At 42.6% G+C, this 141,562-nt stretch overlaps 3 protein-coding genes across 3 annotated transcripts; 1 reads left to right on the plus strand and 2 right to left on the minus strand.

Moving 5' to 3' along the window:
- Positions 1-12,852: 12,852 nt before the first annotated feature.
- Positions 12,853-78,953, minus strand: KIAA1210 (KIAA1210 ortholog). Its single transcript, XM_024219985.2, has 12 exons — positions 78,775-78,953; positions 50,733-50,809; positions 42,782-42,950; positions 37,170-37,299; positions 33,159-33,317; positions 29,758-29,823; positions 24,928-25,137; positions 23,031-23,127; positions 20,243-21,826; positions 19,399-19,538; positions 18,407-18,512; positions 12,853-15,088 (listed from the first exon to the last, which is right to left on the minus strand). Exons 1-12 carry the CDS (start codon positions 78,807-78,809, stop codon positions 14,913-14,915), a joined length of 2,949 nt encoding a protein of 982 aa, XP_024075753.2. The 5' UTR covers positions 78,810-78,953; the 3' UTR covers positions 12,853-14,912.
- Positions 78,954-110,973: 32,020 nt separating this feature from the next.
- On the plus strand, positions 110,974-118,379 carry PGRMC1 (progesterone receptor membrane component 1). The gene is made up of 3 exons (XM_024219986.3): positions 110,974-111,352; positions 114,215-114,370; positions 117,893-118,379. The coding sequence occupies exons 1-3, from the start codon at positions 111,046-111,048 to the stop codon at positions 117,994-117,996; spliced, it is 567 nt and encodes a 188-aa protein (XP_024075754.1). The 5' UTR covers positions 110,974-111,045; the 3' UTR covers positions 117,997-118,379.
- Positions 118,380-128,419: 10,040 nt separating this feature from the next.
- LOC112120826 (A-kinase anchor protein 17B) lies at positions 128,420-141,168 on the minus strand. The gene is made up of 4 exons (XM_026653087.1): positions 140,401-141,168; positions 136,936-137,066; positions 135,048-135,285; positions 128,420-131,421 (listed from the first exon to the last, which is right to left on the minus strand). Exons 1-4 carry the CDS (start codon positions 141,166-141,168, stop codon positions 129,880-129,882), a joined length of 2,679 nt encoding a protein of 892 aa, XP_026508872.1. The 3' UTR covers positions 128,420-129,879.
- Positions 141,169-141,562: the final 394 nt, after the last annotated feature.

Here is a 141,562-nt window from a genome sequence, read left to right on the forward strand (position 1 = left end):
TACTGCAAATTTATAAATCCTTCACTGTGCCTGTATTATCCTGAACTCATTCTCCAGCTTCAGAAGACTTAAAAATGATCTCCAGTTATCAATGGGACAGATGCAACTGAATAATGTAGCTGTCCCTAATGTGCATCAAAACAATACCAGGGAACCTAGATATAAATAAGATTGCTGACCGTTTTCATCCAGAAAGCTAGTGAGTCATAATGTCTTTCAACTGGGATGTTAGTGAAGACAGCTTTTAGGTGATTGCAATGATTTTAATATACTGTAATTCATGAGAATGTAATGATGTAGTTCATAACAATTGAATCACTAAAATAGTAAAGATACCAATGATAGACACATAACTAGAATATGAAAGAAGTGTATAAATATGCTGATAATAGCCTCCCCCAAAACTGGCAGAGTGCCTCCCCCAAACATACACACCTCTTCTTCAAAAGCACCTATGGGCAAAAACAAAAGTCAGCACCTATTCATAATTGGTTATTAAACCCAGCTGGGGAGGAGTTGGGCCTTCATAAAGGAAGGAGCAGAGGGCAGGGGAAAATGAGGCCAGAGAGGAGATCCATGTGAGAAGTAACTAGGCGCTTTCTCTCTTAGGCTAATGGCTCAGAGAAGCCAGGAAGGCCTGAAGCTTGGATTCAGAACAGGTTGGGGGGCTGAGCTAAGAGACAGCCTGGGAGGCTCTACTGTGAAAGAAAGAACTCTGCTGATATTAAGCTGAGCCCCAACAAGAAGCCATGATGAAGCAGGGTGGGGGACCTGGAAAGGAAGCCCAGGAAGCTGATTGTGTCATGGAAGGCTGCTAGAGACAGGGAAAACCCAGAGTATTGGCACTAAAAGGCAAAGGCTACAGGAAATGGTGATTCACTCTCGTCATCCTGGAAGAAGGCTCAATACGGAGCTGAGACCAAAGGAGTTCCAAGCTGGCAGGAGATGACAAGGATGGCAAGCCCAAGACAAGGATTGGTAAAGTACTGGGAGTTGAGTGGCAGTAGAAGCACTTGAATTGGGAGTTCCTTGAGTGGTCTATATTTGAAGATACCAGGTAGGACATGTGGATCTTAGTAACCACCATGAAGAGGGGCTGAAGGGACTGGAATGTTGGATATAGTTTTATGGGGACTTGGGAGTGGAGTACCCTGAAGGGGTATGGAACTAAAATGTGACCCGGCTGGAGGGCAGAGTCACTAGAAGAGGCAAACAACTGCCAGGCTGGAGTAATCATCAGCGGGGAATGCTAGATGATGAGGTGGAAAGAGCTGCTATGTCATGCCCTGTCACCCCGGTGGTGAGTCACACTTCTACAAGCATTTTCCCCCATACATCTGTCATTCTGTTGTGCTTACGAAGTATAAAGTGTGTGTGTGTGTGTGCAGAAATTCCTTTACAAAACCTATGTTCCTTGCTTTAACTGTCCTGGGGTCCCAGAAGGGTGTAACTGAAGAAACCAGAGCTCACCCAGCCACATGGATGCTGGAGGGAATGGGTCTAAGCAACTGATGGAGTGGGGTCAAGAGGTCTGTGGCACTGGTTCCAGGGTCTAGGTGGCTGGACTGTGGGACCCACAATCCCAAAAGAGGCATCAGAGTGTCTGCAGCTGGGGCCTGTGCCTGAGTGACCTAAAGCTAAGAACAGTGATCAGTCACTACCCAGAGCCAGGTTGGTTAGCAGCCCGTGGAATTCAGTGGTTGGGCCCCCTCACAACAGACTGCTGGCCGTTCAGAGAGTGGGACTGGAACAGGCTGTGGCCAGGGAATCCTGCTTCCTCACTGGTCATGTGTGCATTTTTATGGATTTATAATGAAGGCAAAAGAGGTTCAAAGTTGACTTTATTTAGTAGGGGAAATGAGTTAGCATGTGGCTTCATGGCAGTTAACTCCTCTACAGTTAGCCTAGCTCAAGTAAGAGCGGCCAGACTGCAAAAATAACACACAAGGCTACAGAGAGTAGTTAAGTTAGTGTCATTCATCAGCTGCTAACACAAGCTTTACCCTGTTCCTCAGATGGGCCAGCCCACTTGAGTTAAATCACCCCCACACTTGAGTGAAGGGTTTTTGTGTGTGGATGGGACTCAAGTTAGGGGCAACAGAAATTGCAGTGAAGACAAACTTTCAGTTTTCAGAGTTGTTCATGTTTGAGATTTTTTTTTCCTTTTATGTTGTTCAACATATTGGAGCCTGATCCTCAGCTGGAATAAATCAGTGGAGTGACACCAGCTGTGAATCTGGCCCATTATCCCTTGTAGAGCAGCACCTTTACATTATGGATTTTATATTTTAATTCACTATATGGGAACTTGGTTAATATAGCCATTTGCTTTGCTACGTTTATATGGAATGTACAGTATGTCCTGTTTGGAGCTTATCATAACTCAAATGTTTCTCTCTCAGAAAAGGATTATTACAGTAGCACCAAAATGAGGGACTCGTGGTAGGTGCTGTACGGACACATAGTAAAACAGTCTTTACCCCAAATAACTACTTATCTAAATAGACAAGACAAAAAGTGAAAGGGTGGGGGGTGAAATTGTGAGTTGCCTAAAGTCTATCAGCAGGTCAAAGCCAAGAATCAAATCTTACCTGGTCTTCCAAATCCTAGTCCAGTGATCCATGCACTAGGCAACACTGCCTCCCTACTTGGCACACACTGCCTCTAAAGCAGTGGAACAGTAGCACCACCATACAAAATGGACTTCAAGGACCTTCCAAGGCTCCAACTGTGTAGCTATTTCAAGCCTAGCTGGCCAGACGCAGAAGCTCTCGCTGTGAAACGTGTAGATGACAGCAAATCCTAACAAGTACGGTGTGGGGTTTTTGTTTTTTAAGCCTGCAGGGCAAACACACTCCACTGGTGCCTAGCACTTCAGCTTTACATGAAAGATGTTTGAGGATTCTGTCTGAAGAGAAGCCAGCAATGGCAATACACCTCCACCACCTACATTGTCGCTAGGACACATTCATCAAAAGGAGAAATTTACATGAAAGATTATGGAGAAAAACTTCAAACAAATGGAGAGAGAGGGTGGCGGGATTAAAGGGCCAAATTCACACCTGGTATAATTCCATGGACTTCAATGGATTTACACCAAGGATAGATTGGGCTCCTCACATTTAGCTCATGTACAAGGCTGGTAGCCTATAGTCTTTTTTTTTTTTTTTTTTTTTTTACCTGGTAAATAAATTGACCATGCTACAAGACACCAGGGAGCACAGCGGGATAGTTACTGGCAGTAGCAACCCCCTCATGAAACTGTGAGAAGAGAAATTGCATAAACAGCTCTTCCACTTTCTGTGGCAGTACGGAGCATCTGTCTGCCTGTGAAGCAAAACATACAGTTTTCAAGATTCTTACTGGCATGGATGCAACTGTGCTGTTTGTTTGTTTTTTCACTTGCACTTAAAGAAACAATACTTATCCCATCATGTCTGCTGCTGAAGTCATATTTGTCAAAACCTCAAGGTTGGCATTAACAGATCATTAAAATAGGATGCCTTTTCCCTACCCAAGAAAAAGGACAGATAGTGAGAGCCATGACTTTAAAATGCTGCAGGGGAAAATAGTTGAGGAGTAGGCCAGGGCTTTAACTGTACGTTCTGTTGGAGGTATGAGTGACCTGTCCAAGTGCAAGTCCGTTTCAGAGCCATATTGGATCCATCACCACTCCTGGATTCCCAGGAGCCAGTGGTCGCATGTAACATCTTTTCATTTATGGCTGGAGTAAAGCTGCAACCATGAACGTTGTTACAGTTATTCTTGAGTTTGTAACCTCCATGCTAGATAGATTGACTGAATGCATGCTATCTAAGCCATGTTCCCTGCAGAGTCATGCACTCATAGGAGTGGGAAGACATGCATGTTTGAGAGTCCTTGGAAACTATATGAAACAGATTGACATTAGTAGGAGAGTGCATCATAATGGAGATGGTAGTGGGGAATAAGCCCAATTACTTCCAAAAGTAATCTGTATAACACCTATTTTTAAGGAAGGTCCGATGTTGAGATAATACAACTTAAGTGTCCCTTCCAGAAGACCGGTTTAGGAATTAAAGGACGCTTCTCAACAAGCCTCAAGGTAAACTATGCAGCTGGAAGGAGACACTATATATAGGATCAAGTGGAAAAGAAAAAACATATAGCAGTACCCACCAGTCCAGGACTGTCAGCCTCTGAGCTTCAGACATTACTGAATATTTAGAGTAACAGTTTTTCTTTATGCTTCATTCTCTCTAACGCTCTTAACTAATTCAATCGTTCTTTCTGAAAATCAACTTTGTTAAACTGTCCTTTCTACGGGCCCAATTCTGCTCCCACTGAAGTCACTGGATGTTTTGCCTTAGCTTCTGTGTGAGCAGGACTGGGCCCGCAGGCCCCAATTCAGCAACATAATTAAACACAGGCCTAACTTTAATCATGTTCATAGTCCCATTGCAGCCAATAAGACCACTCACCTTGGCTTGGGTTGAAGTGCTTTGCTGAACCAGGATCTTGTTGGTAGTAGGGGGAAGTTATATTAACTACTTGTAACAGTTTAATATTTTCTTAAAGTACCTTTTTTCCTTTGTCATTTTAAGTATTCTCTACTTACCTTTCTGTTGTATCTTTCCATCACAGCAAACAATATTCCTTAAAACTAGAATTATGGTTTTAGGACTGTCATGCAGTAAGGAGATACTGCTACAAAAGTCATATTTATTAGCAGGGTGGACATAAACTTAGGGATGTTTACATATTAAAATACTTTCTCAGACTGATCAAAAGCACAGAGAGTGTCTACTCTCAGCTACCGATTACTTCCATTAACATAGGTACAGATCATGCCGCTTTTTATTTAAAATGAGAACTTCTAATTGATTTCAATGGAGAATTCTAATTTAAAATCTGTAGTACGTCATGGGTCTCGAATAGGCATGATTCAAATGGAGAAAAGACTCTACTGTCTTTACCTATATTTAAAGTGCAATGTGGAAGCATCTGAGGTTTTCATAGAATCATAGGACTGGAAGGAACCTTGAGAGGTCATCTAGCCTAGTCCCCTGCACTTTTATATCCAGCTGAGACACAAGTAACTTTTTTTACTCCTTTCTACCAATAAAACATGGTATCTCTGCAGCTAATGATGCCAACTGACCAGCAGCGGTGCCAGGGTTTTTGCCGCCCTAGGTGGCAGCGCTCCTCCTCTGAGCATTTGGCGGTGGGGGTCCTTCCGCTTTGCGTCTTTGGGGCACTTCGGCGGCGGGTCCTGGAGCGAGTGAAGGACCCGCTGCCGAATTTCCGCTGAAGACCCGGAGCGGAAGGACCCCCCCCCCGCTCCCGAATTTCCACCGAGGGCGGCAAAATGCCGCCCCCCAAATCCTGCCGCCCTAGGTGACCGCCTAGGGTCTCCTAGTGGAAGCGCCGGCCCTGCAACTGATATGGTTTTACTCTGGCAAGTTTGACCTGTAAAATGCTGCCCCTCCCTTGGAAGACATGTACAGAAAACCTATTCACTTGCCCATTGCTTGTGACTACATATGCTGCAGCTTGGCATGGCTGTTCAAAGTATTCACATCACCAGCAGTAGAGCATGTATCCAAAACAGTAGGAATAACTCTGCTTACTGCAGTTCAGACAATAAAATTCTCTTCCAAAACATCAGATCAGAGCTGGGCTTGGTGATGTAACCGGCAGAGAGCTGTCGCTGCAAACAATTAAAACAAACAAGATCCCCATGACTTGGCACCTTTCCCACAGGTTTCTGCTGTCGTTATTTTGTAAATTGGAGAGAGTTACCTAAATGCTGTGGAAATGTTTAAATTTAGAAGCTTTCCACAGTGCTCTGGTACACAATCAGTCTCCTTCTATTCTGGAAAGAGGCCTCTGTAGAACACATCTGAATTCATTAGCTCAATTTTAGATGATGATCTAAATGGACAATGTGATCTAGTGCATAGGGCACTGACCTGGGACTCAGGAGATCTGGGCTCTGCCACTGACCTGTTGTGTGACCTTGGGTAAGTCACTTCACCTTTCTGTGCCTCAGATCCCTGTAAAATAAGGCTGATTATATTTAGTTTCTTTTGTAAAGTGCTTTGACATCCACAGATGAAAAGTGTTATATAAGAGCCAAGTAGTATTAACAATTACATTCTGAAATGGATAAAAGGGAGAATCTACTTTGAGAGTCATGTTGCAAATGATATTTTTTAAAAATACAGAATATTTGTCAAGCAATTGTTGTTGCACTAGTATAGTCTGTTAAATGTAAGTTGCCATTTTCCATTTAAATGTAACTTAAAGATTTTTATATGATGTAAGAATGCAAAGAACATTTATCTTCAATAAACTGAATAGACAAATAATTATTTTCAATAAGGCCTGGTCTACACACAAACTTTGAACTGGTTAACTATGTCAGTTAGGGGTATGATTTAATACCCATATAGTTACACCAGTAGAATCTCTCATTTAGAAGCAGTTATACTGGTATAAACGTGCCTTATACTGACAGCTTATTTCCCTTCTCATATGCAAGATACCAGTATAAAGCACCTTTATATCTATATAACTGTGCCCATACTAAGGGGGTTTTACTGCTTCAGCTATACTGGTATCATTAAAGCAGTACAACTGTCTAGTGTAGACAAGGCCTCAATGTCCTTCACTGCTCAGCTGGGAGGGATACCTCAGTGGTTTGAGCATTGGCCTGCTAAACCCAGGGTTGTGAGTTCAATCCTTGAGGAGTCCAGTTAGGGATCTAGGGCAAAAATCTGTCTGGGGATTGGCCCTGCTTTGAGCAGGGGGTTGGATTAGATGACCTCCTGAGGTCCCTTCCAACCCTGATAGTCTATGAACTCTATTTCCTTCCCTTGGAGTGAGTCCTCCCCCAAATATGTTTCAGGATTTGTCCTACAGAGCAATAGCCTCGCAGCATGACACTATGCTGCCAACACCCTCAGCTATTTAAAACAGAGACTTTGTTTGACATTCTGTAGGCTGATCTTGCAATATGAGTCATCTAGGAAAATCGGGACAGGCGGCTGCTCCAGCCATTCACTTACTCTTGCTCTTATAAAAACCCATTTCATGACTTTAACATGTTCTGTATATAGACTGGCCAGCTCACCTGTTTGTCTGCTTGTTGACAGACTGATTTACTGAACTATATACCAGTTTAACAATTGACAATATCCCTCTTTACATAACTTGCCTATAAAACTTCCTGTATATTCTGCATGATGGTTTACTCACACAGCAACTCTCCCCTGGTCCCAATGACTTCTAACTGCAGCAGCACCAGGGGATGCAGTGTCTTTCTAGCGGCTGTAGCTTTCACCACACTTTTTATGTAGCTTAGTAAATAAACACAGAGTTATAAACTGAAATGCCCCTCCCCTTTCTTGGACCCACCTTTCCTTTGCATTAACAAAAGCCTCCTTATTGTAATAAATGCAACCACGTTTTTAAATGAATCTACTGCTGGTAGTCACTGGAATGCTCCCTTGCTCTTTGGGGAAGGTTTGAGTACCCTCTGCTGCCATACGGCAGCATAGCAGGATGCCTGTGCCATACACGTGGCGTTTCAGTGACCGGTTTCCAGGTCCGTCAGTAAAACCCCAGCCCTAATTACCCATAACGTTACATACCCTCTGCACTTCTATGCAGTTTATTTAAAATTACAATCTTTGAAAAGTAATCTTAAAATTTTAAAAATACCCAAGTAAGCTTATTGTGTTATGTATTATTTGTAGCGAGGTAGGGCCCAAAGACCCAGTCAGGATTGTGCTGGGCACAGAAAATGGAAAATCAAAGATACTAAGATGGCCGCATGAACATAGCTAGTTCTCATGGCTTTATCACAAATCTCATGATATGTGGTGGTGGTTTTTTTTTTTTTTTTTTTTTAAAGCCCTCGCTCCTGGAGTCAAGTGATTACATTGAGACGCTCAACTTTTTTTAAAGTAAGCTTCTAGTCTTCATGGTTTCAGAGAAAAGCTTGAAAAATGTGCACCTCAAAATCCAGAAAACAAATAAAAGGAACCCAGATGTATTTTCTTAATCCCATGATTTTTTTTTTTTTAAATGTGTGGCATTGGCAATACTGAAATCTACTCTCTTGAGTTTTTTGCAAGGCTTCCCGGGACCAGAGGACCACTGGCACAAATACTGGTAGAAGGCTTATTAAGAGTGCTGTGAGCACTGCTGGTGCACAGTCCTGGCTTTCAATCCAAGAAGCTTCGGTGAATGCTGTTTTTGCAGTAGTTGCTCAGTTCTCCTGTGTGCAGTAATCACAGTCAGGATTAGTATATATTGGCTCACAAACTGTACTCCATGAACTACGGGCTGGTCATATGATGTTGGCTCCTCCTCCTTGTTTCCACCTGCTCATTTGCATTAAAAGACAGTTGAAATATGTCAGTCTCCTAATATTATTTTTCCATGTAAGCGATTGCTGTAGTGCCAGGGGAAGGTGGCCTATCTGATCACAAACAGGTGGAGAGGTGGTCCCAGAGGCAATCTCTCTATAATAATAAAAGCCCTGAGGGAAAGCGTGGGAACCTCTGATGTATTATGTAAAGCCCTTCATAATCTAGGTACTAAATATGAAAGTGATTGTCTCTACTCCTAGCTGGCACTTAGTCAGGTGGGGCTAGTCTGCTCTTGGTCCCTATGTATAATGAGGACAGTTCTTTTTTTCATGGATTCTAGGACCGGAAGGGACCTTGAGAGGTCATCGAGTCCAGTCCCCTGCCCTCATGGCAGGTCCAAATACTGTCTAGACCATCCCTGATAGACATTTAACTAACCTACTCTTAAATATCTCCAGAGATGGAGATTCCACAACCTCCCTAGGCAATTTATTCCAGTGTTTAACCACCCTGACAGTTAGGTTGGACATTAGGAAAAAGTTCCTAAACCTCCCTTTCTGCAGTTTAAGCCCATTGCTGCTTGTTCTATCCTTAGAGGCTATGATGAACAAGTTTTCTCCCTCCTCCTTATGACATCCTTTTAGATACCTGAAAACTGCTATCATGTCCCCTCCACGGAGGGTCACTGCTGTCCCTCACTGGGTGTCTTTGTCTTATTTGAATTGTTCTAGTTTTTACTGCTTTTTGGTGGCCTTCACCCCTTGATTTTTCCTACTGGCTACCTTTTGGTCTCCGCCAGTCCTCCCAGTAATTGGAAACTGATCTCTGGGAGCACAGAAGGGTTTTGCTTGATGGCTGTTGTATATATCATTGTTGCTGGGGGCTGGGTTTACCTGGACCTTTTTATTTAGAACCTTTTTTTGCATTTTTTTTACTGAACCATGTTTAGATGCCTCGATATAGGCATGCACTGATTTGTAATTGAATAATTTTGTCTATCTGCTTTATTTTAAGCATGAGCCTGTCATCTCCAGCATCAGAGGCAAGAGCGATTTGAAAGAATATACTTAAAAGTTATTATCAGTATCAGTAGAAAAGCAATAACTACATGGTAAGAGATGAATGAGGAGATTCTTAAGGGAATTTCCTAAAGGGGAATAAGGTACACCTCTACCCCGATATACCGCTGTCCTCGGGCGCCAAAAAATCTTACTGCGTTATAGGTGAAACCGCGTTATATCGAACTTGCTTTGATTCACTGGACTGCACAGCCCCGCTCCCCGGAGCACTGGTTTACCGCGTTATATCCGAATTCGTGTTATATCAGGTCGCGTTATATCAGGGTAGAGGTATACTGTGATAAAGGGCCATGGGAATCTTGAAAAGGTTCATCTAACCTCAAAGGAAGAGCCATATAATTCCTTCTATTGGTATATATTTTGCTTTTAGAAGTAACAATCATATACTGCCTTGAACATATCCAGTTTATTGGCTGGAAACAAAATCAATCAAAGTTGGCTCTGAAAATATTTCAGTTCTTCCTCATCACTTCTAGTTTCACCCTATTTCCAAATTCCCATTCACAGGAGGAATGCATGAGTCTCCAGTTCTCTGAATCTGAGGTTGCGCTAAGGAAACCCCTGAACCAGTTCAAGAGAGCTCCTCACTGAGGAAGTTTTAAATAGGACATTTGGGGATGTTTGACCTACTGGAGACTGCTAGCACATAGCTCACTTATAGCAACATGTTAAATGATTTTTTCTCAAGTTATATATGAATTAAATACTTCTGTGCTCTATGGCAATAGTTCAATCCTGAACCATGGCAATATGCAGTTTTTCAGCTTCACACAGCACGCTGTGCCCTTCCAGTCATTTGAATGACTGCCTCAAACAAGCATACCATGTAAACGGGCAGGGCCAACAGTTCTCTGATGCCCCAAGAAGTGACAAAGCACATCTATCCCTCCAAACTCCTCAGTCACCAAAATGAAATGTCATTGAATTGTGGTTGCTGATATCTTGCTGCCCTTGGAAACGGTCTATATGGTAGATCTTTTTAATGGATTAGCAACCATATTTTCCACTTACTAACACTGTCAGAATTTGGAGACAAATCAATACGGCTTTAGGCCTTGTTTCTGCTTCTACCATTGTTTAGGGGATCTGAGAGTTTTCACAAATGGTGCATAGATCTAGGACCTATATAATTAACTAAAACTGACATTGAAAAACTTTCTGTGGTTTTTATGTTTCTTTCCTGTAACTGCTCACGCTCACATTTATTCTTTACCACTTTCTACAGATTCACTCTGGTATATTTTAGGTAGAACTGCCCAGAAGATTAAAACATCTTGCTTATCCTTAATTGAAATTATTTCCCCCCACAGATTTGTCAAACTGTTCAAATATTTTTTTAAAGGACTTTTCCCAACTTTTTTTTCAAAGCATTTGTTAAAAATATTCAAAATTGTCACTGAAATGGTAATCATGTCTAGAACATCTTAGATCAATTTTTCAATAAAGTGTTGGGGAAAACATAGATCCATTTCAAACCCTTTGGAACAAAACTCTGAGTTTTTTGAAGCATTACAAAATTTAACTTTTCAGTTTTTGATAAGCTCTAATTTCAGGGTGTTTGAGTTCTGGAGAGCGAGGAAAGGATTGTATCCATCAGCAGGAGAACCTAAAGAGGGTCTGAAAGGAAACTCCATTTGCTATGCCTAGGAGTATGAAGGTTCATGAGGGACCATCACGTCTCACTATGAATAAATCTGCTCTAGAGATAATAGAGATTAAGTTAACACAGACTGCCCACGGTACATTTATCCCACTCAGTCTAGGTCTACACTACCCGCCTGAATCGGCGGGTAGAAATCGACCTCTCGGGGATCGATTTATCGCATCCCGTCAGGACGTGACAATCGATCCCCGAATCGACGCTCTTACTCCACCAGCAAAGGTGGGAGTAAGAGCCGTCGACGGGAAGCCGCGGAGGTCGATTTTGCCGCCATCCTCTCAGCGGGGTAAGTCGGCTGCGATACGTTGAATTCAGCTACGCTATTCGCGTAGCTGAATTTGCGTATCTTAAATCGACCCCCCTCCCCTCGTAGTGAAGACGTAGCCTCAGATTGCCTTGTTCAGCTGATACAACATTATCAGCTGTGTGCAAAGCTTAGTGCATAGGAACTTTCATGTAAATGAGAAGGGACACATTTAGGCTCCAAGGTCTTAAAAATCTGTTCTCTATGGTCTAGTTCAACCAAGGCCATGGGGACTCTTGACCCTGGGAAGACAGGCGGCAGAGCCAAATTCACAAAACAGTGGTGGAGCAGGGAGTACAGCATAGGCAGTCTACCCCTGGATCCTGCAAACACTTCCACCTGTGCTCAACTTTAAGCATGCCTGTAGGCCTACTCGAGTCAATGAGACTATGCACCTATGCATACATTTGCAGGATTGGGGCCCTGGTCTGCTGATATACACTAAACTGAGAGAAAAAACATTCATGCACTTTGCTACTAAACCAGCTCCCCTCCAAAAGCAGCAGTAAACTATGCCATTCAGTGGAGATTTGCTTATTTTCTATTTAACATAACAGATGAAGCAAAACAATCACTGAAGGTTGGAGCCAAGGAGGATGGTATGTTTAGTATTCCCATCTTTACTCAGTGATGCATGTAAGATAGGTACCAATGATGCTGCAAATTTATATATTGGATAAACATTCTATAGCATTTCTATCCCCTGGCCTGACAGCCAAAGGTACCTGCTCCATGGCTGTACCCCAAAATGCAGCATGAGGCATGACCAACTGGATGTTTAAATGGGCTGTTATAAGGAAATGTTAATTGAGGCTGGTAGGCCTAACATAAGGCCCATTTACTTTGATTTTGCTGGGGCACCCTATTGCTCAGTTTCTATAAACAAACATACTATAGAAGTTTACAGAATCCTGCTCATTGAGAGTCAGTTTATATATATATATATATATATTAAAAAAAAGGATTTCTAGAGTAGCTTCCTGTCCAGACAGCAGCAGTTCTGCTGCAAGGAGTAGGGAACATCTCGTCTGGTCACCAAATTCTTCTGATCAACTAATTTAAAAAAACAATAATTACTAATATTCCAGTTCATCAAGAGCTTAAGCTCTATTCCTGCCATCAATGCTACTGTGCCAGCCCCTTGATCCTGCTGACTTCAAGGTCCACAAAGCAAAGCACAACACAGCGATTTCTTTCAGAATTGTTGAAAGAACCCCACGCCCCAAGAGAGACTGCACCAATTGTCCCATGACTTCAAAGAAAACTAAATACAGTCTCTCACCTCTGTGATGCTCAGTTCAAAGGCCCATAGGTAGAGTTTTCCCCAACCTGGAATCTATACAGTATATCAACCCACCCAGCACAAACAGTTCTTCTTCAAGGTCTGCTTCCCTAATGCCAGTCCCTCCCCTCCGGAATCACAACCCATCCAAACCCTGAAAAATTCCATCATGACCACAGCGTTTAATAGTAAACCAAATATGGGAATAGAATACAAAAGGGGGTCCTCCAAAGGTGAGGATTACAAAAACGTATATACATACCATACAGAAAATGAGAGACACAATATCAAGAACAAAAGCAACAAGATAATAGATAAATGCTGTTTTCATTTGCAGTAGTTTAGGTGGTGGGGTTGCAACCCAGACTGGCAAAGAACAGGAGAGAAATAGCAATATATAGGAAAGTGCATATTTTAAACAGAGGGTCAGTAAACCCAGGTATGTGATGTCAGCTGTAGAAAACCATAGCAGACAATGTTTAATTTGTTCTTTTACATAATACTCTCAAACTTTAGAGAAATACAAGTGCTTCAGTACATTGCAGGAGAAGATACACTTCTTACAACAGATACTAAAAAGTAGTAAAACCAGCCTGTATTAGTGAACCGACTGTGGAACCTTTTCTCTTTCTGATTAGCATTGACTCATAAGAGCAGACCCATTAACTTAAGTGGGACTATTTGTGCGAGTAAGTTGTTCAGCCACATGAATAAGAGTTGCACAGTCTTCATTAGCAATGGACACAGATTTCAGAAGTAGTATTTATATTTAAATTCAGGCCAGAACCAACAGGTGAGAGTCTAGATAATGAGCTACTCCAAGGTCAAACATGTTGTTTCACATTTGGACCTCTTGCCACGCACCATTTTTCTTAAAGATGCTACCCAACTTGTTTGCAAAAGACAATCGGTCAGACAAGTCCGTCTTCAATGTTTTCATTGGCTGTAAACAGAAAATGTTTTGCAAATGTGCAATGTACAGGCAGCTGCAGTTTGGTTGTCCTGACACTGATGTCACTACGTCATTTTACAAAGTTTATTTTTAAAGGATCTGATTCTGCTCCCATAAAAGTCAGTGGCAAGACTTCAGTGACAGCAGAATTGAACCCTAAAAGAGCAGCTGTTTGCCAGCTATATGTCTTTAGATAGATGTTCAGCTTCAGCTTTCAGTTATGTACTGATGGCTAAGGGTGGATGTTGCGTGCATCTTTTTTTTTTTTTGTCTAAACTGCAAAGGAAATAGTCTAAAAATCATAGTGCGGTGAATATGAACAGTGGGATACTGTTTGTGGCAAACAGGTATCCTTCTACACAGAAAACAAGAGTGGGTCAAACCTTCCCCACCTCTGCCATTAGCAGGGATATTTCACTAAAGAGGCTTACAAAGAGAAATTGCTCTATGCTAGAAATTTAAATATAAAGATTTTAGCTTAGGTATAAGGACCAAATTCAGCATCTCCAAACTACCTTAAGGGCAGTGGAGTTATTCCAGATTTACAGAGGTAACTGAGCAGAATCTAGTCCTTAGAAGGTATTGATTTTTTAAAATACATTAGCAGTAGAACACAAAGGCAGTGCAGTTCTGGGCCTTTCCAGTAGATGGTATAATATAAGGCATGAGGCCCAAGGCAGAGTGACTCTAACCACCTAAGAAATGAGAATCCCCTAAATCTGCATTGCTGCTTGTGTCTTGTTTCATTTATGAAACAGATACGTTAACAATCAGAACCACAGTCAGACCTGCCCTAGACCAAGCTTTAGAGACATAAATGCTACTACATCAGTGACAGCCAGTCTGGATGCTCCAGTGCAGAGCTCTAAAACCATTTTGTGACACCAAACAAATTCAATGCTCAAAGTGAAATCATGCAGAATACTGTATTGTGTGCAGGGTACTTTAACCTCCCCTTTTAGAAAGGAAATGCTTCAAAGGCATGAAGTGCCTCCTCTTAGAGCACCACTGTCTTTTAGTCAAACATGGTCAGTATGAATCGGTCAATTGGAATTTCATGGTATTTTGTCGTGGAAAATGCTCAGTTTCCTAATGCTGGTGGTTACTGCAGGTTAACCCGTCAATGGCATTTCTTCTTCACATATTCACAGCTACAGTCTGTGCTGAAGGTTCTAAGGCTTTTATCTCATCCCCCCCAAAAACAGTCCCAGCGAAGAAGTTACTATATGGAGTTAATACAGTTATTGGCAGTACAGAGGAGGACACTCTTGTCATTTGCTATTGAACAATCTGAGGCATTTCACTCCAAGCTTTGGCTTTTTTCTTGGCCAGGGACAGCCAGGGTGGTTCAGCAGAGCTGCACGGTGTCATTGGCAGATTACAGGATTGTCTCGTTTCCTTTTCAGTGGTGGGAACCACAGACGCTTCCTGAGCCATAGGTCCAAGTGTAACTGCTGAGAACAATGCCAGTCAGTCATCAGAACACAGGAGAGTTAGACAGAACTTACGCTAACTTTTTTTCCTGCTCTTTAAAGTGACGTCACCTAGAGGTGAAACAAAACCAAAAGTGACACAATTTCACAAAGCAACAGAGATAAGAGGAGGAATTGTCAGACTAGATCTGACCAGTGGTCCAGAGACCAGTGCCCAGTCTGTGACAATGGCCAGGACCGGCTGCTTCAGATGAAGGTGTCAGAAACTCTGTAGTAGGCACTTAGGAGAAAGCTTTCACTGGAGATAGGCTAACTCCCAATATTTAGAGGAAGGCTTAAGCCCTGAAGCATGAGTAAATTTTTCCAAAATTCCTGAGGGATTTTTATCTTGTTCATATAAATATCCAATTACTTTCTGGATCCTGCTAAAAACTCTTGGCCATAAGTATAGCTTGTGGCAGGGAATTCCACAGGCTAATTTTGCATTGTGTAACGCACAAGTGGCTCTAGGAGTCAACCATATGAGCATGTGCTGCATGGGAAGAATCACTCCAAGTTTACCTTGGGCTAGCAGAGAACGATAGGCATCTTCAACACTGAGTGGTCTAGAGATTTACCTTCCAGTCTTTACTGCCAACAAAAATACTTGTACTATAAAAATGCTATTAGGAAAAAAAATATGTGTTAAACCCATACTACATTTTCTTGGACATGTTAGCCAGAGGGGAGGGAAGTTGATAGGATAATGTGACTAGATATTCTTTTCAAATATAGCTTTTGAAATCTGCAGCCTATCACAAGCCTGGTGACATCGGCAAAGACTAAGGAATGTTGATACTGTTGCTGGTAAGGCTCTGAGCTACTATTTTAAAAAAACGCCTAATTTATCGATCTTATAGAAAATATCAAAGACTGATGTCTTCGGACGGGTTGCATGGGACACGACAGAATGCAGCCTACACATAAGCAACTGAAATATCTCGAGGGACAGTTCACAAGCCATTTGACATTCGGCACACTCCTTCCACTCCCAACAGATTGTATTTCATTTGGAAATATAAATCAGGGCCCGAAAAAGCCAAACCTTCTCATGTTTAATTACTATCTACAAGTCTTTGCGTGGCACGCAGGAGGGAGGGCAAGGCAAGCATGAATGGAAGCTATTTATGGGTACAAGCAAAGTTAAGCACAAGGGGCCTTGATCCTGCTTGTGTTGAGATCAATGAAAAAATGCGCATTCACTCTGATAACACTTGTCGGCAAAGCCTGCCCCTGGGATCAGCTCAGTAGGACCCTAGGCCTCAGCCTGGGATAGCCCTGGCTGTGCCCTGCATGGGGCAGACTATAGCGGAAGGGACAACGCTCCCCTAATAAGAGCAGGTCAAGCTCCAGATATAGGATCACTTTCAACAGTGCTTACATAATGTAGGGACTTAGGCCCAGATTTTTAAAGGTGTTCAGGCATTGCTGCACTCAGCAGTGCCACACCTAACTGATTTAGGAGCCTACATCTCATTTTTCAAAAGGGAAGTAGGCACTTAGGAGCCAAAATCCCATTGACAGTTGATGAGATTTAGGCTCCAGCAAGGCTTAAATACCTTTTTAAAATCTGGGCCTCAAGTCTCAAAGGGAGTTAGGCTCCCAAGTGCCTAAGTCCTTTTTGAAAAAAGGAACTTGGACACTTATGAAGATTATACCCATATTCCTCTGTATTGAGTGAAAGTCAGTCTCAAGTCCCTTGGACAGTCTCAAGAGCGTAGGCTTAAAAAAGGGGGTGGAGTGTAGACAGAGAATGGGCACATCTGAGGAGACATGGGCTTAAGGACATGCTAATAGGGGGTCTAAATAAGCAATCCCCTTTCTGGCCTGACATTTGCTCCGAGAGAGGAGTAATGCGGCAGCTCTCAATGCAGGATCTGGTTTCTCAGAACTCTCTCCTAATCATCCCATTCTACCTTGCGCTATACATGCACCAAGCTACAAATGTCAACCTGTACAGGACGCCTATCATACACACAAGCCGCAATCACTTATCAAGTGTAGAAAGAAAACTTTTGCAACAGCCCTTTACAAGACAAAAAGTGTGTCCAAGGTTACCCCTTGCTCTGGAAATTATATATACTCCTTGCCCCTCAGCCAAGTCAAATTATTGGCTCCTTTAATCTGAGTAAAACAAGAGGAGTCTAAGTTTTGAAAGTCTTCCTGTTTTGTTGGTCATGTGGGGACAATGCTGGCAGCAGGGCGTGGTGTTTTTCTGAACTGTTGGGTGATGGTGATTTTCTTGAAAACATCAACATTAGTCAGAGAGAGGCATAATTTTCAAGAGGTGAAAGAATTGAGAGACCATAGCTGCTACCACTGTGGGGGAAAGACATTGTACACCAGGATGATCCATGGAGCAAGACCATGCAAAGAAAGGTTTAGGCTGCAACTCTCATGGGTGGCATGAATTTCAGCCAAAGTGAAAATCCAGGTGTCTCCGGCAGAGGCATGGGAGGAATTTTCAGCCCAGCCCTGACTGTACTCCAAAAGGAGACGTCTCAGACTTCCTACCTGCTTACCACTGTCTAGCTTTGTGCCGAGTTTACGGAGTCTGGGAATGAAGCTGGCACCTAATGGAATCCTTAAAAAAAAAAAAAAAAAAAAAGGATCATAGCTGAATCACACACTGAGCTGGCAGCTAACGCGGCATTTCTGGGTCATGTGATTCCTCAGCCAGTCATCCATTGCTATGTCAGCGACCCAGGATGGGGCGGAAGGCGAGAAAGTCTATTCACTTACTTACAAGAAAGCTTTGAAGTTAATAGATTTCATTGAGTAAAATATAGTCTGAGCTGCAAGTTTGATGCGTGTTATCTGCACACGGTTCCAGCTCAACTCTGATTTTAGGCATAGCCCTGCACCAGGGCTGGGCATACATTGCATCAGTCTCCTCAGAAAGCACCATGAGAGGCACACACCTCTTTGAGCCACGGTTACTCCCTGCTGGTTGTAATTTACTACTGGCCTCTAGTCGCAGTGAGTCACTGCATCACCAACCACCCCTTCCACGTCCTGAGTCAGGAACCGTGGCAAGCGGGCTGAGGACGGAACTTTTCTCCGCTCACCCCCCACCCACCTGCTCTGGGGATGGAGTAAGCAGGGGAGTAGCATTATCGACATGTCTGGACGCAGCCTAGTGGGTGAAAATGCTGAGCAGCCACCCTCTGAAGATTATGCCCATTTAAAGGTTTCTCAGGCTGGGCAGCCAAAAATGGACACACCCAAAAAGTCACCAGTGAAAATCTTGGCCATTACTGTGAGTGAGTGAGTCAGACACACACACTTTAAAAAAAATACCTGCTGTAGCAGACATAGTGGTCTTCATTTGAGATTTCTTCTCCTGAGCGCACAGGCTGGGAGTTAGGTTCTTCCCCAATAAATTCTCACTAGCACAGGTCACTCGCTTTAAGGAAAAAAACAAAGAATGCAAATAAGGAAACCAGCAAGTGTAAATAATTACACACAGGAAGCAGTTCCCCTTTAAGGTTCGATCAGAGGTGGACTTCGAGAATTCACCAGAAGAGAAATAGAAACAGGGCACAGGTGCTCTGGGGAATATACCAAGGCAGGCCAGGTGCTTTTCTCTTTACACAGCTTTTCAATGGCATGTTTAACAATCACTACTTGTGATATTGTATCCACTTACCATTAAGTCTGTAATATACTTATGATCACTGAAATAACAATACTGCTTTGTCCTTCCTTGGCACCCTCTAGCTAAGGATCACAAAGTCCTTTACAAATATTACTGAATTAAACTTCCCAACAGCCCTGCAAAGAGGACAATTATCCCCATTTTACAGATTAAGAAAGTGAGACACAGTCAAATGACTTGCCCAAGGTCACACAGGAAATCTGTGGATGAACCACAAACCTTTTGCCTCCAAGTCCTGTGCCAGAACCAGTTCTCAGCAGCAGAGCAGGGGCTGTGGAAAACTGCCATAACATAGAGCAGCTTTTTGTGACTGTGCTGGGCATTTGGCAGACCCCTTGCTGGGTTCAGAATATGAGAAGCACAAAGATGACTATGGCAGGATAGGTGTGTTGCAGAGTCTGACCCCAAAATTCCAAGTACCTGAGCTGAGGATATGGCCAAATACACATCTATTCATTTGCATCAGCAACTGTCTGTGGGCACAACATTAGAAATTGGTTTTGAAAATTTGGTCATACACATTACTAAAAACCTGCTATCCAAGAACACCAAATTCAGTATTGTGTACAGGTATCCCGTCAGACTGTCACAGTATTCACAATGGTTCTAGTCTACCAGCCACTAGGTACCATACCTCCTCTTGATCCATTTTGTCCTCCCTTTTATGTCCTTTGGCAAGAGGATGACCCTGGAAACCTTTCTGCTTTAGTTTGGCCATGGAGACCCAAGCTGGTTCAGAGGTAACAGTTTCCAAATGCAGACTAGGGACTTTTTCTATAAAAGAAGCATTTTGGAAGTAAAAAAGGGATTTAGGGCAAGTCTATCAAAACCTAAACAGTTTTGTGTTTTAAATCCTTCAGCGAATACACTTTGAAAAAGGGTGAAGATAACATTAATTTCCCTGCTGATTTTGTCTTTGTTCCTCGGCAAGGATGTTTGTCCTTTTTATCTACTGGAGTCTTTAAAGTCAATCGGGGCAGGATTCAGCTCTCAAAGCAACATGCTGACAATACAGGCTAAATGTAGAGTGATGACCATTGTTCTGTTATGTAATCCAGTTAGAGACAAGCTGCCTTTTCGTTTCCCAAATTTTTTAGAAAAAAATTACAACTAATGTGATACCTGGTTAAGTTCTAAATTGCATTGGCCTGACAATGAGCTGAAAACAAATTCTACAAATTCCACAAAAACTGGGCAAAAATGGCCCATTTTATATTTCTGATGCCCTGTTACTATTCTAGCTTGAACATACTGTATGGTGGAACCTAAGAATTTTCTTGAATAGCCTAAACCCAAGATACAAGTCCAAACTGACATCACCTGAGTTACACCAGGGCTGAATAGGGTCCTGTATTTCAGGGTCAAGGCTATTAAAGAAAATTTTTACTCTTTTCATATCCCTGGCTTGCCGCTCTTTGTAATGGCCTTGCACAGCCATTATTCTCAACAGTCTTTGGATACAAGTATAGCATAAATACCTGAAAGTTTGTTAGAGTGTTGCTTCTTTGAGACTTCTTCAGGTTTTGTTTTGGGGGCATTTTTCTCTTCCACGACAGCTGATTTTTTAGCTAAAGCTTTCTGGTTGCCTGGAAGGCTGTGAGGTGGCCTCCCAGTGCCTACTGATTTTTGATCCTCCTTGACAGAACCAGAAGAGGTGGTGTGAACAGCTAATGGAATCTGCTTTGGAGATTCACTGTGGTACTTTAGCAAAGAGGATGTTCTTCTCAGTCTGATCCCAAATGGGTTTTCAGCATTCTGTGTTTCATGCTCAGCCCCCTCCATGGAAGAATTCAAACTGGCCTTGTTGCTCTCATTATCCCTCTCAAACCCTTCAGGGTTGTTTTTTGTAGACTCTTGCCTGGTGGTATCTAAGTGAGCTGTTCCTTCAAACAACTCTGGTCTTATGGGAGAGGATGGGGAGCTTCTAGCACAGGAATCTTCCTTGGAATTTGAACCCCCCGAAAGAGATCTTTGCCAAGCAGGAGCAATAGTAAATCGAACTGGTTTTGTAGCAGCAGATTTCAATGGACTCTTTATATTTTCCTCTGGAGATTTGCTTTCTTTCCTTGTTTTCTCTTGAGAAGTTACGCCGCCTAACTGGTTCTGCTGACTGTCACCACTAAGAGGGATACAACTCTTGAAGCCAGCCAAACTGGAGGAGGCAAGGCATCCGATGGAATGTTTTTCCAAGTTGTTGGATGCATCTGTCTCCTGATTGCTTTGGCGAGCCTTTGAAACAGGACAATGCATTTCTGATTTCAAATGTAGCTCCTTGTTCACTTTACTCTGAGGCAACATTCGATCTATATCTGACACAGACGCAACTGAGTCTTTTTGTAGGGATGTTGTTGAATCTACATGGTCTTTGGCTGGCTGAAGTTCCGTAACTTTGCACCTGTCTTTATCATCTTCTGCTGCTGGGGTATTTTCAGGCACTGAAACAGCCATGCACTCTACTTCAGAGGACGTCTCCAAAGTGGCTAAAAGAACCTGGGAAACGCACATTGCAGGATCTGAATCAGGCCAGAGGAAGTTGTTCTCATCGGTACAAGGCTGATCTTCCACTTTTCCTACAAGTGCCACACCACCGTCTCCAGGCTCTTTGTCACTTTGGTCTACAGGTTGTTTTAAGGATACCTTTGTGGCATCCTCCTTTTCCATGGAAATGCCATACAAGTCAGATGCTAATGTGTCCTGAAATACAATTGCTTCTGGTTCAGTCTGTAGAGATTCAAAAAGTTCAATTACTTCATCAGTATTTTGCAGAAGTAGTTTGAATTCACCAATAGATTCATCAGAGCAGTAAGGTACCAGTACTTCCTCTGCCTTGTTCTCCTCCTCAGACTTTGCTAGAGAAGACTGCACATTTGGAAAGGACACTGTTACTTTAGATTGATGGTCTGTTTCTATAGGGCATACATCCTCTTCTAGCAAAGTACAAACTATGTCTGCAGGGGATACAGAATTCCGAGGGTTACTTGTGGAATTGTCAGTCTTTGTTATGGCCTGTGTCTCCTTAGCACCACTTCCTTTTCCATTATTCTCCTCCCAGACCAATGAACCTGTGTTGAACAAAAGAAAACAAATTTATGCTTGATGGTTACAATGAAGACTCCTGCACTCCTCAACCCCCCTGCAATTTACTAGATGCCCAAGGCTGACAAACATACTTAAAAATGGGGGATGGACTGGCTGGCTCGGGAGACTGGTAATGAAATACATTGGCTTCCGTTGGAATATAGCCAAGGCTAGTAGTAGTTGAAAGCTGCTGTCGCCAGGTGCCTGCTCAGCAGCTGATGTATCAAATGCATTGTTGCTTTCAGTTCAGATCCTAGTGTGCCAGTATCTACATCAGTAAAATCACCATAACTATTGGCACTATTACTGGTAGTCTCAGGGATGCAATATCTGAAATGGCAGCTGGGGGCAGCTCACCCCGCTGATATCTGCCCTATTCCTGTTCTTTGGCTTTGGAACCTCGACCTCTAGAACTGCCCCCTTTCACAAACGCTGAATTCACCAGAAATAGTGCAAATACACCAGAAATAGTGCAAAGAGCTGCCCAACTACATACCACGCAGAGCTGTGAGCTGTTAAGAACCCTCAATCCCTGTTCACTTCAACGTGGCTTGCAGGCACTAAGCACTTCATAGGCAACACTTAGCATCCTGCAGGGTCAGGCCTTGAGTTTGTAACATGGTCAGTGTTTTGTTAAACCAATCACTCAATGTATTTATAACGCACTGATCAAAATCAGGGATTCTAATAACGGGCTGTTTGGGAGAAATGGCAGCTGATTTTACTATTGCAGTGAGAATCAATTATCAGCCAAAAAAACAGAGGAAAAAATGGACCTGCTTGTACATAAGCTATTTAAAGTCACACTACACACTGTCTCAAGATGGTTTGTTCCAAAGGTATAATGCTCAGGCAGTATTTACAGATGTAGGATAAAATTTTCAATAGTGCCTAGGTTACTTAGGAGCATAATCAATGAGATTTAGGCTCCCGTGTGAGATAGGTGCTTTGGAAAAATGTTACACCTAGTGTGATTTCTGTTTTAATGCCTTCCGCAGAGTTCATCATCGTTCTGTTTAGCAGAGCACCTCATTCTTTTCTCACTTTCAAGCACAGTCTGCCAGCTCTCAGGCAGAGGGGACGGAGTTTGGGATTTAAAAAAAAAGTAAAAGCTGCCTAATTTTAAAAGGGCTGTAATAGAATTCTGTTAACAGACTTAACAATTTAGCCTTCAGAATTATGCCTTACCTGCCCAATCTTCATACTGGTCAGCATCAAGGAATTTTGTTGTACTTTTCTTTTCTGCAGTTACAGGACAACTCTGTTCCTTTTCCAGTTGTTCCAACTAGTGGGATTCAAAAAAGACGCTTGGGTTGGTTCAGAGTAGAGACTTTTGCACAAAACTTACACTGTATGTAACTTCATTTTGAAAAATATAAACATACACAAGAAAAAATCCCTGTATTGTAACTTCAACAATACGATGAATGAATGTTGCTACTCCAATGAATTACATAGCAAGACATCAAAGCTTTAAAACTACAAATACAGTACTTCAGTTTTTGGTGAGTACCAGAAACATTCTAAGACAGATACATTTTGAGAGGGAGTGTTTTCAAGACATCACAAAGCTACATGGGTGTATAGAACAGAACAAGTCAGAGATGTCATCATCAGTTCAGGTCACTAGAAATGCCACAGGAGAATTCGCTATTCTCCTCCAGTGTTGTAGTTTTATCTGCTGCAGTGCAAAGAGCATCAAATAAAGATTCTGTAAGACCTGTGCTACCACTGAAGCCTAGCCACTTGGCAGGGCAGGAGTTCATGTCTCCAAGGGGGCAGAGAGCCACCCTTGGGAATTCGTACTCTGCCTAGCAGCAGTAAAACCAGAACAGATTTTCAAGAGGAAATGCTCCTGGTGCAGAAGGGAGCATCTTGCATAGAGCAGTTCCTCCCCATTTCTGCCACACTCTGCCCAGCCTATGGGCCCCAGTCCCACAATATGTTTCCCAGGGCTCTGTAGATTCCCAGGGGGTGGGGGAGATACACTACTCTTCCCCCTCAGACTCCCTACCCCAGTGCCACCCACTTTTGCTTCTCTCTGCCAGTGGAAGTGGAAGACTACATGTTCCATGCATCCATCTGTCTGAGCAATTGGTTCCCAGATCTATGGAGCTGCTAGGACTGACATTCAGCCCAAGGCTGCTTACAGTAGCTCAACTACTCTGCCTCCTTGAGATGCAAAAGATTACAGATAAGGCTGGTCTGAGGTTGTTTAATAGTTTTTTCTAAGTAAATTGGCTTTTCAAATACAAACTTTTTTTTTTTTAAAGAAAAAGTTTAATTTGAAGTTTTTCAATTAAGCAATTAGAAACTAAAAACCCCTTTCATTTTATTCAAATCAAATAGGACTGAAAACAAATCTGGTTTTGGCGTTCCCCCCTTTCTTTTCCTTCCAGTGGAAAAAGGGAGGTGGGACAGAGAAATGGGGGGAGGGAACAAAAAAGAGAAAATTTCATTTCAATTTGAATGACAGCAACAAAACAAATTACACCTCTACCCCGATATAACGCGACTCGATATAACACGAATTCTGATATAACGCAGTAAAGCAGTGCTCCGGGGGGGCAGGGCTGCGCACTCCGGCGGATCAAAGCAAGTTCGATATAATGCGGCTTCACCTATAACGCAGTAAGATTTTTTGGCTCCCGAGGACAGAGTTATATCGAGGTAGAGGTGCAATTGTGAATCATTTCAGTGAAAAATTCCAAACCAAACAAAATTTTAGTTTCATTCAAAAATTTCCTTGGAAAAGAATTCCCATTTTTGACTGGCTCTGAGACAGCTACAGAATTCTCTATTCTATGGATTATTCCCATGTCAAATTATACTTCCACAGTTTAATTCTCACTGTAGCAAAATTCTCCCCTTCACGGCCATTCAGTCAGAGTTTTAAGGCCAAAACAGGACTAGGTGTCTGTTCCTTTCTCTATTAAAGCCAATGGGAAGATTCCCATTGGCTTTAATCACTTATCCTCCTGTTTAACATATTCATGGACCCCAGAGTGGGGGAAGAACAGCAAAGGCTGCACACACTTGCACCCGTCTCCCTTTGCTTTGCACTCATCCTCCAGAAAAGACTTACAGGGGTTTGCTGGTTCTTACTGGTAAAAACTCTCTGTTTCCGAGGGTTTATTGCTATCCTGTGCCTAGCTGCCGAGGTATCCAGGCAGCCCACGGGACTGGCAGGGGTGTTGAAGTCAACGGGAAGCAAGCCGCTGGCTTGTGTGGCTGGAATCACAAGCACCATAGAGGACAAAGGGCTGACAGGTCTAGAGGAAGCATCAGAGGGTACCTGCAAAACACAAACACATCGCTATTTATTTTGCTCAGATTTTCTGTGCATCTGATCCTGGTTCCCCCATTGCCTATCTCACCAGATTGGTTTAGAAGCAAATATACTCAAAATCAGATCTATAAAAATATTAAACAGCTGAATTTTTTGTTGTTGTTGCATAAAACACACCCTCTTCCTGGATGTGTCCATTCTTCTAGCGGCTTCTACTTGCAATTAACGTTTACGCTTAGTTTTTTCTGATCGATGGCATTGTAAGACAAGTGAGACACACATAGTAACATTCCTCTCCCAATTCTTATTTGAATGAGCAGTTAGCAGTATCTTCTTGTACCAGCAGGAGACACTGCTGTGTTTTTATAACAAGGTCTTTTTGCTTTTCCTCATGAGAGCAAGCAGATACCCTGCAGCAGTGTGATTGCTGACGGTCACAAAAGAAGGACCACTCTCTGTTCCCCACCAACTCTAAGAAAGTTACTATTGATTAATTTGTTCTTTCACTCTTCCCTCTCCCTCAAACTCGCAACAGAATTCACATGTCCCTTTCCATCTAGCAGTCCTGTATTATTTTTGAGATAAATATGCTACGCACAGGACAGCCCCACAACACTGCTATCCTTGGGAATCAAATATTTGTCATTTTAGCAAGAAATGATGCTATTATAAAGTGAGTCGGGGGAAATGTGTGCAGTGAAACCCAAAACCATGCAAAGTTAGTCTGGTTTTGTTACAAACTTGAAACTCAGACCAGGTTTGCTGGAAGGTTCGCAAAGTTGCACAGACACTTCAAGCAAGCTTTATCGGCGTGAAAAATCTGCCGTTTTCCATGGTTCCACCACAATACCCAGTGAAACATCCCAGTTTGGAGTGAGTTTGGCATTCTCCTTTTTGGGTTTGCTTGAACTTAAAACAGGGTCAAGAAGGAGTAATCTATGCTGATCAAATAAAATGTTCCTACAAACCTCTTTGAAGGGAATGTGCAGAGTTCCCCATATTAATTATAATGTGGCAAAGTTATAATGTCTTATTACACAGTTTCAGTCTCAGGGTCGGTAGGCATACATCAGACAGTGAGAATACATGGGGAAATTGCCTTTTAAGGCTGCTACATAGCTTCATTCAGATGAAAATTCCATTGTAAAGATTCCTGGGCAAGTATTTAATAAGTGAATATTTTAGATTTGCTGGGCTCATAAAGTCACAGACCTAAGATGAAAATATTGGTTACCATGATGAAATACAGTATTGTGCATTAAAGAAGAATCAGGATCTACAAGATCCTCCAATGGTACATAGTATGGTCACTTTAAGAAAGTATCTGTTCTCAATCTTGGCCTGGGCCAAGGCCTGTCAGATTTAATTCAAACCATCAGGCTGCATCTGGTTGCCTAAAATGTATTAAAAATCTTTAACTCTGATTGTAGGAAAGTACTCATTCTCAGCTTCATTTTTAAATGCAAGATTGGAACTGGAGCTGTGCTCTAAAAGGCTTTCCCCGACTGATCTGCAGTATTAGCCTAGGTATATACATTACATGCTTTTCATTTTAAGAAAAAGAAAAGCAACTCCCACTTTCTTAATCACTGTTGACTTTTTAAGTTCATGGAGCTAAAACAAAATCAACACTGAATTTATTAATTCAGTTTTAGGTTCTCTTTTTCACAGTGTGTAAATTCAGGAGAAGTTAAAAGAACTAAAGCAGCAAACTGTTATTGGTCCTGTAGAATTATAATAATAGGTTCAGCAAATCTTAGAAAAAGAAAACAGTAACTGTTGCTCATTTCCCTCATACAAGTTCTTTCCTCTAACAATTTTTAAATGACTGTGGCACTCTGAATTCAAGATGATTAGGGAAGACATCTGTGCTGTAACTGGAATTCAAGCAGAAGGAAAATGTTGCAACTAGAGAGGATTTTCCTTGAGAAGTGTTTGGGCCAGGAAACTTTCCTTCGCTTTGCTCTTTAATTAATTAGAGTTAAAGCAGCCAACAGGGAAGTTAGATTGCTGTAACAGCCATTTGGCAAAGGAGTTTAGCCCTGGGTGAAAGCTCTGGAAGAGGGAAAGGGGGAAAAAAAAGATTTGCTGTGATGTTTTTGGAGTAACAGCCCATCCTTATCTTTTAAGCAGTCAGGAAGTGTACATTTATAAATACTTAGGCCACTAATGGGAGTCACACACATGCCCCCTGAGAGCTTCCTAAAGATGAAGACAGCAGCAGAAGCACTCAGAGAATCCGGGAAGCCAGTGGAGGCCTTGATGTCACGTTACCCATCCATTTCAGCAAACCCAGCAGACTGCTAAAATCAAACCATTACACTGTGTGAAATCCACTTAAGCCAGGACTGTGATCAAGGCCACTTGTTCTTTACTTAGCACGAAGCAAAGGGAATTCTGTTAAACGGAACAACTAGCTATGGATTTATAATTGCTGTTCTGTTCAGTTTACTGGTTCATGCTCTACTAATTCAGAGCTTGATAGTAAAAGCAAAGGGTACGAATGTTACTGCACGATTGATGATTGTTTAAGCGAAGACATTTTAATTTAAAATAAATGTAAATACAACATCAAGCTAGGCTGTTGAGAAAATCTTTGGGAGAAGGGACAGATGCTGCACTGTGAAGAAAGAGAAAAAGCCTATACAGCTTCCCGGCAATTGGAGGAAGAAAGCAGGAGCTGACAAGTAGTGGAGCTCTGTGCACCACAGAAAGTTATTTCTCTTCTTCCCTGCTTCCCCCCTTTCTGCACAGAAGACCAGGACATGAAACAGGCAAATAGGAGGGAAGGAAATCATGGTCAGCGGGAAGCAGATATTTTCCATGGAAAAATTAGAAGGAACCACCAGTAGCCAGGCTACGGAAAGGATAGTCTGGCTAATATAAATGGGCAAAGGGACTGATTTTGACTAGAACTGGTAGAACATTAGTTGAACCATGGATTCAATACACATAATGAGATTTTTTTTTTTTAAACAAGTGCAAGTTACTTGGACCACTTTGACTTTAGGATTATTTGCCCAGTCCAGTTTGTGACCCACTAGGAGATATAGCTTTCTGGGTGGAGCAGCAATTGGGGGGAGAGAGAAGGCGGTCTCCGGGAGAGAGCAGAGGCCTGCCATTCCTAAAGAGCCTCACATCCCCCCTCGTCCCCACACTCCAGAAAGCGATAAAGCCAGAAACTACCAGGCGAGGCAGTACTTGCTCTCAACCACAGGCAGAGGAGCAGGGTCAGTCTTGGGAAAACACCCTCCTCTCCCATCCTCCTCAGAGGCTTAGTGGCAGGAGAGGGTGTAAGGGAAGAGAAGGCCTCCTGAGCAGTTTGATTAGAGACTGAGGGTTTGGCCTTGGAGATGCTGCTCGGCCTGAGTAGGGCCCTGTGAGTGGAGCCCCCTCGGGAGGGTGCACGGGGCTGTACACAATTTTCTGCCACCATGCTGCCTTGGCCTTACTTGCAGTTCCTACTAGACAGCTGAAGAGTTATTTCTTCTTCTTTTTGGCAGTTTTTCCATATGGGGCGGGCAGTACGCCACTCCAGCCAGATCAGCATTTGTTGTGACCCCATGAAACGCCCCTTCCCTTTCTTCTCCATCAGGCTGGCATGGAGATGTCTGGTGCTAGGGGTGTAGCCAGGGAGTAGGAAGAGCCCTCCAACTAGGCAGTGGCTATCTCATGGGGTAGAAAAGCACCTCTGCAGCCCTATTTATAAGTGATGGCCATTCTTGTAACTGGCATTTGAGGTCAGAGGTCACCTGGGGAGGGTCGAATCGTTTTCCAGCCACTTTATTAGCTGCTGGAGAGTGGGTGGCTGGAAAAGCAAATCTGCACCATTAGGTCTGCCTTCAATGGCTAAAGTAGGCTACTGTCCGTGGAAACGTGCCCTCTTGCTCTGCAATCAGCAGGGATGGCCTGGGGGAGAGTCACCTGGGCCTGTTCTTCGAGCACATATACTGGTGAGGAGAGCTGGCTTAAGCCTTCCCCTTCTTTGGTCAGGGATAGGTTGTGCTGGGCTAACTGCAAGACCAACTGCTCCTAGTTATCAGTTATATACTAAACACAGGCTGCAGCTTAGCTCAGTCCCTTTTCCCCAGGACACCCAGGTTTTAGAAAGGGTCAAGAGCTTTATGTATGCCGACCCTCTAGCCATTCTCATCTGTCAGAGAGGAGTAGAATGTCCCCAACAATCTTCTGATGACAGACAGGACTCACTGAGCAGTGGCTGCTGTTAGGGCTTCATTGTGTATATAGGGGAGTGAATTGTTTTGCAATGTTATATTGTGCCTGCTAATTTGACCAATACCTGCTAAGTTACACAACAGAGTATGTAGTATGTCACTAGAGACAGCTAAGCTATTCACATGAACAACTTATTAGTGGAATTCAGCCCCTCTTTCTGTTTGTGCATGATCTGCAAACAGACTTCACATTTTTATGAATTTGTTTGTTCAAAATTCTGACACGTGTCTTTCTGAGCACACGTGCATGAACTGTCACATTCACAGTTCACTGGGGCATTTTTTACCCAGAAGAGATATAGCAGTAGTATGTGGTGCATATTTGGCTTCATACCAGACCCTGTATGTACTTTCTCAGAAAACTTTAGTAACAGGAAGAGCGACTATTTACCTGTTCGTCTTCACTGTCTGTCCCACCTAAACTCAAAGAGCTATGGCGCTGAACAGGGTTGGAGGACTGTGGGATAAAATAAGGAAAAGGATAAGTCAAGGGAAGCATTACACACAGTTATCTGGGACTGATACAAAAGCATAATTATGAGAAAATACAAAAGGAAAACTTAGGAGGGGTCGTTGCAGGATTCCTAATTCATAGCATAGCCTCTCGGCCATTTGTTCATTCCTCATCAGTGATCAGACACAAGAGACAGGACCTTACGTACATTTATACCTGTATCCCGCTATCAGATTCATATTGTGTAGACGGGACAGTGTACAGAAGCGCAGTGCCTAGATATATATGCAGTAACGGGACATACACCTTAGTGGAGAATTGAGCCTATAGTGTTTTAAAAGTTATTTTGACCTTCTGCCACTGTTAGATATTCAGATTTACAACTATGGTTAGATTCACTCAAATGCCTCCTCCCACTAAAATATTGTTGAAACGTTTTTAAAGTAGGAAGAAAGTTCTTGAAAAAGACCTCGCTCCTTTGAATCAGATTGATTCGGATGAGAAGGTGTCTCATAGCACTGTCTGCTTCACATATGGGTTTAGTCAAATTGCCAATGTCCCTCATTCCTGTGCTGTTTCAATCTGAGTTATTTTATGGCCTCCATTACAGAAGCAGCTGAGAATCTCACAATCTTGAATATATTTATCCTCACGACACACCCATCTGGTACGGAAGTTCTATTATTCACATTTTACAAAGGAAGAGGCACAGAGAGGCTAAGTGACTATTTCATGATCACACAGGAAGGCTGTAGGATCAAGAAATTGAACATAGGTCTCCCAAATCCCAGGTTAGAGCCCTAATCACTGGATCATTCTTCCTCTCCCTATATGACCTGACATAAGAACAACCACTGCACAATTCAACACAACTGACAAACTTCTAGAAGGCAACAGTTTTAAACCTTAAGACATTTTCACTTGTGGAAACAATAAGACTATAATGAACCAAAGTAAGAATGTTTATTTCTCCTACAACAGCAGATCAATCATTCTGTCCAAAGTGTGCAAAGAGATTTGACTTAAATGTACTTCTCTGATCAGTGGATAATCATCATATGCTAACATTCTGCTGCTAGAGCATTCTATAAACTACTTTAAAAAAAAACAACACAGTCCAGATATAAATGTATTGTTCAACTTATTGTGGAACTAGGCAGACTGCTCTAGAGACCTTATTAACAGATCAGTTTCACTCTTTAAAAGTGCTCCGAAGTATTTTATTATTTGCAGAACCCCTAGATAAATGCATGCTTTCCTCCCCCTGCCTCCCCACCCCCACAAAGGAAGTTGTTTACTACCAAGACTTTACTACAACAGCCCCCTTTTCAACCTGTCCTTTTCAAATTGAACTCTGCTTCATGCTAATGTGCTTTTCTCCATCTTTAAACACGTGAGTTCCAGGTCTTACTTAGGCATCCACTTATCATAGTCCCAGTGCTGAAACAAAATACTGGCATGTTTCCCCCACATCTTCAAACCATTCTCTCTACTGCTGTATAAACGGTTCACTATGATGCTCCCAAGCTTCTCTCTTGGATACATACAAATGTTCTGCAACAACTCTTTGCGGCCAATGGTCCTTGCTACTCACAACTGCCACTGGGAGCAAGTCGTCTTCCACATGTCTGGTATTTCCATCTGTCTTGCATCTTGATCTAACCATTGTTACTCGAGTACCTTAAAACATTTTTAAATCCTCTTGGTTGGCTCTCTCTCTCGATGCAAATCCAGACACACTTTCTCCTTGCTCTGCCTTTTTGTTGAAGTTACCATGCTTACATTGAGCACTGCACAACTGAACGGGAATATTCTGGATTTTTTTCACCTTCCTCTGATGCAGCAGATACATTGTAGGCCACTGCCAGAGAATTCCAGATTTGGCCTGTTAGCCCATTCTGGGATGGCACATCTACGTTCTGAGTAGCCTCTACTTTGGCTTTTCAAAGATGAATATTGCCCTTGCTTTCCACTGAGAGACACATCTTTGCTCCAGAATCTTGGAGCATTTAGGGATCTCTGGCCAAGTTCAGACTGGACATAAGCAGATAGAACTCCATTTGTTTCAACTGTGTTATAACAGATCTGAATTTGGCCCCTCGTGTATTGCAGCAACCAAATCAGGGGTTTTCAAATAGTGCCATCTTTTGTTAGATAAGTTTTCAAGCCAGCTAGGAGTCTTCCGTTATTAAAGGCTATGATTCTGTTTTCATCGGCTGCATAAATCCCTTTGCCTGGTTCTTCCCTTCAGCCCTAATTTAACTCAGAGTTGAAGTATGAATTTACTTTTTTGTTGTCTTTATGACTTTTATATAAATCTTCCAACTACCTTAATCTTTCCCAGCAGTGTTTCACCTTTCAATGTTTCTACTGGTTTTCAAGACTGTTAAAAGCACAGTTTGTTCTAACTTGATCCTTAACAATTTTGTATAATTCTTTAAGAGATAAGCACAGAACACTCTAACTTTTTGTGTATTTCAGGGACTGCTATTACATGGTTGGTATTTTCTGAAGACTGTTTGTCTATCCCTGCGCATTTGGAGATGTAGATGGTTATTATTATAATATTTTGTGGAAAGAACGGATTTTTAAAGCCTGAATTTTAAATTGAATCAGGAACATCCTCTCAATTACTAATATATTTTATAGTAATATACAGAGATGGACCAGGATTTAAGTATGGTGCAGGTACACATCCACAAGTACCCCAGAATGCCTGCTTTTCTTTAGGTATGTTTGACAATTGGATGTGTTTTAATTACATGTAAATACAAAATAGCCTTTAAACACTCGGTGACTGCCCAAACCTCTTTCCCACCACTGGACCTTGAGCATTCCTGTCTCTAACTTAGTGATGGATCTTCAATGAGATATATATAAGGGGCCATTGTTGACCTAGAATTGTAGGACTGTCCGTTTAAAAAAAAAATTTCCTTGCACAAACTCTACCCACTTTGGATTTAATCTACAGCAGATTTGATTTTTTTTTAATATATCTATATACGTTTGTGTGTGTGTTTTATACTTCCAGAAATAACTCAACTTCTGTAAACCATTTTTTAATAACCTCCTCTTCCACTGACTTGCAAACTTAAAAAAAAGTTTTTTGTTGGTTTCTGATTCTGGTATTGAATTTGAAAGAGGGAAACCACCATGCATGATAAATCGGAGAACCACAGGTTTTGTACAAATGAACCCACATAAAAAATGGCATTGAAATAAGAATAATGATTTATAGTAAAGCATTTTTTGACTGCAGACTTAAAAAGAAAAAAACATCATTCTACACAGGCAATTCCATTTATCCCTCTAGTACTGAGGTGACATGATGAACATACCTTGCTTGGTGAACATGTTAGAACTTCATGAAGAGTGGAGATTTCTGGAGGGCTTTTAGGTAATCCATCATCTTCTGAAACAGCACCTGTATCTTCCAATTTCCTGCCAGTTATAACAAGAGGAGAAGACCCAAGTCTGATGTTCTGTTGTAACTGGAGCTGTGGGGCGAAGGGAAACATAATACACAATCTTAAAATAGCTTTAACTATATGGAAGAAACCTTCATTATGTATAATTCTACCCAAGATACGTCAGCTACCAGACAGAAGCTTTTAGTGAAGAGAAGTATACAAAGGAAAGGGCCATCCAGAAAGCTTAGTAAAGAGTGTAGTTATATTTAGTTACATTCTTCCAGGACCTTCCATGAACACTGGCTGCTACACAAAATATTGAAAAAACAATTTAATTCAGCAGATTATTACAGACTGACATCTCACCATCCCCAGCAGAACCACAGCCAGATTACTACAACACATGGTGTTCATGCTGTACATTCCCCCCACTGTTTTGAATTCTCAGTTTACACCTTAACCCCTAGTCAACTTCCACCATCTGCCCACACCCAGACCTAACTCTATGCGTTTGGTCAAGTCACTTAATCTTTCTTCATCACTAAAAGTAACAGTTGCCCGTTTTACCGAGGTGATGGTTAATTAGCTAGTGTTGGTAAAGAATTACAAGTGATGGCATTTACCAGAATGCACACAGAATCCTCCAGAGTTTGGAGGGCTGATAGTCCCTAGAACCCTGGCTTTATCTGGACAATTGTCCTTTTCAAAAAATTCCTTTGCAAAAAAATGACTGCTATGCCCCAACCCCCGACAAGCAGCTGGGCCCCACTTCTGCACCAAGAAGGAAGGTGTTGACAGGAAGAATTGCTCTCACACAGAGATTTTATACAAAGGGAGTTCTTTAAAATTTGTGGGATCATCTCACTAACTCTCCCCCAAAACCTCAGGACACGGGGAGTGATTGTAGCTGACAGGAATCACTGATGTTTGTCAGAGAGGGTGTGAATTGTTTTGCAAGGCTGCCCAAAAAATGCTAGGACCAGTCTGATCCTGGGGGAGGGGGAACAAAAAAAAAACCAAAGTCTGCAACCTCACAAGCGGACAGATGTTCCCTCTTAAAACACACAACAAAAAAACAAAATCTCAGGAAACACCGGTTCTGAAGCTCTTGGAGTCAGCTATGTCAGGGCTGGAACACAGACAAGGTCTGAAGAGAACTTTTGTCCTTCAACTAAAAATGGCTCATCTAAGGACTCCTGCCAGAGACCAGGACCTATGGTCATTTGCTTATCAAACCACGGGTTGGAGAGTTTACAAAGATCTAGGGGCTGATTCTCTGTTGCCCCTCACGCTATACGGTCATTTACACCTCTGCAAAATGGACGTAAAATGCTACTATTCTGATGTGGTAGCATTTTACACCTGCATTGCTCTCAAATGTATGGGTGTGAATGACTACAGAGCAACAGGGAGTCAAGCCCAGTGGTGGATTTAGAGTGAGTGGGGCCCTGTGCACACTTCATTTTCGGGGGGCCCCCCCCGGACCCAGCCAAGAAAAAGAACATTCTCTTATCTCCCCCCATTTTTCATTCTTTTTTTCTTCATCCCCCTCCTATATTGTAAGTAATAGGAAGTAAATGAAAATAAAATGAGGTATCTTGATTGGGGCAGAGGGTTGGGGTGCAGGAGGGGGTGAGGGGTGCGGGCTCTGGGAGGGAGTTTGGGTGCTGGGTGTGGGCTCTGGGCTGGGGCAGGGGGTTGGGGTGTAGGAGGGGGTGAGGGATGTGGGCTCTGGGAGGAAGTTTGGGTACAGGGCGTGGGTTCTGGGCTGGGGTGCGGGAGGGGGGCAGCGCTTACCTCAGGCGGCGTGGCTCCCAAAGCGACCGGCACACCCCTCTGGCAGTGGCTCCTAGGCGGGGGGGCGCCAGGGCTCTCCATGCGCCGCTGCCCGCAAGCGCCGCCCCCGCAGCTCCCATTGGCCGCAGTTCCCAGCCAATGGGAGCTGCGGAGTCGGCGCTTGGGCCAGGGGCAATACGCGGTGTCACAGGGACATGCCGGCCGTTTCCAGGAGCAGTGCGGCGTGGAGGGAGGGAGGCAGAGCGGGCAGGGAGCCATCTTAGCCCTGCTTAGTCTCTGTGCACCCCTTGGGGGACAGCGGGTCTCCATGCGCTGCCCGGGGTGGGGGCAGTGCGCGGAGCCACCTCCCCCCCCACCAGGGGCGTGCAGAGACGTGCCAGCAGCCAACCGCTTCTGGGAGCAGCGCGGGCAGCCTGCCTGAGCCCTGCTGCGCTTGCCGCATTTTGGGGGGCCCCCTGTCATTGGGGGCCCCGTGCCATCGCACGGTGTGTTTAATGGTAAATCTGCTCCTGGTCAAGCCTCTGTTCTACAATCTCCTTATTCAGATTCTCCCACATCTGCCCAAGCACCCCACAAATTTACCCCAAACCAATCAGAGAAATAGAAGCAAGGCAATCTGCAAATGCTAAACAGATGACAAGCTGCTCAAAGAATGCAATGAATGCAGCGAGCAAATGAGACCCACGACACATCTGCACATCTACTCCCTAAGTGGGAGTAAAATCTGCTTCCCTAATATTTTACAAACCCTGCCCACCATTATTTATTAAATGCAGAGGGCAAGACATTACAGGAGAAATGCAAATATACGATCCCTCTTGCGCTGGCAAAAGTTAATCTACTGTGACTAAGAACTATCTGGTTTTATTGGTGCGCAGCTTTTTTACCCAAATGAGAGTTAAGTTAAAGGAAACAGACTCTCCCTTTTGACTATAAAAATATCCCTGGCAGCACTCTGTTACTATGCAGTGTCGTGGATAGTTGAGGGAAGAGGAGTCAAGGGGATGGAGATAACAGAATCAGATTAAACAAATGGAAAGGAGCTTTTGCCCCCCAAAAGGTCCTGCCTTATGAAATTATTATTCTCCCCCGCCCCTGACCCCATTGTTTTCCAAGTAATATCTTGAACTGAAACTTGGCCTCATCTGTATTTTCGTGAAGAGGTCCCTCTGCGTATCTCCTGCTATTTAACATGTGATGCAACCTTGTTTTGCAACCGTGGTTCATGCTGACCAACGAAGGCCTGTAGGCGGCCTTGGACTGCATTATCAACAGTTTGCTTCAATCCCCGGGAAAACCTTAAACTTTTATCTTTGTGGTTTACGTCGGGCAGCTCTCCGAGTGCAATACCCAAGAATTGATAAGGAGGTTGCCAAGGAGGGTTCAGCATGTGCTTTGGAAGAAGGAAATGACCTAGGAGAACAGAGTGTCCTCAGCTGACAGCGATAGGAAGAATAATGATATAAATAAAGCTGTTATTAAGAATGCCCTGACACATCTGTCATTCCACAACACATTCATGTACACACAGAGTGGTGCTGGACAATACAATAAAAACCATTTAAAAAACATCTCAGGGCAGAACTGTAGCAGCGGGATGCCTTTAAAATAATACCAGTGAACATAAGAACAGCAATACTAGGTCAGACCAATGGTCCAACTTGCCCAGTATCCTGTTTTCTGACAGTGGCCAATGCCAGGTGCCCCAGAAGGAATGAACAGAACAGGTAATCATCAGGTGATCCATCCCGTCACCCATTCCCAGCTTCAGTGTAAGGGATACATTTCAATATAAACAAATAGCCTTAACCAAAAGGCAGAAGCTATAAAATAAAGAATGGAAGGTCCTTGCGAAGAGGAACTGCTCACCTCGGAAAGAATATAGGTTATGAAGTCTTGGGGGCAGGGGTTGTCACCGGAGTAACCAGCACAAGGCTGAACACACTGGTGCCGCTTAAATATATATATATATATTTATATTTCTAAGCAGCAGAACAGATTCAAACAACAGCACATCTATTTTCCAACTCTCTGCCATACGCCTTGAGGAATCAGCTGGAGAGCGGATCCAAGCAAGTGTTCAGCATGGCAGCTAACAAGCAGTAAATTATCCAGCCTTGTGAACATGGAACGTGCTCTTACCTGTAATGTTTTCACTTTCCCAGGTATGTTTTCCTGAGAGGACATGTCACCAGCTGTGTTTTCTGGCGCAGATTCAAAAATAAAGACACTGTCATGTGACAAGGCTTTGTTTCCCATGCTTCCTTTGGATCTGAAAGGGAGGGAAGATCTTTGAGCCCATTATCTCCATCTCCAAAATTTCATATAATTCCTGTATTCAGCCACCTTAAGGGGCAGAACGGTCAGGACGTTTAACTAGGAATCCGGAGAGGTGGGTTCTATTCCACCTTTGCCACTGTCCTGTTGGGTGACATTGGGCAAGTCATTCTCTGTGCGTCTGTTTTCCCTCCCACCTTTTGTGGGTCTTGTCTAGTTAGACTGTAAGCTCTTAGGGGCAGGGATTGTATCACTATGTGTTTGTGCAGTCCCTACCACAAATAAAGCCCTGGTCTCAGCTGAGGCCTCTAGGTCTACCATAATACAAGTAATTAATAATAATAATAATAATAATAATAAACAACTCCTTGACTCACTCACACTTTGGGCCTTGCCAGCAAGGCTTCAAAGACAAGCATGTCACAGGGATAAGTCCCCTTTGAAATCTTCCCCTCCCTTCTTACTGCCGGTTTGCTTTTTTGTTTTCTCCATGGCAACTCCACGTATGGCCCTGCTCCTCTAGCTTGAGGGAAAGTTACATTTTACACTGTTGTTAGAGAAAACCCCTGTCCTTTAATGCAAGGCTTCCCCCCAGAGTCCAGGGTTACATGGCCTATAATCCATCAGAACAGCACGATCTGAGTCCAATTCTCCATTCCAATAAGGCTCCTTTATGCCACATCACCCATGCAGAGGGCTAATACAGTCACTGGGAAACTCCTCCAGTGCAGGAGGAATCTCTGAGTGGCATCGCAGCCATTGTAGCAGCTCCATACCATGCCCTTGCAGGAGACTGGGGGCATCCCTCTGTCCAGCTGTTCTTGGCTGCTCGAACAGCCCCTTTGGGCCTTCATAGCTGGGTGTGGGTCAGTTCAGCCCTGGTTTCTGGGCAGATGGAAGCACACACAGAAATCGAGTTCAAACCCTGGCACGCATCGAGGTTAAAATATGGTTCCCTAACAGCGTTTTTTTCTGTCCACATAAGCAAAGAGAAACTGTTATAACATGACTGGACCACAAATATAGTTCCAATCTATATTTTAAATATGTCCAAGGCCTATCTACAACTAGAGCCACGACAGGGGACCCAGTTACACCTCCCAAGTACAGTTGGATGAATAACGGATTTTTTAGGTAGGTGGCAAATAAAAAATAATAATATCAAGTCGAACAAATCATTTCATTTTGAGCTTTTTTTTAAATGTTTGTAATTGGTCTTTAGTAAAATTGACGGAGATTTCTAAACAAAAAGTCATTTCAAGATGAAAAACAAACTTTTCGATTTTTATAGAATTTTTTCCCCCAACATGAACAATTTGGGTAAAATGGATTCAATTTAGTGAAGCATTTCCGTGTTGCCAAATCTGCATTTTTTGCAATAACAACAAAAAACGGTTTCAGACAAAAAATGTCACCTAGGTCTCCTCCTGAGTCCAGCTCTACGCTCTCCAGAGGTTTAGCTTGGCTAAGGGAGATGATTAGCTCCTGTCTATGCTACAGCTATTAACTGAGTTGTAACCAGGCCCCTTCAGTTATAGATGCTGTATAGACAGGTTGTAGTTGTACATTCCCTGTCTAAAAGGCAACAAACATGGGTTGCATCAAAATTTCACACCAGCACCTAGCTAGACACAAAGAGCTCTCTCCTGTGGCCAGACCTGTAACCCAGGTCTAAACCCCTTGGCCCAACTGCCTTTCAGGCAACGTAAATTGCATTTAGCAGATTGACTCAGGGTAAATGGAAGTGACAAGGGACAATCCCTTCCCACAAAACTGTCCGGGAAAATCTCCTACTCTATCCAACATTTGCTTTATATGGGGATTCCAGATAGAATGGGAGGGGGGGGGTCTTCCATTAGTCTCATAACCTAAAATTCCCTCTTTACCTCCAAAACAAACTCTGGGACAGAGAGAGGGGGCTTTTCATAAAGGAATACACAATAAAAAAAAAAAAAAAAAACAACCTTTCTCCTCCTGCCCTACAGCAAAACCATCTTCTTCTCACAACACTGGGGAATAACACCTGCAGTGCCTGCTTGGCTAACTTCACTTTGCCATTTGAGATGTAGCCAACCATATGCTTAGGCTGAATCTGAAAGCATTCCTCCAGGGCATGTGCAGCAATCTTGCTGCACGTTACTGTCCTATCCAGAACTAATCTGTGCTCTTACACTAAAAGCCGGGGCCAGAGCTCATGTTCTTCCCCTTTCCTTTAGCATCATCAGCTTGCTAATGTTTATCTTGAGCTGTTGTGTAGCGTTGCAGTGCACTGATAAACACTTGCCTGCCTTCACCCTCTAGGTAATCCCTACGTTTTTACACTGTGTATATCAATTTTTATACAAGCTCCTTCTGAATGAAAGGACTATACCCAGGCAAGATAATTACTGAAGCTATTATGCTGTGGCTAGAAAGATGGTGTCAATTAGGTTTTTAATGAATATAAATTAATACTGATGCTCGTTGTTCTTTATTGATTTATTTAGAACTGATCCTGGGTCTGGCCATGTATTAATCTCTTTTTAAAACAGCGATGTTCTTACTGTACTTATTTGGAGTCCTTTAGAAAGAGCGGCAGATGTTTGCGTGTTCTGGAGACTGCGCTGCTACCAGCACCAGTTAGATGTTTAAAAAATACATATATACACACATATATATGTAATTGCAGAAGACTTTCTACATTTTCTTTTGGCACTGACAATAGGAGCATAAAAGTAACTTTAGAATGAATTGCTGGTCTAAGAGAGATGAGTGTAGGACACGCTTTCCTACATACAGTATATTCACAGTGTAATCCCATGCAGTGTATTTATATTTGCATCCAAATCTAAAGCTGCATTGTTAGCCAATAAAAAGAGAAAACAGATGTTTTAGCCATTATACTTCTACCCCAGTTTCCCTATATAAATATATGAGTCAGCCACATGCATTCCCACCAAGATGCTGTTACTTAAAGCAGCATGAACATGAAGACAGAATTTAAAAGGAAACTCCATGAGTTGGAGTTTGCTTAATTTCTGCTCCACTAAGTGGGTAAAACCAACCGAGGGGAGAACTTGGTCCTAAATAATCCTGCTCCAAATGAAATCCATTGAGCAGGAGGGGCTTCTAAGTATGAGCTGGTGGTTTCATCTCAGCATGGGGTGTGTGTGTGTATAATGCATACTCTCGGGTGGGTGATGGATGGATGCTTTTATGAAAGCAGCATGTTTGAGCAGTGGTTGGAATGAGGAGAGAGTGGCGCACAAGAAGGAGGGGGTGGAGTTACAAAAGGAAGGGGTAGAAGGTGGCACAAAACAAAAAGGGGGTGATACCAAGGGGATACATGGGAGGGGTGACAGGTTTAGAACTGGGACTGTCTAGGGTTGACAAGCCCCCAGGATTGTCCTGGAATCTCCAGGAATTAAAGATTAATTTTTAATTAAAGATTATGTCATGTGATGAAACCTTCATCCAACCAAAATTGGCAACTCTAGTCATCAAGGAGGAGTTCCCATCCCATATCTTCATCCCATGGACCTCAGAGTTCAAGGGGCAACCACACAGAGGCCCCTTGGCCACAGGTACTCGAACCAGGGGTGCTGCCATACCTCCTGGCTTGAAGTAGTTTCCATTATATCCAGGGTTTACAGTTTGGTTCAAAGGCTCTCAGCTTCCCCACTATAAAAACTGTTCCAGCCCCCCTGCCCTTGGCCCCCACTGCCAGCCTGCCTCCCTAATTCCCACCAACTCAGAGACAGTTGGGTTTCTATGGAAGCTCTGCTGACAGAACTCCCCTTACCATTGCACTGGCTTGTATGGGAGGAGCTCAACACCTCTGAGGGTCTGGCCCATCGTTAATATTTTTAATTAAATTATAAAAAAAGATGACATGGTAAATCTGCCACCACCACCAGCACCAAAACCACAGCTCCGGGATTGTTTTGGTATTCGACATACCAGGAATTACAAAACTCCGTGCCCAGTTCTGCAAGCCTTCCACATGCAAAATTCCCGTTGGCTTCAATAGAGTCCCTTGCATGTTCAAGAACAGACCCGTTAAAGAATTAGCTTGTTTAGTTTCTCTAGGTATTTATAAAGCACCCAACTCAGTGTGATATCTGGGTATGAACAGGTTTTTGAACAGCACAAAAAATGGATTTTTTTTTATAGATAATCAACTCAATTTTATTTCTTATAACAATAGAGTTTTACCCACTTCCTAAGCTCTAGTTTTGCACAATATTAACTTCAGTTTATAATCCGTGGATGATAATGCTGGGATAAAGAGCCCTTGGGTATGGTGTGCTGGATTAACTGCAAGAGAGAAATCTCTTCTTTGTTTTTGCACTTGGAGCAGACAGTAACATTCTTATGAATCTGCACCATTTCCACTCTGTGCATCAGCTAACAAGGATTGATAGGTTAGTTGTGTGGGTATAATTCCTCTTACCCTATGTATAATCACTCCCTCTGTCATTGCTATGCTAACAAGCCAAGGCCTGTCAGATCCCCAAATTCCTGCCTACTGCCCAGTATGCAGCGCGCACCCACATAACTCATCGGTCCTCCTAAACAGACATGTTTAACTAATTTGTTCCAGGCTGGGTTTGAAAGCAAACAGTTACATGGATTGTTTCAACAGAGAACTGATCAAATACTTATATTGAAACAAGGGGGGGCACATTGATTTTAATATTTTTGCAGGTTTGTTTGTTTGTTTTTTACAAGAATTTTCAAATGTCTTGCTGGTTGTTAATGGTTAGGTTCTACTGTATGACTTGCTGATGTTGTGGCAATACCTGCCCCTGAGGACAGTGGTATCTGTAATAGGTTTGTGCATGTCTCCTTAACTAAGAAATAACAACAACTCCTTTGGGAAGGGACATAACAATATTCAGAATCAAATTCAAAGCAAGGGGTACCCAGCACAGATGTGTAATGTCTCCCTTGCCACACTACGTGCATGTGGTTGCAGGTGCAAAATTAGAGGCCTTTAAAAAAAATTTAGCCCTAATTGTCAGCTTTGCCATAAGAAAATTAACTAAGTGGCTCTCTAAGGCAGAGATTCTGCTTCTAAATTCTTTTCCTTGGCCCCAGTCATGAGGCAGGTTAATCCACACAGGCTCCGTCGATGCTAAGAAACAGCCATTTGATTTCATGTACATTCTCTGTATCAGCAGTACTCAGATCACCACTTACTCTAACGTCATTGCTGGTAAGCCTTGCCAGGGTGGATTTCAAACACCAAACAATAAATTCTGGTCTATCTGCAGTTTTACAGGCTAAACAGTTGGATATATTTTCCCTCCTATGCTGATTTTTGGAGCCCGTTTCAAAGGAAAAAGGAAATTCCTGAAATTCCATCAGCAGCGTTAGGACTTGTTTTGCACAAACTTGGACAGAGGTTTCTCCTTAGGGGCCAGCTCATGCTTTCATTCTATTGCTGCAAAATGTCTGCACAACCTGGTAATTTTTGTGTTTCGCTGCAAGCTTACCCCGGCTCAGTTGGTGAATGAAGAGCAATAGTATCGAGCGCAGGGATGCTGACATCGCTGCTGGACTGGCTTGGTTTTAAATTACTCTCCCCCCTGGGAGCTGGAGATTCTTTCCTTTTCTTCTTAGCAAAAAAGTTCTTGAAAGTCTGAAATTTGGATTTTTTCTTTCCTGCAATGTAAGAGAACAAAACTTTACAAAGGGTGCCGGCGGAGGTTACTATGGACAACGTTCCATCCGAAACTGCAGAGGGATCCTTTGGAGAGCTGCAAGCCACAGCAACCCATTCATTTAACTGAACAACTTTGTAAATAATTCAGTGGCGGAGTCCTGTGAAATGCAAAGCTGTAATTCTTAGTTGGGCTGCCTATGAAATATCACTACAATAAGCAGATGGTTCCAATACTTCTTCAGGTTTCCATTTAGGAACACAGCTTATATAGAACATACGCCACAGATCCGCACATTGGCTATGTAAATCGAGTTTGGTTTACCATGAAGGATAAAGTACATTTTAAATGTTCTGATGTCTTTACTTAACTCTTAAAGTCTTCAATTAGCTTAATTTAGCCCTGGACTTTTCAGCCAATTTTGTAAAAAAAAAAAAGACAGCATTTAAAGGGACACAGACTAAATTTGGCCAAAAATGTAAAGCTTTTATAAATCCTAAAATCAAAAGAAAAAGTCTCTCCAATTAAAATATATCTATATTTCAATGAAGACAGTTGCTTTTAAACATATAACACTCTCCTGCAGCATCTGACACCCCAAAACATTGGTGCACCAAATATCCAACAGTGAAACTGGCTACAAACAAAAGACTTCACTGGGTTTTATTGTCCAAACTCAGAAATACACAACGTATCAAAAAGCATAAGTAGTAAGAAGCATAGTAGATTTTTTTCTAATTCCTTCACTGATACTAATCCAAAGTATTTTAGGGTGATATAGTTTTGTTTGTTTAGCTATTATTTCTTTATTATTGACTTTTAAATTGACAGTGTCCCTTTAATGACAGTTTGGGGTTCTTTGGTCAAAACCCATTGTACTAAGTACCCTCAGACTTGACTCTGACGCAGTTAGAATGCAAAAACAGTGCAAGGTACTGGAGCACAAACCATTGTTCAATTCATATTCCAGGGTAGCTGGGGTAATACGCAGCTGGAGGATTTCTTCATAAACAAGGCATTATTTCAATACAATTATTTGTCTTCTCCCAGGAATAAGTTAGTCAGCAACGCTTTGTCTCAGCGTGTGCCCTGCACGTACAGCAATTTATGCCAGAGGCATTATTGGAGCTGAAGCAATGCCACCATCCAGCTGCATCTTGCGTTAGACAATAGTCATTTTGAGAAATACACAATGACTCCAGGCTCTACGCTATACAGTGGCAAATAATAATATTGTCACTCCCTGTTGAGTTGTAGCAGATGTTGGGGGCTTGCAGGTTGGTTTCTCTTGGAGGAGAAATCAGTGACTTGGGAGTCTAGGTATTCTGCTAGTGTAACTTGATTTACTTACACTGAAACAGGATACTTAGTGGTGGATTAGCCACTGGGCCAACGGGTCCTGTGCCCGGGGCCCCCAGCCAATTGGGGCCCCCCCAGAAAAATGGGCACCCCCCACACCCTGACCTGCTCCACCCACCCTCCTGGGGAATGGGGTCGGGGCATGGGAGCTTGCCTCGCTCTGCCCGTCCAGCGCTCCTGACGGGGAGCAGGGGAAGCCCCCGTGTCCCAACCCCGCTCCCTGGCCGGAGCGCCAGGCGGGCGGGGAAAGCCCCCACACTCCAACCCAGCTCCCTGGCAGGACTGCTGGGCAGTGCTGGGGGGGCATTGCAGGCAGAAGGGGTGGGGAGGGGTCCCCACAAACCCCTAATCTGCCTCTGAGGGTACTAGCCCTTTAAGGACAGAGGCGGTTGTTACCCCATTCCATGTGTCCAGGGAAGCAAAGGAAGCAGTCATTGGGAGGGAGGAATACAGCCCCGGGGTGTAATTAGTGTCTGGGACAGGGAAGATATAGGCCAAAATTACTATAAGTACTGATAAAAAGGACTTAAGTGCCAAGTGCACCATTACAGGAGTATTTATAAGTACGAGTACGCTGTGGAAATAGTACCTATACATTTATAAGGAAAAGTACAAGTGCCAGTACTTTCAACTCCCATATTCCCAACAGCCCCTTCAGCATTGGACTGTGCCCAGTGGCTAGTAGGCATTTTCCACCCCACCCTACAGGGGATGCAGCTACTGGGCTGGTTCTCTCAATGCAGGACACAGACATTTGTCTGCCTGCTCTGCCCAACCCCCACCGACGCACTCCTCCGCTGGGCTGGGCAGTGAGTCTCCTCATGGCCGGTTTAGTGACCAACCAAAAGCAAAGGGGGCTGGGCCGCCATCTTCCTTGGCTGGTACAACAGCAGTGCCAATAGAAAAATGACCTGGAGGCCGGACCTCATGGTCTGGATCTTCCAAGCTGGGACAGTGAGCTTTGGGGGCCAACCAGCATCTGGGACAGTTGGGAGGGATCTGATTGTTTCAAAAAACTGCTTTGAAAAATGACTTGCAGATAAAAAAAAAAAGGCTTTAAGCTTTAAATACCTTTTAATTGCACATAAATACAGACTATTTAAAGCACTTGCATACAAGTATAGAGAGTGCTTCAAAATACCTAAGTACCTACTTGGGTACAAATGTATTTAAATACACGGGCACACGGCATCTCAGACCACTGCTGCTTTAAGGGCCTGGGACCAGGAGCCTGCCACAGTGGGCGCGACAAGGCTTCCCTCCCTCCCAGCCTGAACAAACAGGTGTTGGGGTTATTAGACTCCCCTGGGGAAGCTCAAGAGACTCATTAGTTGATGGGGCAGGTAATTCAAAAGGAGGCTCCAAGGTCTGTCAGGGAGAGAGAAGCTGGAGAGGCGGAAAACTCAGCCAGGACACAGCCCCAGGAAGGAGGGAGGCGAAAGCCCTGAACCTGAGGGGATAATCTACAGGCCAGGGAGACCAGGACTGGAAACAGTCCCAAGAAGGACGACTATGAGACCCTAAATTTGAGGGCTGAGTGGAAAGGGGTCTTTTGGGAGCTGAATAATATTTAATAAATTAGACACCAGGAGAGGTGGAATATTGTTTCAAAGACCTTGGCTGTGACTGGATTATTCTGGGAATTCAGAGGGAAACCGTGGGCCATCCTAGACCCCAACGGGTTGCCATGGGATGGTACCTTCCTCCATACACCAGTTCCAGAATAGAGGCGGTCACCAATAGCATACAGGCAACCCCTTTTTCAGGAATCTCAATCAAAATACTAATGCCTGGTTTCCAGGGAGCAATTGTGTCCCAGGAATTGACTCTAGTTAGAGAGTCTCTCTTGCCGCTTGCTACAGCTCCCCCCAAAAGAAACTTCATCACGAAACACAAGCATTTCTTCAGAGGCTGTACACCACCCAACAACAAAGAGAAAGAGCTTGTAAGACTGTGTGTAACAGCACCACCTAGCGACTCTCACCATAACAATAATAATGATACACAGCACTTTCCTGCCGTGGCTTTCAGCTGAAGACCTCAAAGCACTGTAAGAGATGAGTAAGTTATATTAGTCTCATTTTACAAATCAGGTATCTAAAAAAGGGAGTAAGTGACTTGTGCAAGATCACACAAAGCCCAAGCCAAAGCCCACTGAAGTCAGTAGAGATTCCTGTTGACTCAAATTGGCTTTGGACCAGGCCCATAAACAGCCAGTGGCAGAGTTGGTAACAGAAGACAGGTCATGCGCTAGCCATTAGACCCCATTACCTCTCAAACAATAGAGAAGTCAGGTGGTTCTTATACTATCTTCACACCACCACCAGTGCTCATATGAGTAATTAACATTCTAGATGTGTGTCTCCCAACAATCCTGTACATATCTATACAGCCTGTTAGGTCTCTATATAATATTCCAAAAAGCAACTATATACCATGGGTCTAAAATGACTTATTCTAGGTAAGGTAGAGAGCATGAAAAGATAAAAGTAAAGTCTCTGAAGAGAGTAGAGAGAGAGAGAGTGAGTGTGTACGCGCACATCCATCTATCCCCATCAGTTCATCCTCTAACAGGCTTCAGCTGCTCAAAGAACAAAATGTCAGACCGCTGCAGGAAAATTTTTAGAAATTTAAAGGCATCATATGCAGAAAACAAAGGCATTACAATTACATCACTATCATACATATCAGACACCAATGGTGATATGAACAGGGAGGGTCACCTAGTTAATTTAGGCTCACCAATGGCATTTGCACTAGAATAAATCAGAAGTGAAGGGATTGGGGAAGGGTCAGTTCCCTGAGCTAGTTGTTCATACAGTAAATTATAAAAACAGGAGTGAAACAAAGCAAACAAAGAAAGTTGTTGTGATTATTACTGCAAAGGATAAAACCAGGCAATTTATTCCCTGATTTTTTTTTAAATCAGTATGGTAACGAATTTCAGGATGGAGGCCATGGAAGTAGTTTGTCAGCATCAGACAATGGGTAAACCTCAGTCGTTACATGAGCGATACATACTACTCTAATACAGTTTAAAACTCAGAAACCGCAATCTGTTCCTTAACCATCATTTTAATGTTGACAGTGCCTTGCACATCATCTCAAATAGCAATACTAACCCAGTTATGTTCTGACCTAATTGAATTCCTCCAGCTGTTTAAACTAAATGAGAAAAAGAAGGCTCTTCCCTGAAGCTCACAGAACCTACAGTCCCAACCATTATATCAAAAAACCACTTCAAGATAGCCCTTTCCTGTATGATCTGTGTATTTAGACCATGAGCCCTCTGGGGTGCCATGTCTGTGTTCTTGTATTGAGTTCGGAGAGCATTTGGCACTTAAGACATAATTCACAATAATGGTATTCACTTTAGCTTCATGTTGTGAACTGTTGTGCATCGTTTTTGTATGCTGTTCAAAAGTTACCATGTTTCACCTACGAGGCATTTCAGTACTAGGTGAAGTAACCAAATATTTCACTAGGTTTTGTGATACAATACTTGAGCTATCTATGGGCAAGATAATCTGTGTATATACAGTGCCCAGCGCAATGGGGTCCTGGCCCATGACTAGAGCTTCTAAGAACTGCAATAATACAAATAATAATACATAAAAAAGGAAAACTTAACCAGATAACGAATTAAAAATCCAGCAAAGAGAGAGAGCGAGAGAGGAATCCCAAGTTAACGCAACTGTGTATAAAACCATTCATCAAACAGTTTAGGAATGATGACTCACGATTTGAATGCTTGGGATTGGCAATACTGCAATTTAAGATGTATGTTTTCCAGATAAAATTTAAAGGGCTATTGTCAACTTTAAAAAAAAAAATCACACTGCTATCTGAAAATGTATTGGCTGTTAAAATTACAAGTAACTACTGTAACTGAAAGACGAGAAAACAAACATTTTGTTCTGTTTTTTCAAGTTTGTTTACTTTGTGCATTTCGCAGCACTTTGCATGGAGCCAGTTGCGTTATTTTTCCCTCTCAGTCATTTTTCGTTATTTTTCCCTCTCGGTTATTTTTCCCCCTGGTCAGTTCGTTAAACAGTGTCCCCTTGTTGTTTGTGTGATTCTTTTACACAGCAACAGGGGAAAGAAAAACATTTTTTAGAATAAGAAAATGTGATTGTAAAATGACAAAAATTGCTAGGAAGATACAGGGGTAGGGGTAACACCTGAAACTATCAGTATCGCCATCCTCAAATGTTTAAAAAAGTCATGAGTCAGGTGCCCCAAAATCTTGAGACTGGCTTAAAAAAATCATGAAATGTAAACCAATCATAATAAATTTTAGGTGCTCTTTATTTGCCTTCTGGGTTTGGGACCTTTAAAGTGCACTAAGGTCATATTTGCAAGCTTTTCTCTCCAGCCATGAGGGTTAGAAACTTCATATTAAAAATATTAAGCCAAGAGTCTCATGAAATACCATGACTCCAGGAGCTGAGACTTGATGAAAAATGCCAAATATTGCCAGACTTGCAAGAGTAGGCAATGCTAAGATTGTGACTTGAAGGTGGTCAGAGAGTCAAGCTTGTCTGGTTTCTCTCTGTGATCACAGCCATCAACAGGGAACAACACATACTGAAAACGCTCTGCTACCTATAGGAAAAAATCCAAAATCTGTGGACTAATCCAATTGACTGGAGCATAAACGCTGGGAATCTCAGTCTCCAAGGTTTTTGAAATCCACCCCAATTAAAGCTATAAAGAGGAGGATTTGATGTAATGCTACACTTTGTAGGGAGCTAAGGCCTGGTCTACACTACCCCCCCACTTCGGACTAAGGTACGCAAATTCAGCTACGTTAATAACGTAGCTGAATTCGAAGTACCTTAGTCCGAACTTACCGCGGGTCCAGACGCTGCAGGCAGGCTCCCCCGTCGATGCCGCGTACTCCTCTCGCTGAGCTGGAGTACCGGCGTCGACGGCGAGCACTTCCGGGATCGATCCCAGAACACCGATTGCCTGCCGTCGGACCTGGAGGTAAGTGTAGACGTACCCTAAGGAAGGAAGGACTGGGATAGCTCTGTTCAGTGCCAGTCTCATTAAACAATTCAATATTAGCTACTGCAAGCCTGAACCTTTTTAGAGCTGGATTAAGTTAGAAACAAAAACATTCCTATGTTTTTTCAGACCCAAATATATATGTAGGCTCAATTCAGCTGCAGATGCTGGGCCAAATCCTGACCTCATTGCAATCAATGACAAAATTCTCACGGGCTTCACCGGGTCCAGGCTTTCACTCATGAGATGTGTATTTATGACCAAAACTAGCTGGAAGGAACTTAGTCCGTCCATGCAATAGGTGTCACACAGATGATAAAGTTCACTAGCTTGCACATTGTGTACTATGAGGAACCTGGGATGGTTTGCACAAACTAGATTTATATACTAAAAAGTATGTTATTGGTTAAGCATCCATTCTTATTCTCCACCCTCATTCCTTTATCCTATTCCCACCACCCATTCATAGTTCAATTAACAGACTTCTACTATTCTAAAATTTGCTTCTTTATGTAGTCCCATTTCCAGGCTCTCTAGACTCCCAGCATAACTGGTGTGCTTAGCTGCGCCTATCTGCAGCCTTCACAGTGCTACATTGCCACTCCTTACTCTGACAGCTAGCAGGGGAATGGCCTATGTGCATACAGGTCTCTGACAGCACTCAGCAGCACATGGTTTGGTCTATACTGATGGGTGTAGATGCATTTACACATGATAAGCAAGATGATCATTATCATCTGTGAAGTACTGAACCGCTACATCAAGAGATGATATTACAACTGCTCCTGAACTATCTCAGCCCACCCTACTGCTGCTCATACGTGTCTCCTGAGGAACAGCTTGAATAGTGGCAAAAGGCTTTTTGTTTTGAAGACACACAGATCTTCTGACTGGACAAGACATTTTCTTTTCTCCCTAGACTGTCGCTCTCATTCGTGGGGCTGACAGACTGCCATTGCAGGCCACCAGACTGAAAGGTAAGCAAATGGGTGGACATCTGTAGCAAACACGGATACTCATCAACCATGAGGAAGTGCTACAGTGGTGACATGGTCCATCACCTCTTCCTTACGCAGGAGTTACCACTGCAACATACACTCAGGGCCGGATTCTAAGATAAGATCCCGGCAAAGTACGCACAGCAGCCAGTTCTGCAGACTACGCAGCCCTGTTTGCTAGGCATCCAACATTAGAATTTGAGATAAATATCCTGCACAAATTTATGACTCTCCAGGACTTCACGTTGGTTTCCCCAACAAGATTCCCCTGCTTACAAGGCATGGCTCTTTCTTTCCATTACAAAAACTCACAAGACTCCAAAGAACAGTTCAGTCATGGCTCCCTTTTAAAGAAATGAATCCTGCTTTCCAACAGCTTGCCAAATTAACTACACATGTGAAGAGCAGCTGTTTACCTGCACATTCCTCAGTTGTCTCCCCGGCCTCTGGTGGCTGTATGACATCTGTTGGCCCTGTAGCCATGATGTAGTCACTGAAATAAAAGATAAAACAGCGTGTTAATTTTTAGTCAATGCACTCAACAACGTTAGAGACACAGATTCATTCTACTTAGCAAGGAAACCGAACATTGCTGAATGTTCCCAGATACTAGTCACCAAAAAGGGCTTGCAGAGATATTTTGCACTCCAACCAGTGGTGGATTTACCGTGAAACAAACCATGCGGTGGCATGGGGCCCCCAACGACAGGGGGCCCCAAATGCAGGACAAATCTGACAAATGACTGAATTTAATACCCGTTGCAAGTCGCGAAGCAGTCCAGGCTTTCTGCATTCTGCAAACTTATTCTGAGAACTGTGCTCTAAACGTGTTTTTTTGAAGTAGCCTAGCAAAGAATTTTGCTTTGCCGTTTTTTCGCTGTCTCAGCAATAGTATCACAACAACTAAGGAAATCGTCATTTGCCAATCAAAGTCTGTCTGCTTGATCAATTATCCAACTGAACAAAAGCACCCTCCCCCGCACTTTGCATCAATGCCTGTGATTTGCCACAAGTATGTAATGGTTCAAAATCCCATTTTTACAGAGTCTGATTAAAAATGCGGGATTAACTGCGTTAAACCTAATTGGGTGGTCCACGGCCCATCCAGGCCCACCCGTGACTACGCCCCTGCTCTTTCAGACATTTTTAATCTGCCTAAAATCAAGATCAGTTTTTTTTAGCAATAATGAAGCGACACTAGGAGTCTGGCAGTCAAAAACACAAAAAAAGGGAAGGCGAGGCAAGAAAATGAAGCTAAGCAAAAAGACAATTTGTCATCTTATTTTAAAAAGCTTGAAGTATTGAATAGTCGACATTCATCAAAAAGTATGGGCGAGGAAACATCTGAATTATCTGATCACTTGCTGAGTTGTGGGGATACCACAACAACTGCAAAAGTTGAACAAGTGGACTCAGAAGTGACAATGGAACTACAAAATATTGGTAAGGGAAGAAACCTACTCTGAAGACATTGCATTATGGTCAAAATCTGTTTCATTGGATATGATAGAATATTTCTTAGTAAATAAACCGAAAAACAAAGGTAATATGCAAAATTTGAGAAAAGAGTATGAGGTTGCAGGACTAAAGCAATTTAGAGGTCTTCATGAGTCCCATTTTCTGAGGATGAAGAAAAACGGGATGACAGAAATGAGAATTTGGTTGATTTTTTCGGAAACCACTAAGGCAGTCTACTGTTGTGTTTGCAAATTATTCCCTGACCATAGTAAAGGAAAACAAACATTCGTCGATGAGAACTCTAATTGGAGAAACTTTGCAAGACATATTGCTGATCATGAAACTTCTAAAGCTTATATTAATGCTATGTGTAAGTTCATTCAACGGTGTAAATTATCTGGAAGAATTGATTCTGACTTATCAGCTCAGTTTGAAAAGGAGCGTTCTTATTGGAGGAAAGTGCTGAGACGTGTTGTTGCCTCGATTAAACTGCTGTCTTCTTTGGGACTGCGTCTAAGACAGAAGTGGGCAAACTTTTCGGGCCGAGGGCCACATCTGGGTGGGGAAATTGTATGCAGGGCCGGGGCAGGGGGTTGGGGTGCGGGAGGGGGTGCGGTGTGCAGTAGGGGCTCAGGGCAAGGGATTGGGGCAAAGGAGGGGTGCGGGGCATATGAGGGGGCTCAGGGAAGGGGGTTGGGGTGCAAGAGGGGTGCGGAGTGCAGGAGGGGGCTCAGGGCAGGGGGTTGGGGTGCAGGAGGGGTGTGAGGTGTACAAGGGGGCTCAGGGCAGGGAGTTGGGGTGCAGGAGGGGTGCAGGGTGCAGCAGGGGGCTCAAGGCAGTGGGTTGGGGTGCAGGAGGGGTGCGGGTGTACGAGGGGGCTCAGGGCAGGGAGTTGGGGTGCACGAGCAGTGCGAGGTGCAGGTAGGGGGCTTAGGGCAGGGAGTTGGGGGGTGGGGTGCAGGCAAGGGTCGGGCTCTAGCCTGGCGCCGCTTACCTAAAGCGGCTCCAGGGTGGCAGCGGCGCGCACCGGGGCCAGGGCAGGTTCCCTGCATGCCTGCCCTGTCCCCGACCCCGCGCCGCTCCAGGAAGTGCTGCAGCCCCTGGGGGAGGGGAGGCGGAGGGCTCCGTGCACGCTGCCCTTGCCGCACCTCCAGGTACCTCCCCCGAAGCTCCCATTGGCCGCGGGTCCCCGTTCCCGACCAATGGGAGCTGCGAGAGGCGGTGCCTGGAGGCATGGGCAACGCACAGAGCCCTCTGCCCCTCCCCCCCCGCCCAGGGGCCGCAGGGAAGTGGTGCCAGCCGCTTCTGAGAGCGGTGCGGGGCCCACGGCGCCATGGAAGGCAATCCCGCAGGCCGGATCCAAAGCCCTGAGGGGCCGGATCCGGCCCGTGGGCCATAGTTTGCCCACCCCTGCTCTAAGAGGACATGATGAGTCCTCAATGTCAAATCAAAAAGGTAATTCTTTAACCTGCTTTGAATATCTTAGTGAATTTGACAATTTTCTCAAAGAACATTTGAAAAATTATCAGTATTGTGGCTCAGGGAAGACCAACTTTTTAACACTCCAAACGTATAATGAATTCATCACTATAATGGCAAAGCGGCTCAGAAACCAATTCACTGATGAAGTAAAGGATGCTATTCCATAATAGTCTATTCAACACCAGATGTGAATCATGTAGACCAATTAACATTAATTTTAAGATATGTGACCGGCAATGGTGAAGTTATAGAGCGATTTCTTTGTTTTGTCCCGCTAAAATCCCACACTTCTGAATGTCTAGAGACAACTGTTTTGGAAATCATTGCAAATTTAGGTTTGGACATCAAAAATTGTCACGGGCAGAGTTTTGATAATGCCGCAAATATGGCAGGAAAATATTCAGGTCTACAAGCAAGACTGAACAATGTAAGCCCCTCTGCTTTAGTCATACCATGTTCCAGCCATTCCTTAAATTTAAGCTGTAGCCGAATCTTGTGAGGGAGCTACACATTTTTTTGACTTTGTTCAAAATGTGTATGCCTTTTTTCGGTTTCCACGCATCGGTGGAGCATGCTACAATCACCCTTGGAGCAGGCAAATGAAAAATATTTGACAGTCAAAAGAATTTGTGACACCAGGTGATCTGCTCATGCAGATGCTGTTTTGGCTTTGAAAATGAGCTAGGATGATATAAAGAAAACCTTATTAGACATTAGCCACATCAAATTCTGAGAAACCATGTGCGAAAACTGAAGCAAAATCATTAGCAGAAAAGTTTGAAAAGTACACCTCTACCCCGATATAACGCTGTCCTCGGGAGCCAAAAAATCTTACCGCATTATAAGTGAAACCGTGTTACATCGAATTTCCTTTAACCCGCAAGTGCGCAACCCCACCCTCCCAAAGCACTGCTTTACCGTGTTATATCCGAATTCGTGTTATATTGGGTCGCGTTATATCGGGGTAGAGGTGTACGATATTGCGGTTTTTATTCTTTTGTGAGACCATTTACTTCAAAGAATTAATGCTGTCAGCAAATTGCTGCAAAAGGTCGATAAAAATTTTTGGAATGCTGCACAATTGTTAGCCTCAGTTAAAAGTTTTGTCATGGAAGTTCGAAATGACTATAGCTCAGTGGAAACAGAGGCAGGCACTAACATTAACAGAAAATATAGGTTCCTCTGATATATCTGATGAGAAGCGTAAACAAAGCAGGAAGTTATTTTTCGATGAAACTAGAGACAATGTAATCAATTTAAAAGGGAAAGAGAAGATCGTCGTTAAGACCGTTAATGTTATTTGTGACACAATAATAGTGCAATTGCAGGGTAGAGATGAATCTCTAAAGAAAACTGTTGATTTATTTTGCGTGTTTTTTGACAGAAGTATGGACGAAAATGCTAAAAGCCACTACAGTAAGAAATTAAGTGAATTCTACCGAGAGGACATAGCCACAAATCTTTCTGAAGATGAAGTGAAACATTTCATTCATTTTATCAAAAACGATGAGGTCGATTTTGTAAAGAAAAAGTGTTAAAAAAAAAAGGTATCTGAATACATTTTTTTTCCCAAATTGAATATGTTTTTTCAGATGAAGTTAACTTTTATTTTCCATTCATGCGTCATCTTTACTTTTTATTTTCACACATTTTTCACGTTAGCGTAATGCAAATACAAGCTTTCATCTAGGCCAGAAGTTCTCAAACTGTGGTCTGAGAACTCCATTCAGGTGGACCGAGGAAAGGTTATTAAGTTTTTTTTTTTTTTTTAATAAAACACACTTATCCAAAGCACTTTACAATAGTCAGTAAACGGTACAAACAACATTTGGAAAGATCATTAAGTGGTCCGCCGAGACCCTCAGCAATTTTCAAGTGGTCTGTGGAAAAAAAAGTTTGACTACAAAAACAATCAAGGTACCTCACTTTATTTTCATTAACTTCCTAATACTTATAATATAGGAGGAGGATGAAGAAAAAAAGAGGGGGGGAGGGGAGATAAGAGAGAATGTTCTTTTTCTTGGCTGGGTCCGGGGGGGGGGCTGAAAATGAAGCTGCGCACAGCACCCCACTATCTCTAAATCCACCACTGACTCCAACCACAAGTCTTTTCTTCACTTTTCAATAACAACCCTCTTCTCTCCCTCTCTCCCGCCCCATCCCCAAAACTAACAAAGCAGCATTGCTTCTCCACAGCACAGCCGTCTTTTCAGGAAGTCAGGATCAAAGTTTACATTAAAGGAAAGAAGCCATTACATATGCTCAACTAAGGGTACGTCTATACTTACCTCCGGGTCCGGCGGTAAGCAATCGATCTTCTGGGATCGATTTATCGCGTCTTGTCTAGATGTGATAAATCGATCCCAGATCGATCCCGGAAGTGCTCACTGTCGACGCCGGTACTCCTGCTCCGCGAGAGGAGTACACGGAGTCAACGGGGGAGCCTGCCTGCCGCGTGTGGACCCGCAGTAAGTTCGAACTAAGATACTTCGACTTCAGCTACGTTATTCACGTAGCTGAAGTTGCATATCTTATTTCGAAGTGGGGGGTTAGTGTGGACCAGCCCTAAGAGGAACATGTCCCAGCCTCAGAATACTGAATCTTTACAATTGCTATTTACTAAACAGACACAGCTCCATCCGTGCTACTGTAAAATCCTGTCAAAATCATGCAAAAAGGACCAATTTGGCTTTTTTTTTTCCTTTCTTTTTAAGTCCAAACACAACTTGAGTAAGAGAGATGACCTGCTGAGAATTCACATGTTCTGTCCTATGGTATCTCCCTACAGCAGTCATTGTGCTACCCTGTCAGTATTATAAAAAGGAATTAAGTATTTGCATTGAACCAGCATCCTGGGCTATGCTACACATGTGGAAGCTGAGTTCAGCTGTTAGATCAAATCTATTTTGGATTTAGTGCAATCAGCTTTTGGCCACAAGCTTCAAAACCCTATCGCAAATAGGTCTATTGATCAATCAAGTTAGCGGAGAGCATCATTTCCCCCCTTGACTAAAACAAAAGTTAAATCTAGTTTTTAAGATCATACCAAGTTAAGTGGCTCCCGTTTGTATTTTCCCGTGCTCCTTCAGATACAAAAGAATTAAAGCAGCAGACCACAAAAGCGATAGTTCAAATGTCAAGCAACAATGGAAATATGACAGTTTTAGCAAGACAGCTCTACAATCCACTGAGAACGGTCTAGATCCATCCTCTTTGGAACCCCCGCTCAGGTAGTTGAAAGCAGCTATCAAATCCCCCCTCATTCTTCTCTTCTGCATATCAAGTCTGGCTACCATGATTTTTTCTTTGCAATTATGGAGAGGCATTATACCTTTCAGGTCATCTCGTCTCTTTCTTTTCCCTAATGTTTTGTCATGTTCTTTCTTCTGTAATGTCTATCTTTCCCATGTATTCTGGTTAAAGTGGTGATCAATAGGATTTCACACGGAAGTTTTGTCTTGTTTTTTTCACTGCTCCTTATATATTGTAAATGTTTATTGCATTAGATTTTCTTCCAGGTAGGGGAAAATCTATTTGAAATGAAGTGTCATGAAAGTGTTCAATAAACTAAAACTGACAAATTTGCAGATCCCCAGATCTCTACTCATTTTTAGAGAATGGGCCAGATTCTGAGTAATTTACACCACTGCAAATGAGATCAGAATTTGGTGCAATGTTGATTTCACGCTGGCTAGCTTTTCCTCCTTAGTTTTCATCTGTAATACATTTATATAATCACTTTATAATCTCATCTGCTTACCAAGAGTCCTGCTAGAACTTGGTTACATTTTGACGGTCATGCTTCTAAATTTAGCCATTTTTTTCTATTTGGTTTTTTTTTTTTTTAATGTACAGTGATGATTCTGCTGACAGGCAGCATCTGCAGTCAAATCAGCTCTTGCATTTACCCAATTTTACAGCTGGACTGACTGAGGCATATGAAGGTCAAGTGACTTATTTAAGGGCACACAAAGAATCTACATCTAGCACTAGATCACATCGCTATTATTGTCTTAAGTATGAAACAGTGATTTGGGAGGGAGAGGAAGCATAACAGAGTTTTTCCAAGCTTTCAATGAACAAATATTCAAATTAAAAAACAATGAGCTCTACCAGAAAAATATTTGTTGAAATATTTTAAACAGACTCAGAATTTAAGAACCTAAGTCAAGCAGGGTTGTAGTCCATTGGCTATGTTGTAAATTACTCGTACTTCAGAAAGAACAGTCGTCAAAGATTATGGATAATATGCCCTGGACTATGGGTGTCTGTCATGGTAATGTAGAGAGAGAAAATGACAAACTATCAATAGAAATGCATGTGAGGCATTAATTGATTGAATCCTTGGAACTTCACCATTTCTAAAGTGTAATGAGAGCTGACAGACACAGTGCTGTGGCTGGTGTATCAATACAGCGGATGTATCCTCGCCAGTCTTTCAATCAGCTGTACTAACCATGTGCAACATGCGAGCTTTCCCATGGCGCTAACCCATTAGGCAAGGGTTTTTCAAAAATGCAATATGTATATTGATTTCTGCTGATAAAAATATCAGGTCAAATAAAGGCAAGGCCATTCGCAGCAACATTTTCAATACTCTTTGGGTCATGAGACACTGGAGGGCAGGAAAGGGTGAAGGAATTCCCAGAGGGATGACACAGATTCTCTCTGGAGCTGTGCGAAATTTCTCACCTGGCAAACGGGACTAAAGGGAGAGTCCTGGGCCCACTGCACACCCTAAGTAACCCCACTGTGGGACAAACTGATAGAGACCAGAGGTAAGGAATTCCCCTCTCCTATGACAGAGCAGCAGCAGAGCCACTCCACAGATGCTACTGGGGACACAGGATTGCCAGAGTCCCAACGGCTGCTGCATTATCTCCCTATAGGGATGAAATAACATAGAACATAAGAACGGCCGTACTGGGTCAGACCAAAGGTCCATCTAGCCCAGTATCCTGTCTACCGACAGTGGCCAATGCCAGGTGCCCCAGAGGGAGTGAACCTAACAGGTAATGATCAAGTGATCTCTCTCCTGCCATCCATCTCCACCCTCTGACAAACAGAGTCTAGGGACACCATTCCTTACCCATCCTGGCTAATAGCCATTAATGGACTTAACCTCCATGAATTTATCCAGTTCTCTTTTAAACAATGTTAAATGGTTGATGCATGTGCAATAGTTACAGACCTACCAGCCCCGTCTTTGATCCTCTTTCAACTTGCCCCCACAATCCTTCCCCCATTGCATAGGCCTGGTGGGAGCCCCTGCAGTGCAGCGATCCATAGGGCAAAGGAGATGCTGACCCCTTGCTAGGTCTCTCAGAAGCCAGCCACAACCTACACAGAGACAACAGATTGGTTTCTCTATGTCCTGGCCCCTCTGCTCCCATGGGCCGGGGAGGAGGGAATGGAAAGGATTTAAAGCTTAACCATAGCAGCAAGGATTTTGGAGAACACTGCGCTCTTCCCTCCTGGCCATGCACGATCAGTACAGAACCGATACATTAATGAATTACATGCATTAAGCAACAAACAACAAAAACGTTTCCTGTATAGTTGTACATATCAGAACAAAACTGACTTTACTGGATCCAATTTGCAGCTGGCGTTCAGATCGCAGGGGCATAGTTTAAACCAATAAATCTCCCGCTGGGATGCAGAGTTTTTATTTTTGAAGCACTCAATAGGACTGCCTAGAAATCAACATGGCATTCATCTTTTTTTGTAGTAAGTTTATTGAGTCAACACAGGCCTACAGGCTTCTATCTGCTGCTCTCCACGCTCCTTCAATAGGCAGCTTCCATGAATAACGGCAACATTTTTCATAGCCACAGCACTTACACAGAGCTTTTCATGTGCAAGAACGAATGAAGCCCTAGTTGCTGGAGCTAGGGGTGCTGCCACACCCCCTGGCTTGAAGTGGATCTCAGCACCCCCACTATAAAAATTGTTCCAGCACCTCTGAACGAGGCCTCCCAACATGAGGGGAAATGCAAGGATCACTAGCCCCATCTTACAAATGGGTTTGGTTGAGAGCAGAGCACTTAGCTGAGTTACCAAGGCCGCAGTGGGAGGCGGCGACATAGCCAGAGTTCTTAGTTCCCAGGGTTGTGGTCACACCACTCCCCTTTGCCAGCTAAATACATTCCAAGCCCAAGTACTATACCTTTGTAAAACTGACAATAAAAGGAGAAGCAATCACAGTTTCCTTGATGTTTGTATCGTGTATTTAAGATCACCTGCGTAGTTAGAGCTCAGAGAGACTCATTTTCTTTGTATAGAAAAGTCTGAAGAATCAATGTCACTGAAGGCAGCTGTAGCAGAACCATTTTGAAAAATTCAACCATTTTTGTAGGCCCATGTGAAAGGGTGCAAGGGGGAAAAGTACTATCCCTTTAAGGGACAGGCTGGAGCCTGCAGCCTGGAGATAATCAACAAAGCCCCTGGGGTCTGAGTTATATAAACAGGACCAGGAAGAAGGCTGCAGCCTCCAGCCAGTCCTGTATAGGGACAGTGTAACTTTTCCCCATGCACGCTTTCACTGTCCTGATTGCAGGTTTTTGGATGGATTTCAGGAGAAAGGGGGATTCAAGCAGCATTAGAATTCAGATGGCACTGTTCATCAGAAACTAACTGGTAGGTTACATTCCAGCCTGACTTACTTTTTTAACATCTCTGTAGAGGATGGTTCTGCTCTGAGAAGTGGTAGTGGGAAGTAGTAGCAGCTTCTTTCTCCAAAGATCTGCTCCTTGCGAGCATATTCAGAGTCTCCTATACTGACTTTATTTCAGAGTAGCAGCCGTGTTAGTCTGTATCTGCAAAAAGAACAGGAGTACTCGTGGCACCTTAGAGACTAACAAATTTATTAGAGCATAAGCTTTCGTGCATCCGAAGAAGTGGGCTGTAGCCCACGAAAGCTTATGCTCTAATAAATTTGTTAGTCTCTAAGGTGCCACGAGTACTCCTGTTCTTTATACTGACTTTAGTTTCAGAAATCCCTTTTGACTAATTTCCTCTTGTGACTGGGGTCCCAGGGGAGCCAGCTGAGGTCTCTCAATTAGTGCAAATGGCAAAGAATGGGGCAGACAATCCCCAGAGCTGGTGGATATTCCAATACTTAGATTTACCAAACCAGCATTAAAAAGCTTCTGTTATACCTTACTGGTTACTAAGAAGTCCAAAACACATTTCTCTTAAAGTAACCCAGCCTCAGGCCTCCACCTAGTTACCCAAGTCAGATATGATAAGGATTAATGAAAATTTTATTCATCATATAAAAGAAAAGGTTCTACCAATCCCAAAGGATTGGACACATTATCTCCCAGGTTAATGAATATTCCAGACCTTACCCAAATACACACTTATAGCCAATTCTTGTTAACTAAACTAAAATTTATTAAAAAAGAAAAGAGAGTATAGGTTAAAAGATCAATATACATACAGACATGAGTTTAATTCTTGAGGTTCAGATTCATAGCAGAGATGGTGAGCTTTGTAGTTGCAAAGAGTTCTTTAAGAATTTAGTCCATAGATTATAGTCCAATGTCCAATATCATATTCAGGGTTTTCCAGCTTAACTGGGACCTCAATCTTGCGACTCAAACTTCCCCTGGTGAAGCTTAAGCAGATCTGAGAAGACAGGATCGGGACCCAAGGATCTTTTATACAATTTCAGGCCTTCTTTGACAAGTCGGAGCCCCTTGGTTTATAATAGGCAATCAGGGCAACTTTGAAGTAGGTCCATCACCAGTACATAGCTACACAAATTAACATAAGGCAATTGCCTGTTTTTCCACCATTCGCAGATGATTGGCTATACATTTCAAAGAGAGATGAATACATATCCTATGTTTACAGTTCATTTAAATGCTAGGATCTTCTTTTGATCTCTGAGTTAACAGAATACAGCATAGACAGGGACTGTTGATTACATTGTTGACCACTACCAATATATATGTCAATACACAAACATTATCTCCCCATATGTCTTTAAGGGTTGAATTTGAGTCATTCATCCTGCAGGACGCACCTCCAGCTAGCCCACCAGAGCAAACACAGGGCAGCGAGCTGGGTTCTGTTCTTGCTCATGCACCATCAACAGAATTGTTTACTAAATTCCACTGACAGGGCCAAATTCTGCCCTCAGTTTCCCCTCTCCAGCCTCCCTGAAAAAGATTCTAGAGTTGATCATAGTGAAGCCAGTAAGAGTACTGCTCAACTTTCAGATCCCCTGAGAAAATTAGACCTGGAAGCTATTGAAACACTACAAATGTGGAACCTCACCGTGCTCTTTGTATGACGAGCACAGCAAAACTGCACTTTGCGGGCCAGATTCTGATCCCCTTACTCATGTTGAGTAGTATCTTACTCCACAAATAGTCCTACTGAAGGCAGCTGCTAGTACAAGTCAGGGGATCCGAACCTGACCCTGAGTTACCGGATATCAAAAAAGGATCCATAGCCTCTTCTGCACTAGATTGGTCTTGTTAAAAATTTCCAACTGTTGCTACCATCACCAGTGAGAGCGCTAATGGAGACAGGCCACTGGCTGCTCTAAGTAGGCATAACAGCATGGTAGTTAAAACACTCCCATTGTGATCAGCACTGGTCATAGTGAGAGTGAGAAGTTTAAGAAAGGAAAAAACCCTCTAGTGACAGTGAAGCTGATGAGTGATAGGATCTTAATAAAGACTAATTTGCATGCAGAGAGAGTTTTCATCCAGAAATTTGAGAAAGGTTAAAGGCCTTTTCCCAAGGATCACAAATAATAAAGTATTAATTGCCACCAGGAAGGCTAGATAAGCAGCAAGACGATATTTAATATCAATAAAAATTCTCTCTGTGGATCAACGAGGAGTCAAAATTCCCTGACACCTCAGACAGCGCTCAACTCCATGTCCTACAGAGATCTCCAGCGCAAAGAACAGTTCGTAGAAAAGGCCGTATTCATCACTTTCTTATTCTTGATTCAGGCAAACCCCTTCTTGACCTCAATGAGGAGGTTTGCCTGAGTAAAGAGCAGGGCCCAAAGCCGCTGAGTTCTTTACTCCCACAGTTTGCATTCCAGAGGCTTTTCCTGACAGAGTTTCTGAAGGATTTCTGCTACCCAACAGTGTCCGAAGCATCACACTCTGCCCTCCTAGCGTGCGTGTATGTAGCACTAATGGAAAGCAGCTGGTGTGCTGAATTCTAGGATTTATTTTTTTTTAAATGTAACAGGGAGGAAATGCCTTTCATACAGCCACACAGACTCAGTCTGTAATTGTGTGAAAAGCCAAAGGGATAAGAAGGGGGAAGGGCAAAATGAGACAAAAAGCATTCAGAAGCTACCCTTCCAAACTAGGTGGAAATACAAACCGGTGTTAACAACACTGGAACGAGGAACACTAAAGCCTCTTTATGTTGTATGGTGCAATATCTCCATCAGTTCATTCTCCTCTCTACAGTCACGAGACTCAGGCCCAGGTCCTCAAAAGTATTGAGGCACCTAACTTCCATTGATTTCAATGCTAGCCTTTCCACACTGAGATTGTGCTAGTTGCAACCGGGTTAGCCAAACCCCCTGCATAATGATCTACAGCATGTTTTCTCCAAAACATTTCGCAGGAAAAAATATCCTGTCCACATAAGTCAGGAAAAGTATGGCGGAACCATGTTTTAAAGGACTGAAGCACATACAGTTAGGACCTCAGCGTGGACAGGATTTTAGCCATTATAGGCCAGACAGATCCTTTGCTGTTGTAAAGCAGCATAGATTCATTGACCTCAATAGAGCTATACTGTACCGATTTGCACCTTATTAGAAATCGGTCAAAACTTTTTCCCCACACAGCAATTCATCCTCTTTAAACCGCCACCAGGAAACTTTTAGGAGACAGTTGGAATGAGGCTGCCCACTCCCAGATGTCTTGTTCTTCCACACTGAACATCCATTATTTTAGGATGGGAATCGGCAGCGTTATCCAGCAACTGCACTGGGAGACTCAAGTGCATTGTTGGCCTTATGAGACCTTTTCAAAGCTTCATGACCCTGAGAAATTTGGGGGTAGTTTGGAAAACATACATTTAAGATCCTCGAGGATGCTGCAGAACGCAGACTTCACCAGTTGGAGAGTGGACACATCCAGAAAGCCTTGCTGCCCATGGAGATGTTGCAAGAGGTCAGCAACAGGAAATGGCAAGCCACTATCGCTAAACACCAGACATTCCTCATGCTGACGGAGTCAAAATGCCAGAGACTCTGGTATCAGGATGAAACCAACACTGTGACTCTCTCAGTCACTCCACATGCTTAAAAACAAAACAAAAACGATTCAAATAGCTAGGCAACGGGCATGCTGGAACTGCTGTTCACTGTACTAAATACAATTCTTCCACTGTTACCTGGTCCTCCCCACCCCAAACTGTTTAGCTCCACATCTGGCATCTCATCCTATGTTTAGGCCTTAAACTCTTTCGGCCACAGATTATCTTTTATATGATAGCCTAGTGGATAGAGCACTGGACCGGGACTCAGAAGACATAGGTGCTATTCCCATCTCTGCCGCTGGATACTGGGTGAGCTTCTCCCTGTGTCTCAGTTTCCCCATCTGTAAAATGGGGATAATGATACCACAAGCACGTTGAGATCAATGGATGAAAAGTACTATGTAGGAGCTAGGTATTGTTGCTGTAATTACAGTGCCTAGTACAATGGTCTTCCAGCCCCTGACTGGGGCCTCTTGCATTTTACCACAATACAAGTTATGAATGGCAATAACCATAACATTGCTGGTCTACACCCTTGCCGCATCTACATGTCTGAGTCTCACATTTATCTCATCGAAAGGCACCATCTTATTGTAGGTAACAAAATCGAAAGGACTTGGGCCCAAAAAAGAGAGATTCTGGAGTATTTTTAATAATCAATTATACTTCATAAACACTAACAATGGTGAGGAAAATGGACTAAAACAACAATGAACTGAATGCCAATTTTAAGACGTGATATTAAGGGTGTGTCTAAACCTTTTTTTAGATCCTCTCCAAAACAGCCAATTATCCCTCAATTGGTAGGTTACAAAGTAGCTGGGGGCAGGGGAAAACAGTTCACATAGATTGAATTTCCCTTGGCAAATTGGAATTCAAGAGGATTTAATACAGATATTTAGTGGCCCAGGAATTCAAAGTGCACGGAGGAAAGTAGATGCTGGCAGAAACTTTCAGAAGTTTAGCTGTGCCATAAGAATTCACTCTAGTAAAAACAGTCAGTCCTCTTTAGGTTGTGAGAGTGCGAATAAAATGCAGGCTTGATCGTCTCAGATGCTGCTCTTGGCAGTAAACTCGGGAAATCTCTCTTCATCTGCCCTCCCACCATCCAGCTGGTGGTAACATCTAATGCAAGTTCTCAGTGTGGCCCATTTTCGTGACGTTTTCACCATGACAGGATTTTGGCAGGGGCCAGAGACCAGCCTCAGGAGGACAGAGAATCTCCAGCCCTCTAATGAATTTAAGCCCTTCCTGGGGAGAGAATCCCCCTCGGATTGGCTGCTTACCCCAACTGCCTTCCTCTTGGGGCTGAGCAACCAATCAGAGCTGCTATTGGAAAAGCTCTGTCCCACTCCCCTTCACCTCAGCAGCCTAAAGCCAGTCTCACAGGAGAGAGCTAAAGAGCCCAGCGGCTCAGGGGGGCTCTCCTTCCCCATCCCCTCCTGGGGGCAACAGGCACTAGGGGGCCCCAGCTTCTCCTCTCTCAGCAGTACCCGGCCTGGGAAGGAGCGGGGTGCGGGGGGTGAAGAGCTCCTGGAGCTGGTCCCCCAGCCTGGAAGGGAGAGAAGGAACCTCATTGCAGTGCCCCCAGGCCTGAGAGAGTGGATAACCCCTGGAGGGGCAGCGGGGGTCAGAATTAATAGGATGGGGGCTGGGTATGGGAACAGGAACAATTTGGTGATGGGGGAGAATCGAGGTCCTTCTGTGGGATCCCAAAAATCACCTCGCCCTGTAAATGGCAATGGGATGATGGCCAGTGAGGAAGTTAAAGCAGGAAGGCCACACTTCGTGCGCACAATGGGACCAGAACCTCAGCAGGAGTAAATCAATAGAACCATTGCTGATTTACACCAGCCGAGAATCCAGCCCGTTGTGTTTTGAAGGTGGAGGAGCACATGACACACTGGAAGAAAACAAGAGTCTGTAGATGGTGCATCAAAGAAAATGCAAAGTAAATATTGGGAGAAGGGGTTGGAGGGACCAGCATAGGGAAGGGGGAGTTGGAGGAAATAAGAACTGAAAATAAATAGCATTAGAAAAAGAAGGGTTAGGTGAGGGCAGAATTATTTAGGGTCTTTGGGGTCAGGCCATGAGCTGCACAGAAGGAATTAAGGAGGAGGGGAGCACCGATACAATTTGTATTTTTTTTAAAAGCAAGAGGGATTCCACCTGGCAGGTTATTCTTGTGACGATAGAACTTTTTGTACCATTAATTAGGGCCTTATTTAATTACAAATCTAGTAAATTCCCGTTGTTAAACGAACACTAGATCTCAGCCTAGGGAAGGAGGACATGCACTTGATCTATGGGGTATTTTTAGAATTACTAAAAGAGCAGAGAGCTGTTTCTTATCACAGCCCTTTCTTTGATCATTCATACTCTAAAATGTAAAACCCAAACCACAAAAACAGACCAACTCTTATCTGTAGGGAAACAGGAGAAAGTTGTCCAACTTCGTTCATCCCAGTAAGAGTCAGAAACAGAAAGCCAGCTTTTTACCTTAAATTATTTTCCCCTTCTTGATCTACTGGGGGTGCGCACAAGATTTAATCCAAACTGCTGATGTGAATGGAGGCAGGATTTTTAATCATGGTGATTACTCAAGGAGCTCTGGCTGCGTTTTCCTGCTGTTTGCCTTTCATACCCTTGCTAGTGTGAACAAGTCCCCAGAGCCTGGCCTGGCCAATGTAAGCCTCACGGAATTAGCTCCAACTGGATTTAAACAAGTGTCTGAGGTCACACACATCCATATGACGTCAAACACTCAGGTCACGTAGTGGCAATACGGACTAAATTTCGCTAAAATGATGGCACATAGCCTGTCATGCCCTGCAAGTGGGTGGAAGTTAGTTTTAAGGTCAAGCTAGTCAAATGGTCTAGTGACTGATCAGTCATGTCAGCCATCCTTTTAGTCTTATCCACTAACTCAAAACCAACCGGTCTGAAACAAAACGAGGAATAAGGCTGCATAAAATTTCCTTTGTGTTTTTTGCTTACAAGCAAAAAAGACAACCATGTACTTTCATCCCGGGAGATTTGTTTCCTACCAATGAAAGAAAGTCAGTCTATATAGATGTCTATCTAGGTACCTATATGGCCCTTATCACCATATATATATATAGACACACACACACTCTCTCTCTCTCTCTCTCTGTGGTACTCATACTGACTCAACTCAGGGTACGTCTACACTTACATCCGGGTCCGGATGTAAGCAATCGATGTTCTGAGTTCGATTTATCGCGTCTGGTTAAGACGCGATAAATCAATCCCGGATCGATCCCGGAAGTGCTCGCCGTCGACGCTGGTACTCCAGCTCGGCGAGCGGAGTACGCAGCATCGACGGGGGAGCCTTCCTGCCGCGTCTGGACCGCGGTAAGTTCGGACTAAGGTACTTCGAATTCAGCTACGTTATTAACGTAGCTGAATTTGCGTACCTTAGTCCGAAGTGGGGGGGTTAGTGTAGACCAGGCCTCAGAGGACTGCCACCCACCAGATAGGCAGGCAAAGACCTTACCTAGATTATAAAGGCAGAATGGACTACTAGAACCATCTCATCTGAGCTCCTGCATAACTCAGGCCATAGAAATGCACCAAGTAATTCCTGTATCGAGCCCAGTAACTTGCGGCTCAAGAAGAGCACATCTTTTAGAAAATCATTTAAAGGTGCAGTACACAGAAAAGAGAATTGTAACATCTTCCCTGTATTTACACAGCTACACCCAATGCTATTATGCTGGAGAGGAGTAGCCAATCAAAAATCTTGCTTGAAAAAGCCCAAAGCTGAAGGCAGCAATGGTGTTTGCTGAAACCCATAGTGACACCGCTTTATGACAATAACCAGGCCACTAGCTGGAAGGATGCAATAGCTCACAAGACATCTCTATTCATCTATCAAGCAACTCAGGGGACTCCAGTGAGGGAAGATAGGACCTGTGGGTGGAATGACAGCATCCCCTGTTCACGGATATCTTGAGTGTGATGCAAAGACTTACTCACTTTCTGAATTTCACCTTGTTAACAAACATAACAACAAATCCTAAACCTCAGACTTTTTTTCCCCCTGAGCGTGGCTGTTTCTAGGATTTTTTCCTCCAGGATACCCACTTCTATGCTATACAAGCAACAGCATGAGAACCAACCAGGACACCCACCCACCACTCTCAGTTTCTCTCTAGCTCAAAGGAAGATATTTTCACCCCTTTTGTAACAAACAGAAGCAACCTCGTCTGGTTGCCAAAGTGAATCAGCAAAATAACTCTACATCCCAATCAGGTTTCTAGCCACTGACACGTTGCTCCAGTTACATATTTGATGGTAAACAGAATTATACCAAAGGCAGCATAAGCATTTTCCTTAGAGCTACATATTTCTCAAAATACATCCCACTTGAATTTGAGTGACTGTGTGACTCAAGAACTCCACAGTTGGACAAGAGTTATACATGTGTTGTCTGGCAAACACATAGCTGCATATTTCTCAGAATGAATAAGCATTAGTGAATTCTTTATGAATAAGAGTCAAAGAGCATGATTCACTTAATTAGCACCAGACTTCTGGAGTTACAAGGCCAAGAGAAACAGCCCCAACAAAAACTGTAAGTTGGAGCACCCTCTTTGTTCTTTAACCATTCATGCCAAGGCTAACTCATGGCTTGTCTACACACAAACATTATACTGCTTAAACTGGGGGTTGGGACCCTTCAGGGGGGTCGCAAGGTTATTACATGGGGGGGTCGCGAGCTGTCAACCTCCACCCCAAACCTCGCTTTGCCTCCAGCATTTATAATGGTGTTAAATATATAAAAAAAGTGTTTTTAATTTATAAGGGGGGGTTGCACTCAGAGACTTGCTACGTGAAAGGGGTCACCAGTAAAAAAGTTTGAGAGCCACTGGCTTAAACTATACTGGCCCTCCACACTAGGGGTTGTATCAGTATAACTATTAGGTTAAAAAAACCCTCCTAACTAGCATAAAAGTTCTGTGTAGCTCATGCCTCTGTTTTCTAATCGATATCATTCTGGAAAAGCTGAAGTGCTGGTGCTGTCTTGGTTGCAAATATAATAAATCAGCAATCACTGCTTAGAGTTTGTAAACAGTGAAGGCAAAATCAGATAAAACTGTAAGTGACTGTATTTTTGTGTGTTCGTACGCTGCTTAGCACAGTAAGGCCCTGGTCCATGACTAGGTGCTACCCCAATAACAATCATTAATGAAAATAAAATAATAAGATAAGAGCTGGGAAGAGCCAACAGGCCTGCAATTAATTTGTTACTAATATTTTATTTAGTAAAACTCCTTGATTATTGTTTTACCAGCCTTGAAATGTGACCTGGAAGTGATTTGATTCAGGACTGAAAGGTTGTCTAATATCAGATAGAGCTTTGTGGGTCTTCTGCTAAACTATTTTCTTACAATACTCCTTTGAGCACCAACTTTCAGAATTGCAGCTTCCCCCACATTATGCTAGGGGGACGGTTTTTCCTTTTCCCCAGTGATAGATTCACTCTGGTCTCAGAGAAAGCTGGGTGGCAATTGGCTCTAGGTCTCACTACACCAATTCAATTAAGTCCTGCATTTGACATGCAAATCGGACCTAATAAACGTTTTGCTGTAAGCAGCTGTAGCAAGGTTTCAATTTTTAAAGCCAAGTCTAGATCATCATACTGGAGATTTTAAACTCTTGGGGGCTCTATGTATGACAAGGAAATTACCGGCGAATCTCTCCAGATGGTTGGAAGGATACAAAGCCAGATACTTTAGTTTTGTCTACACTGCAACTGGAGGCGTGATTGCAGCTCGGGAAGGTGTACCCATGATAGCTTTAATCTAGCTCAGACTGCTAAAAATAGCAGTGAAGATGTGGCGGTACGGACCCTGGCACAGGCTGGACAAGCCCACTTGGAGCCCTGGATATGTACTCACATTGCTAATCCATGCCACAACATCTTCACTGCTATTTTTAGCTGTGCTAGATAGATTAAAGCTAGTAGGGGTACACCTAGTCAAGATGTAAGCACACCTCCAACTGTAGTGTAGATACATCCTTTGAGCAATACAAGTTCCGCTCTACGAAGATGACAAAATGGAAAACTATGATTAAATATTTTCACATTTCAGTCTTCTAAAATAAGATAAACACAGAATTCACAGTAAAATGCTAGAAAGGATGCCACGGTACAGGGAATCACCTTCACATCTTTTGGGGTTGTGTCTACCTGAAAGGGTTCTGTTTGATTTAAAAAAAATGGGGAAAGAATTATTTCAGTTGTGTGTCCCCCAAATTCCCATTAATTTGCCGTTAGGAAAATGTCCTTACTTGCTGAAATTGAACAACAACAAATACCCGTTTAGAAGGTTTGTGACTGTAGCCAATAAATATATCTGCAAAAACAAATACCATCCACAGAAATGAGGGGGAACAGAATAAAAATTAGGAGATATGGAGTGACTCACTACCTGCATTAGATTAACAACTGAACTTTCTATGGTAGGATGATCCAAATGGGATGAAATGACTAAAAGTAGATCAATGATCTAATTTTTTTTAAATGGTATGTCTTGTACCAACTGTAGCTAATCGTCTACACTGCCACAAGTCTGCCATTTCCCTTACGAGCTACATTTGCTAAAATAAGAACATAAGAATGACCATATCAGGTCAGACCAATGGTCCATCTAGCCCAGTATCCTGTCTTCTTACAGTGGCCAGTGCACACATTCAGAGGGAATGAACAGAACAGGGAAATTATCAAGTGATCCCTCCTGGTTGCCCAGTCCCAGCTTCTGGCAGTCAGAGTTTAGGAACCCCCAAGATGCGTCCCCTGACCATCTTGACTAATAGACATTGATGGACCTATCCTCCATGAACTTGCCTAACTCTTTTTTTAATCCAGTTATACTTTTGGCCTTCACAACATCCCCTGGTAATGATTCCACAGATTGACTGTGCATTGTGTGAAGAAATACTTCCTTATGTTTGTTTTAAACCTGATGCCTATTAATGTCATTGGGTGACCCCTGGTTCTTGTGCAATGTGAAGGGGGTAAATAACACTTCCTTATTTACTTTCTCCACACCAGTCATGATTTTTTAGACCTCTATCATATCCCCCCCCTTAGTCGTCTTTTTTGTAAGATGGCCAGACCCAGTCTTTTTAATCTCTCCTCACATGGAAGGTGTTTCATACCCCTAAGAATTTTGTTGCCCTTCTCTGTACTTTTTCCAATTCTAATACACCATTTTTGAAATGGGGGAACTAGAACTGCATGCAGTATTTAAGATGTGGGCATACCATAGATTTATATAGTGGTATTATGATATTTACTCTCTTATTATCTACCCCTTTCCTAATGGTCCTGACATTTTGTTAGCTTTTTTGACTGCCACTGCACATTGAGTGGATGTTTTCAGAGAACAATCCACGATGACTCCAAGATCTCTTTTTTAAGTGGTAACAGCTAATTTAGACCCCATCATTCTATATGTATAGTTGGGATTATGTTGTCCAATGTGCATTACTTTGCACTTATTAACACTGAATTTCATCTGCCATTTCTTTTCCCAGTCACCCAGTTTTGTGAGAGCCTTTTGTAATTCTTTGCAGTCAGCTTTGGATTTAACTATCTTGAGTAGTTTTGTATCATCTGCAAATGTTGCCACTTCACCATTTACCCCCTTTTCCAGATCATTTATGAATATGTTGAACAGCACTGGTCCCAGTATGGATCCTTGGTTGACACTGCTATTTACCCATCTCATTCTGAAAACTGACCATTTATTCCTACCCTTTATTTCCTAACTTTTACCCAGTTACTGATCCAGGAAAGGACCTTTCTTCTTATCCCATGCATTCTCTTTTAATACTTACGTAAGACAACAGGGCCTGGTCCTGTAAACACTTATTTACCAGGCATAGTGCTCATTACTGTGAATAGCTCCAATGGTGCACTGCCTACTAGTAATTGTTTGCACAGTCAGGGTCATGATTTGTACTGTCAACAATTCTGTTTCATCTCAGTAACAACGTTTCTTTTTAGTGGGGTGAGTATATGCAGCCTGAATTTCTTTATACAGTTCCTCTTCCTAAAAGGCTTCTAGCTAATCATCCTCATTTAGCGGAGTCTCATTGTAGCAGGCCTGAGCCTGGTGCCATAAGGAATCCCAGCCCTGGGCCAAATGGGACCATGTTCTGTAAATCCTGGGTTGGGTATTGGTTCATAGCTCTGGCCTTTGGGTTTTCAGTACTACTAAACATATAGTTTGTAATGCTAAACATGCTATAATTTAGTTACTTGAATAGTAACGTTCCCTGATGCTCAGTGCAAACTGCTAATTTTCAAAGACAAATATAGTGCGTTACAAGTGACTTGAAATACTTGGCTGAAAGTTCCGCACGCCAGCTCAGAAAGTATTTCTGTAATATACTACAATTAAGCGCACTTAACTGGTCCACATTTAATATGGTCCCTAAAGATTTCATGGTGGCTTCCAAGAGTACAAGAGTGTGGGTGTTAACCCCCATGTCCTGGCCCAAAACCCAGTTTGGGCAAGTATATTCTGCCTTCCTCAATTCTCCTGCACTTTCAGTGGGCTACTGCATTACTCTCAGGGTCCAAAACTGTTGCGAAAGGGTGTTTGTATTATTACCTGGATGCTGCCTTTGCAGAAGACAGCAGAGAAGTGGATTAAGAGATTGCTCATAATGGTTTTTAAAGTTCTTTGGATCCTTTGGAGGAAAAGCATTATAAGATAATACAACCAGGATGAGAGCCAGTGAAATTCTTTTTATATATATTTTTTTTATTTTGGGGGAATTTCATGTTCTTTCATTTTATCTATTTTATCCATGGGGCTTGTGGTGGGATCAGGTCCTGCCCCTGGCGGGAGCAGGGAATTGCAGAGCAAGCTTGCCCTGCACTCACCTTGCGGTGGCAGGTCCTGTCCTGCAGGCCTGGGCCAGGCTCTCTGCTCCGTGTGTTGCGACCTGGAGTATGCAGTTGCAGTGCTGCTCAGGTCTGGCCTACCTGCCCCTCCATCCTGATGGCCAAATTTGAGTCAGGGGTGCTGCACCCTTGTACTCCAGGTTGCAATGCCCAGTGTGCGGAACTGAGCCCAGCTCTCTGGAACAGGAGCAGCAGGAGCCACTGCTGCTGAGTGAAGTTTTTCGTTTTATTTTGTGTTATTTCAGATTTGCAAAAACCATAAGGCTCTATGACATTTGGTAAAATTTGTTTCCAATCTGTGCTAGGGGTTGTGGCATGTTACTGCATCTCGTTACCCATTCAAATGAATGTCAGAAAGACCATGCAAAGTTCATCAGCATACGTAGTTTAATTCCAGTAAAGAGTATTGCTGGGAACATTGATTGCGAAAGCCCCATTCTGTTCAGTCAGCTGGGCCTTTCTGAGGTTGCCACAGCTGTGCACAGCTGGAGTCTCCTCAGTGAGACACATACAACCAATTCTTAGGGCTTTTATGTTCAGTGTATGTGGAAAAGTTGATGGGGGAGCACTACCTCAGTAAGGCACCCTAGTGGGAAGGGGGTGAAGTGTGTGTGTGTGGGGAGGTGTAGTATATAGGAATTGGGTAGTATCCCTTTAAATAGTTTCTGAGCTCTCTAGTGGCACTGTGTGTGTGTGTAAGTAAAACTAAGCCTTGCATGTTGCGTATAGCTAGTGAACAGTTATTTGGACCCCACTGTGCCAATGTGGTTCCTTCATATTACATTTCCTGTGTAAAGAACAGGACTTGCTCAGGCCACACCCTAGATCCTCTCTCCATAGGGAACCCCTCCTCCCTCCCTTACATCTGCACGGAGTCCAAACCCACCAGCCAGCCCAACCCACTTATCCATTTCCCATCCACATCAACACCTGCTTTTGAGGAAACACTTCCCCAAAATGTTCCTCGGGAGTGGACTGTGGCATTCTGTTACTAGGAGCTACTTTTTGTAGTAGACGAAGACACTACATAAATAACTGCAAAAATGATTTTTAAAGTATATTTTTAAAATAATGAATAAAATTAATGAGCCAGATTCTAATGACAGCAATAAGTCACTGCACTTCTCAGCTACTGATGACAAGGCACTTCTTTGGTGCTTTAAAGCATGAGATTCTAACAGTGCTCCTCAGGCATAAACCAACAGCATAATAAAACACACTATGGGTGAAATCCTGGCCCCACTGAAGTCAGTGGCTAAGCCACCATTGACTTCCATGGGGCAGGGATTTTATCCTTTGTTGTTGAAGTTCATGCTAATATAACGCTGACAGACCCCAGTCATCGGCAGGCGGGATTGAACCTGGGACCTCTGGAGCTTAGTGCATGAGCCTCTACTGCATGAGCTAAATATGGCTGTTAGCTAAGGGTGTGGAGAAAACTCATTAATCTTTCTCTTAGTGGTCTCGGTGCCACTCAATGGGACAGAGCACCACACCCAGCAGGTGTGTGGGTTACACTAACAAGGAACTCAGGGCCATGGAAAATGAGTCCAGGCACAAAGTTTTCATGGAGCCCGGTGAACCCAGGCATCTGGGTTTCACACAGGAATAATGGGAGCCAACTATTCAGGATTGTCTTTATTTTAAAAAAAGTTCTCTGTTCTGCGGTGTAAAAAGACCCTCACTGCTTAAAATATATTATGGTGAATATTTGCAATAAATGGCTGCTGTCTCCCCTTCCCCGATTGTCAAGAGTTTCCATCCCCTGACCTTGGGCCCCAGCCATGCTGCTTTCCAGCAAGGTGCCGGCTGTTGGGCTTAATTGCCAGCTGCAATCACACTTTTTCGAACGAGTTTCACAGTTTATTTCTGGTGGGAAGCTGCACATTTTTACCTTTTGAACTCTTCAGACTGCTGAACTCAGCAGAACGGGTGTTTTCCCTGCAAGCTCCAATTCTTGCTGGCCAGCTCTGCAGGGAGAATGAAGCTACTTGAGTTACATCAAGACTTTTAAGAGTGAGACAGGCTTTGGCAGCAAGAGTATTCTTTTACAAACTCTTTTGAGCCATAATGTATTAGCTGACCTAATACTTCATTGTTAGAACTGCTGCGAGCAATTGATTTTTACCAAGTAGGTCTCTTAGATTACTAAAATCTGCTTAGATTATGTGGCATCCGGCCAGTCACAGTATCATGTGAGTGTGTAGTAAACCATAGTGACTCTGGGAGGGGTGCACCCTCTTAGCTTTCTTTGCAAACATTAGTAATGCTGGGCATTGTTCAGCAGTAAATCCCCATCCAGATAAAGCTAATTACCTGACATTTTCTCTGGTTGCAGTTGAAAACTGCCATATCATATGGATATTCAGGAGGAAAACTGGGGGAAATCCTAACCCTGCTGAAGTCAAGTGTCAAAATTCCCGTTGTCTAAGGGCTTCTCCGCATGGTGAGTTACGGCTCGGCAAGCCAGGGTGTGAATCTGCAGCGCACCAGCTCACGTGCAGCAACATTCTGTATAGACATTGCTGCAGGGCTGTGGGAGTGTCAACATGGGACATTACTGCGCAGCAGGTTTGCACCCTGGTTTGCTGCTCAGTAACTCAGAGTGTAGACCTGGCCTTAGGTACAGGAGCTTCTTGGGGATGCTCTAGGGGCTACAGTCCTGCTTTGAATATTTGCAGTGCTGTGTACTGCAGCGCCGAGTGAGTCATTCCTCTCCCCCCTGCCCCTCCACACCATGTACTCCAGGACTTGCAAGGGGATCCTCAGGAGGCAGCCTTATTGCTCTCTACCACCGGACCTGCCCTAGGAGAATCTTTCCAGATCCAGACCCAGGCCTTTCAGGGCCCCTTTATGCTGCGCTGGCCCTTTTCCCGAACATGAAGGTGTCAGAACAGGAGTGAGGATTCCACATGGAGTTTGTAAGATCAGGAGCAGGACCCCAAACAAAATTGATACTTTAGATCTATCCATGGCTTAATTCCAGTGAAGTAAATGGAGTTACGCCAGGAATGAATCTGGCCCATTGCCTTCCACAGTGCATGGCTTGATTACTGCAGCAGTATCAATGTGAAGGTTTACATTCAGGGAAGCTGTTTGCCATGGCTCAGGAGTTACTTGCATGATAACAAATATTAAAGTTCCATACATCTTGTTCATTGGCTTGCTTTACTCAAAGCAAATTCCTCTTGTCATGTACATTGACAAAACTGCAGAGCTCTATTTCACGTACATTTACAAATTTCCAGGACTGACACGTCACGTGAACTCAAAATGTTGGGAAAAAAGTTCCTAAGAGTCCCATCATACAAGCACTGTGCGTCCTTGGGTTTGGCCTCAAAAATGCAAGAGGCTTCTGACTCATTGTCAAGCTCAATACTATAGTCTTTACACTGGCTTTTCATATATATAGCACTCAGCAATAAAATATTTTAACCTGCCATCATTTTCTTCCTCTCTCGCTGTGCAACCTCATTACGGTATTATATGCACTCAATAAGATGATAACAAAGATAGTCTAACAGAATGCATTCAGGAATAGTCATGGCTCCAGGAGTCTTTATAATCAGGGCAACACATCAGCAATTCTAGTATGATTCAGTGAACAGGGCAATGCTCTGGGTCCCATGAGACCCCCAGTTCTGTTCCCAGTTCTGCTAGTGCCCTGCTCTGTGCTCTTAGACAAGACACTTACCTCTGTCTCTATTTCTGCATCCACTCTTCGTCTAGCCTATTTAGCTTGTAAACTCTTCAGGGCAGGAACTGTCTGTATCTCTCTGTGTTTGTACAGCACCTCACACTATCGGATTCCAGGGGGCTACTGTGCTGAAAAGAATGTGGAGAGGAATGGTCCGCTCCAATGGAATTAAACAAGAATCATCTCAATATATCATTCCACCACTAATGAGACACCCTGATATCTCCAATTGTGTTTTTTTTATGAATTTGTCTCTGTCAGCATGATTCAAAAATCCTCTTATGATGATAAAGAGACCTGGAGAAGATAAGATTTTGGTTCATCTGGTTCCAACTAGGCCACACAAACAACATAGCTTTAGAGTGGTTCCAGAAAGTTACCTTTAATTAGCACTTCTCTCAGCTGGAGGTAACAAGATAGTAGAATTCTGAATACATAATGGTCGTTCTTCATCATAGATACTCTGACAGCATTTTACCAATCCCAACAGAAATACACACACATGTATTGGTGCATTCAGTCTAACTACTGAGGAAGGAAGTGCAGTAATTGTACAAGTCACTGCATTGGGATAGATGTAAATAAGGAGGAAGAGCAGTAAAGACTATTCCAGTCTTAATCTACACAGAGATAAACTATTCCACAATTGCTATTCCAGCATAACTCCCAGTGTAGACATTCTGTTGCAGAACAGAGTGACTTTTATTCTGGAGTAGAGTGTCTGCACGGGGGACACATGGGGAGCTATATATATTGTTCCTAACAGCAACAGCTATTCTGCTCAATTGCCCCATGTAGACAAGCCCTTAAGGTCAAATTCCTAACAAACCACATAAAAACTTAATCTTGTGCTCCAAACTGTATCACAATGGGGTTTTGTAAATACTAGTTTTAATTGGCAATAGCTAAGATCAAAGTAGAATATGAACATCAAAAGTGAAGGTTGCAAAGTGCTAATAATTGCACTAATCCACCCAGGAACTGATCACAAGACTAAGATGACAGCTTATGAAATGGAGTCGAAACGTAAACCCAATGCAGCACTCAAAATAAAGAAAGTCAGGATTCTTTAAGGAAACAAATGCAAACAGTCTGTTACTCCACATTACAAAGATAGAGATTCAATGGGAAACATACAGACATAATCAAAACCTATTTCACTGAAGCCTCATCTGGCAATTCTTTTTTACAAATGTTCTCCCAGGCTACAGGATCCATTTTTGCCTCAGCCACACTGGATGCTGAATGATTCCTAAGAAAAATGTTTGAGCAGAAATGAAACAAAAATCACTGGCTAGCCTAAGTATGGGGAGTGGTGTTTTAATAATGGAAGTAAACAATTATATTAGCCTGGAAAAATCAGATTTTTGGGGGTTCCTAATTTAAGACAACATGAGGTGGCTTTCTCACAAATGCAAGTGGAAACATCTATCTCCTCACCAAGTCTGCGTCTTAGCTTATTTTGTTAGCTATGGGCACATTCTCTCTCTTTGTGTGGGTATTACTTTCTCTTCTAAATATTTAAAACCTTTTTATAGATTGTGGCTGAGATATTCAGAGGTTCCTAAGGGAGTTAAAATCCAATGGAAACCCTAGCTGAAATACAATGGAGTTGGGTGCCCTTTGAATTTCTGAGTCTCCATCAAAGGAATCAGTGCAACAGGCTCCTGGACTGAAGTATATAATCTGGGGGGAACAGAGGGTGAAATCCTGGCCTCATTGAAGTCAATGGGAGTTTACCCATTAGCAGGATTTCACTCACAGATTTAACAATGCTGCATGACAGAAGGATCATGAGTTCATATCTTAAGCTTCAAGATGTAACTCTGTTAGCCTTTTACTGCTATTTTCCTTCCAGTATATCTTGTACTGTATTACAAGCAAAGAGCCCTCTACAGTCTGCTCACTTAAAACATCAGTCTCAAAACCACTGCTCAGCTTTTACAACAGAATTATTTTGTTCCATTCCTTAGCAGGGAGAGTATCAATGGAAAAACCAAGGTGTCTTCACAATTATCTAAAGCACAGACATCAGCATGCAGTGTTCGGTTTTATTCTCCCTTCACAGCTGGCCCCACAAACCATGACAGTGTAGAAACCAAAATTACGTATTTTAAATAAAATCAAAGGACAATTGGACAGTGGAGAGCACAAATGAAAAACACTTTCAGCCTTTATGTTCGAAAGCTGTGCACATGAATTTCTTACGTAGCATCTAATGCTATGACTCTAGCTGAATTAATGCAGCTCTTTGAAACTAGTGTGCATTTTTCTGTGTTTCTTATTTTTATTCATGATTGTACAACCAATTTAGGTAATCTGGAAGAAAGATTTTTTTCTTCTTTCAGTGTAATTGGACAAAAATCTTTTTCGGGATAATAAGTGTTTACAGCTACATTTAGTCCACTAAAGAAAAAATATTTCCAATTCTCATTAGTCTAATATTGCAGTCATAACAGCTATTCTGCACTTTGTTATTAAGAATGGCACTTCAGGTTGAGAGCATGGATATTTTATTCGGTGCTGTAGTTCTTATGCAGTATATCAGAGACAGAATTTTAAAGTATCCACTAGAATCAACTAACTTTAGAAAAGGTAGAGGGGGAAGGGTTAGAACGTCACTTACTTTTTACTTTTCAGGCAATTGTAGAATCCAGCCATGGTCCTTCAAGTGAGATATGTTTAATTCATACTCACGTGTGGATGCCAGCACAAAGGTTCTGCAGCTTAGAATTCTGCTCCCCAAATGCCCACACACATACACAAGAAAGCCAGCACGCCGATGCAATTACTAGCCAGATAAAGTTCCTGATCTGAGGCCCACAGTCTCTGCTGAACTGGGTCCAAGGAGGGCTGTGCTTGTTCCATAAATGGTTATGAAATGTTAACTCCCCCTTTTCCTGTCTCTCTCCAACTTTTGGTAACCACAGCATCCTAAGTGAAAAATACCATATGTTGTTTGACTCTGTCTCCCTACAGGGCTAATAAGGGACTCGGTTGTAATTAGGATGTGAAGAAGCCCTGAGGAGATAACCGTGGTTTTTATCAGAGAAAGGCAGACAGAAAACAGTGTCAAGAGCTTTGAAACAGCAATAATATTTAAAAAAAAAGAAAGCCACTTTCCAGCAGTTAAGAAGCAGGGGACCCTTTCAGACACGCCATCTATACTGCAAAAACAGGCATTATACTGCCTCAGTGTAAAACATCTCTATTCCAACAAGCTGCTTTGTACACTACCATGATGATGAAATCCCATGCAATACTGTAAACTCACCCCAAAAGTTTACTTTTGCATATTAACAGAATTTGCTTGGAGTTTAAAGTATCTAACCAACCCATTAGAAAAGGATTACCTGACAATGTCCTTTTAAGACAGTCGTATTTGTACTGGATCTCTCCACTACCACACTACATTACGCTAAAAAGAAAGGTACCATTTATACTTGTCACCACTAATATGGGGCTTTTGCGGGGTCACTAATCAACTGACACTACAAAGAGAGGTAACTAAAGTATTACTAGTCTCATTTTCCCCAGTATTCAAACTGGGAAGCTGAAGTGCAGAGGTTAAGCGACTTGCCCAAACTCAGACACAGTAGGCGTGTCAGTGACACAGCTGGAATATAGAACTCCAGAGTTCACCATTCCCAATCCTGTGCTCAGACTAAATCTCCCTGTCTCTAAAACATTCAGAAGTTTTTTGATTACGAAAGTCACTGTACAGATGCAAAATGCAGTACTAACTGTGATCATGTGATCCAGAAAGATGTCTCGCTTTCTGTCCCATCTGCATTATATTAGAGATACCTATTTTATTGGGTTCCAAGTTTCTATCTTTCTGCAAGGCTAACTGTAGAACAGTATTGCCCAAAGCAGTCTATATGGATTCTTTTAGATCTGTCAGCAGCCTTAGGTACCGCTGACCATGAGATTCAATTGCAGACACTAGCAGGGTGAATTAAGCTGCTCTTGAGTGGCTCTATTCCTGTCTTTCTGAGAGAACCCAAAGGGTAGCTGTGGACAATTGCTCCTCTGCTCTGGGGCCCGCAGGGATCCATACTGCCAGCTCTTTTGCTCCACATGGTTGCTAGGGTGGTTACATAGGCTGCAGCATGCTGACAACATTCAGTTCGATGTCTCCATCATACCTGACCCAGCCAGAGCAATTAATTTAACTATCCAGTGCTTGGATTAATTTGGGATTTGGATGAGAGCTGGCTGGCTGTGATTCAGTCCTGGCAAGACTCAGATGTTGTTGGGCTATGAGAAGCAAGTGCAAGAGTGGGGAGAAGTTATATCCCCACCCCTCATTAAAGGAGTGTGTCCACCATTAGTAAGACGGGGCACAGCTGGAGCGTGCTGATGGGTCTTGGGCTTGTCATGGAGTCCAGGTGGTGGTTGTGGCAACCAGCACTTTCCCCCCAGCTGTGCATGGCAAAACAAGTGCGACCATCTCTTCCAATGTGGGCCTTGCCTTGATTACCCATACCTTTGTCACCTCCCATATAGACTGGTGTATTGTGATCTGTACAGAAGTATACCTTGGGACCACTCAGAAGCTGCAGTCAGTGCAGAATGCAGCAGCCTGCTTAATAAGTGGAGTTGTGTATTGGAAACACATTAGGCCAGTGCTACATGATCTGCACTGGCTCCCAATAAGCTTCCAGTTGGAATTCAGATAGTTGGTTTTTAGCTATAAAGCTCTAAACTGTCTGAGACCTGAATGCTTGAGAGACACTTCTCCCCCAGCTTCCATACTGATGCCGTGGAGATCAGCAGGACTGTTCAAGCTGGAGCTCTATCAGTTTAAATGACGGCCTTCTCTCTGACTGGTCCTCAGTTTTGGAACACGTTCCCTCCATCACTTCCCCACATTTGTTAACTTTTCAGGCACAACTCAAAGCCTGTCTTTTTTTCTCTCTTCTCCAGTGCTTCTGAGGAGGAGCGGGCTGAGGTAGATACATTTATGAGCAGTCCTTTATTTATGTTGTGATTTTAATTTCTGAGATAGATACCCTGACCAAAGGAAAGGCCCCAGAGTGTCCATGTTAGAAATCTGAAGACATAAATAAACAAATTGCAACTTACCAAGTCCTAAAACATAGCCAAGGGTCATCCTCCCCCGTCACTGTAGGAGGAGGACAAAGTTTAGTAGTGACTGCCTTTTATTGCCAGAGAACTCAAACAACAAGCAGTTTCATCCATCAGGGATGATACAGGTTCAAGCAGATAAATGCATACAGCTACCCTATTTCCAACATTAAATAGTATTTAGATTTATCTGCAAATTAGGCAGGTCTCTCAGAGTCTTGAAGAGTTGCTAGTATTCCTCCATTTCACAGACTCATTGAATGTCAGGGTTGGAAGGGACCTCAGGAGGTCATCTAGTCCAACCCCCTGCTCAAAGCAGGAACAATCCCCAGACAGATTTTTGCCCCAGATCCCTAAATGGCCCCCTCAAGGATTGAACTCAGAACCCTGGGTTTAGCAGGCCAATGCTCAAAACACCAAGCTATCCCTTTTCCTAAGAACTCTTACCATTCCCCTGCTTCAGGACCCGTCGAGAGTACTTTGGCAACTATTTCACACTTTCGCAGGTTTTCTTTCCTGAAATCTCCCTAACCACTTCATTCCATTTTCTTCAATGTCACTTGTGTCTGCCTCTCTCATTTCACCAGCTTTCCATTCCTCTCTTCTCCATTCTTGACTTAATGCAATCGCAAATGGAGAAGCATCAGATGCTGTCTTTTTGTCTGAATTTCGGCTGCCCAGGCTGCCAGACATATAGGATATCTTCATTCTCACACGTTACATCTTATGTTCTTGTCAGTCACTGGTAACAATTCAATGCTCTTTTCACAGAGTTAATTTACAATCTCAAACAATTCCCAGCCCTTTGTCCCTTTCACTTTTGATGCATACTGTTCCCAGAACTCTACTGGTCTTGCCTTCATGTCTCAACTCATCTATAGCATCTTTGTCTTCTCTTCTTTTAAGCCATTGGTTAGGTGCACCCAGATGTTGATGAAAGAGCAGGTGAAGAGAGATCAAAGGGCAAGTATTGCTTAAGCATATCACCTCCTAAAATTCCCATGCTTGGGGAATCTCAGCAGCCAGCCACAGAACAAAGGAGAAACCCTGGATCAGTTAAAGTCAATGGGAGTTTTGCCATTGATTTCAGCAGAGCTAGGACTTCAACCTCAAAAGAATGGACATAAAGGGTGATGTTATTGTGGTGACTTGTCACAAACAACCATGTGTGGGCTAAATTCCACCCTCAGTTATACTTGCCCAATGCCACTGAAGTTAACAGGAGTGTTTCTGAGGGCAGAACTGGGTAACATATACGACAACCTTCGCATGGTGCATATTTTTATCAGAAGAGCAATGTTGCTGACTCTTGCAATTTTATCACAAATTTCATGATAGTTGATGTTTTTCTTAAAGACCCAGGTCCTGGAGTCATAGGATTAGGAGATAATCTTTGTTTTGTATTTTTAATTTATTACAATAAATTAGTAGCCCTCATGGTTGCACAGAAAAGATTTAAAATACGACTAAAGGGTCAAAAGCCAGAAAGCAAATAAAGAACGGCACATTTATTTTTTTCCCCTCACTTGTGACTTTTAGAGGACTGATTTGTGGTGTTCGCTTGGGGGTAGCAGTGCTGTAAGACAGGATTCCCATAGGCATTTCCCTTGAGAATACTGCCAGGCAAGAATAGATCTATGGTGGACCAGTCTCTTTGGAAAGGGTAAACACTGAAGTGGAGAGAAGCAAAATTTATTTTGACACTTGGGGGGAGTGGGGGGACGGGACACATCCTCAAATTTAAGAGAGCTGACAAATATACCCAGGTTGGAAGTCCATTGGGATAGGGACCATGAGCCCAATGTCCCACTCTGTTACACCAGTTTAATGATGGTGCAACTCCATTGAATGGATTTAGGAATCAAACACCATATCTTCATTCTCTGTAAAGCAGCATGCATCAAGTGAAGGGTGTATATATGCATGTATCCCATGACCGACTCGATCATAGGGGCATAGTTTCCTGGCGGTGCCCATCTCTTCTCCGGGACAATGGCACTGTATACAGATGTTAAATAATAATAATAAATGAACAAACATTACTATAGGAACCGAATAATAAAATCACACACGCACAAAATCCATTTACGAGAACAGGGAAAGATGCTACCTACAGCAGAATTCAGTATTATTCATAACAGAATTGAAAATCAAACCCAAGTTCAGCAGGTGGAAGCTTCCAGTCGTTGGGAGGATGCTAAGAAGCAGAATGTACACACACACACACAATACCACTTACATTTGTAACCTAATGAGTTCCATTGTTGTACTGAATTAGTGCATTTGTCAAGATGACTCCATGTTGAACTCCTAGTTCAAACAAACAAGAGTTGGCTAGAGACAGAGAGTCTCCACCCAGCATAGAAAGTCAACTGAAAGAATGCTGAAATCAAAACTCTGGCTATTGAGTAGCAACCACCCAAAAAGGAACTCCCAGAGATTACTATGAAACTTTATGACTCGTTTACTCTATGAAACCTTGGAAGTAGGATCTGGTCCGAAATCTGTCTGGCATTCAATTCTGGAGAGGCTGCCAACTGCAATATTTATAAGAAGAAAAGAAGGAAACCCCATCAGAAATTTGAATTGCAGTTCAAAAAAAGGGACAAAATCCAGCGGCAGGGCCCAACTCTGCTCCCAGTGATCTCAACAGCAAAAGCCCATTCATTTAGTAGGTACAGAATTGGGCTGATAATCCTCAGTGGATCAGACTCTTCATTAATATGAAGTAGATTCCCTCTCATCTTTCCTCCCAAGATGTGAGCTTTTCCCCCCAGGAAAATATGTGTTTCTATACTTTTGTTGTTGCCTTGAAGTTACTTATTTTAATACAAAAATCTGCATTTGCTGGTTTTTATTTAGGCAAAATATCGTCCAGTTTCCAAAAGGTGACATTTTATGCACATATATGGATCAATGTCTGTAAAACCCTTTTCTTTTTAAACAGTACTCACTACTTACTGCTATTATTCTTTATCATTTGTACTGAGTAGCACCTAGAGACCCCCATATTAACTTTTTCAGCTGTAGATATGAAAGCACTTTACAAATGCTGGTAAACATAATAATTCCTATTCTAAAACGGGGAAACTGAGGCACAGAGAGGTTAAGTTACTTGCCGAAGGCCACATGGCAAGGCAGCGGCAGACCTGATGTTAAACCACTTGACTTATTGTCGGGTACCCTACCAGTGGATCACTCACCCCCCAATAATTAAACGAGTCTTAATACACATCTGGGGGACACACAAAATCTCAGCACTTGGCCACATGGGAGCACTGTACTAGCCAAACGACAGCAGCGTGCAGATCTCTGCAGTGCTGACAGGGTCTATGAAAGCTGGTGCGGGTGCGGGGTGCTCAGTTTTAGGGTTAAGACTCAAATCTGCATTTCCCCAAGGTTTGTGGGTTGGGTTTAGCTGCAGTGTTCCAGCCCAGGTTCATTTTAACTCCACTCGACTCTGAACTACCTTGGCTTTGCTGACTCAAGTATAACCCTTCCCCTCCCATCATCTCAAGGTAGGGTGACAAGACAGCAAGCGTGAAAAATCGGGACAGGGGTGGGGGGGTAATAGGAGCCTATATAAGAAAAAGCCCCCAAAATTGGGACTGTCCCTATAAAATCGGGACATCTGGTCACCCTATCTCAAGGTAGTTTGCATGCACTGTGTTTAATTAAAGTAACAACTGACATGGCTCACATTCGCTGCCGCTCCTCCTCCTCTCTGGCTTGACACCCAAGCATCACTCTGAGCCAGTGCTGAGCTGAGACAGTCACTGGGCACCCAAATCGATCAGTGCATTGTTTCCCTGCATGTGAAAGCAGCGCAAGGATTCCAAGTGGCAAGTTGCGGAGTCATAGCTCATTTAAAGAAAGGTGTTGCCTCCACATGGAGGAGCGTCATTGGGGAATCAAAGGTAAAGTTTACTCAGGAATTTCTTAACTTCTGCACAAACCCACAGGGAATGAGGCAGGCACGTCTAGGCAGAGCCCAGTTACTCACCAGCCCATCTTTCTCATCGGGGATTATAGAGAAATGTTTTGTATTAAAAAGTAACGTCTGAAATCAGAGATTTTTTTCCAGACATCTGTATACATCAGTGTACACACAGCAGAAGCCTCTTCAAAGTCAGAGATCATACAGCAATAGGAAATGCAATAGGGAAACCCCAAAAGAGCTAGACACACTGGCCTAGTTCCACAGTCACCTCCCACCCAGTGCATCCGCCTTAAGCTCTACAGCAGAGGTGTCAGAAGCTGCAAATACAGCCAAGAATCAGAAATATGTTTCATATCCAACTTAAGTACTGCAGTTTTAGCAGCCCCTGGCAACCAAGTCTCTATTGAACCAGGATTTAAAAAAAAAAAAAAAAATCCTTCCCAAAGTTAGAACTTTAAAAAAAAAATCCACAAGAGGATAGCATATTCCAAACAAGGTGGGGCCAAAACCATGTTTCACAACCTTTTGAAATTTTGGGGGGGGGGGGGGGGGGGGGGGGAGGGGGCGGGCTTCCTGGTACAGAGGGCCAAAATGTCACGTGAATTTTACATTGAGCAATTCTGGGGGAGGAATAGAAATCTTATAACAAACCGGCATTCATCCTTGGGGCTTAACGTTTCTGCTTTTAAGTATATTTTAGGATCTCTGGAATGGCTTCTCATTAAAAGGGCAGACTTTTGGTCTCTCTCATTTTTAGCCTTAACCTCTCTCTTCTGCAAAGATCTGTGCAGGGTTTACCCATGTGATTGCCATAAGGACCTATATACAGTCCTTGGGGTGAACGTTCTTTACTACCTAGTTCTCTCTCCCCCCTTGCATTCCGCCTCCCCCCGCAAGAAAAATAAATCATATCGTGACTTTTTTCCTTTGTTAAGTTTTGCTGTTGTGAGAATACAGCAACAAAAATATTAGCAGCAATATATATGAAAACTATATGCATTTCTAATGTCTGCATCACCATAATATCTGAGCACCAAATAACATTTCACACTTCTATAGCACCTTCCAGCTAAGATCTCAAAGTGCTTTATAAACTTCAGATAATTTAGCTCTATCCCATCACTTTTTAGAGAGCTGCAAAATGAGGCACAAAAAAGTTTATGGCTTGGTTTTCAAAGGTGTTGAACATCTGCTGTTTCCATCAACTTCAACATCTCTGAAAAATCACAAGTGACTTGCCAATGCGGCATTTATGGAAGAGCAAGGTCTTTCTTGAATCCAAGTCTCCTAACTTCTCATCCTGTACCTTAACCACAATGCAATCCAGCCTCCATTAATTGAGCATTATCATAGCTTCTACTCGCAGAAGGGAGATCCTCCTTACACTCAGGCAGGATTTCACCATGATCTTGGTCTTACCAAAATATTTATTAAAATGTGACTTTCCAGTTGAGTTGCATATAGAATATCCTTTCCAATATAATGTAATAAAACTTGTGCAGAAACCTAAATCTAACCTTGGAAATCGCTTTCTCCATAAATCATGCCACTATTCTCTTTGCATTGGCAGCCCGGATTGTTTAGCTGTATGTTCACATAAACAGGACTCAGGAAACATCTTCTTGAAGTAGGAACAGATCCAACAATGAGATTCCCTTGCTGCCAAATGAGCTTGGCTTAGGAGTTTTCAGTGAAAGCCCTTCATTACTACAGAGACGGCTGAGTAGGCATCACTTTTACAGGCTGCAGCATCAGAGCTTTAAAGAAACAGGGTTGGAATAAGGTACAATGTTCTGGGGAAAATAAACAAGAACAAAGAAGTGGAGATAAGAGGATTTCTGCCTTTCATAGTTTACACACTAAGACATCCATCAGTGCTTAATTTTAGGAAAAAAACAGGATCAAATCCTGTCCCTGAAAGTACAGAACTGAGTCTCTTAGACTGTGTATCTGTATCAGCTCTTTATTCATGTATATGAGCTTGGGGGATTTTTTAGGCTACTTTGGAGTCTGTTGATCTAATTGCATTCCTTTTTACTCTCTGTGCAAGATGTCTTTTCAGTTACTCCCCTGTTGCAGGAGTCTGTGTAAGACAAGCTCCTTCAATACCAAGGATATTTAAAAAAAAGAAAAGAAAAAGGGAAAATATTATTTGATGCCAGGAGTTGATATTTCCAAGCATGAGTCATGTCCTATGGCTAGCTACAGAACATACCATAGAACACACTACTTCCATCAAGAAATTTGAGATAAAGTTCAGTATGTCCTATCCAGGTTATCATGGGTTGTTAAAATATATTAGAGAACATACTGAATCTATCCTGTGTATCCTGGGTCTCCTCAATGCATGAGCAGTCAGACATGAACTCTTCCTGGAGCATTCGGAGTTAAAGGTCATGCCATGTGTCATTCAACAGGTAATTTCCCTTAGATTTGCAACCAGATCAGAGACATAGCTTTGGACCTCGGTGTCACACTGCATTAATCTCCATACAATATATGCATGTATGTGTGTGTGTGTGCGCGCTATATATAGTAGATTCATTAGGGTTTTATTAATTTACAAGGATAAAGTATGTAATATTCATTCATATATAAAAATGTTGTTTATTTCTGGGGAAAATACCAAGGCCCTTGTATGAGGAAATGCTACATTTCTGAAATGTGTTTTTTCACACAAGATTGTAAATCCAAAAATGGGTCTTGATGAAAAGTGGATTACTTTTTGAGACAGTATAAGAGACTGGTATTTCCTGTAAAAATACTAGCACAGTCACTATTTTATACATTAGGAAACTATGGTTCTTTTGTTTAAAGATACGTAAGGCAGAATCTGAACAAAGCAGCTTTATTTCTACACCTATAACACTCACTTAAGAAAATATGTTAAAAAACCACTAAGCCCTGGTCTACACGGGGGGGGGGGGGAAAAAACCCACAAGTTACAACAACTTCCACGTGAGTAACGTAGCTGAAGTCGACGTACCTAGATCGACTTATGGTGATGTCTTCACCATGGTGAGTCGACTGCTGCCGCTCCCCCGTCAACTCTGCCTGCGCCTCTCGCGGCATTGGAGTACAGGAGTCGATGGGAGAGCACTCGGGGATCGATCGCTGCCTGCCGACCCGGCGGGTAGCATAGACATACCCTTAGTTGTAACAACATGACTCGCTCTCCTTGGTGTTCAGTCAAACACAATTTAAGCCCATCTGCAAGAAAATGTGAGAACGCAATAGGTCGGTGGCATGGTCCAAATGCCTCTACCCGAGTGCTTTAGTGTAGATGTTTACTACAGCAACGGGAAGGATTCTCCTGTCATCATTCACCTCTCTGAGAGGTGGTAGCTACATCGATGGAAAAATTCTTCCATTGACCTACTGCTGTCTACACTGAGGGTTAACCTGGCTCTACTCTGTTGGTAAGGGTGTGAATAAGGTAAGTTTTCTATGTACCCCTTTCTTCTCCATTCCACTTCTAGGGGCAGATCCAATGCCCACTGGGAGTTGGATGAGGCCCTTAATGCTGCTAATGCTTGTGCAAGTTTTAGGAATACTATAAAAGGCCATCTGAAGTTTAATGGGCATGCTTCTCCTCTCACAATAGTTTCTGACCAATATAGCCCCTTTAACTTCAATGGAATTACTCTTGATTTGCACCAGTCTGAGTAAGAGGAGAATCCCCCTCACCGCTCATGTGTCTGGAATTTCCTTATAACCATCAACACCCTGGATATTAACTGGACTGAAGAAAAAACAAATTCAAAGGTGAAGGTCATGTCTCAAGTAACGCCTCACTGGCCATTGATTTAAGCCATAATACAGGAAGGCAGGGAAGTGCAGTTCTGGGGAAAGGCTGTCTAACTCTAGTGCCTGCAAACACAAGACTGAATATAAAGTGAGCATTGACCTCCTCAGAAGAGCAATAAACTCCCAGAAAGTCTCCTCTGTCAGGCTTTATTGCTCTGAGAAAAGGAAGCAAACAGAGAAATAAAAATCAAACCTTTGCATCTAGTTGAAATTGAAATCAAATTAGTTGATGTTGGTCAATATCTTGTTTTCTTTATTTCACTCCTTCTGGATATGCTCAGAGATGTAACATTTGGCCCATATTATAAATTGCAAAATAAATAAAGTGTACAGGGTAATAATAGTACCTAGCACTGATGCAGCATTTTATACCTTCAAAGTGTTTTACAAGCATTTAATTTCCACAACCACCATATGGTATATATGGTTACTCCTTACCACTGTTACAGATGGGAAAACTGAGGAAAAGTAATTCAGTGACTTTCCCAACATCTGTTTCAGAAAGGGAATGGTAAGGAATTCCTGATTTCCAGCTCTGTGCTCAGACCACAGCTGTCTCTCACCCTCCGCTTCTGTTATGCCTACATCTATAAAAACAATCAGTCAGAAAGGTCTGTGTACCACTGAGATGCTATAAAAATGAGCACTCTACAAATACCTAAGGTAGAAAGATTTATGTCCATGGGCCAGATCTTCAGCTGGTGAAAGTGTGATAATTTGTTGAGTTGCTGCTCTGATGACTGGGAGATCACTGAGCGATATGCGATGTGGTAGCCCGTATCATAAACAACAAGCTACCACAAGGCTCTGTACTTGCGCCAACCCTTTTTAATATTTACATAAGTGACATGTCTCCAACTAAATCATGAAAATTTGGATATGCAAATGAACTTGCCATGACAATCCAAGCATCAAACCTCCATGACATTGAGAAAGCATTAACTGAGGACCTCCAAAAGATGGAACAATATTTCCAGAAATGGAGGCTCAAACCAAACCCTGGAAAAACAATAGTAAGCGCATTTCATCTTGATAATAAAGTGCCAAAACCACACTGAAAGTAGCTTTCTGTGGTAAAAATGTGCAACACAATTACACTCCAACATATCTCAGCATGAAACTCGACCACACCCTCTCCTTCCACGATCATCTTGAGAAGGTAGCTGGAAAGATAAAAAAAGAGAGCCAACATAATCCAGAAACTAGCAGGTACAACCTGGGGTGCATCAGCATTGCGAACATCTGCAATAGCACTTGTATATTCAGTAGCTGAATATTGTGCGCTGGTATGGAGCAGATGCAGCCACACACAATTTGTGGATACCCAGCTGAATACAGTGATGCGGTGCATCACAGGAACCCTTAAGTCCACTCCAACACCATGGCTACCTGTCCTATCTAACATCGTTCCCCTAACGATACGCCGAACTGCTGCAACATTCCACGAAGCTCAGCCAACCTGTGAAAACAGATGTCTTCCTATTCACCAAGACCTTGACAATGCCCCCCCCACACACACCCAACATCGTAAGTCCTGCAAGCCCTTCTGGGAACATTCCTTTAGCTTCATGCAATCAGGCTATGATCAGAAGGAGGCTTGGAAAGCAGATTGGGCTAAACAAGACTTTAAAAATAAGCACCTTGTGCCAGATCTCACGCAAAAGGTTTCTGGGTTTGACCTTCCATGGTCATCCTGGTCAACTCGGAACCGAATTCGAACCAACCCTGGTAGATGTGGATATCTAATGCACAAATGGAAAATCAAAGACTCCCCAGTGTGCAAGTGTGGTTCCCCACAACAGACCATTGAACATATCACTACCTACTGCCCAATTTATAAGTATGGAGGAGGCATTTACTGCAATAAATTCTGTTACTCCTGATGTAGCCATTTGGCTCGATCAACTTCAGGTGAAACTGCAGTTGCTGCTCTACACCAGCCATACGAAAGAAGAAGAAGTGTGATAATGCCAATGAAGTCAACCAAACTGCTGAGTTAAATTACAGTCAATGAGGCTGCACCAATTTACTTCATCTGAGCATGTATCCCCTTGAGTCCAGAGTTCTGAAGTCATCATATAATAAAACATACCTTGTACAGAAACAACTTCATGCAGGTACAGCAGCACACTGGACTAGTCAGATTCCATTTCTGGGAATCCTAAAAGATCAGCAGTTTGTTCCCAACCATCTCTTAAATATGTTGGCATTGTTCCCACAGTAAAGGGAAGACAAAATAATCTACTACATTTCCAGTTGCAGGAAAGATTCAAACTTCAGGAGTATTTTAAAGCCTAGAACTGTTTAGCAAATTTGGGCACCCATTTAGCAAGGTACTCAAGCACATGCCTAAAGTTACACATGTGGGCAGTACCCCTGATTTCAATAGGGCTACACATGTTGGAGCTAGGCATGTGGTTAAATACCTTGCTGAAAGGAGATCCTAGCTATTGACCAGAGAAGTTGTGTTGCATGTAGAGGATTGCAATCAAAATCACTCTATTTAGGTGCCCATTACTTTAGTATCTTAGGCCTGGTCTACACCCCGGGGGGGGGGGGAGGGGAAATCAATCCAAGTTATGATGTACTTAGATCGACTTACTGTGGTGTCTTCACTGTGGTGAGTCAACTGCTGCTGCTCCCCCGTCGACTCCGCCTGCGCCTCTCGCAGAGGTGGAGTATGGGAGTCGATGGGAGAGCACTCGGGGGTCGATTTATCATGTCTAGACTAGATGTGATAAATTGACCCCCCCGCTGGATCGATCGCTGGCCGCCGATCTGGCGGGTAGTGTAGACATACCCTCAATGTCTTAATGTGGGGCTTAATTGATGTTTAGAGCATTGCTCAAGCTTTCTTGGAGTGAATTTCACCCTGTATGCACAGGAATCAGCTTGTCTTTGTTAGTCCTCGTAATATGATTAACTTTTGATGCAGATACACTGATTTTAGCTACAGATTCTTTTCTGCTAGTAGATTTAATAAAGTAAGTTCCATACAGAGAGATACCAGTCAACCATAAACTTAGAGTAACAGGAAAGTTAGAATAAGAGGAGTTTTTAGTGTCCTCATATTTACCTAGAGAGTCTTCCTCTGTCTCCTTCAGGTTATTAGCTTCCATTAAAGCAGGTAGGCCCAGATTCTCTCTCAAGAAGTTTCCATTTGGTGCAGCTGAGAGAGGGGATCATATTCTCAAGGCAAATCTTTGCTGCATTGGTTAGAGTAGCCTGGGAGCTGCTGTAATTTGTGCCAGCTGGCAATGGTCCTTGAGGAACTATGTACCACCTGGGGATAAGCCAGAGCAATGTACTGATACCACTACTTGGAGGCCAGGTGTGGGGAGTGGTGCAAGAACCTGGTGTACTGGCTCTGCCCCAGCTGAGAGTTCCCCCCCTGCCAGGAAAATTCTTAGACAGTCCTTAAGTTTTAAAGGCCTTTAACATATCATTTGAATTCCAGGCCCTTCTAGTATTTTAAAGCAACCAAAAAAAACAACTGCTGAGTTTAATTATGGAAGGACTTTTACTGTTTGTTACATTTGGTATCACAATATTCTATATTGTACTATTTGCACATAATGGGTAAGGTTCAAGGTTTCACTGAGACAAATGTAACAAAGTATTAAAATTAATGAGTCTTTCGGTGCAGCAACAATACCAGCCTTTTCCCGGGACTGTGCATAGTGTTGTCACTATGAATTGATGATATATTATTGCCAAATATAACAGAAAACATTACAATCGCCCCAGGGAAATACAATAGAAGAGTGTTACAGACTAACAATGCTGCACACCACGTAAAATGACAACATGGTCTGAGTTCTTACAAAGCTAAAGTTTGATTCCACTCTGAAAAAGCGACCCTGCTAAAGTGTTAAGTGTTAAAAGTTGCAGTTTATTGTCTTTCTAATTTACTCTCTCTATATGTAAAAATGCTTTCCCGCCTATCTGCTAGCCCTGTTAACTGAAAGGCAAACTGAGATTTTTCTGATAGCAGAAGTAAAAAGTCAGCAGATAAGAATCTAATACTCTCTCACCAGATCTCCCCCCTCTGTGTATGCTGTTTTTCATTAGTCACTTTTCTAACCCCACTCACATGCAAAAAAGTAGGGGTGGTATAACTTCTAATGCAGATTCTTTAGACCCATTACTATAGCAATGGCAGGCTTGCTCTTCTTCTCTCTCATCATCTCTCTAATTAAGATGGCTGTTACATTGCTTATATTTTTATATTATCTTTTTAATTAGATTAACTTAATTCTACAGACTTGACAAATCAGCTAAAGCAAGAATTTCTGAGATAAAACTCAGATTTCCCTTGCTTTAAGCTGATTTACAATAAGAACCTTAACATTTTTAATGTATTTTCTTCTCTAATAAGCTATCATTTTTAATTATTGAAGAATCCACTAGCCAGCAGCCTTAGGGGTCTAACATTCATTAAATCCACTCTTCAGTCGTCACAATGGTAAGGTAAGAAAACACAAAAGATGAATTCCAATGAAGGAAATTCGTACTGAAACATAAACCCTTAAAGAAACATATGCTGGCAGTTAGTAATACATGTATAAATGGTTTAACATTCCTCTACTTCTTGTATAATTATTGTTCCTATACTGAAGAAACACAGAGGAGGAGGAGGAGGAACACGGTGCAGTTGGCCAATGTGTTATGCTGAGATTTTGAATTCCAGTCTCTAATGTTGAGTTGCTATGTCATTTTCAAAAAGAAGGACCAGACACTGGGGGCAGTTATAGGGGGCAGACTTTAAAGCCCAGGTGCAGAGGGGAAGTCTGTAGACAAGGTCTTTCTTAACTCTTTTGAAGTGAAAGGCTGGAGGATGTTTAAAAAAGGGCTTTCGTAAGTGCTGTCATAAGGCAGATACTATGTGGTATCTTCTGTTGATCTTATCAACCTTTTGTTGACCTAATAGAGTGGCTCTCAACCTTTCCAGCCTCCTGTACCCCTTTCAGGAGTCTGATTTGTCTTCTGTACCCCAAGTTTCACTTAACTTAGAAATTACTTGCTTACAAACTCAGACATAAAAATACAAAAGTGTCACAGCAGGCTATTACTGAAAAATTGCTCACTTTCTCATTTTTACCATATATTTATAAATCAATTGGAATGTACATATTGTACTTACATTTCAATGTATAGTATATAGAGCAGTATAAACAAGTCATTGACTGTATGAAATTTTAGTTTGTACTGACTTTTCTAGTGCATTTTATGTAGCCTGTGGTAAATTAGGTAAATAGCTAGATGAGTTGATGTACCCGCTGGAAGACCTTAGCATACCCCCCACGGGTACACGTTGAGAACCACTGACCTAATGAACAGGAGGTTTTTCATATCCCACTCTCTGTATATCATGGTTCCATCTTTTTTTTTTTTTTAACTGAGATTTGAAGGAAAAGCTAGACCAGTGGTTCCCAAACTTGTTCTGCCACTTGTGCAGGGAAAGCCCCTGGCGGCCCGGGCCGGTTTGTTTACCTGCCGCGTCCGCAGGTTCAGCCGATCGCGGCTCCCAGTGGCTGCGGTTCACCGCTCCAGGCCAATGGGGGCTGCAGGAAGTGGCGGCCAGTACTTCCCTCGGCCTGCACTGCTTCCAGCAGCTCCCATTGGCCTGGAGCAGCGAACCGCGGCCACTGGGAGCCGCGATCGGCCGAACCTGTGGACGCGGCAGGTAAACAAACCGGCCCAGCCCGCCAGGGGCTTTCCCTGCACAAGCAACGGAACAAGTTTGGGAACCACTGAGCTAGACAAATCCACAGCTTCCAGTGTGGTGCCCTAACCTGTTAAATCATTTCATGCCAGACTTGAATATAACATATAGCTAGAGAACCAAAAATGAAATCAAGAAAGCACCGTTCACTCCTCAGTTTGGTATATGTTCCTGGATAATTATATTCATAACTTTGTACTACTAGAGCTCCGTTAAAAGGAGGCTCTCAGAGCACTTCACAAACACTAAGGAAGCCGCACAACCACCCAGAAGAGCTCTATGTAGCTTGAAAGCTTGTCTTTTTTACCAACAGAAGTGGGGCCAGTAAAAGATATTACCTCACCCACTTTGTCCCTCTATATCCTGGGACCAACATAGCTACAATCACAACACTGAACCCCTCCTCCCCGTGAGGTAGGGGACCCTAAATCCCCCCCCCCAAAAAAGACAAGATGTGGGCATAGGGTAGGATCCGACTTGGGAATACCTAACACCTGCCTCTACTTTGAGAAGGTCAAAGTGCTTAGTAAAAACAGGGGTGGGAGAATATGTCCCCCTTAAGCCTCTCAGGCACTGGTGGTGTCTCTGGGCTTACAGATGGGTATTCTAAGGGGAGCTGGGCAACGCTTTGCAAAAAGATAGTTTATTCACTGAAAAACAATTATTTTTAAGAAGTCAAAACACTTTAATTCAGCCTTTTCTAAATGAAACATTTCAACTTTCTTTTCAAATTGCAGGGTTACGTTAGAAAATTGCCTAGCTTTATTTAAAAACAACAAAAAAGAAAAAAAAAAAACACTGGAAACTAAACTAAACTCAAAATATATTTTCAGCCAAACAAAACGTTTTCATTTTGGGTAGACCTAAAAATTTTGTTTGGGATGGAAACAGTTTTTTTTCCTGTTTTTTTATTTCCATGAGAAAAGCCAAAAATATTCTAATTTCTGGTACACCTACAACTAATTTCCCCCCCGGTTTAGTTTGGCTACCAAATTGAAAAATCATTCTTCACTCAGCTCTAATCCTAAATCACAAAGGTAAAACTCCCACTGACTTTGTGATTAAATGCTAAACTGTATGATACTGTTCAGCCGCTACCTGGTGCAGTGTGTAATTTACCATATCTGAGACTAGATCTGCCATACCTGGGCAGCGCATTAAAGGATCTGAGAGTGAACATCTCATGAATCTCTCTGGAATGGAAGCTCTGTGGGGAGTCCACATCTGGGAAAGAGCCTGACCTGCAACCTACCGGGTACAATCAGTACCTGACAGACGTCATTGGGAAAAGTAACAGGCCCTGTGTGATTTGCTTAAAGTCACACAGCAAGTCAGCAGCAGGGCTGGGAAAAGAGGCCAGTTTGCTTGACTCCTAGCCCCATGGTGTAACACTGGACAAAGCTCCCTACTTACACAGAAGGGGCTGCATCTCTTAGGGAAGCTGAAAATCTTTTAAAAGCAGCGTCGTCATTCAATAGAGCACAAACTGGTAAAATACATGACAGCAGAGTTAGTCAACAGGATTAACCCCTTCACTGCTAGCAGGTATCATTTAAATCAATGGAACCTCAGGACATTCCTATAAAGGCCAACTACAGTGGTAAAACTGATTTTATAGACATAGTCTACTTCCAACCAACGCTATGTCAACTTTTCCAGCAAACATCGGCAAAAATATCCAACCAACTCCTATGAATTATAGTAGTATCTATTTATTAGTAATTTTTAATTAAACTGAAATGAGATATATATTGCAGTTGAGAGAAATAATGAACAGAGCCAGATATGCAACTCTGGTAGTTACAGAAAATGGCTTTGTGAGAGCACTGCTGGTTGTATAACTCAATAGCAAATAGCCCAGATGAGGTCAGATTTGGGGCTGGGATCAAAGCCATCAGAAGAATAAACCCACCTGCATTAGCTTCCATTTTGCTTTTGAAGGGTTAAGGAGCTTCTTATAAAGAGGCTGTGAAATTAGCTCCACATTACTGTAAACTCCCAAAGCACTAGGAAGCACTACTGCCAACCCTAAACCTTTAAAAATCATGAATCAGGCTTCAACAAAATTATGAGATTAAAAAAAAAAACTCATGATTTTTAAACCAAAAAATAATATGGGGGTGGTATTTGTCTTCTAGTTTCTGAGCCTTTGGGAGGGTACATTCTGTTCACATTTTCAAGTCTTTCTCCACAAAGGTAGAAATTTAGATATTTTTGGTTTTAGTGAAAGCTCTGATTGTCACATAATCCCTTGACTCCAAGAGCTGAGGCTTTAAGAAAAACACCAATTATCATGAGACACGTGATAACATTGTAGGGATTGGCAACACTGAGTAATATTGTTTTAAATGGTTCCTGTGATTGGAGTTAATTACAGATCTCATCTGCAGCTATGTGAGGAGGTATTTTCCAGTTGTAACCTGTAGCACTCATTCTATTGCATGTAGACGTTATCAGCAAAAGGTGTGGTGATAAACCTTCCCAGATCAAGACAAACTTATCTGTCTCTCTGTTTAAATTGCACTGTAGATTGGTCTTAAATAAGATACAGTAACTTGTTAGTCTTATTGGAAAAACTGCTTTCCAATTAAAACAGATGGTAAGTAACAAACCCTTATGCAAATCGTTCTAATTACTTTTGAAGTCACTGATCAGTTTCAAATGAGGTCTATGCTTGTGTCATTGGCATTGCTTTTGAAAATTATTTCAGATTTAACGAGCGTAAGCACACATGATTCAGGATAACACTGGTGGCCCAGTGTGCACAATAGGGCGTATAACGTGGACTCTAGTCACACTGCTATGTGTTCTATGTTTGATTTGTCATTACACAGCCTGATGTTCACATTATATAACTAAAGATTTTGAAACCAACCACATGGTAAACACAGGCTGTAGTATAAAGCCAAAGATTAATGAAAATCCTCAGAAAAACGCTCTAGCGGGCTTGCTGGGCCACTGTTCATTTTCTTTAGTTTAATTTTAAAACCATTTTCAAATGATTCAGCAATACAGATGAAAAATCCTGACCGGAAGGCTTAGTGGAATTACAGCAAAGATTAGGCAGTATTGATTAAAGATGCAAGAATGTTTATTTGTTAGCACCAAACATATTAGACTTTCTCCCATAGAAACCATCCAGAGTAATCATGTAATGAGAACCAGACAAATATTGTTCAGTGCATCTTCATTTTCTCAATTGTCCAGAATTAAGTAACATTCTAAACCTTTCCCCAACAGTTATTCATGATCTTGACATTTTCATTTGTCAGCATCATCTAATTGCAAAACATTCCAAATAAGCAGACTTTTCTTGTATCAATCAACAGGGGTTCTGAATGCAGGAGCATTCTTCATTTCTTTTCTCCCCATCTCCCCACCCTCTTCTTGGTAAGTGAAAAGGCTAAACAGCCTTTCTGTAGTTATATTTTGTCTGCAGCGAATACACCAACTGATAAATTAAGACAAATTTGGAGAACAGACAAACATTAATTTTGAAACTAAAGTCTGTAGTAATATTTGCACTAGCACTAGTAAATCTTCTGAAGTCCTGAGGCTTACACTAAGACAGCAAAATTAATTTATCATGACTACTGGATCCCAGAGAGACTGGGAAGAGTGGATATTGATTGCACAATATGTGGAAATAGCTGAAAAGACTGTATTATAGGTCCCAAATTACAAGTAATGTTTGCGTAATCAAATCTGCAGTGGGCATCTAGGAATTTAGAGCATTAGAATGAAAACTCAAGCAAACAACAGTGGAGAAAAACATCTCATTTTCAACCGGTATAGTGATAAACACATGAAGATATTTAGTCTCTGCTCCTGGAGCATCTGATTAAAGTTTAGTTACATAGTGAAAATCAGAGTGTGATCTGCACTGCACTGTTAATATATCTATATTGTACATACATTTACGTTATGCATATATAAAGCCAAAGTTAAGGAGGTGCTGAGCAACTCCCTGCTAAGTAAATAAGAATTGAGGGCACTCAGGATTTCACAGATTTGGGCTCTTCTCACTGTTAGGCTAAAGAGTTATGGGTTCAAATCCTACACCAGGATTTAACTTCATACGCAGTCTGTGAGGATGTGGTCTTTTTGATCAAGTATTTAGGGGCTCAATCTTGCAAAGAGCTGAGGACTCTGACCTGATGGTGCACAGCATTATAAATGTACTTAACTTTAGGCATGTGAGCAATTTCATTGAAGTCAATGGAACTACTCATGTACTCAGCACCTTTCAGGATCAAGCTCAAAATAAGGTATTTGATTCAACAATAGTCCCAACAGTGCACATTGTATAGTGTTATGCAAAAAAAAAAAAAAAAAAAATCAAAACATCATCTTGCTGACAGAAACACCCACTCATAGAAAGTGGTTTCAGTCATGTATGACCATTTGCTTTTCATTGTATTCATTTTGCAGCAATATAGCACCTATATATTCACATTTCCTATAATGTAACATGTCACTTGCAAGCATACAAAGGTACTATGCTTTTCGGGGGGGCTGCTGTAGTGGAGAGTGTGGAAATCAGGAGTATCTGAAGCTGCCAATACAAATATCAGAAAAGCAATTTCAATGGCATTATTTAAAAGCCTCCATCTAGCAGAACCTGCTGCTTCTAAGACATGCAAACTATAGAAGCTTCACATGCCAAGGCCTTAGCAGGCAGATATCAAAGATCAAAAAGAAAGCAACAAAAGCCAGGGCAGGGAACTGCAGGGAACTCCCTGGGAAGTGCCCAGGGAGAGCAGTTTATGTAAATGAGTTTCCTCCCTCCCGCACTCCAAAGCTGTGTACCACCTTCAAAACTAATAAGGCCCCTCTGCAATGAGCTAATGCAGAGCTCCGTTGTCTTCAGGGCACTCCATGGGAGTATATAGGGGTTCACCCACACCCAGGTCTTTACAGGATCAGGACCTAAGCAACATTGGGGCTCATCAGAATGGCTGTCAGAGCTGTTGGACTCCTTCAAGGCCTATCTTTAAGGAAAATGGTGTGACTGCACAGGATTACGTAGAGGGAATGATTTGTTGGGTGAAGTAGGGCCATACTGAGGAAGATCTGTGTGCACTTTGCTACCCAGGTACGTGCACATCGTGCACAATTAGGGCATGCTCCTACGAAATCTGTCTCACATGAGTAATTCTTATTCACACAAGCATTCCCAATTGAAATCAATAAAACTATTTATGTGAATAAGGACTAACTCACAGGATGGGTGGTTAGCAAGGAGCAAGCTCTTAAACTGGGGATCTCATCAGAAAAGTGATGGTTAAGTGAATGACACAGTAGATGTGGTTCCATAGCACTTGTGATTACAGATAATTTCTTCAGTTTACAAGATGATATGATTTTTCTTAATGTCTGTGTGGCAAACCCATCTGCAATTCAAGTTGGGTTCCTTCAGTGTACTATAGCACAGTATTAAAGATTACACACCTGGGATTTAATGGACAATATTATTGATGCATGAGGCAGAATAAAATCCAGATCATTCACCAATAAGCATGTTGGCCCTGCTGGGCTAACATAAATTAAACACTGGTTTAGGGCATAAAGTACAAAGGGCTGACTCAAAGACACATGAAACAATATTCTGAGAAAGATGGTACCAGTTTTACATATGATAGAACCTCAGTAATTCACACGAATGACAGGAAGACACTAACAAATACAGTACATGAGCAATTAATATAACCGAGGATAGTGCCTCACAAGATATACTTTGTTTATTGATTTGACAAAATGTCATTTAGTTTTAATTATTTATTTTACTTCATTGCATTTAAACATTAGTGCTCTGTGGTATAAATTAACAAAGTAAAATTTTAGTAGACCAGGCTTAACAGAAGCCTCACTACAGTGACCTACTGTTAAATCTTTGCTAAGAAGTGGGTACAGAGCGAGCCCACCAATTTCCTTGTGTGAGTTGTAAGATTGTCCGATTTCATGTGGGTATTATAAGGTGTGCATCAGTGAACCCATTTTGTTGTTTGCTTACGGGCCTGATATTGCAGCCATTCTGTAAATGCTGCAGAATTGGGTTCTGAATCAGTAAGGAGAGTAACCCACACATGCAAGTTAAGTGTAATATGCATACATGCAACTTGCCCAATTTCACTCATCAAGACTTTTTAATATTTCTTTAACATTTCTTCATTCAAATTTAGTAAAATGCTAATTTTTTTCCTAAATACTATGGATATGCCAACTTTAGATCCAAACTCTTCCCCCAATTCTGCAGACACAACTGTCTGAAAGTAACTTGACACATGTGAGTAATTCCATTGACTACTCTCCTATGTAAAATTAAGCACATGCATAAGTGCGTGCAGGGATGTGGCCTACAGACAACTTAATACTGACTAGATAGAACTAGTGCATAGACACCTGGGGGCTGAAAATGAATATGAGAAGTTTACGTCCACATAGTACAGGGGTTTGGAGTGGGGTAGGGAATAACTTCTTGATATAATATTATATCGTCTGACACACACACTGCACCTATACATCCACATTTGAAAACTCTTAAGGCCTAGATCCTGTCTGCACAGAGCTTGTTGGGAGACTGGGAAACTCAAGCACTAAGCAGAGAGCTGGAGAAGGAGGTGGGGGGAGTTAATAAAGGCATAGCCATTTAGCTCTTCTGAAATACATTGCACCAGGAGGGCTAGAGAGGGAAATGAGAGCTATTCAGCTAGAATATTAGGAACTTTTTTCTCCATTGTTCTCTGCTCCTTTGGTTTGAGTATTTAGGTTTGTTGTCTTCTGGGGGCAGCTTGTTACTGAACAGATTTGCTGAGCCTGTACCATGGGTTTCAGATGGCTAAAGATGTTTCTTGGCTCAAACAAAGAGTGCTTAAAAAGTAGGAGTATCCCGCGGAGAGGCGCAGTGGGATGCACTCACAGACACTCAGGCCTGGTCTACACTACGGGATTAATTCGGATTTAGCAGCGTTAATCCGAATTAACCCTTCACCCGTCCACACTACAGAGCCAGTTAATTCGAATTAAAGGGCCCTTTAAATCGATTTCTGTACTCCACCTCGACGAACGGAGTAGAGCCTAAATCGATTTTGTTAATTCGAATTAGGGTTAGTGTGGCCGCACACCACCGAATTACTGTGTTTAAGTTAATGGGGTAGTGTGGCCGCACACCACCGAATTAATGTGGTTAAAAACCGAATTAAGGTGCTTAGTGTGGACGCGCACAATCGAATTTATACAACCTGTTTCCTAAATTCGAATTATCTAAATTCGGATTAATCCTGTAGTGTAGACATACCCTCAGCTCTACTAGGAAATCAGAGGGCGGATGGTACCGAGTCCTTCGGTGTCACTGGCCTCCAGCTCTAATCTCTCCGCCTCCCTAGACACTTAAAATAGACCTGCGGAGCCTTTTGACATCCTGCGCACTGGCAGCACCGGCTGCATTAACCCTGGCAGCCAAAGCTTCACTACAAAAGGCACCGGGGTGAGGAAAGAACCAGCGACCCAGCTGGCAACGGAGAGTCCATCGTGCCCCTCACAGGCTCACCCCAGCGCCTGCCTCCTTCCCCCGAGCTGGGGGACCCCCGACTCCCAGTGCTGCCCCCCCCCGGTTCCCAAGCCCCCACCTGGGGGCTGCACACGCGCCGGGCTCCTCACCTCTGGCCTGGCGAGGGGCCCCCCCAAGACCTGACCTGAAGCCGGCACAGGCTCAGAGGCGCCTGCCTCTCCCTGGGTGGGACCGCCCGGCTCCCCCCAACGCCGCACCGGGGGCAGAGTGCAGGCTGGGGCACGGTCCCTCCGCGGGGCTCCTGCGCTCAGCCCGTACCGCAGCAGGTGAGCGCCCCGCAGGGGGCTTGGCAGCCCCCCCCGCCGCCCTCTGGGACCCGCAGCCCCTACTCACAGGCGGGGACCCCAGGCGCGTCCTGCGCTTCCCTCTGCCGGGGCTCCGTGCGCTCCGCGCCGCCGGAGCGGCCAGTCGCCGCCCAGTGGCCTCCCCAGCCTAGCGGGCGGGGCAGCGTCTGGAGAGCGCACTGCTGCTGGGAAGATCCCCGCACAGGCCCACGTGCAGAGCCGGGCGCTTCCCCAAGGTGGCTCCCAGCTCCGGATGGAGTCAAGTTCTGAGAGGCCCGATTCCGTCCATCCCCCCCATTGCCTGCAGCCCTGCGCTCCACCCCAGCCTTGCTTCCGCTCCCTGGTGGCTCCAGCCCCTGGCTCGGAATCCTCCCTTCTCCCCAGCAGCAGCCCCTGGGGTATTTATTATTTCCCCCCTCTGACCAATGGGGTAACACTGGAGCACAGAGAGGTGAATGACTGTCGCAGGGACACCGTGAGTGATGGGAGGCTGGAGGGGCTAAAATCCAGGAGTCCTGATTCCCAGGCCACTGATCTGACCACTAGAACCTGACTCTCCTGCAAAACTGCCAGTGAGGTGAGAAAAGTGAACAGGAATCCCACCCCAGGTACCTCTGAGACCTGGGTTATACGGGTTTGCTTGCTTTGAGTGGGACTTGCAGCCAGATGGGTGTTGATTAGTCTTGAAAGAACACATCTTAAGAAGTGGTGGGGGAAGTCCTCTCAAGCAATAAGCTGTGAGCTCCTTGGAAGCATGCAATAATTTCATGTCTATAGTGCATGTCATCCAGAATGTCTCCCATGAATTTTGATATATAGATATCTGCAATTGAAATGCATCCACTTCTGGGGTGGCAGTTAGGAAACTGGTGGACAACTGGAGCCCAAAAACAATGTACAACAGCAGGTGGGGGGTGCAATTTTGGCTAAGTATACAAGGGAAAGCCCTCTGGCCAACAGTGCCATGGGATCTTTCACCCTTACCCAGAAACTTGATTTTAAACATCTGTCCAAAAGCCCTACACACTCCATGGAAGTCAGTGTTGCTTGGGACCTTAAGCAAAGGTCCTGGGTAGTGGTTCTTCCTGAATTCTTCACTTTGCAAATGTACAATAACCTCCCTCTTTTAATAACTTTTCCTGTGTTTGTCGCCTCCCCTAGAGCATGTGTGTCCTTGGGATAATATAAACTTGAGATCTTGATTCTTATATGTACTGTTTCACCATGTGGTACAATAACTACAGTATTTTGAAGAACTCTAGCAAGGAACTTGAAATTAAAGGCCTGAACCCACCAGTGCTTTTATATGGAATAACTTGGCCACATCAACTGCATCTGTGCTCTTTGGGCCCTGTTGTAAATGTTGATGGCTTGGTATTTTAGTGTGATATGAGCTCATTTTCTCTCTTTTTCAGGCTAGATTTTCCAGAGGGTTGATTTGTTTTAATTTGGTTTAATCTGTTACTGTAGTAGCACTATTAGAGGTAAGTTTGAGAAGAGCTTACTTTTTAACAGCTGGTTTTTCTAAGTGCTTTAAAATCCAAATATATAGTCAGCTCAGGTCTATGCTACAGACCTATACTGGTATAACAAAAATCCAGCCCCCCGAGCTACATAGTTATATTGACCTAACCCCCCATGTAGATAGTGCTGTGTCAAGGGGAGATGCTCTTCCCTCGACATAGCTATTGCCTCTCAGGGAGGTAGATTAACTATGCCCACCTGATGGGAGAAGTTCTTCCATCAGCATAGTAGCGTCTTCACTAATGTGCTACAGCTGCACTGTTGTAGCACTGTGCATGAAGACAGGCTCTCAGATTGTTTTTAGAATTGCTGTGCCTTGTTGGGGTTCAGGGTAGAGTTAGGAGTACATATTTGAGGTCAGTGGAGCAAGGATTTCCCAAGATACAGTGCCCCTAACATAAAGCAAAACCAAAGCATTGGAAAAGGAAATATGTTGCCCCCAAAACATTTTAAAGTATAATTAATACGTCTGAATATTGCAAAGTCTCTGCTCCATCAGCCCCTCTCAGGCAGCACAAAAGGAGTGGATTCCCCAGCAGGTGTAGTGCTAGCATAGCTGCTTCTATGCCTCCTTCCCATGGATCTTTGTATAGGATGCATGGCAATGCAGGTGGGGAGCAGCTAGAACATACTATGGCTATTCCCAGCCGGCAATTTAGAACAGCCCTCAGGTTCCAATATTGGTTCCTTGAGAGCTCCCCTGCTGGGTTCAGAAGAAAACCTGGCCAGTAAGTATTCAGTAGGAACAAAAGTTTTTCTCACCTGACAAAGTTATGATGTTATGTTTGTGGTTAGCTGATGGTAGCTTCTTTTTGATTTCTTTGGTCTCATTCTTCCCCTGTCCACCACCTCCCCCAACTTCCAAACTACTCTGGTAACTATTAAGCCTGGCTGCCTTTTTTAATTATAAGCTTTGTATATTTTGAAGTACTGAGGATTTGGAGCATGGAGGAAGGCTTCTCCTACATATTTATAACTTCTGTAGCGTTTCCCATGCAGCCTACCAGAAATGAATGATGATGACCTTAAGGATCTGAAAGAATTTCCCTGTGAGGATGTGCCATAACTAGAGCAGCTGTAAGTGAATAGGAATGGGAGAGTATCGGATTCTTCTCTTGATGTGCATTGAAAACTAACTCCCAGACCACTACTTAGCAGTTTAACCTTGTGTCAAAACCAAACATGAGCTAACTGCCTTAAAATGATGGATAAAATCAGAAAGCTGATGATAAAAAGAACCACTTGTGGAATGAGACAATAATTTGGCTTGCACCTAGAAAAGTGTCAAATCAAAACTGGGTTTTATTTCGTTGAACTAGACAGTGAGATGATTTAGGAGACTAGAGTGAAAGATATGCCTTCCACATGTCTCTTTCTGCTCTTGCTTTCCTCCTCCGGCTGCCACTGCCGCCTTCTCCTTTTGGCTTTCAACCTGGCCATCGTTCTGTCTTCTCTATGGTGATATTTGGACTTGTCTACACACAGAGCTACCCGGTTAACTAGAAGTTATTTTAAACTGAGCTGGTTAAACCAATGCAAAAGGCACACTTATTTGGTTAAGAGTGGCTTATTTTGCTTTATCTTAAATAGATTAGGAACAGATGTTAGCTAAACAGAAACAAGTCACTCTTATCTGAAATAGGAGTCTCTACACCGCCTGTTACATCAGTTCAACTAAACTGGTTCAAGTTTGTGTAAAGACAACTCCTCTATCCTACTTTTCTTTTTCTTCCCCTTAGCCTCTTTCACTCCTGGGGGAGATTAATATAATGGTAGGGACACATACAAAAACGAGGGTTCCGATATAATGTGTCCTTTAGGGGGGGAGGTACAGACAGCAACTGCATTATGAGATTTTAGGACCAGGTAAGTAACTTTCACATCAGTAGGAATTGGTCCTTCTGAAGAGTACAACCCATAACACATTTAAATGCATTGTGTAGTCTCTTCCCTGCCCCCCAACACAGCACTAATGGAATTGAATTGTTAGCATTTCACACCATCTGCAACAGTATCTTATCTAGGTGTGTGCGTTAGTTCAGTCTCTTTCATGTAGAGTTTTCCAATTACTTTCCACTTTCAGGAAAACCTTCCTGGTGCATCTCAAATCCAATCAAATCCCAGGAGTTACTTCATAGGAAGAGCAGGGATTTTATTTACTCTTCCCCTAACATCACTGTGAATGTTCTCATGGAATACTGGGGATGTTGGGGCTAGGAAGCAGACATAGATTGTATGTATTCCTTTTCCCCCCTCCCTGCCCCATGCTAAGCCTTCCAGAAGTATCTCCTGCAAAATGCTCCTGGCATCTGCTGCCTCCAAGGGAAAGAACCCATATCTGAAATTCATATCTGGATCTCCAGTGCTTACCTAAAAGTCACTGACCTGGTCCTAAAAAACTCCTTATTGTAGTTGGTACTAGCTCAGCAGCTTTCCTGTCACAGTGATGGACAAAGGGACCTATTTGGCAGGACCAATTCAGAAGCAGCAGATCTGGCAGCATGACTGATAACTGCAGTAAGGAAACTGTTTGAAAATCAGACTGAGTAGCAAGCTTCCACCAATATGTTTCTTTGAAAGGAAATTCAATAGCACATTGTCAAGCTGCTCCAGCTAACCGGTCTGCCCCCTATCTCTGACACGTTTTCCAGAATTCTGTAATGAGTTCCATCTGGAGCTTTCTTAGGCTGCAGATGTTCTGATTAATCAGTCTCCAGTACTGACATCATCCTGATAGCCAGCGGTATATCATATTCTTCACTTTGGGAGAGTTCGCTCTTTCTGGCACCTATCACCATCACATTCCCTTCTCCCTGGTGAACACTGAGGCACATAGTTCACCATCGAGTTCATTTGAATTAGTAGCTCAATAGAGAGAGAAAGACAGAGGATGCTGCTGCACAATAAGGAGTTGGGAGGGGTCCAAGAATATGGGATGACACTGATCCCTCTGCAGTGGGCCAACACAGAGATAATCCACCACTTAAGACTTTGAAATAGTGCTTAAATGGGACTTAAGTGCTGCAGGTTTTCTACACCGGGGGGGGGGGGGGGAGAAACTGAGGTACCAGGAGACTTGCCCAAAGTCATCCAGCAGACCAGTGGCAGAGTTGGGAATCGAACTCAGGCCTCCTTAGTTTGCCCTGTCCTTAGTTTCACCCACTCATTTTTGTTGCCCTTTTCAGAACCTTTTCCAATTCCAATATATCTTTTTTTGAGATGGGGCGACCACACCTGCATGCAGTATTCAAGATGTGGGCGTACCATGGATTTATATAGCAGTAATATGATATGTTCTGTCTTATTATCTATCCCTATCTTAATGATTCCCAACATTCTCTTAGCTTTTTTGACCGCCGCTGCACATTGAGTGGATGTTTTCAGCGAACTATCCACAATGACTCCAAGATCTCTTTCTTGCGTGGTATCAGCCAATTTAGACCCCATCATTTTATATGTATAGTTGGGATTATGTTTTCCAATGTGCACTACTTTGCATTTATCAACATTGAATTTCATCTGCCATTTTGTTGCCCAGTCACACAGTTTTGAGAGATCCTTTTGTAGTTAAGTTGTGCATACCCTGTGAAAAATTTCTAGGGGCACCTTTGTTCTTTCCTACCATTGAAGATTATAAAGAAAATCAAACCAACTACTTCCCATCCCAACTTTTAACTAAATGCCGCAGCAATCAGCGTAAGGAAAAGCAAATACATTGTCACCAATGGTAATTGGCTTTTAGAAAGTATGGTAAGATTTGATGCATACAACTGTCTGGTCACTATTAACTCAAACCAAGTTCTTCTGTAGAGTATATGACCAAGTTTCATACTTCAGACAGCCTGATTTTTCACTTCTTTGCACCTTGTGTGGTGCTACTCAGCTGTGCAAAGAGAGAATGTAATGTTACCACCCTGATCTGGAAGCATTTTACACCTATTTAGCATAGGTATTAAAATACACCACCAGGTGCTAGGAGATGAAAATTCAAGCCCCTTGGTAGGTACTTTTTTCCCCCTCCCTCAGTTCTCTGGTGACATAGGCAGTTAGTAGTGCACAATCACTGTCTAGACTCCAGTACTTCCTTCTTAAGAACACTGTCATAAGTAGAAATAGATGGAATACCACAGAAGGAAAGAGCACACAATTTTAAAGAATCAAAACTGGTAACATCAGGAGCCTTTCTGTGTTAGCCTCAATGGGCCCCATCTTGAAGTCCTTACTTAGTCCAAAGCCCTATTGCAATCAAAACTGAATAAGGAATTCCAAGATTAGACCCCCTAGTATGAGGCTAGTTCTCTGTTGCTAAACATCTTGTAAAATGCACTCTCAGAACTATCACTTGTGCATTGTTCCCTCATATAACAAAAGAGTGAACACATGGGACCAACCCCACATAGAAGCGGGTATACAGGTGTATTTGGATTCTCTTTAGTAAATACTATTCAGATCATTAATTTTTCAAGCAGATGATCAAAAATGCACATGCCCAAGCTTAAACCAGTGGAAAAAAGCTCTATCAGATTAAATGCTAGGAAATGTATAGAAAGAATGTCTGAGTCTCACTAATAGACTAGCTATTGAGCTTCATGATGGGTTGTAATAAAACAATCCATGCTCCACTTGTGGTTATTCTGTATGTAAGGTCACATTTCTGTATTTCAGTGTGCACAATAGCAGACATACAAAGTGCCTTTCCACTTCACCAAATCAATTTGAAAAGAATGAGCAGATATTTTGTATTGTTTTGTAAGGTAATTGCAATTTGCTGGCTGCTAAATCATATTACAGGGCTCTCTGATGAAACCCTCATTGTGAGCATCTATGAAATCTAATTTATTCATTATGGTTAGAGACTAAGGTGATGTTCTAAAATACAGCATGAGCTATGCAGAAAACATTAGTGTGCTCACAGCACCATCTAGTGTTCCTTTTTGGCAATGTAGCTAGAAAATGCCTCTAGTCTAGGCCCAATCTCAGCCCTCTTCCTGCTTCTCTTTCCCATCATTGCTAAGAGCAAAATAAACCTCAACATGTGAAGTGATCCCTTTCTAAGAGATGATATGACATGAATAGCATTGTGGTGGGGCAATTATAACACGTCTTTTAAAAAGTATGGTACAGTTATTGGAGATAATTACACTTTAGTGTATGGCAAAGTGCAACACAATGTTTTGAACTACCCTCACACATGAAAGTTCCTTTGATTGCAAATGTCCTAATTAACTATATATACACAATTTGGGATGTGCCTCTTATGTTTTATTGGCGGATACTAAAATAATATGGGGCCATATTATTTTAGTATCAGCCAATAAAACATAAGAGGCACATCCCAAGTTTTGAATGTGTTGAAGGGATTGTTGTCCTCTGCAAGAATATTGTGGAAAAAGCAGGGAGGAGGGGGAGGACTGAAGAAACTAGCAAGAAAAATAACGGATCGGTTGATTAAGGACAGTAACATGAAAAACGATAACATGAATAAAAATCATCTTGTAGCAAAGATTGTAAACTCTGATCCTGCAAACACTTACGTGTATGCTTAACTTTACTACTGAGTAGCCCAATGACAACCTTAAGTCTGGCATTCTCTGAGGGCTTGGCTTTGTAACCTTAAGATAGTTTTTTGTGTATAATTACTTACATTGCAGTAGCACCTAGAGCCGCAGTCCTGGCCGAGGAGGACCCCATTGTGCAGTACACCAGATAAAAGGACAGTCCCTGTCCCAAAACTTGACAAGCCCAGAACAAGATGAGAGAAAACAGGTGACTATGGAGTAGGATGACCAGATACCAAGTGTGAAAAATCACGACAGAGGGTGTGTGTGTGCAGGGCCATCCTTACCCATATGCAAAGTACGCAGCTGCGTAGGGCACCAGGAAATTTGGGGCACCAAATTGGCCCAAATTTCCTGGTGCCCTATGCAGCTCTGTGCTGCTTAGGATAACCAGACAGCAAATGTGAAAAATCGGGACAGGGGGTGGGGGTTAATAGGAGACTATATAAGAAAAAGACCCAAAAATCGGACTGTCCCTATAAAATCAGGACATCTGGTCACCCTAGTGCTGCTCCAGCAGCCAGCCCAATCCGGCCAGGCAAGCTGTCCCCGCTCCTGCCCTGTGCCCACTCCACCCCGTCCCCATAGCCCCTGGCCCTGATCTGCCCCTGCTCCACCCCTTCCCATGAGCTACAACTTGGGGAACTGCAGCAGGGGTCAGGCTTGCCCTGCACTCACCGGGTGGCGGGAAGTGGAGTGACCTGGCCCCAACCCACTCTGCCGGTAGTGCTGGGGGGTGGTTCCCCTCTGCCCCCCAAGCCTGCTCCTTCCCTCCACAGACCTTGGGCACAGCCCCACCGCCCCACGGAGGCCTGGGGCTGCGTAGAGCACCACACTGTCTACAGACGGCCCTGTGTGTGTGTAATAGGTGCCTTTTAAGAAATAGCCCCAAATATCAGGACTGTCCCTATAAAATCGGGAAATCTGGTCACCCTACCACAGAGCAGCCCACTGCGGGGGGAAGGGGCACAAAGAAACCAGGAGCCCACATTGCTCACCCGCCCAGGGTGGCATTTGGCCCTGCGGTTGGCCATAGGGTGAGCAGCTAGCGGGGGCGGGAGGAGGAATAGGCGCCTATATAAGACAAAGCCCGAATGTTAGGCCTGTCCCTGTAAAATCAGGACATCTGCTCTGGCTGGGTGGCCGAGAGGAGCGCGCCAAAGCCCGGCTGTTATGACTCGAGCCCAGGCTCTGCGCACACCCGGAGCAGGGGCTCGCTCGGGCCTGGCTGGGCTCGGGGCCCCCAGGCGAGCTCGCTGAAGCCCTGGCGGGCTGCCTGGGCGTGAAGCCCCAGGTCCCTCCTCCCTGGCGGGGCTGGGCGGGCCCTGCTGGCCGCTCCTCCCCGTCCCCGCTGGCCGCTCAGAGGCAGCCCGGCGAGCCGCGGAACCAGTCGAGCCCATGGCCCAGGAGGACGAGGCGGCGGCGGAGGCGGAGAGCGGCGGGCTCCTGCTGGAGATCCTGAGCTCGCCGCTCAACCTGAGCCTGCTGGGCCTCTGCCTCTTCCTGCTCTACCAGATCCTGCGCGGCGAGCGGCCCCCGCGCCAGCCCGACGCCGCCGAGCCGCCGCCGCCGCCCAAGCTCAAGCGCCGCGACTTCACCCTGGCGCAGCTGCGGCCCTACGACGGGGTGCAGGACCCGCGCATCCTCATGGCCATCAACGGCAAAGTCTTCGACGTGAGCCGCGCCAGGAAGTTCTACGGGCCCGGTGGGTGGCTGGGGGGCAGCGGCGGGAGGGGCTGGGTGCGGGGGGAGGCTGGCTCTTGGGAGCTGTAGGGGAGGAGGAGAGGATGTGGGGAGCTGTGGGGGGAGGTGCTGGGTGTAGCGGGGATGAGGGGGAGGTGCTGGGGTGCAGACTGGGGGAGGAGGAGAGGCTGTGGGGGTGTGGGGATTAGGGCAGGTGTTGGGGTGTAGTGTGAGGGGGAGGGTGTGGTGGGGACGAGCTGGGGTGCAGTGGGGACCAGGGGACGAGCTGGGGTGTGGTGGGGACCAGGGGACGAGCTGGGGTGTGGTGGGGACCAGGGGACGAGCTGGGGTGCAGTGGGGACCGGGGAGGTGCTGGGGTGTAGTGTGAGGGGGAGGGTGTGGTGGGGACCAGGGGACGAGCTGGGGTGCTGGGGTGTAGTGTGAGGGGGAGGGTGTGGTGGGGATGAGCTGGGGTGCAGTGGGGACTGGGGAGGTGCTGGGGTGCAGTGGGGATGAGCTGGAGTGCAGTGGGGACCAGCGGAGGTGCTCTTGTGTACTGTGGGGGAGAGGGGTGCAGTGGAGAGGCTCTGGGGAGCAGTGTGGGGGAGAGGCCTTGGATCTGGTTGCAGTGTTGGGTTCTGTCTCTCACAGTATGTTCCCATCTCACTAGCAGAGATTCCCCAACCCTCCCTCTGCTGCTTGTTTGTTGTTTCCCTGTGTAACTGGCGGATCTGGTCTGTGGAGAGGATTATACTGGGGACACTGAATTGGGAGGGGGGGAGGGGGAGAAGAGAGGCCCATCTGTGCTCTGTCTGCAGTTTAGAAGCCCAGCCCCTCACCCAACTCCCAGGGCCTGACTGAACACAACCCAAATCGCTGCCTTGCTCTGCAATCTCCGTGGGTGTAGTAGGTTACACAACAGTCAGTGCCTCTTTCCAGAGCACAGGAGACTCCTAGATAACAAGACAAAACTACCAATATGGGGGCCCACAAGGGCCAAAATAAAAGGCAGTGGTGGTCTCTAAAGGGGAAAGTACCCCACCCCAGGGCTTTGCAATATATGCTGTCTGCTGGAATTTAGGCAGCTATTTAGAACTGTATTCCCTGCACAACACATGGGGGGGAGGGGATGCTCTTTATTAATGCTTAATCTCGCTAGTTTCCTATTTGAAAAACACTTTTGCTTCTGAGTGGCTCTGGATTTGGGTTGTCTTTAAAATTGGTGAACTTATGCCTAATTGGAGGTGATACCACTACAACTAAGTAATAATAATGAGATCATAAAGTTGGGAGCCAGTCCTGCAATTCCTACTCACCTAAACTAATTGGCATACTCAGGGCTCCTCCTGTAGGTTTACTTGTATCATCAGAGTACAGAACCAAGCCTTTTAGTTGTGTACACTCAGCGTATATCTTCCTCTTTCACTTTATTTTGATCTTTTTTTGTCAAGCTCCATGCACATTTACAGAACTCTTTAAATGATGATACTGATGGGGCAGGCAGTTTTGTTCACCTGGCACAAGATTTCTTTGTAAAGCCATAGATGGCAGCCCATGAAATCTTTTGTTGATTTCATCATTACATTCACTTTTTGATGGAAACAGTTATATTATTTAATATTTATAATATAGTAACAGAGTTATTTTTATGATAGTTGTTCCCAGTCAAAATTACAGCCCCACTTGTGCTGTTCAGACCCATGCAAAGATGATCCATGGTGTGTGTGTGTGTGTGTGTGTGTGTGTAAAGATGAGTAAGGTTTTAAGTTTTAGAACAGTCAGGTAATATACATGATTGATTTGGATGTGTGGTTCTCTATCAGCATAGAGCTTTAAAAAAACCTACTCATGAGTTACATCTCAGAACATGAGAGGCTGAATACCATGTTTAATTTATTAATGTAGTCATGAAATTGAGTCTCTGTATGAAAAGGAAAGTGATTCCATTTATTGAAACTCTGAAAAGGCTTCTTCTCCCAAGTGCAGGTGGGCACAGCCTCTCAAGTAACAGATTTTGGTGTTTCAGCCTCTCTTAAGAGGCATTAATGTATCATTGGAACATGTGCTATCGCAAATTTTCTGTTACTTCTGTACAGATAAAACATTCTGCTTACTATTGCAAATAAGTTAATAATTGATGAAGTTTACCAGCACTCCCTCTTGATAAGATACTTCTGACCCACTGTGACATGTACACATCAGTCCCTTGGGATTATTATAAAATGTGCATTACATGCATTTTGTGTAAATTTTATCTTTACTAGGCACCCAAGTCCAGCCTGATCGCTATCCTTGGAGTAGTGTCAGTCAAGATTCTCCTCCATATCTCAAGCCAACTAATCACCTTTCAGGTCCTTCTTCTTTCATGGGTCAACTCTCTAAGCCAGAAGGATTTGTCAGAAAGCCATACCCTTGCCTGGCACTCCATCTCCTCAGACTTCTGAATCCTTTCTGCTTTCCTCTTCCCACATAACTAACTCCTGTTAGCTGTCTTTACAGGTGCCACCCATATGTCTTAGGCTTGCTCCAGGAAAGCCATTTGCTTCTTGTCATCTCCTTGTGCATCGCTCCCTTTTGCCATGCCCTCCGCACACCAGCACTTGTCTCCTCTTCCTGATGTCCCAGCATGCTCAGTATCATCTTTAGTGATTCTGTTTTCTTGTAGTGTTTCTTGTTTTTGTTTTTGGGGATTGTTGGGTGTGTATGTACTGGAAAATATCTGGCTCAATATTACAAAATAGGACAAATTTTACAATACAAATCTTATTTGGGGATTTCTACATAAGGTTCAAGTCAGGGGATCAGCATGTCATTTGGTTCTTGGTACGTGGTCCTCAAAGAAACAGCAACATAATAATTACCCCAACATTTTTTTATTTTAAAGAGGGCCCATATGGAATTTTTGCTGGAAGGGATGCATCCAGAGGTCTTGCCACATTCTGTCTGGATAAGGAGGCTCTGAAGGATGAATATGATGACCTGTCTGATCTCAACGCTACGCAGCAAGAGACCCTGAGAGACTGGGAATCACAGTTCACTTGTAAGCAATTTCAAATGCACTCTCAGTGAAGTAGCTAGTTTCTGTGTATAATGGTGGATGACATTCAATAGGCTATATCAAATGTCTAAGAGACAAGGTGGGTGAGGTTAATATCGTTTATTACACCAACTTCTGATGGGGAAAGACATAAACTTACAAAGAGGCCTTCTTCTTAAGGTCTGGCCCACACCTGAAGAAGAAGCTCAAAAGATCTCTCACTAACAGAAGTTGATCCAATTGAAGATACTACCTCATCCATCTTGTCTCTCTAATATCCTGGAACCAACGCTGCAAACGAACTTCTGTTTGAAAATATTGTACCCTTTGTTGTGTTAAGTTTTCTAATACTGAAAGATTAGAGAAAAAATGTCAGTTTTCCCCCATTTGGGTGGTAGCTTTTTGTTTGATTTTGGTTTTTTACAGAGAAAGAGAAGAGATTAAACCACTTTTTCAAATAGTAAAATGTGACTGTAAAACTGGGAGAGAAAAAAAAAATTGGCAGGGAATGAAACTGCTTTTAACGTCTTAATTAACCTGGTTGCACATAGAGAGTGTTCCTGTAAGGCAGTTAAATTTAGTTGGCATTGTATGGGAGCATTCTGTTTTTCTAACATCCTGAAGAATTAAGGAAGCTTACTTCTGGAAAACTGGATGTTTTCCACTTGGTACTCCTTGTTTCTCCCATTCTTATTTGAGCATTTACAAAACAAGATTCAGAGAAGTAAAATTTTCAGGAGCTTCTAAGTGACTTTCAGAAGCCTATGTTGCATTTTCAAAAATCATTTAAGCGCCTTTGAATACTGAGTGAAATTAATAAATTCTGTATATGTCAAATTAACTATGCAGCATTATTCAGGAATGGCAGTCCCAGAATTAGGGGAGACAGGCTGCTGTTTGCTCACATCTGGAGACTTTGCCAACAAAATAAGTTTAAAGCAGCTATCACTTTTCTTGTCTATTCAGGCTTAGATATAAATATACAATAATCTAAAAAATCTGGGCAATACTCTCTCTTCTGTTTTGAACTAGCGGTCACCAAATGAAAGTAATTGGCAGCAGGTTTAAAACAAAAGGAGGTATTTCTATATACAATGCACAGTCCACCTTTGCCAGATGATGATGTGAAGGTCAAGACTATAACAGGGTTCAAAAAAGAACTAGATAAGTTCATGGAGGATAGGTCCATCAATGGCTATAGGCCAGGATGGGCAGAGATGGTGTCCCTAGCCTCTGTTTGCCAGAAGCTGGGAATATGCAACAGGGAATGGGTCACTTGATCATTACCTGTTCTGTTCATTCCCTCTGGGGCACCTGGCATTGGCCACTGTCAGAAGACCGGATACTGGGCGAGATGAACCTTTGGTCTGATCCAGTATGGCCATTCTTATGTTTTGATTTGCAGCTCTTTGTTTTAAAGGCTTCCAGTGTAAATATAGCAGCTATAGCTGCTCTGTGGTCCAGGTTTTTGTTTACTGTTTAAACAAAAAAAATTTAAACTTTGTAGGTTGGAAACTGCTCAGCTAGCTTCTTATACCCAGGAGTTTGATTATTCTATAATGATCCTCTACAGTAATACCGTGAAGAATACAGTGAAGAATATTAACTGCACAACACTTAACCTGGGTTTCTAGACCAGAAAAGTTCTAAGTGTGTGTTTTTTTTCCGCCATTTACATAAAACAGACTGTAAATGTTGTTATATAACAAGCATTTCAGTAAGAAACATGTAATGGAAATTCCATATACACTTGGTCTAGAGAATATGACCATTAAATTTTACTAGCAGTCTGGCTGCATGGTGGTCAGTGTTAAAACAAGAACATCAGACTTAATTTTAAAGTCTAGAACTTCAACTGATTTAGTGTTCCCACTATTACACTGGTATAACATACGCTACTTACAAATGAATGTGGCATATAACCCTTAAGTCTTAAGATACCTACATTCAGACAACTTTAAGTGCGACTTGTCCTTTCACAGCTGTGGTTTCTGACATGCTCATTGTTAGCATGGTCTTCACACCAGAAAACTATACAAACTTTACATTAAGCAGTCAGTCTGGGGTCAGACGTAGACAAGACATTTTCATCATGATCAACTTGTGAAGTCAATAACTTTCATATGTTCCTGTCGTATGTTGTGTATATCGTGTTTCTATCAAGGAGCTTTCTAAAGAGTACATGTGAAAATAATCTATTCAGTGTGCCTAAATGTAATTAAGTCCTTTTAAAAGAAATGGTTGAAAAGGAAATAATCCTCTTAGGGTAAAAACCTTTAATTGGGGTAAAAAAAAAAAAAAAAAGTAGGAGCAAATGTAGACAAGGATCTTTTTCCACAGTATCACTTCCCCTAGTCACAAATAATCAATATTTTAAAAACAGTTACAGAAATGTATTTTTTGTGCAATGGGAATTAAAAGTTGTGTTTTGGTTTTTTTTGGTTTTTTATTTGGTGCCCAACATGAAGAGCCAAGTTTTCCCCAGATAATGCTATTGGTTTTTCGCTCCTAATTTGCTATTTTGGAAAACCTCCTCATGTAGACGCAGCTGCTATTTTGACTCTCATCCTGTCTTGAACAAAGCTATTAATCATGTCACGTTGAATGGTGGTTTTATGATAAGTGTGTCCTAGACACCAGTATTACACTACCATATGTGTGACCAAAAACCAGCATTTAAATCAGTCTTTCCAGGACTGAAGTGTTAGTACTTTAACAACTGCAATGTAGTTCTCAAACTTCTAGCAGATTATGCAAATATTTGCCTTTAAATTCATAATTTTAAACTATAATATAGAAGGGAGTATAGTAAGAGATTTCCCTTCACTTGCCAAAAGGCTTTGCTGATCTGGAGAGCTGTGCTTCATAACCTTCCTCCTTATGCATATGTCTTACTACAGTACTTAGATATTTCCTTGTGAATCATTTTAACAGGAATAAGGCTTGTCTCGGTGCACAGTGGGAGAATTCCTATAGTGCCATCTCTAATGCAGGCGGAAAGAACATTTTTCCTGTTTCCCAGTGCCTGTTCACACCATGAATCTCTGAAAATATAAACCCTTCAAGGTTCTCCTGACATTCTCGGATTCTAGCTTTCAGAACTGGCATAGGCAAGTGTAATTGGGGGGGAGTGTTGTTCTTTCCCACTCACCCCCAAAGTGGGGATTTCATTTCTTCACTGTTATAGTTGGCTCCCTTTGAACATGAGACCTTGAAATTGAGAACGTCATGGGTAACAAAAGTATCCGTGAATGCCTTTACATTGTCACTCCTGGTTTTTGCAAAAGGAGAATTGTATGGTTTTGCATTTATTTTGCCCATTTCTCACATAAATACCGCTTGTTACGACAGTAGTAATCGTTTGGCAAGTCAGTCACTTTTGTCAGTGGGCAAAACAAATGTAGAATTGGTGTTCTTGATGTTAATGTTAACGCTATGTTAACCACTGTCTCTGCTTTAGTGAAAACATTAGGTTGCACGAGGTAAAGGAATGATCTGTATTCTGTGCTTTTTCTCAATTTACAGTTAAGTATCACTACGTTGGCAAACTGCTGAAGGAAGGAGAGGAACCCACCGTATACTCAGATGAAGAAGAAAAAGAAGATGCTAAAGATCAAAAGAGAGACTAGAGAATGCAGTGAGGAACAATATTTTTGTATCTTAAGGGACCATTTGTAACATTCCAGTTCTGTTTTACAAGTTGTAACATCAACAGTAGTTAGGAAAGGTACAGACTTGCTGTGAATTGGATTGCTTTTAAAAACCATTCTTAATCTAAATTTACCAGTAACATAAACAAGATTAAATTTCTTCCATAAAAACTGCATGACCTAACATTCTGTAGGACAAAAAGCACCAGGACAGTGCAAAAGTGAACTGCAACTTTGTACTAAGAAGTTATTTCTGTTTTTCTTCCATCAGAGTAGGTTGAAATCAAAAAATCTTTTATTTAATGGCTAAGGCCCCAATCCTGCAAACACTGAAGCATAAGAGTAACTTTACACATGAGTAGTTATTCTACACTGAACTCAATGGAAGAGCTTGCAGGATCTGGGCTTTAGATTATAATTTCTGTGGGGCAGGGACCATGTCCATAAAGCATCATACCTATCTATGGTGCTATATAAATAATAATTTTAATGGCAGATAAAACTGACATTTTAAAAAGATTTACCACAAGCCTATAGGGGAATCACTGAACATGAATGCTTTTTTTAAAAAATCCTCTTTTGTTCAGAGAGGCAGTGTGGCCACAGTGGCTCAGGCTAGCCATCCGAGTACAACCCCATCCAAGATCCTAGGTATGTATTTGAGTAGCGAGCCTCAGTCACTGTCCGTGCCATGGCAGTCATGTTATTTTAGCATGCGAGCTTGATCAAAGCTACCATGTATATGTCTACCTGGCACAGAAATACACCCAGTGGCAGCGAAGACACACCCCATGTTTATTGACAGCCACGTAACTGGATTAATGATTTTTGTTGTGTTTACCTCTAAAGCATATCTGAAATGTTACAAAAATTTTGGTATTGATTATAAGTTGGACCTCCCACCTAGAGAGGGGCATGACTCGGCTATGACTACTGTTCATTCACTTTTCCGCTTAGCAAAACTATTCTAGGGACTGATCCCAAAATTTAATCTAGATGAAATTTTTTTTTTATTGGCAAACCTCCTAATGTAGACACAGCTTATGCCAGCAAAAGAGTGCTAAAGCTGGTACAGTTCATCCCAGTTCCCAGAACAAAATAAGTTATACCAGCAAAAGCACTTTATTGCCAGTACAACTGCATCTACACTAATGCTTTTGCTGGTATAGAAGTGTCATTTGAAAAAACATGGCATCCCTAACTGACATTACTATACCAGCAAGTTTCTAGGGTAGAGCTGGCTCTAGAATTGTTTTTTAGCGTGTTACTTTGTCTCATAACTCACGTCCAGGCTTGTTTTTTAGCAGGTTCTTCCTTACTGAGTAACCAAGTCACATACCAAAAAGGGGAATGAGAATGTCTTTGCCCAGTGAGGAGGGTCAACATACTGTTAGGACACTGAAGAAATATTTCAGATTGTTAGTGGAAATTTCAAGGAGTTAATGACCCACTGATCCCTCATGGAATGCATTCCTTGTCGAAACACTTTTGCTTGAATGTTGTGCGTGCTCTGTAGTTCTCCGTGGTTCCCTCTCTGTCAGATCCTGCTGTTGGATTAAATTAAGCAAGTCAGCGTAGGTCCTTGATTTTTAGCTTGTTTCCCTTCTGAGTCCAACAGACCTGAGTTCATTGGCCTTCAGGACATGTTTCAAGTTACCTATTCACTTAAGCCTCTGCTACAAGAGAGGCACTTTTTTTTTTTTTTTTAACCTTGACTTTTGTTAAATGTTTTTTTTACCTTGGTTGGTTTTAAACCAGATTGAATGTGAGTTTGCAATAGGCCGACCTTGCAGAACTCTTGCCCACTTGCCTGCAGTATGTATGTAATATATATATTTTAAGCAAAAGTAATGTTTTAACTCTTCATTAATACCATGGTAAAGGGTGGTTAAGTGGGTTTTATACCTAGGCCAGTAAACTTTCAAGACAACATTGCAAATCTACAATAGGCACATTCCTGCACTGAAAGGTTAATAGTGGTCTGGTGGCTTAAGCACAGATCTAGAGTCAGACTTGCTCTGTAGGCTTAGCCAAGTCACTTTAACTCTATGTGCTCCAGTTTCTCCATTGGTAAAAGGAGGATGATACCTACTTCACAGGGGATTGAGCCTCGGTTCTTTCATGTAAAGTGCTTAGAGATCCTCTGGTGGAAAGTGCTATAGAAAGGCAAAGTATTATGTAGTTGTTTTTTTTTAGTTGTTTTTTTCCATGGTGCCCATGTGTGGTTTTTTTTTTTTTTTATCATGAGCAGCCTGATGTGTGTTGCTGCTACTGTGTACTTTTGAATGAAAACCGGCTCCGTGGGAGCTCAAACCTCTTGCAAAATCCTTCGTTGCTGATGATCCTATTTGCCAGAACAGCCCCAATGTTCTATAAAACTTAGACAGGAAACTTTAGGCAGAGGAGCAGACAGAGCGTAGCTGCTTACACCAAACAAAAAGGGAAACTCCCTAAACTAGGCAAAATTGTTCTTAAATAGAAAGTGTTCCATGAGGTGCAGCAGCTTTTGTAAACACCACCTAGTGCACTGTGTAAAAATACCTGAGACCGTGTTTGTTCAGAATGACTGTTCTCAATCCATACTCTGGGAACCACTTTGATGGCATTTGTCTTTTTGTAACACTAGGCCTTAAAACAAAGAGGGCAGTTGTTTGCACAGGTAGCTTGCTAAAATATTATTATATGAACCATGTAGGGAGGGGCTAGGCTAATGTAAAACTAGTTATGGGCTTTGTGTTGCTTTTTAAAGCCATTTATACTCCTTGTAGACTACTTCTAATGGTTTTACCTCAAATCAGAAAAGTGCTTTTACTTGTTACAGGCAGACAATAAAATTCTTACATAGTGGTGGTATTTCTTTATTTTATCTAAAGGGACCAAATGAAAATTTCTGGTCCCTAGCATTCTGAATTTCAGGTATTTATTTATATATTGTTTCCAGTCTGTCATGTGAACAGGGACAATACTTAATAGGTACAATCTCCACTTTAGACACTCCATATTCAACCTTAGCCAGTCTGAGCTGAATGCCTCTGGATGGGGTTTGAAACATACTAATTTTAACTGAACATTTGATTAATGAATGTGCAGTTGACAAGATTGTACTCCAGCATGGCTATAAAACCTGCTTTGTTGTTGCAGATCTACAACTGTGCAACAAAAAGGCTCAAGTAAGCATTAACGGTGTATAGCAAGAAAAGCATAGAAGTTGAAGGTTTGGATGCCTTCAAGTGAGCTTAATGAGATCAACAATCTATGCTTCCAAGTGATCTAAGGTGCTTCTTATGCCATTGCTAAGATATTCATAAACCAAGGGCATGTCCACACTACAATCTTTAGTCAACCTAAGTTAGTAATAACGGCAGTGGCTGATGTCCACCCTACCCTCCTTCTGTCGGTGGTACGTGCACTCACCAGGTGCACTTTCATCAACGGAAGAGGGGCAGTGTGCGGGGGCTGAGATCCAGTGCTCTCAGCTCCACGCAGATCCCTGCCGGGAGCCTTCCTGCTCCCAGCTGGGGTTTCTCACTTCCAGGAGGGAGATCTGTGCCCACAGTCCAGTTGGCTGCCATGCTTCCAGCAGGGAATCAAGAGCCTGCAGGGGGAGCCAGCCTCCAAGCTGGGAGCCTCGGGGGAGCTGGGACCCCAGGGGGAAGCAGAGCTCCCAGCGGCGAGCCTGGGGGTCAGCCCAGCTGGGGAGCCAGGCTTTCTTGTCAACTTCACGGCTCCACTTATGCCTCTCCTGGAGTTGCGTCGGTGTAGGGCACTTACAGTGGCGGAAGCAAGGCTGTAGGTGTGTACACTGACTTAGGTCAACATAAGGCAGCTTCTGTAGACTTAACTGTAGTGTAGACCAGCTTATACACTTGACTTGTGTATAGGTTAAAGCAAAAATAAAAACCTATTTTCAAATACAATACAGTGGCCACTGCCCCAAAGTGGGTTTTGGAATGTTAAAAAATTGCCTGACAGCCCCTAAAAAACCTTCATGGTCACTGGGGGCTCTTCCCCAGAAGTGAGGGGTGGGCAGGTTTTATATGAAACTCAAGGAAAATAGCAATAATTTAACTAAACCACCAAAAATCAGAATGAACTTTGCAAACACAATGTACATGTACACCCCCAAACCAATGATCTTCCCCTGACCTGGGCTTTCAGCAGCTGTTAACAAGCCGCTTCACAGCTGTGCCAACATCTCAGCCTGGCTCCCTGGTAAAGATGAGTTTCCAGTTGTAGCCTGTCTGGTTAATATAAACTTGAGGCAGAGCTGACAGGATTGGTGTGTGCTTGCCCAGCTCAGAAGCTGCCCTGGGCCTATTGATTTCCTTAATTTGAACTTCACCCTTTTTAGAGTTCAAATGCAAAAAACATTATTTTGGCTTTAACATGTTGCGCCTCCAAAATTAACTCCCCATCTTTGCTCCATTATTTCTTGGGTGGGAGAACCTTTGAGTTCCACCCGTGGCTGCATGTAAGACGCTTTTGAGTAATATTCCTAAATTGTGTATGTTATATAGAAAAACATTCTACATTTGGCACATGTGAATTGAGGACACAATTCCAGCATGAGGGGATCTGCAACAAAATTATAAAACCTTCTGAATGGTGATGTACACGAGAACAAGCTTTGTGACTAGCATCCTAGGAGTATAATGTACTGTCCGTGAACAGTAGTTTGGTCTAGGACTGGATCCAGAGACCTGACTTATTGACTCTCTTTAGATCCTTGCACAAGTCACGTAACTTGTGCTTCAGTTGTCATGTCTGTAAAATGGAGATGATACTTACCCTCGCTCTGTAAAGTGCTTTGAGGAAGTAAGCACTTATTTAAGGGTACATCCACACTACCCGCTGCATCGGCAGGTAACGATCGATCTATTGGGGATCGATTTATCGTGTCTCATTTAGATGCAATAAATTGCTCCCTGAACGCACTCCCTGTCAACTCCAGAACTCCACCAGGGCGAGAGGCGGAAGCGGAGTCGACAGGGGAGCCACGGCCGTCGATCCCGCACTGTGAGGACGGGAGGTAAGTCGATCTAAGATACGTTGACTTCAGCTATGCTATTCTCGTAGCTGAAGTTGCGTATCTTAGATCGATTTCCTCCCCCCCTCCACCCAGTGTAGACCAGGCTTAAGTAAGAATTTATCTGTCTAATGCACAATGAAGGCAATTCAACAGAAGGAAGAAAGTGTACAATGTGGTAGGGGTCAGGTACCACTTCTAGTAAAGCCAATGCCTGTTGTAAGAAATAAAGTGATGTTCTAAATTTTTGGCAAGGGAAGGGAGAATTGCTTCATAAAATGGCTGATGTTTTCTCTTGATAAACACGGCTAGGGGAAATGGACAAACAAACTATATCTGCATTTGCTGTGGCTTAATCTCCTTTTCCAACTATCACCAGCTACTGTGACTAAGCGCTAAGAAGCACACCAGGTAATTGAACAGATTTCAGATTAACAGAGCATCATGCAGATTAGCAGTTGTTGAGTCTTTCCAAATAATCACCCTAGTCTGAACTGTCGGGGAATAGGGACAGAATTGCTGTGGGCATGTATAATATAGAGAGAGCTGTAGAATTCTGGAAAAAGAAAAACCTACCTACTCTCATCTCCAAGCAGCCTTGGTTCACTAGCAGCTGCTCTGTAAGGGGCATAAACCTCCAAAGGCTTTGAATCTACCCCTTAACTAATTATCTGTAAGTAGGCATTACCTTAAGTTCTCTAATTATGTAAGAAAGTATGCTTCAGTAATGAATGGTCACAGGAAAAGTTATGTAAGCAGTCACAAGACTGAGGTGGGGCTGAAAGGCTTCATGTTTATGCATTGTTTGGATTTTAAAAAAAAAATCTATACAATGAAAGGGGATTTACATCTGAATCCTTATATTTACTAGATCTTCCAGTACACTGTGTGCTACGAATTCAGTTTGTAACCTGCTACCCTTCAGCATTTTGCCCCACATGCTCTTGTACTCTGTATGCACAATTTGATACCAGTTTGTTAAATCAACATAAAGTGGCAGAGTCTGAATGCAAGGCAAATGTTTGTCAAATGGTACTCAGTCATGTGGAAAGGACCTGGATTATTTCTTCCCTCTTTTCTACTGCCTAAGCCAACCCAGAGAGTGGTTGTTAAATCATTGATAAAGAAATCTTGCCAGTCATTCTTACATTAGTCATTTAGATACAAGTGGGGAAATTTATGTAAAGTTTTGGCTTGTAAATGGGTGCTAAATGAGAACAAATGCCACAGCCATTGTTAACCTTACTTCCTAGATATGACAAAGTTTTCCCTTTTTCAAACAAGTGGAGCCTTGGTGCTTTTTCACACCTCTAGTCCTCCTTTCTTTCGCATTTTTGTTCAATACCTAGGCTACGCCTCACAAGGGGGACATGATCACTTTACCTGGAAAAATGAAGGTAAAGGTTAAATTCTCTCTCTATGGATTCACCTATCTTTGAGCCATGTTACAGCCTATCAGAGCTAGTACAAAAGTTAAAAGGAAATGTCTCCTCAAGCAGAGCAGAAATGCAGTAAAAACAACACTATTCTTAGATCACATTTCTTGGTTTTAAAATACACAGTGGTGTGTTGTAGCTTTGTCAGTCCTAGGACAGTAGACAGACAAGCTAGGTGAGACAACATCTTCTGCTGGATCAACTTCTGTTGGTGAGAGTGACAAGCTTTTGAGTTTCCACAGAGCTCTTCTTCAGGGCTAGGAAACTAACTGAGTGTCCCAGGTAAATACAAGGTGGAACAGATTTAGCAGTGACACTCTGAGCTAGGTTCCCAGACATGAAGAAGAGCTCTGTGTAAGCTCAAAAGCTTGTCTCTCTCTCCAACAAAAGTTGATCCAATAAAAAAATATTACCTCACCCACCCAAATGCATTTTAAAAACCAATTTTAATTGTCTCGTTTATTTCACCTGCTGCCTTGCTGTACCATAATATGCAGCAACTGCTGGAAATTTAAACTGATAATTCAAGTAGAGCTGTCCAAGAGTGGGTTTGCAGAAGACAGGTTCTCTCACTCCTCCTCACTTATCCTGTAGCTGAACAGCAGCTCTCCAGCTGAGGAGTTGAGTGCTCCTTGTTGCAAAGAGGTTACAATACAGGTGGAGAGCAGCTGTCTGCTTGGTCCCTGAGTGCTCCAGTCACAGCTTTGCAGGTGTGTGGCAGAATCACACTAAGCATTTTTGTCCTTCGGGTTTATTGAACTCCCTATCCCAAATCACATTATTTATGTACCAAACACATTTGGTTGTTTTGGTATGTGACTAGCTTTATTTCAAAGCAAGTGGGGCAAGTATGTAATGGGCTTGGTTCATTTCGACTTCTAAAAAGGGCCTGATCATCTACAATATCCACTGAATTTACCCTTTCAGGATCTGACCTTAAGCACACCTGAGGCACAACCCACTAGCCAGTTACTGTGTAACATGGTGTATTAGCCTAAAACTGGATTATGATCTAGCTAACGCATTTTAGGCAGCTTAGGGAAGTTCTGAATAGCGGAAACTCCACCTGACTCCAATGGTGAGTGGCAACCCCTCAGCACCTGGTCCTTAATGCCCATTTTATAACAGAAGTACAAATATTTTAACCATTTCATGCAAGTATCTTACTGAGATTGTAAGCTCTTTGGGGACAGGGACCATCTTTTTGTTCTGTGTTTATACAGTGCCTAACAGATTGGGGTCCTAGCATAGTTAGGTGCCAATGCAATACAAATAACCAGCGGAATTAAATGGAATTATGTAAGCAACTGTAGTGCATGCCTGATCATTAGCCACCTGAAAGTTACTTTTCATAGTTTAATATATTATACATTAACATTTAAGAGATTTACGTAAAATAAAAATACATTTTATTCTTTAACTTTCATAATTAAGACATTACATCTTATTCCTGAGCAACATCAATATACAAGTTTGACCAGAAAACATCAACAAACTTAAAAAAAAGTTTACAAGCAAATTCTTTAAAAATTCTGTAGTTATTTTACAAAAGCCATGTAAATGAATATTGACCTCTGAAACACAAATCATGCTGAACAGTCCAAAATATGGAACTACAGGGGAAGAAAGGTAAGGAAATTAATTTAAAAAAGGGGGGGGGGGGTGGGATCTAAAGAATGCAATCTATAAACTACTAAGGAAAGTTTGCTGAAATTATGTCTAAAGTTATTTCATATCTTAATATGATGAAGTAAAACCAATCAGATTGGCATTTTTCATTTTAAAGTGCACATATTACATTTTATTCACTTTATTTGTGTTTTATTATCTAAACGGAAAATTTCAAATTCAGGATTTGCTTGTTTGTAAATGAATCTAGGTGGTACAAGAAGCAAGTAAAGAATCAGTATATTTATTTGCTTTTAAGTGGGATGACAGCCTGGTGCAAAACCATCAGAAAATTACAGAAATATTTAGTTCCAGTTCTAGATAAAGTCACTTCCTTACCTGTAAGTGTATGAATTATATAATGCAATGTGCATAAGCCTATGCACATAAATAGCCATTTCGGGATCAGTGGGGAAAAAGTTTGCTTTTTGTGGCTGTAAATATTGCATCGAGGAAAAACACTTATGCCACCATAGTGGAACAGAGATATTTACATGGTAAACAATTGCAATAGTTGGTCTTCATTACAACTATATAAAAAGCAAGACAGACAGGGGGCGTAAGTTTTCCAAAGTATATAGACAATATTCTCAGCAAGAAGCTGTCTTCAAACAAAAAGGTGTCATACATAACAGTACTTTGAGTAGCAACAATTTGTCACTGATTACTGGGAACCTGAAAAAGGCACTCAACATATGAACGTGTTTTTAACAATAAGAATAGACGGGCGTAAAACCTGGCTTAGAAGGCTGTAGAAGTCACCATTATTGAACGATGCGGTGGGAAACACAACATAACATGAATGATAACTGCAAACATTTTTACTACTAGTTTATTAGAGCAGAGGTTACAAACATGAATGATATGCTATGTAATGAAGGGAGCTACATCACATTTAGTATCTTGACATGTAATAAATAAAGCATACTAAAATGAAACCTGAAACAGTAAGTATGTTGGTCTAAATTCAGACCAGAATCAGTTCCATTTCCATCTACATCGTCATGAGGGACTTTGTCTAAGAGCAGCTGTGGCTATCTTCTAAATAGAGAGAACTGAATAAATGTAGATATTAGTCCAAGCTTCTAGTCTGCATTTTCACATTATGTCTCCATGCAGCAGAGATTTATAAAAGTTAGCAACATTTTGAAAATGAAGTCTTCTCTGGGAATTATCTGTAAGCTACCTTGAACTAAGTAGCTGTCTCAGTGTTTGTGCCTCCAGAAAGGCCCGTCTTAGAAATCCTGCAAGCAATTTTCACCCTGTATTGAAGGTAACCTTTCATGCTGATGGTCAACATGCTGAAATAATCCCCTTTCATTGTTCAGCATTTAGAGCTTTGTTTGGAATATCCTCACTCACCATCTCAGGAATGCTAAATCTAGTGGCAGTGTAATGATTTAGATCAGCCCAAGAAAATGTCAAGTTTTCTGGCTCATTTCTAGAATTTTAACTGAATGCTGAGGAACTTTCCCAGTGTAGCTGCTCGGAGAAGGTTAACATGTACTAGGGTGTGTTTTCTCTAATTTAGAAACTCACTGCAAGTTTTCACCTTTTTTCTTCTTCTATTTTTTTCTGACAACTGAATTGCAAGGTTGCCATACCCCACCCTCTTGCCATCCCATCATATTAACAATATGACTGAGGAGCCACTCTGAATATATGGTTACTTAAAGATTTATCCCATCTATGTATAAGTGGTTTTGTGCACAATCAATTCAACTGTATAATAATTACTAGATACCAGAATGCAAATGTTTTATGGCTCCCCTGGACTTAGCTGGGTGACCACTCAGAGGTTTCAACCCATTAAGCTTCAAAACTCTCAGCAATTGGTTCACAATAGCTTGTGTCATGCACTTGGGTAACTTTTTGGTCTTTTTTCATATCAATGCCAAATCCATACAGATTCTATTTTTGTAGCTTGTACTAACTAGATTGTTTCACTGTCCTACCACTCCAGCATGCATTAAACAAAACAGACTATTTTAGACTGCCTATAATCACTTAAAGCAGTGGTTCCCAAACTTGTTCCGCCGGTTGGGCAGGGAAAGCTCCTGGCAGTCCGGGCCGGTTTGTGTATCTGCTGCGTCCGCAGGTTCGGCTGGCCGCGGTTCGCTGCTCCGGACCAATGGGAGCTGCTGGAAGCAGCGGCTCGGACCGCACCGCTTCCAGCAGCTCCCATTGGCCCGGAGCAGCGAACCGTGGCCACTGGGAGCCACAATCGGCCGAACCTGTGGACGTGGCAGGTACACAAACCGGCCTGGACCGCCAGGGGCTTTCCCTGCACAAGCGGCGGAACAAGTTTGGGAACCACTGCACTAAAGACCTGACCTTACAGTTCACTTCTTAGAGCCATATAAAAGGCCTTTTTTGCAGGGGGGGGGGGACTTTTGTGAGCAGCTTCAAGACCCCATTGCCATTAGCTAGCAACTATTCAGCATTCTCTTTTGGGTTCTGCTCCACAGACAGCATCAGAGCATGGATTTGTCTAAATTAACTCAACAGGACATCCTCCAACATCTGCATCCATCTCTTTCCTCAGTGTTAATTTCCTCTCATCTCTTGTAGATAAGGAGAAAAAACAAGTTATTTGAAGGAGATTTTCCCAGAAAAAGATGCTGGAGTGATGCAGCCATGTAGCTAAAGCATAATAGACTGAATCAAGATTCATAGGGGAAAGCCAAAAGGGAGAATTATTTCATTCCTGTTGGGAGATCAGAAGGCCAAATGTATAGTGCCTCAGTTCAAACAGTATGTTCATCCCCATCTGTGCTGTACACTGTGTTCTTTCTCAGTTAATTTTTCCACAGTAATGTGTCTCTAGAACTGTAGTTTTAGCCACCACATTATTTTACTGATCTTCAGAATTGCACATATTCTCCTTCCAAAATGTGATGAGCTGGTGAGTGTGCACTACTTATCCCCAATAAATCTTAACAAGCATTACAGGATAGGCATAGATTTGCTATTGTGCATGTATTCGAGATAGATACATTGCCATCCAGTTAGGTGGTCAAAGATTCTACTTTTCAGCTTTTACATCGTTCTTTGCAAATCTTTCACTGCCATGAGAAGACTGCAACTCACCTAGCTCAACAGGTGGAAACTTGATGGCAGTGATTGGGACAGCCCCAGAAGGCAGTGGGGAGCAGATGCTGGAGGAATGCAGGATGACCCCTCCTCCAGAGGCTCTCATCCATTGGCCAACCAGAGAAGGAGGGGAGCTGATTGGTCCCTCGCTCTCCCCTTTTATTAATTGAAACCTTAGCCCAGGTCCTTGGGAGCCTCTTCTTGCTCCACTTCAGCGGCAGGATTTCTTAGGTTCCCAGCTCCAGGATAAATAAGAATGACGGTGGCTTCTGCCACCAGGAGAAGCAGCACCCAGACAAAGGTGGTATCTCCAGGCCGTTTCTAACCTGGCTGCGTAGATGCATAAAGAGCAGGAGCCCTGCGCAGGGGTGTAGCTACAGCATACTCTCACAGCCACCCAAATGCAAACAGGCATCCTGCAGGGACCAGGCGTGGTGCTGTGGTCCAGTCTCCCACCCCAAAGAGTGCTGCTGCACTAAACGACTGTCAAGCCCTTTAGGTGTCAGAGGAATCAGCGTCTCCTCCTTCTAAACTACTTTCAACCGTTAGGTGAGCTTGACTGCAAGAGTGATTGTGTCAGTAACCATAATTCTGCACAGAATCCTTAAACCTGTCAAATTGAGGAGTGTCGTCTTGGTTCTATTTCACTTCCCCCACCTCACCGGCCCTTTGGCGAGATCTCTGAAGCAGAGAGGCATCAGCATGGATGGCATCTTTTGATGCTGCTGCCATCACATGAAGGGTTTTGAATTTCATCTTATGGTGGAACATTTTGCTACATTTTCTCTGTATCTTTTTTAGAGATTCCAACTGTCTCCAACTCTCCATTTCAGAGAAGCCATGTTCATCAGGTAAAATGTCAGGGGAGGGCTTTTTTCTCTTTTTCTTCTTTTTGGGGGTATTTATCGCCTCTTCATTGGATTTCCACTCACTTTTTCGCCCTTCGTGACTCAATTTACTACTGCACCTCTTGTATGATTTTTTAAGCTTATGTCTACACTGCTTTGTCAAGCCACCAGGGGCAGAATTTGAACAGAAGCTACATTTGCTGGATTCATTTTCTGGATAATTTTGACCTACGTTTTTAACACAGACAAGGAATTTTCTCTCCATCTCTCTTGGGAGGGACCACGCTTTATTGTCATCACTGTAAACATCTTTATATCTTCTTTCTGTTCTCTTGGCCTCACTAAAATACTCAGAATCACTACTGATCTCTTCCATTAAATCCCTGAATTTGTATGCAGAGCCTGAGGGTGTGTATGGTGGGGCAACTTCTCTTCTGTTATTGTCGTCTTTGGATTTTTTATCGTGACTAGTATTAGTGCGTCCAAAAGAAGAATTATTAAATTCAGCATATGGTAAATTAGCAATATCAAGTGAGTCATTCCACTGTACTTGGAACTTTGTTGTAAACCCTCCAGCATAGGCGTTGTTTTTTGACACACTCTCTGTAGGCTCAGATTTCCGAATCGTGATCTCCCATCTATAATTATCATCCCCGCTACAATTTCCCTTGTCGGGGTTTTGTACAAAACTCACTTCTGTAAAGCGTTGCCCATATTTGTTCTTCAAGTTGATCTGAAAGCCATTCCCATTATCAGACACTATCCTCTGCCACCAAGAATTGCTAACGGTGCTTTCTGGCTCTAGGCAGACACGTGCGTAGCTTGGAGTTTGATAATAGTTTAATAAATAATGTATAAACTCGTCAGTTTCATAAATCTTTTGCTTTTTGCAGTACCCTGTACCAGACACTTTTCCAGAGTGTACTGTCTTCAAAGGAGGACAGTCTTCTCTCTCAAGGGATTCTATAACCTTGCAGTCTTGAGTAACTGTAATCTGTAAAGACCCACAGCCAGGGGAGCTGTACTCATCCCTGCCAGTTAATTTACCAGTGCTTGCTGCTGCAGTTGCATCATTTAAGATCGTTCTCACAAGATGACAAGGTGAGGCAGGTAGACTACTTGGCACCTCTTCCTCACTAAAAGAGGTATTACCCGTTTGGAAGAACTGACTGCTAAATTTTTTCTTATCCTTCAGTTCTTTGTGTAGAAGATAACGGGATTCTCTCTGCTCTGTCTGTGCATTTTGGAACTCCGTCTCAGGAAAGCAATCCTTTCTTATCTCTTCAGGGTACAGCAAGGACTCCACTTTTTGGCTGGTCAACTGTGCAAAATCCTTCAAATAAAATCAGAGAAAATTACAATGTGAATGTAACAGACAAAATTTGTACAGAGAAACTATACCGAACTAAATTGTGAACTAACATACAGGCAATGCAACTTTGCTCAAGTCAGGACAGCTCTCCAGGTATAAATGAGGGCAGAATTTGACCTACTGTATCTAATTCAGGCCATGATCATACAAGGTTCTGCAGCTCTCCTGTGAAAGTTGAGGGTATTCACTGTGTCACAGGATTGGGTCCTTAATTAGCTAGAATATTTGCCCTTTCAATAAAAGTCATTGGCTATATTGAGCTAACCTTGCTGCTTTTACCTGATTTGCAACCACTACAAAAATCATTTTAGTCACCCACTTAGATATAGCAGAGGCCGGCAACCTTTCAGAAGTGGTGTGCCAAGTCTTAATTTATTCACTCTAATTTAAGGTTTTGCGTGCCAGTAATACATTTTAACATTTTTAGAAGGTCTCTTGCTATAAGTCTATAATATATAACTAAACTATTGTTGTATGTAAAGTAAATAAGGTTTGTAAAATGTTTAAGAAGCTTCATTTAAAATTAAATGAAAATGCAGAGTCCTCCGGACCGGTGGCCAGGACCCGGGCAGTGTGAGTGCCACTGAAAATCAGCTCGCATGCCACCTTCGGCACGCGTGCCATAGGTTGCCTACCCCTGGACTATAGCATTGCACTAACTTCGCTAATTCTGTTAAAGTAAAGTGCTGCACTTTTGTAAATTGAATATCTTATCTAAGAATTATTAGATAAACTGCTTTAAATTACCCTATTTTGTAACAGCTGCAAATATGATAACTAATATTAAACTTTACAGGTGATGACACCAAGGGATTAAAAGGTCCTACATCTCTCTCCAAATCTTTTCTGTCTAGTTCCTCACCCTTTAAAAAAGGTTTGTTTAAGACACCCCCACCTTCTGCAGAATTTAAAATGTTCTGCTGCCAGTTAGTTTTAAAGAGCACTAACTCACACAGATTGGTTGGTGTGGCCTCTGGCTGGTGCTTGTTGATGGGGGTTCCTAAGTACTGTAAGAAATATTAAACATCAGGGGTTGAAAAAATCCACTTGCCAGTGGCCAGTAGTAAGCTTTCCCTGGCAAGTGATGGTGCCTATCTTAATTACTGCAGTATTTAAGCTTTCATTTTTAAAAGTTTCTAGTCCATGTAGCTAAGAAGATAATCCTTCAAATGCAAATCAACGTAGTGAGCATGTAGACAAACACTTCCAGTACTGCCTCTCCTGCTCTGATTTTCCCAAAGCATCAGCAGAGTGAAACTGACAAAAGGGGTATTAGCCTCACTTTGGATATGCTGTATTCCCTGGGCAGCAGTGAAACTTACAGGATGCATATCAATTTTACTCTGCTGTTGGGGAGCTCTGAGCAGCAGAGGCAATAACTGGAGCTATTTATGGGACAAGAGGGCCCAAAAATAGCAGAGACTATGTCACAGGATGCTGGGGCAGGATTATAATAGAAATAGCCCTTCTTCTTTTCAGCATGGTAATGAGAACCAGGGAACTGATTCAATTTACCAGACACCTACTGGACAGAGACTGATACAAAAGATGAAGTCTCAAGCAGGGACAGAATCTCAACACCTTTTCCCTTATGTTCATATGCAAATGAATCTGTAAACTCCGGGGTTATACCGTATGACTGGAGAACTGCTAACATAGTTCCTTTTTTTAAGAAAGGGAAAAAAACTGACCCGGGTAACTACAGACCTGTTAATTTGACATCTGTAGTATGCAAGGTCTTGGAAAAAAATTTGAAGGAGAAAGTAGTTAAGGACATTGAGGTCAATGGTAATTGGGACAAAATACAACATGGTTTTACAAAAAGTAGATCGTGCCAAACCAACCTAATCTCCTTCTTTGAGAAGGTAACAGATTTTTTAGACGAAACACAGTGGATCTCATTTACCTCGATTTCAGTAAGGCATTTGATACAATTCCACACAGGGAATTATTAGTTAAATTGGAAAAGATGGGGATCAATATAAAAATTGAAAGGTGGATAAGGAACTGGTTAAAGGGGAGATTACAACGGGTCATAATGAAAGGTGAACTGTCAGGCTGGAGGGAGGTTACTAGTGGAGTTCCTCAGGGATCGGTTTTGGGACAAATCTTATTTAATCTTTTTATTACTGACCTTGGCACAAAAAGTGGGAGTGTGCTAATAAAGTTTGCGGATGATACAAAGCTGGGACATATTGCCAATACAGAGAAGGACTGGGATATCATACAGGAAGATCTGGATGACCTTGTAAACTGGAGTAATAATAATAGGATGAAATTTAATAGTGCAAAGTGAAAGGTCATGCACTTAGGGATTAATAACAAGAATTTTTGTTATAAGCTGGGGACTCATCAGTTGGAAGTAACAGAGGAGGAGAAGGACCTCGGAGTATTGGTTGATCACAGGATGACTATGAGCCGCCAATGTGATATGGCCATGAAAAAAGCTAATGCGGTCTTGGGATGCATCAGGCGAGGTATTTCCAGTAGAGATAAGGTGGTGTTAGTACCGTTATACAAGGCACTGGTGAGACTTCATTTGGAATACTGTGTGCAGTTCTGGTCTCCCATGTTTAAGAAGGATGAATTCAAACTGGAACAGGTACAGAGAAGGGCTACTAGGATGATCTGAGGACTGGAAAACCTGTTTTATGAAAGGAGACTCAAAGAGCTTGGCTTGTTTAGCCTAATCAAAAGAAGGCTGAGGAGAGATATGATTGCTCTCTATAAATATATCAAAGGGATAAATACCAAGGAGGGAGAGGAATTATTTAAGCTCAGTACCAATGTGGACACAAGAACAAATGGATATAAACTGGCCATCAGGAAGTTTAGACTTGAAATTAGACGAAGGTTTCTAACCATCAGAGGAGTGAAGTTCTGGAACAGCTTTCCAAGGGGAGCAGTGGGGGCAAAAGACATATCTGGCTTCAAGACTAAGCTTGATAAGTTTATGGAGGGGATGGTATAATGGGATAGCCTTATTTTGGCAATTAATTGATCTTTGATTATTAGCAGGTAAATATGCCCAATGGCCTGTGATGGGATGTTGGATGGGGTGGGATCTGAGTTACTACAGAGAATTCTTTCCTGGGTGTCTGGCTGGTGAGTCTTGCCCACATGCTCAGGGTTTAGCTGATTGCCATATTTGGGGTCGGGAAGGAATTTTCCTCCAGGGCAGACTGGCAGAGGCCCTGGGGTTTTTTCGCCTTCCTCTGCAGTGTGGGGCACGGGTCACTTGCTGGAGGATTCTCTGCACCTTGAAGTCTTCAAACCATGATTTGAGGACTTCAATGGCTCAGACATAGGTTAGGGGTTTGTTGCGGGAGTGGGTGGGTGAGATTCTGTGGCCTGTGTTGTGCAGAAGGTCAGACTAGACAATCATAATGGTACCTTCTAACCTTAAAGTCTATGACTCTATGAAGAAGGGATAGATTAACACTAGGGGTTTGCTATTAGGCCTTGCTAGCATTTCCCCAACTCCAAGTCATCCTTCTCATCAGCCTCTGGCCATCAGCTATCTGGTAAATTTTTCAAGCTCTACTAAACATTCTTTAAAACAGAATATTTTTAAAAAATATTCTTACTTTTACTCGGCTTAACAGCACTGTAAGCAGCCTTATAGACTCCACTCTTCTCTGAGCTAGTAGATATTTCCTCTCTTCCCATTCAGGCATATTCTCTGGCCACTGCTCTTCTTCAGCTGTTACCTTCTGCTGCTTTCTTGGGCGTTTCTCATCCCGATCTATCTGCCTGTGTTCTCTCCTCTTGAGCTTAGCCTTCCTTTTTCTTTCTCGAGCAATTTTTTCATCATCACGTCTTTTTCTAGGTAATTATTAATATGGGACAATTTAGATGACACTCATTTTACATGTTAACCCCTGGAGGGTGAAAAGTAGGATTTTAGTGTGCTAACAGCAAGTGACTCGATGCTAGGAATCGATTTGCTGTTACAATCAAGACATCCTTGTGCCTAGGTAGGTTTTAAAGTCAATGGCATACAACCAACATACATCCAATAGATGCAAAGATTTAGGACAGTTTGAGTTTCTCTTGTACTCTTAAGACTCTTCTAATAATAATCTCTCTCTCGCTAAAGAATATACAGGTTGTTCATATTATAGTCTCTTCCAGGTCACCGCTAGAGAATGATTTGCCCCCTTCTCCTTCATTTTCAGTTAACAACAATAACTAAGGTTCACAAACTCTCCTAGAAGTCAATGTATAACCATTAAATATTTTAAAGAAAAATTCAAATAATACGGGTATTAAGTTTGGTGACTGATTTAGAGATATTGCATCAGAGTTGCTAGATTTAGCATTTCGACTCTCGTTCCTACATCAATGGATATATTCATAGAATAATGTCCACTGGCAGATAGGGTGGATCCTAAACACTCCCTATAGAAGTAGGAACTTAATACAGTGTGATAGTTGTTCCGATACATCTGACAACACTGCCTTCAAGATGATAGCAATGATGGGGGATCGCTTACGCACTGGGACTCTCCAGTCAACACTGAGGCACGTGGAATCTTGTCACGTGTTCTATACTGTATATTAATTTTACTTCAGGACACAGCTAGGCTGCATATTATTACTTTGTGGTGTTACAGCAATTATGAAATAATACTACAAACAAGATCTCAAGCCACCCAGGCTTCCTAGGTTTCCTCAGGTCCCTTCCAGCCCTACATATCTAGGATTCTATGATTAAGCACATATCCAAACTGACCATAGGCTACCCTCTCTGTTAAAACATGCTGTTTTGCTGCCCTTTCCAACTACAGCACACATTATCAGTGATCTGGTGAAAACCACTTTGAGTGATACAACTGATCTAAGATTTACCTTTAATCTTTGAGCAGTCAATACATTTCTGTAACCCTATGTTCAGCCACTGGAAACATGGCCAGAAGGATGGTTTGTCACCTTCCTGGGCTGATCTTGTCTCAGCTATTTACTGATCTACAGTTCCAGTGCAGAAAAGACTCCTTAGGCCTTCACGCAGTTTAAAACAAACTTTTAAATGGAGTTTGATAGATTACTAGAGTGACTGAAAGAAAAACAAATCCTGGATCTGTAAGAGGAGAGATACAGGGGAGGAAGCAACGAGGGCACATAGTGTTTTTAATTGAGAGGGTCCGGCAGATGTCTAGACAGCTCCAGACCACTTCTCCAATCACAATCCCCTTTTTCTATACACTGCGTAGGTCTACTACTCCTCTCTTAATCTCGTTCCCTTTATGTGACATCTACATAATTGAAGATACTGTGCTTTTTTTTTTTTTTTTTTTTGGTTACACCATATGAATTAGACAATATTCAGCTTTCAGTTTAACATTACCTAATCCTTAACATTATCTAGGTTTGGGGGTATTGTATTGGGTGCTCCTCTCTTGAGATTTTGTTGGGAGCAAGACACAAGAGTAAATTTAAAAGAAGTAGAACACTCATTCAAAACAAGTTTCTCACCTTGCAGCCTCCTCTTCCTCTCGCTTTTTTTCCCTTTTTCTTTCTTGCTCTAGCTCTTGCAGCTTTTGTCTTTCCAGCCTTCTCTTTTTGATAGCTCCTTTGCTGAAATGTTTGGTTGTATCAAAAGTCACCTGTTCCAGAAGAGACCGAATCAGAAGGCAGGATTGTTCATGAATTATAAAGAGACTAGGGCTGTCAAGTCATTAAAAATTAATTATTAATCGTGAAATTAAAAATATTAATTGTGATTAATCGTGTGATTAATTGCACTGTTAAACAATAATAGAATACCATTTATTTAAATATTTTTGGTTTTCTGCCTTTTCAAATATATTGATTTCAATTACAACACAGAATACAAAGCGTACAGTGCTCACTTTATATTTGATTACAAGTACTTGCACTGTAAAAAAACAAAAGAAATAGTATTTTTCAATTCACCTAATATAAGTACTGCAGTGCAATCTCTTTATCATGAACTTAAACTTACAAATGTGGAATTATGTACAAAAAAAACTGCATTCAAAAATAAAACAATGTAAAATTTTAGACTCTGCAAGTCCACTCAGTCCTACTTTTTGTTCAGTCAATCGCTCAGACAAACAAGTTTGTTTACATGTGCAGGAGATAATGCTGCCCACTTCTTGTTTATGTTGTCATCTGAAAGTGAGATCAGGCGTTCTCATGGCACTGTTGTAGCCGGCGTCACAAGATATTTATATGCCAGATGCACTAAAGAGTCATATGTCTCTTCATGCTTCAACCACCATTCCAGGGGACATGCGTCCATGCTGATGATGTGTTCTGCTCAGTGGTGCAAGTAAAATCCATGTCTTACCGGTATGGGGGGGAGGAGGGGAAGACGCACCAGCTAAGGGGGGCACGTGACCTCCCCATGTGACCCTCCATGTGACTCCTCCCTGCCCGGGGCCCTCACGCTCTCCTTGTCCCCTCCCCACATCCATCCCATGTTACCTGGAGTGTGGGGGGGGCTCTGTCCTCCTCCTGCTGCGCCGGAGACAAGGCTGGGGGGGAGCGAAGGTGGGGGCCAGCAGTAGAGCCACCAGAGGAGCTGCCGGCATTCTGCTCCTTTCCCCGCTGCTGCCCCTCCCAGCAAAACAGGTAAAACAGAGCAGGGGATATACAATTCTCCCCCAAGGAGTTCAGTCACAAATTTAATTAACGCATTATTTTATTAACGAGCGTCATCAGCATGGAAGCACGTCCTCTGGAATGGTGGCCGAAGCATGAAGTGGCATACGAATGTTTAGCATATCTGGCATGTAAATACCTTGCAATGCCAGCTACTAAAGTGCAATGCAAATGCCTATTCTCATTTTCTGGTGACGTAAATAAGAAGAGTGCAGCATTATCTCGTGTAAATGTAAACAAACTTGCTTGTCTAAGCGATTGTCCGAACAAGAAGTAGGACTGAGTGGACTTGTAGGCTCTAAAGTTTTACATTGTTTTGTTTTTGAGTGCAGTTATGTAACAAAAAAACATGTAAATTTGTAAATTGCACTTTTACGACAAAGAGATTGCACTACAGTACTTGTATGAGGTGAACTGAAAAATACTATTTCTTTTGTTTATCATTTTTACAGTGCAAATATTTGGAATCAAAAATAATATACACTGATTTCAATTACAACACAGAATACAATATATATGAAAATATAGAAAAACATCCAAAATATTTAATAAATGTCAACTGGTATTCTATTGTTTAACAGTGCAATTAAAACTGCAATTAATCATGATTAATTTTTTTGAGTTAATCACGTGAGTTAACTGCGATTAATCAACAGCCCTAAAAAAGACCACAAACTTGTCAATCTACTGGGTCACCTTATTTACACAAATAAAACACAAACAGCCTATACAACTTAGAAAGTCTCTAATCTATTTCTGCACAATTATATTTGAAACATGAGTGTTTCTTTCTGCTGCTTTTTAGTTGAGCAGACTGGAATATGACCTGCAGAATTCACACTAATAGCTATCTCCTGTTCTTAAATGTTACTATAAGCATTACTCCAAATGTCACCTTACCCTGGGCCATTAGAGGCTCATAAACCGTGGCAATACGCCTTTGACAGCCTGTAGATGTTCAGTTTGGGGCATTTTCAGTGGAGAGTTCCTAGCTGTAGAATTCCCTCTCTCTGACAGATTGCCAGAGTTTACTTATTTTCAGTGCACTGTATGAGCCACAATTTCTTGGTCAAGCATTTGCTGGTTGTGGATTACAGTTGGCTGGTTGGTACAGCAGGGGAGGCTGTCTGTTGAGAACTGTTTAACTCAATGTAGGCACATTAAAACATCCATGCAAACAGCACTTTATCCAAGCTGGGAAACCAAGTCATTTGTAGCATGATTTCTAAACCATTGTGTAATGACTGCTACATATTCAAGAATCATAGATAATTTACATGCTTTGTGCTGAGCAAAATACTTGGAACCAGGCTTATCTCAATGACTAAATCCGACTTTTAGATGAACGCTGCTAAGCAGCTATGAACTTTTGTATGCATGCAGATCTCCAATTTCCTTTCACAGCATAACACAGGGTATGCCCCAAACAAATCCCTCCTCCAAAACTGTTCACTATATCCACCTTAATCAAAGCAAAGTGCCACGAGAAGCAAGGATACATCCTGCTAGTACAGGTTCAAAGTGACTATGAACATTTTTTGTAAAAAAGGCAGAAAGGAAGGCTATTGCTGACACTGCTTGGGGTTTACCAATGCAGAAAACTATGTCTTCAGAACAGCTCTTCCAGGCCTTGACTGCATCCCTCTCAGCTCCAGTGTTCAGCCAATTGATTCATAAACTTAATAACTTTTCACTTTTATTTTACCAGTGGAGAAAAATGTTTCAGGAAATCAACAAGCAAATTCTTTTTCCAGGTCAGTCAGACTGAAGGATTAAAATCTTCACTAAAATCTGGATTGAGAGGTCAACAATAGTCACCCAAGCAGCAAATCCATACAAACCAAAATCTTGATGCAAACAAACCAGAGTGAATGCTGCTTCTGAAGAGACAGCCTTGTGGCTGGCTCATCTGTGAGCCTTAACTCAGTGAGAACGGCCCACCAAAAAAGCCACAGCTTTATTTGCTAGGTGGGGAACTATGAGGATGAATAGCTGCGAGAGCCATCCATCTATTCCCTCTCCCAAACAGCCGTGCTCCAGGTCTAAATTCCCACCTCAAGTATCCATCACTTAAATGTTTACACTGGCGAGCAAAAAGTTCCCAATTTGTCTTTTTTTTTTTTAATTAAGATTTCAAATAGCAGTAATGATCTTCATGGCAGTCTCAGCAGATAAGTCTTGGTTGGGCCAGGGAATTTTATACTTTTCTGCTGTACCATTTCTGTTATTTGACTACTATAGAAGTCTTTATGGTAGTGTATTTGGGCAAATATAGCATTGGCAGTATCAAAAGATACAGCCAGTGATGCTTACCTTCATGTTACATGCCAGAGCTTTTCCATCATCCCCTTTAAACATCAGCTTCATTCCCCTAAGTGACTCCATAGCTTTCACAAAAGCCGTGTACTCTTGGTACTGGACAAAAGCTTCAAATGTCTGTAGACCTCCAAAAAGGAAGTTATTTAAATTTCCTCCCACCATTTCTTCTCTATAAGGATCAAGCATAGGGATATCTATGTTCTTGATCTTTCCAAAGCTTTCGAACACCACTCTTAAAACATCTTCACTCGGCTTTTCATTATTTGAGCCCTTTAGTGCAAACCATTTACATGGCAAACCTTCAAAATAGATGCAATCAGGAATATCAGCGGTTTGCTCAGTAAGATCTTCATTCGTAATCTCTCTTTTATTCAGGTAAGATGCCCACTCTTGTGGAGTTGGAAAGTCAGCTTGTGCCTCGGTGGCCATCACCTTCAAGTCATCTTTAAAACCATTCAGTTTTATTACCTTTCCATGCAGTTTTTCCTTAAGTGTGAGGATCAACCTTTTAGTTTCTGCCTCTCCCTCAAATCGAATGAAATCCTTAGTGCTCTTTGAAACCCTAACAGTAGTAAATTGGTCTGGACAAATCATGTTCTTCAGCTTGTCCATCACTTCCCACTTAGAGAAAGATCGGGTAGATTCTGTGTGTTCTGGAAACACCACATTGATAGTCAGTTTTGCTACTGGTTTAAGATACAGATGCTGAGAAGCACAGAGCTCCATAGCTTCAGAGTTATCATACACTACAGTGATTGTCATTGTGTCCAATACCCTTTAGAAAAATAATTAAAACCATGTTAAGCTAAAAGACATGGAGTAAAAAGGGTAAAAATATCCTCTAGTGCAAAATTTAAGTGACTATCTTGAGATATAATTTCATTTAACATTCAGACGAAATTATTAAGAAAAATTATACTGTACATTTATACTAGTCTATAATTTAAATTATAATGCAAATAAATTGTGTTTGAATAAATATACCTAGTAAGATGTATCATCAAAAGATGCTAACTCCAGATTTTCTATCATCAAACTAATATAAAAACAAGAGTCAACATTCTACAGCAACATGCCTGTCATAGCCTCAAGAGAGATCAGTAAGTCAAGACAAAACCCCGGGAATACATTCTCCCACATCTGTGTACCAACGGCA

This window comes from Terrapene carolina, unplaced genomic scaffold (genome assembly GCF_002925995.2).
Source record: "Terrapene carolina triunguis isolate 2854851 unplaced genomic scaffold, T_m_triunguis-2.0 Scaffold131, whole genome shotgun sequence".
In the NCBI taxonomy this organism is placed as follows: domain Eukaryota; kingdom Metazoa; phylum Chordata; order Testudines; family Emydidae; genus Terrapene; species Terrapene triunguis.

Coding starts and splice junctions, on each gene's coding strand:
- PGRMC1 (XM_024219986.3), top strand. CDS start 111,046: ATGGCCCAGGAGGACGAGGCGGCGGCGGAGGCGGAGAGCGGCGGGCTC. Junction 111,353..114,214: donor CAGGAAGTTCTACGGGCCCG/GTGGGTGGCTGG, acceptor TTTATTTTAAAG/AGGGCCCATATGGAATTTTT. Junction 114,371..117,892: donor CTGGGAATCACAGTTCACTT/GTAAGCAATTTC, acceptor CTCAATTTACAG/TTAAGTATCACTACGTTGGC.
- LOC112120826 (XM_026653087.1), bottom strand. CDS start 141,168: ATGACAATCACTGTAGTGTATGATAACTCTGAAGCTATGGAGCTCTGT. Junction 137,067..140,400: donor CTCTGGCATGTAACATGAAG/GTAAGCATCACT, acceptor CTTCTGGAACAG/GTGACTTTTGATACAACCAA. Junction 135,286..136,935: donor GAGGAAGAGGAGGCTGCAAG/GTGAGAAACTTG, acceptor ATAATTACCTAG/AAAAAGACGTGATGATGAAA.
- KIAA1210 (XM_024219985.2), bottom strand. CDS start 78,809: ATGGCTGGATTCTACAATTGCCTGAAAAGTAAAAA. Junction 50,810..78,774: donor AATTGCCTGAAAAGTAAAAA/GTAAGTGACGTT, acceptor CTTTTATTTCAG/TGACTACATCATGGCTACAG. Junction 15,089..18,406: donor CACTATGTCTGCTACAGCAG/GTATTTTTTTTA, acceptor CATTGTTCTCAG/CAGTTACACTTGGACCTATG.